The sequence below is a fragment of the Oryctolagus cuniculus genome, chromosome 5 (genome assembly GCF_051225735.1).
Source record: "Oryctolagus cuniculus isolate XC-2025 breed Fujian yellow rabbit chromosome 5, ASM5122573v1, whole genome shotgun sequence".
In the NCBI taxonomy this organism is placed as follows: Eukaryota; Metazoa; Chordata; class Mammalia; order Lagomorpha; family Leporidae; genus Oryctolagus; species Oryctolagus cuniculus.
In genome coordinates, this window is record NC_142871.1 from 79,274,134 (window position 1) to 79,418,312 (window position 144,179).

The window sequence follows — 144,179 nt, forward strand, 5'->3', positions numbered from 1 at the left end:
TTTTGATAGAAAATACCTCTACTTCCTTCCTTTAGTCATGGAAACGTTCTTTCCCTCTTGCCCATGGCTTTGGTTCTCACAGATTAGAGTCACTGTTTGAAGGTTGAGGTGAACTATTTTTCTGTTCTGTTCTGTTCTGTTATATTCTAATCTATTATCATTTACCATATAATACAATATGCTAATATTTTCTATATGATATAATCTATAATTTCTTGCATATACATATTTGATTTTATATTTTGTTACATTATTAATGCGTTAACTCTTTTTGAATTTACATATATAGAGAAAAAAGAGCAGTCATCTCCATGAGTTAACCTTTAAGTTTTCTTGGATGGTCAATGTAATCTTTTTCAGTCACTCATAATTCATTAAAAAGAAACATGACAAAACAAAACCACGTCCTTGGAACACCAGAGAAACATCACATATATTATATTATTTCCGGAAACATTTCAGTATAGCATTTTATTTCAGTCTTAGATGAGAGACCCAGAATGTGGGTTCACAGATTGTTAACGATTGCCAGATAGTGGTTTGGTTTCTGAGAAAGATAAGGTACTAGTAGCACGCAATCTCAGTACTTTTCAATGTATCAATGACTTGGGTGAAACACACAGGAACTACTTAGCTGACGAAAAATATTAGACAAGATATTTGACAAAATTCACTCTCCAAACTATCTTGGGAGTTATAAATTATGAGTAATCCAGATTGATAACATTACAAGTAAAAAATGTGTGATGATCAGTTTGTGATCACTATTATTCCAGACTGGGCTGCATCTACCTCTTCCATACTCCCAGTATCCTAGGCATGTGTCCATAGCAGTTGCTGCTGTTCCATTGAACCTTAAACTACTTGAAGAAGAAATTGTGATTTATTTATTTTCATAACAGCCACACTGTCTACTACATCTTAGTTTTACAAGCAATAATTATAATTAATGTGTGGAATTTAAGATATGTCTAATTAAAAGGTAAGTACATTATTAGGTCACTTTTACAGAATATTTACCCATGAGCAAAACATTTAAAATACAATTTAATAAATACACATTTGAGGTATAAAAATTAGGATAACAATGGGGATAAATTTTATAAGAAGGAATAAAGAAAAAATGCTGATGACAAGAAAAATGTTTTGAAAACTTTGAAGAATTCTCTTAAGAAGTAGACAGATTGATGCTATCTATTGAAGCCAGACTAGTGAGTGCAGGAGTGATCTATTATGGATTCATGTGGGAACTCCTCAGTGAATGCAATGATCTACAAATAAAATGTACTGCCTCAGAGGTAATGAATTCTTATTTATTATAAGTATTTAGGCAGATGGCTTCTATCAACCAGCAACTGAGTAAATATCTCAGTGGGTGCAGATTCCAAAGTCCTTTCCAGTTCAATACTACCTGTTCTTTTTTTTTTTTTTTTTTTTTTTTTTTTTTTTTTTGTAGTTCTGTATTTTCAAGATGTTGGTAAACTTCTGTTTGAACTAAAAGGGATGGCATACCTTTAGAAATGGCTTTTGATCAGTCAAAGGATTTCAAGCTCATTCTTAATATCGGATTGGATGGTTTTCTTTCTCTCCCTCGTTCTTCTATTACTCTGGCTTCCTGGTACCAGCTTCTCTCCTTCTGCTTCCCACTTTCCTCGCTGCTTTGCAGTGGCAGTAGTGGTGGTCATGCCATACCTCCACGCCCGTCCCAACCCCGCCTTTCTTTTTGTCCTACTCCTCTTCCTCCTATCCCGGCTTCCTTTTTTTCCTCTTCTTGTTAAATCAGTTGGGATGACAAATAATACCTAACGTTTTCTCTCAAATAGTTTTAAATATTAGCTCCATTAAATCATGTTTTATGTGAGTTTTTTAAAAAATTATTTATTTATTTGAAAGGCACAGCTACAGAGAGGCAGAGGAGAGAGAGAGAGAGAGAGAGAGAGAGAGAGGGAGTCTTCCATCCACTGGTCACTCCCCAGATGACTGCAATGGCTGGAGCTGGGTTGATCCGAAGCCAGGAGCCAGAGCTTCCTCCGGGTCTCACACATGGGTGCAGGGGCCCAAGACTTGGGCCATCTTCTACTGCTTTCCCGGGCCATAACAGAGAGCTGGATCTGAAGAGGAGCAGAATTGCTGTCCATTTGGATCTTGGCATTGCAGGCAGCAGTTTTAAGAACACTGTTTAAGAATTGCACACAAAATGTCTGCTTAACATTTAAAAATTTTAGTTATAAAAAATGATAATATTTGAGATGTTTTCAGTTAAAAAATTTACTATTAAAACTAATTTTACTTATTTCTAGGCCGGCGCCGTGGTTCAATAGGCTAATCCTCCGCCTTGCGGCGCCGGCACACCGGGTTCTAGTCCCGGTCGGGGCGCCGGATTCTGTCCTGGTTGCCCCTCTTCCAGGCCAGCTCTCTGCTGTGGCCCGGGAGTGCAGTGGAGGATGGCCCAAGTACTTGGGCCCTGCACCTGCAAGGGAGACCAGGAGAAACAACTGGCTCCAGGCTTAGGATCAGCGCGATGCGCCGGCCGCAGCGCGCCGGCCGCGGCGGCCATTGGAGGGTGAACCAATGGCAAAAGGAAGACCTTTCTCTCTGTCTCTCTCTCACTGTCCACTCCGCCTGTCAAAAAAAAAAAAACAAAAAAAACAACTAATTTTACTTATTTCTTTTCATTTTATTAATCATGACTACCAAAAAGTTTAAATTACATATAAGGATCTTCAAAAAGTTCATGTAAAATGGATTTCAAATACTATTTTGCACCAAAATAAATCCATGCTTTAATTCTGCTTTCCATGAACTATGTGAAATACTGTCATATTTGTGACACACATTTCTATTGGATAATTGTGGTCAACAATGAAGTGAACTGAAATTTTCGCAGAATTTTAGCTTTGGAACTGGATGGAAGCTTAACTTGATTATCCATGCCAAATGAAAACTCCTATGTGTAAGTAGGATGAGTCTATATCTGCCTGGGTAGGGCTATTTTCAGTTCATATTAACTGTGTGCCCACACTTTTTGAATGCGTACAGGCATGACCTCTGATATCTCATTATTTAAAAAGTACCTTGCTCAATTATGTCTAGGTACTTTTTCCACTTTTTGTTGCAATAATTTAAAATTGACTCTAGTGTAATTTGACAATGCACTAGTGAGTTCACCATATTCTTATTTCATGAGGATAACATAAATTATTCTTTCTTTTTCTTATACAGATTATTTCAATATCAGAACTTCCACAAGCAGCCACAGACTAAATATGATTCCACTCCAATTCAAGAAGCCTTGCTCTTCTTTTTTTATCAGTTATCTTTTCCTAAATTGTCTTCCAATAGAAAAAAAGCTACCAGAAATGCCTCCTGGCACCAAGAATCTTCCACTTAGCTATTAACAATCAGGTCGTGTGAAAAGATTATGACGTTAAACAGAAACTACCAAAATGAATATTTAGCTATGTAGATAACTTCTACCAACCAGAGCCTAAACTTTCCAGTATAATGGTTGCAATATTATGCTCTTTCTTTAGTCTTTATTTCTCCCTTCTAAAGTGTTCTTCCCTAGCTTGAGTACAATTTGTAAATATTTCATGATATTTTATTCCATCTGAAGTACTTGGGAACAAAACTTTGAATGAGATCCTGAGGGCTTAGATTTTTTTTTTCTTAAATGGCTACAGTAAAACAATAATAGAGCCATTCTGCCACCTTAGGAAACAGCCCAAAGGAAAAAGGACTAAGAAGATCATTTTACTGGTTATACACCAGGCCCAAAAGGAATGGTAACTCCATAAATTATTCTGTGGGTATTGCTGAAGTAATTTGTCAGAGTTAGACATTCTAGCGAGTTTATAGTTATGCAGACAAAGACAGTTGAGAGTTGGTATAAATACCTGAACAGTGTAGGCCTGATATAACCTTACAGTATTCAATAAAATAACATTTTTGTAATTTGAATAAATTTATGAAACTGTAAAGAAAATTTTCTGTTAAGGGAAACTTTTACATTTGCTGGATTTATATTGAAGGTTCCAGAAATTGTCTCTGGAATATTTCTTTAGCCAGAAAAGTAGTAAGTAGATACTGAATAGTACCCTAAATCCTCAAGGAACCTTGATTGACCAAATCATCTTATTATTTTCATTTTAGCTTTAAAAAGAAGGGGTAGCCAGTTCTTACTGCAATTTAACCTGCATCCATGTATGTGTATAATGACTTTTCAATTTTTTTAAAATATAAATAATACTACTTGACAAATTTAAAAATTCATTCAAATAGTTTTCACAAGGTTTTGCTCTATCCTCAGGTATTTGCCACATAATCTACAGGAAGACAAACTATTTCATATCTCATGCACTTTTCTTCTAAACTTATTGTGTAAATTTACAACAAAGATAAATGGTATCTCTTTAATAGATAAAATATTTAAACAGTATAGCCTATCCATTATTGAAACCTTACTACATTTGTAAGCTGTTCCGATCATGTTGGAGAATTTCTACTGTATTTTAACAACAGTTCACTTCTAAAGCCATAAAACGCACCATAAAATACACACAAAAATGAAAAATTGTTTATTTTAAGTGGCAGAAATTATGCTATGTGCCTACATAATTTCTCCTCTTGACAAAGATAGATTGCCTGACTCCCTTGAGGTTGGGTGAAATCATATGCCTGCATCCAAGCCACTGGAAAGTGCGTGGGGATGATATATGTTCCTGCTACACTTAGTCTCCTGAAATCTTAATACAATCCTAACTTGATGTCTTTTCCTCCATCTTCTAACTTAAAAATGTTAAAGGATATTAGGAGACTCTATAGAATATCAGAGCAACTGTCTGGCAGCAACATCTGTCCTTGATTTACCACATTGTCTGCTTGTTGCCAGGTACAAATGTAGACTGAGATATGAGTAAGAAATACACCTTTATTTTGTTCGGTGTTAAAATGCATGGCCTATCTTTACCAAAACATCTTGTACAATGGAAATATAATAATTATAGAGGACTGCTACCTGTAAACCATAGCTGTCAAGTGATGATGCTAAAATATCATTGAAAAAATCCAAAACTTTATGTCCAGCTTTCCAAAGTTAATTCCTTAAACAAAGAGCAAAATAAAAAAATAGGTCCCCTCTTGTTTGAATATATATAAATATGAACAAAAATATATAATATACGAATAGTTTGCTAAAACATATATTTTGAAAAGGTTCTCTATGGGTTATACTTATAATTCTTAGACCAATTAGCATGGTAGTCTAAATGACATTATGTAAAATAATAATTATTTTTTTTCTTTTTCCCTGAAACCTTTTATTTAATGAATACAACCTTCATGCTTTCCATAAATACAACTTTAGGAATATAATGAAACTTTCCACTGTATCTGCCCTCCCACCCAAGTGCCCACACCTCTTCCTCCTTCCTCTCTGATTCCCTTTCTTATTTTTTACATGATCTATTTTCAGTTAACTTTATACAAATATGATTAACTCAATACCAAGTAAAGAGTGCAAAAAATTGTATATAGAAAAAAAGCTGTCTCAACTGTTTAGATAAGGTCTGTTCAAAGTCATTGCATCTTGAAGTGTTAATTTCATTTCTACAGATTACATTTTTGATGTTCTATTAGTTATCACAGATCAGGAAAAACATATGGTATTTATCTTTTTGGGATTGGCTTATTTTACTAAGTGTGATGTTTTCCAGTTTCATTCATTTTTTTGGCAAAAGACAGTATTCCATTTTTCACTGTTGTGTAGTATTCCATGATATATATATCCAATAATTTCTCTGTCAAGTCTTCAGTTGATGGGCATTTGGGTTGATTGCATATGTTAGCTGTTGTGAATCAAGCTGCATTAAACATAGGAATACAGATAACTCTTTCATATGCTGATTTCTTTTGATTTGAGTAAATTTCCAGGAGTGGAATGACTAGGCTTTGTGGTAGGTCTATATCAGATTTCTGAGGTATCTCCATACTGTCATCCACAGTGTCTGTATCAGTTCACATTCCCACCAACAGTGGATAAGGGACCATTTCTCCACATCCTTGCCAGCATTTGTTGATTTCTATATGAAAGCCATTCTAAGGGGGGTGAGGTGAAACCTCATTGTGGTTTTGATATGCATTTCCTGACAACTAGTAATCCTGAGAAATTTTCATGAGTTTGTTGGCCATTTGGATTTCCTCTTTTGAAAAATTCCTGCTTAAGTCATTTGCCCATTTCTTAACTGGGTTATTTGTTTTGTTGTTGTTAACTTTCTTGGTTTCATTTTTTTTTTTCTGGTTATTAACCTTTTATCAGTTGCATAATTTGCAAATAATTTCTTCTATTCAGTCAGTTGGCTCTTCACTTTGCTTAGTGTTTCTTTTGCAGTGCAGAAGCTTCTCAACTTGGTGCAATACCACTTGTCAATTTTGACTTTGATTGTCTGTTTCCTCTGGGATATTTTCCAAGATTTCTTTGATTATGCCAGTGTCTTGTAGGGTTTCCTCATATGTTATCTAATAATTTGATGGTATAGGGTCATATATTTAGGTATTTGCTTCATTTTGAGTGGACTTTTGTGTAAGGTGTAAGGTATGGGTCTCTCTTCATGCTTCTGAATGTGGAGATCCAGTTTTCCCAGCACCATTTGTTAAAGAGACTGTTATTTCTCCAGAGATTGATTTTAGTTCCCTTGTCAAAAATAAGTGGGTTGATTTCTGGAGTTTCTATGCTGTCCTATTGATCTATCCATCTGTTTTTGTGCCAGAACCAGGCTGTTTCAATTATAAATGCCTTCTAGTATGTATAGTATATATGTATAGATTGTATAAGATTGCTTTAGCTATTCAAGGTCTCCTGTGTTTCCATGTGAATCTCAGCATTGTTTTTTCTATATTTGAGAAGAATTTCATTGGTATTTTGATTGGTATCACATTGAATCTGTCAATTGCTTTGGTAGTATGGGCATTTTTATGATACCGATTATTCCAATCCATGAAAATGGAAGAATTTTTTCTTTTTTTTGTATTTTCTTCTATTTCTTTCTTTAATGTTTTGTAACTCTCATCATAGAGATTTTTGATATACTTGGTTAAATTTATTCCAAGATATTTGATTTTTTTTGGTAGCAATTGTGAATTGGACTGATATTACAAGTTCTTTCTCAGTCATGGTGTTGTCTATGTATACAAAGGCTATTGATTTTTATGTGTTGATTTTATATCCTGCTACATTATCAAACTCTTCTATTAGTTCTGATAGTCTTTTAGTGGAGTTTTTTGGTTCCCCTATGTATAGAATCACGTCAGCTGCAAATAGGGATAGTCGGACTTCCTCTTTCCCAATCCGTATCCTTTCGATTAATTTTTCTTGCCTAATGGTTCTGGATAATACTTCCAGGACTATATTGAATGAAAATGGTGAGAGTAAGCGTCCTTGTCTGGTTCCAGAGTTTAGGTGGAATGCTTCCAATGAATGCTGGTTGTGGGTTTGTTATAAGTTGCCTTAATTGTGTTGAGGAACATTCCTTCTATATCCAATTTGCTTAAAATTTTCAACATGAAAATGTATTGTATTTCATCAAATGCTTTCTCTTCATCTATAGAGATAATCATACAGTTTTTCTTCTTCAAATGTTATGTATTACGTTGACTGATTTGGAAATGTTGAAACACCCCTGCATACCAGGGATAAATTCTATTTGGTCCTGGTGAATATTCTTTCTGATGTGTTGTTCGGTTTGGTTGGCTAGTACTTCGTTGTGGATGTTTGTGTCTATGTTCATCAGGGTAATTGGCTTATCGTTCTTTTTCTATGTTGTATCTTTTTCAGGGTCAGGAATTAAGGTGATGCTGGCTTCATAGAAGGAGTTTGGGAGGATTCCTTCCCTTTCAATTGTTTTGAATAACTTGAGAAGAATTGGCATTAGTTTTTCTTTAAATTTCTGGTAAAATTCAGGAGTGAATGTATATGGTCCTCAGTTTTTCTTTGTTGGGAAGGTCTTTATTAGTGATTCAATTCCCATCTTGGTTATTAGTCTGTTTAGGTTTTCTGTGTCTTCGTGGCTCAATTTTTTATGTTTTGTGTGTCCAGGAATCTATCCATTTCTTCTAGGTTTCCCAATTTTTTGGCATACAGCTCTTTTACTTTCTGATGATTCTTTTTATTTCTGTGGTATGTATAGTTACTTTTCCTATTTCATCTCTTGTTTTATTGATTTGGGTCTTCTCCCTCTTTTTTGATTATTTATTCCAATGCTGTATCAATTTTATTTATTTTTTCAAAAAACAGCTTTTCATTTCACTGATTTTTTTGTGTTGTTTCTTTGGTTTTAATTTTGTTTATTTCTTCTAGAATTTTCATTATTTCTTTCTCCTACTCATTTAGATTGCTTTTGTTTTTCTAGGTCCTTGAGATGCATTGGTAGGTCATTTATTTGGTGCCTTTCCAATTTCTTGATGTAGGCACCAATTTCTATAAACTTTCCTCTTAACACTACTTTTTCTGTATCCCATGTTTTGGATATATTGTTTTGTCATCTTCTTTCATTTCCTGAAATTTTTTGAATTCACTTTTGATTTCTTCAATGACCTATTGTTCATTGAGGAGCATGTTTTTCATTCTCCATGTGTTTACATATGTTTTAGAAATTATTCAATATTTAATTTCCAGCTTCAGTACTTTATAGTCAGAGAATATGTTTGGTATGATTTTGATTTTTTTCAATTTGCTGAGTCTTTCTTTATGGCCTAGCATTTTTGGTATGATTTTGATTTTTTTCAATTTGCTGAGTCTTTCATTATGGCCTAGCATTTGGTCTGTCCTAGAGAATGTTCCATGCACTAGTGAGAAGAATATGTATTCTTTATCTGTAGAATGAAAAGTTCTATAGATATCTGTTAGTCCATTTGGTCTATAGTGTTGATTACTATGTTGTTTCCTTGTTGATTTTCTGTCTGGTTGATGTGTCCATTACTGAAATTGGAGAATTGAACTGCCTCTTTACTCATGTGTTGGAGTTTATGTCTCCCATTAGATCCCTTAACATTTCTTTTAAATAGCCAGGTGCCTTTTAATTAGGTGCATATATATTCACAATAGTTAATTTTTCCTCTTGAATTGATCCTCTAATCATTACATAGTTCCCTTCTTTGCCTCATTTTTGTCTGATTTTAGAATGGCTATACCAGCTCTTTTTTAGCTTCTGTTAGCATGGATTATCTATTTCCATCCTTTCACTTTTAGTCTGTGTGTATCTTTGCTCCTGAGATGTGTTTCTTTTAGGCAGTACTGGATGGATTTTTTTTTTTTTTTGACAGGCACAGTGGACAGTGAGAGAGAGATAGAGAGAAAGGTCTTCCTTTTTCCATTGGTTCACCAGCAAATGGTCGCTGCAGCCAGCGCGCTGTGACCAGCGTACCATGCTGATCCAAAGCCAGGAGCCAGGTGCTTCTCCTGGTCTCCCATCAGGTGCAGGGCCCAAGGAATTGGGCCATCCGCCACTGCACTCCCAGGCCACTGCAGGGAGAGCTGGCCTGGAAGAGGAGCAACCGGGACAGAATCTGGCGCCCCGACCAGGGCTAGAACCTGGGGTGCAGGTGCCACAGGCAGAGGATTAGCCTATTGAGCCGTGGCACTGGCCTAGATTTTTTTTTAATCCATTCATGCAATTTGTATCTTTTTACTGGAGAGCTGGGCCATTTACATTCAAGGTGACTATTGATAAGTAATGACTTTGTCCTGACATTTTTCCAAAAATATTCCTATTGTTTACTTTGTATTTCTTTGTAGTTCTACTGGGAGATTTTCTGCCTTCTCATTCTTTGATAATGATGGCTAGCTTTCTGTGTTTCTGTGTGTAGCACATCCTTAATCATCTTTTGTAAGGCTGGATGAGTGGCAACAAATTCTTTTAATTTCTGTTTTTTTTTTTTTTTAAGATTTATTTATTTATTTGAAGTCAGAATTACACACAGAGAGAAAGAGAGGCAGATAGAGAAAGAGAGGTCTTCCATCTGCTGGTTCACTCCTCAATTGGCTGCAATATCTGGAGCTGCACTGCTCTGAAGCCAGGGGTCAGGAGATTCTTCTGGGTCTCTCATGTGGGTGAAGGGGCACAAGCACCTGGGCCATCTTCCACTACTTTCCCAGGCCATAGCAGAGAGCTGGATCAGAAGTGGAGCACCTGGGACTTGAATGGATGCCCTACATAAAATAATACATAATAAATGCATACTATCTTTCAGTCTTGCCTTAATTATGACTGCTCAAAAATACATAAAGCCGCACTATAGGTGGCGGCTTTACCTGCTACACCAGAGCACCGGCCCCTTAATTTCAGTTTTTTAATGGAAGATTTTTATTTCACCTTCATTCATAAATGAGTACTTTTTAATGTACAGTAATCTGAGTTGATAGTTTTTTTTTTTTTTTTCTCTTATGACTTGGGCTATATCTCACCATTCTCTCCTAGCCTGTATGGTTTCTGATGCGAAATCGGCTGTTAATCTAATTAAGGATCATCTGAAAGTAAGCTGACGTTTCTCTAGTGCACATTTTAGAATATTTTCTGTATGTTTTACTATGGAGAATTTAACTACAATGCTTTGGGGTTAAGATCTTTTCTTGCCAAGTATATTAAGAGTTTTATGTACTTTTTGGACTTGGATACATCCCTTTCTCCAAATTGGTCATGTTTTCTGTAATTATTTCATTTAAAAGTCCTTCTAATCCATTATCTCTTTCCATTCCTTCAGGAACTCTTAAGACCTGTATGCTGGGTTGTTTAATACATCCTGTCAATCTCTGACACTGTTTTTTAGTTATTTTATCTCTTCTTCTTCTTTTTTGTTTTGTCTGATTATAAAATTTCCAGAGATTTGTCTTGTAACTCAGATATTCAGTAAACTTGGATAATTGAGGTCAAAGAAACAGATAATATTCAACAATACAAATAAATGTTTACTTTATATATTCCAATAAATGAAAGCAGACTAACAATCAGGAAATAAATAATAAACATATATTGAATATAAAAATGAATTTAGAAATAATAGTGTAATCACTGAAATAAACTTCCAGTGGATGCAGAAAACACTACTATTGTTTCATAAGTAGTGGATAAATTGAGGGAGAGAGATAAGAAAATCTCCAAGCAATGTAGAGAGATATAGAACAGAAATTAAAAATGTAGAGAATGGACTGAGAAGCAAGTTTGTTTTTTAAAAAAGAAGAAATAAATTAGGGAGGTATAATGACAAAACGAATAAAGACTAAGATTGTCTCCAGAATATTAAATAAATTGGCTTAAATTAATGTGGTCCTCCTCTGTCCTAGGGGAGAGTAAGAATAGATTCAGGTATTGGCGAGAATAGATATAAAAATAACCATAAATAATAGAAAGAAAAATAAACTATTGAAGCAAATGGAAATCAGATTTATGAGTTTTGTCATCAATAAAAGGCTAGAGAGATCTGTTCAAAATATTCAGCTTCATAGAAGATAATCTGTAATTCTACATCTAAAGAGATTTTCTTCAGTCTGCATTTATAGAATTTTCCCATTAAAATAAAAAAAATGCTAGCACTATTATCATTCTAAATTTAATCTTTATACTCTAATCCATGAAGCTACAAACTTTTCCAATAAAAGGACAGCTAGTAAATATTTTCTGGGCCATCCAATCTCTGCTGCAACTACACAGTGTTTTTAATGTAGCACTAAAGCAGCCAAAGTTAGTAGGTAAATAAATGAAGCTGACTATGTTCCAATAAAGCTTTACTTATAAAAACAAGTGGGAAGCTGAATTTTTCCAGTTTGCTGATTTGATTTGTGTATGATTTATAAGTTCATACTGTAAAGGGTACATCCTCATTCATTTAGCAATAAAATATTTAAATATCCTTGACTAAACATGATATATCTAGACTCTATAAATAAAGCACAAACCAGCTAAAATTTGAGAAAAATTGGATTTATGCACAAATATAACATTTTTTGTGGAGAGAATCAGTATGAATATTGACTTTTTATCCTTCTATTCATTGATATGTATCTCTTGAAGGCTTACAAAGATTTATGCACTGTGCTACAAGTGTATATTGGGGATATGGCAAGAAATAGGCCTCTGTTCTCATGAATCCTATTGTATTGTATTCAAATACAATTTTATCCATTTAGTCACACCAAAATGTGAATAGCCTCATATACGAAAGTGCATAAAGTCGTTACATTATATCATGGTGGAAGTGTGTCTAGGAAGGAACCCTTCTTTGAGAAGTTATAACTGAGGCAAGACTGAAAGATAGTATGCATTTATTATGTGAAGAAATAAGTGAAGAGTTTGTTTGAGGAGAATATAGGAATATAGTCTGAAAATCTTGCAGAAAGGAAGAGTAATTGTAAGGACAAAGATTTGAGGGAAGCAAATATATGGCACAAGGGAAGGGGAAAGATTGAGATTTAATTGAGGGTAAGGCAGTTTGGGGAATCTGCGGAGTATGAAGAATCTGTATTAATTTTCCCTTATCCTGGAAACAGTCAGAAGTTTCAAATGTGTTCAATAGGGAGTGGACACATTTGGACCTGTATTCCAAAACTATCATTAAATCATTAGGGCTCCTAATTAAAAGACAAAATGGATGACAACCATAAATACAGAAAGCAGAAGAATTATGGAGAAATTATAGTTGTTAGTCGATTGGAGAAATGGAGAAAAGTGGTCAGATTTAATTGGATAGTAACTTGGTCTAGGGTTTTGTGTTAAATGATATTTTCTTAAGTTTTCTAATATATTTAATTATTGCTTTCTAATACTTATTTATCTTTGAATTTAACATTTACATTTTGTGATATTCCAAGTATTGCAATGCTTGAAATGTCAGTACTGTGCTTTGGTATGTACCAATGTGTTTGTGTGTGTGCATATGTGTATACAAAGTATTTGATAGATATTTTCAGTGTAGACACTTGTATGCCTTTGGGTTTTAGGAAATAATCTTTACCGATTAACTACATCACCATTAGCTATTTTTCAATGATTGTTAAAATCTATTTTCTTATATCATCTCTCTCTTCCTTTTTGGTATTTCTGCCTTTAAAATATTCTCTTTAAAGATTATTTATTTGAATGGCAGAGTTACACAGAGAGAGGAGAGACAGAAAGAAAGAGAGAGATCTTCCATTGGCTGGTTCACTCCCCAGTTGGCCACAACGGCCACAGCTGAGCCAATCCGAAGCCAGGAGCCAGGAGCTTCTTCCAGGTCTCCCACGCGGGTGTAAGGGCCGAAGGACTTGGGCCACCTTCTACTGCTTTCCCAGGCCACTGCAGAGAGCTGGATGGGAAGAGGAGCTGCTAGGACTAGAACCGGCACCCATATTGGATGACGGGGCTTCAGGCCAGGGCGTTAACCTGCTGTGCCACAGCGCCGGCCCCTAAAATATTTTTAATTGTCTTTTTAGTGAGGTCTGGGGAAGAACAGCGTTTGCAGCACGTGGACTATTCAACATGTTTAATGAGAAGTCTTATGATATTGATTTTGTTGCTGTTTGCTTCTTGCCAGCATTGCTTCCAGCAATCTCCAAGGGACATGCTTATTTTGGTTTTATAAGGCATTATTTCTTTACAGGCAAAAACATTTTGAAAACCATATGCAAAAACAGGTTGTAGTACTTTTAAGACAGAATAATGAGCTTACTTTATTTTGGAAAAAGCACAAGAAGGAGGCATGAGTTTGTAATTCATTCATTTATCAGATATATTGATTCCTTGTAGGAAATATGCCCCTCTCTCTGCAGCAACTGGCTTCCTTAACTTGGTAGAAAATATGACCTGTGAAAATGCCATAATTTTTTATATTAGGAACATCATCTGTAACGATGACCACACCTATTGTTCTTTTGGTACCCATGTTCAAGAATCCAAAAGAAGAATATTATTAACACATTAGATCAGACTAACTTTCTGAATGAATTGATTTTTTGTGGTTTGAATGATGCAAGAAAATTCTTAAGGTTGGTGAAGCAAGATAAAATGAGAATTGTAAAAAAGCCAGACAAATGCTAAGTAGATAAAACTAAAAAGAATATTTTTGGAACAACTGTCAGATTGTTGCAACCTAAATATTTATCTTTTGTTTGCTTATGCTATGTTAAAATTAAAGAAGATCAGCAGTGCCATGAATACTAAAGCATTGTTTTGATTTACCAAGGCAATAAAATATTATTCTAGCTTTTTTTTATTGAAAAGTAAAGTAACCATTTAAAAATTATCATTTAAAAATTGTTCTTTTAAGACATTAAAATTGTTCGTAGTGCCTTAAGACATGATAAACATTCATTATTTCACTTACTACTGAGGCATTTTGTGCATTCCTCAAAATGCAATGTATCATTCTCAGTATAAAAGTAAAGTATAATCCAAAATAACTCCAAAAACATAAAAAAGAAATAGCCAAATTAAATCTTAGCAATGTATTGAAAAAAATATGTCCCTTAGAAATAAGCAAACCTGAAGTGACCATAATGTTGCTTCTAAATATTCTAACCTATGATGGCTTCAGATGTGAGCAAGTAGATAGTGACCTGATTGTGTTATTTGAAAAGATTATGAGCCATGGCAAATAGATGGATTGTGAAGTGTGATGGTTTTTATTCATCATATTGTCAACTTTGGGAAAAAGTCTATTCATTTCATTCCAAGGTTGTTGTATAATACCAGGAGTATGGTTTGCATTGGCCCTCCTGTATGTGCTACATGAAAGTACAAAGGAGTTTAATTCCATTCCCCATTTTGTTGCAAAAGAGAATATTTCATTGTTTTTTACAACTGAGTAGTATTCCATAGTATAAATGTATATATACCATATTCTCCTTATCCAGTCATTGGTTGATGGACATCTGGGTAGATTCGACATCTTAGCTATTGTGAATTGAGCTGCAATACTCTTTGATATACTGATTTTATTTTGTTTAGGTAAATTCCCAGGAGTGAGATGGCTGGGTCATATGATAAATCTATTTTTAGATTTATGAGGAATCTCCATACTGTCTTCCACAATGGCTGTGCTAGTTTACATTCCCACCAATTCCCCACATTCGTGCCAACAATTTTTTGCCACTCTCTCGCTCTATATGTAACTCTGCCTTTAAAATAAATAAATAAATTTTTTTAAATAGAAATCATATTAGAAATGAAAAAAATCTTTGATTTGGGGACAGATGTTATAAAGTAAATGAAAAAATTGCCAGGAAATAGCCATTCTTGTGTCAGTGACTAACTTTGCTCTTTGCTTACTTCACCACCATCCTAGCAACATGAGAGTACTTCAAAGAAGTTTGTGGGGAAGTGGATTTAAGTTTCTTTCTTTTTTTTTTTTTTTTTTTTTCTTTTTTTTTTTTTTTTGACAGGCAGAGTGGACAGTGAGAGAGAGAGACAAAGAGGAGAAAGGTCTTCCTTTTGCCTTTGGTTCACTCTCCAATGGCCGCCACGGCCGGCGCGCTGTGGCTAGCGCACTGCGCCTATCCGAAGGCAGGAGCCAGGTGCTTCTCCTGGTCTCCCATGGGGTGCAGGGCCCAAGCACTTGGGCCATCCTCCACTGCACTCCTGGGCCACAGCAGAGAGCTGGCCTGGAAGAGGGGCAACCGGGACAGAATCTGGTGTCCTGACCGGGACTAGAACCTGGTGTGCCGGCCCCACAAGGCGGAGGATTAGCCTACTGAGCCGCGGTGCCAGCTGAAATTTCTAAGTTTCTTTGGTAAAGAAGCAATTTTGAAATCCATGCAAAGTTTTCTGATAGTGTACATTTTCCACATATTTTAAAAAATGGTTTGCATCAATGTACTTTATCTTTCTACAAACTTCTTGAAGTATCTATATTTTTGGCGCAGTGATAATGGAAGTTTGCAATAGGTTATGACATTGTCCTATTTTGGTTGAGAAGAAGAAACTTAATTTTTATGATAGTAGCCAAAAAGAGACTCAGTAATAGACAATTTAAAAGATGTTCCCTGAAAATAATCAGATTGCTTAATATACCTTTTTCCAGTTTATACATTTAAGCCATGTTAACTTTAAGGTTATGCTTTTTTATTTGTTTTGTCTTAAGCTTTACTTTATTTTTGTTGTTGTTGTTAAAGATGTATTTATTTATTTGAAAGTCAGAGTTACAGAGAGGCAGAGGCAGAGAGAGAGAGAGGTCTTTCATCTTCTGGTTCACTCTCCAAATAGCGACAATAGCTGGAGCTGAGCTGATCTGAAGCCTGGATCCAGGAACCTCTTCTGGGTCTCCCATCTGGGTGCAGGGCCCCAAGGACTTGGGCCATCTTCTGCTTCCCCAGGTCATAGCAGAGAACTGTATCGAAAGTGGAACAGCCAGGTCTTGAACTGGTTTGCATGTGGGATGCTGGCACTGCAGGCAGTGGCTTTACCTGCTAAGCCACAGCACCAGTCCCTTGTCTTAAATGTTTTTATAGCAGTTGTTTTGAAACAAAGTTGTACTGAAAGCCAAGTGAGAATATCATGGTTGATGTTTTAAATTTTCTGTAACATAATTTTAAGTGAAAATCCAAATTCAATGAATAATGAAAAAAAAAAAAACCTGACTCTCTAATAGTGTAACACAGAAATGAAAGGTCTTTCTCTTCTCAAATGAAGGTATACCATGTTGTCTACAGAGCCCATCTGAGAAGTTTTTGAAGGTTGATTAATCTTGTCCCATCCTAAGAGTTATGTTTGATTTGTTATATTTGTTAAATAATGTTCATGGTTGTTAATTAAAGTATGCATTAGTCATGCATGTGTTTACCACTGGAAAGAGTGATATTAAATCAGTGACCTTTCCCCTGCTCTGTTTTAGTTAGATGAACTACTGTAATTAGATTTAGATTTTGACTGAGCATATTCTGTGAAGCACTCTAATACTTGAGACCATGAGCTAAAAGTTAAATAATGACTTTTAAACATGATTAACTACTGACTGGCTAGTGAATTAAAAACCAGATGAAAAACTGAGGCACATTTTGTCATGCTAGTTTAAGATTCTGAACCAAGAAAAGATGTTTAATCATTTTGCTTTGATTTTAAGTTGGAGCCACACTCATTTAAAGATTCCCAGTTGGAAGCAGTTGCATTTAATGTTGAGTTCATGAAAATGTACGATTTCGGTCTAAATGAACTGTTTTGGTCTTATTTGTTTTGCAAGAATTGTGTCCGTTAAATAATGTTCTATACAGTTAATAAAATTTTTTTTCTTTTCAAATCAAGGAATGACTTGGGTAATCTGCTTAATTCTTCATATTATATTTTTATGCAAGATATTTATGCATGAAAAAGTGTGTACTTGTTATTGTTTACTTGTTAGGACATGATACTTGGTAGAAATCATGTTTAGAAAAAAGTGAATTACACAATTTAGTCAAGGAAAATAGATATTGTAAAGCTCTTCGAGCTATATATTATGTGTGTATTTGTGTATAAAATCATGTTATGATGCCAAAAGTAATGCATAGCTAGTAAATCTCTTTTACACACGATGTCTTACATTAAACTATTCCCAAATGAATAGGCATAGAAGTAATAGAGCTATAGTAGGAACGAGGGAAATCTTGATGATTCTTAGTTGTGATATTTCTTATCCAAATTTCCAGAAATAGCAGCTTTGAGATACTTTTGCATAACCGAAGAACATTATCCCTTTTCATTTCAAATATAAAGTTGTTTCTAGCAATATAAAGACTTTCATCTTTTGATCCAAATATCTTTCCTCCCCTGTGAAGTGTGTTTCATGCACTAAAGATATTGGTAAAGAAGAACCTCAGTCAGATTCTTTTGTCTATAAGATTCTTTTTAGGTTCTAGAGTACAAGATTTTAAAGCAATGTAGAAGCATTGAAACCTAGAAAAAATGTTGGAATAAATTTTATCATTAAAATGATGTTTCCCATGGTTGAGGGTTTAATAATACGGAAAATCACTTTTTTATTTTAATAACTGCTGTTTATATATTTTAGCAGATACACGTAATTCTAATAATTTCTGTCCAATAGGTACCATCTTGACACAAATGTATTTGTTATCATGATTATTAGCTAAACAGTATTTTGAAATCTTTTGTCCTTTATTACATTAAGACACATATATGAGTACATCAATGAATCACATTATATGAAAAGTATTAACTAGTTTGGAACTCAAGTCTTTTAACAAATATTCTTCTTATGACATAACCCAATGACAGGTAAAAATCTTGGTAGTTCCCAAGAGATGAGTAAATTTTCATATAAACTGATGCTAGATCCTCCCTGCTTCTGCCCTGGATTTCCTCAGGTATATTTTATAATAAAATACAAACTATATAATGATTATGCAGTGTTATTTTCACAGTCAGAAATTTTTTAAACCTTCATCAAATTCATTATTGAAAGGCTGAAAATACAGAGATAGAATTCATATATAATATATAAGGCAATAAGGAGAACTAGTTATATTCAAATGTATTCAAAATTTGACTTTCTTTACATGTCTAACCCATATTTTTACAAAACAACATTATTCTGAAATAGTAACATTCATAAGAAAGGGTTTTGATACATAATGAGAGTTCTGCTCTGTTAGTGTTTAGTTGTGCATCATTGACATAAGTCTCTAACTTCCCGGCACTGTAGTTTTCTCATCTGTAAAGCAAGAGAAATATATTCAAGAATTACTAAAATCTCTCACGATGAAATAATTATCTAATTGTAACCATTGTCTTCTAAGAATATACTGTTCAATTAGTCTAAGGACTAGAAGTTTTGTTTAATATATAATGATAGCATAGTTTCATATCAATATAAAATTTGACATCAAGAAACACCTAAATGACTCATGCCTCACTGGAATTTTGCATTCAGTTTAATGTGAAACGTGACAATGATCACAAAAAAATATACACATATGTTTGAAAATCATTGCTGCACCCAATATTTCAGTTAATTGAATTAGAAAGCCTCTGGTAGAAGTGTGCTGCTCCATGTACTAAAAAACAGCCTTGCAGACATTCTTTGGACCAGTATTATTTAATTTTTATTCATTATATCTGTGAACATCCAGGACATTTAATCAACTCTACAACTGACATGGCCATAGGAAGGTATTTGGATAGGTTTTGGATAAGAGAATCAATTTTCCAAAATCTCTCAGTCAGTTTGAACTACATCTAATAAGACCAAGTTAAATGAGCCAAATTGAAACTTTTATCTTTGGATTAAAAGGAAAAAGTAGATTAATGAGAAAAAAATTAGTAATACCTATAAAATATAAAGAGTTAACAATAGCACTGCCACATCAAATTAAAATGAAGTAAAAAGCATAATTCAAACATCAGCAATGTTAGTGTGAAAAAAAAAGAGAAGTGAATTGTAATGGATAATACAGTAAACAGATAATACAGTAATAATACAGATAATACAGATAATAATAATACAGATAATACAGATAATAAACAGATAATACAGTAAACAGAACCTGTCAATGGAAATGGAGTTTCTAAGTATAGGGGTAGTGTAAATCTACTCAGACTACATCTTCAGTATAGGATTTCTTTCTGTGAACAAGACTGCAAAAAAATACTAATATAAATTATACTCATTTAAATAGCCATGACTGGGTGGGTGATGAAATGATCAGCCTTGAATCCATAATAGGGATGAGGAATGTTAATTTATTCCAGGACATAGATTGTACATTTATTTAAACACATGTAGGGATGTCACAAACACAGAAATTAAAATTGTTCTGTGTAATCCATCAAAGAGTCGGACTCAATCAGACAGATTCAAATAAACGAAAAGGACAAAGAATTGGTTTTGATATAAAAAAGATATTTTTAATTCTCAGAATAAGGCAGACAGAGCAAGTTTTCAGACACAATCAATTTATTGTATCTTGGAAATTTAAAACCAGAGTTTTGGACACAAATTGGTGGTTAGGAATTTCCTGTACATGATATATAATGCACCATGTTATTTTTAAATTGGTGAGTCTAAAAAAATTTTGCTAGATTCCAACTTGCCAAGTTCTACCTACCTAACACCTGAAAGAATTTTTGAAATGGTTCCATTGTTTAGGAGTAAAACAATATCGAATCTTAACAACTCAATGGAATTATGTAGACTTTTTCAGTATGTATGCATTGACATTAAGAAACCTTTGAAAAATGAATGACTATATAGTAGACACTATAGATTGTTTTTTACTTATTTTTTATTTTTTGACAGGCAGAGTTAGTGAGAGAGAGAGAGAGAGACAGAGAGAAAGGTCTTCCTTCCATTGGTTCACCCCCATATGGTTACTACGGCCGGCGCGCTGCACCAATCCATAGCTAGGAGCCTGGTGCTTCCTCCTGGTCTCCCATGTGGGTGTAGGGCCCAAGGTCCTGGGCCATCCTCTACTGCCTTCCCTGGCCACAGAAGAGAGCTGGACTGGAAGAGGAGCAATAGAAACAGAACCCGTTGCCTCAACCGGTACTGAACCAGGGGATAGCCTATTGAGCTGCGGCGCCAGCTAGATTGCCTTTTGAAAACAGCAAACAGAAAAATCACTTACTACAAAAGTTTCAAATGTTACGTTGCTAAAATAAACCACAACTAATGAAGTTGAATCCAGAAGGGAGATTATCAAGTAGAAATGAGATCACTTGCTCTTTCTCCTAAGTGTAAGAAGTCCTTATCACCATTCTAAGTATGGTTTATAGGTTCATATCAACCATGAGCTAAGACAATAATAAATAGTTTCAATTAAATTTCAGAAATTTAGGATTCAGTGCTGAAGGAGAGATGACCAAGAGCATATATACAAGGTACAATTTTGTTTTAAAATTCCTACTTCACTCACTCAAAGATGTGTGTTTCTGTGTGAAAATCAAATTGCTTAGCTTTCGTAAGGCCATATGATGGATGTCATAGGTAGAAAAAAGGCATCTGAAAGATATCCATGTCCCAATATATGATATCTGTGAATAAATGTTTTACATGAAAAACAGGAATTAAGGTTGTCATACAGAAGATGTTAAAACACGTAGGCACACCTTGTGTGGATTGGCCAAGTAGAAGAGGGAGCCGGGAGAATCAGTATAATAGTGACGCAGTGTGACAAAGATTTGATTGTTCGTTGCTGTTTTTTAAAGATTTATTTATTTGAAAGTCAGTAACAAAGGGAGTAGAACACACACACACACATACACACAGAGGGAGAGGAAAAGGAAAAGGGAGGGGGAGGGAGGGAGAGAGAGAGAATCTTCCATATGGCTCACTCCAGAAGTGACTGCAAGAGCTGTATCTGGGCCAAATAGAATCCAAGATCCAGAAACTCCATCCTGATGTCCCACACGCATGGCAGGGGGGTCAAGTATTTGAGTCATCTTCTATTGCCTTCCTAGGCACATTAGCAGGAAGCTGGATCAGAAGAATAGCAGCTGGGACAAGAATGGACACTCCGTGTGGGATGCAGGTGTCACAAGCAATGGCTTAAACCACTGTACCATGCCACCAACCCCATAGCTTTGTTTAAAGATAGAGAAACAAAGTCACAAGCCTAAGGAGGAGGGAAGCCTGGAGAAGCTGGAGAAGACAAAGAAATGGTTTCTCCTCTGGAATTTACAGAAAGGAAGGCAGTCCTCCTGATACTGACTTTAGCCTCATGAGACCCGTGCTGGAATTCTGACTGGTAAACGCATTAGGAAAATAGATCCATGTAGTTTTAAACCAGTAATTCTGTGATAATTTGTTACAGCAGCCATAGGGAACTAATACGCAGGTAATAGGAATGCAGTGACTTGGGTTTTTTTCTTTTGCTTTATTTTAATTTTGATTTCTTTTAGGGGACTGTCTTAAGTATTTTTCAGTAGCCACTTTACCAGTGATTCACTTGGCAGCAAGAGAATGTTTTACAGCATGGATTGTCTACTAAACAACCTAATCAAAATATTATTAAACAATTACTCTGCAGTAGGCTGTTTAATGAAGTGTTTTCGGTGTAGTTTGAGCACTAATAGCAAGAGTGTTAAGCTGCTTTGTGCTCTGTGTATCAAAGAGCTTGTAGTAATGTGAGCCGACTAAGAGCCAAATGAATCCTGAAGTACCTTTGACAGACAATATACTTGTGCCAGTCTAAATCTTGTCAGGTATTATTATTGTGCATGAAAATGGGAAAAACACAAAACTATCAAAAGCTTCTATACACTGTTATCTCATATTTAAGTTCACAACTGAGTGCTTCCTAAGCTTCCTACCATCAGAGGTATGGCAGTCGATTTCATATAAATTTGAATGTTAATGTAAATTGAAAAGTACATAATCTAGAGTTGAACCAAGTACTCTTGAATTACTAACTACATCAGAAACAAAGGTAATCATTGTGGGCTTGACAAAAAATTTTTATAATTCAGGAAATAAATTATAAAAAATGATGAAAAGTAAATATAGTAAAGATTTCACTGGCTTTCAAGTAAAACTTTTCCATTAAGTCAATTAATTTTCTATCTTCTTCTTTTATAAGGAATTGACGCTAAGAAAGTCATATAATTGGGTGGCATTTGTGGCACAGCTACTTGGAATGCCCACATCCCCATGTCCCATTGTAGGTTTGAGTCCCTGCTCCACCACTTCTGATCTAGTTTCCTGCTAATGTGCCTGGAAAGGCATCAGACCATGGCCCAGGTTATTGGTTTCCTGCCAGACATATGGAAGATTCAGACTGAGTTCCAGGCTCATAACTTTGACCTCATCTTGAAGGCATTTGGGGAGTAAACTACCAGATGGAAAATCTCTCATTCTCTTTCTGTAACTTTGCCTTTCAAATGACATATAAATTCTTTAAAAATGAAAGCCTCACTATCTTGTTTTTTTTTCCCACAAAATATTAATTAAAGAATAAATATAACACTAAATATTATGGATAACCCATGAGAAATTATAAAAGGGGATGAACTAATAGTTAACACAAATAACTAAAATTATGAATACAAGTTCACTGAACTCCATTTCTACTTGTTTCCATGATAGTTGTCTTCATGGACAAGAAAATACGTTACAGTTGCTACCTTAGAAACAAAAACAAAAACAAAAATCCTTTCTGGATGAAGGATGCTTTTCTTTCTTTTGTAATTGTTTCTAAAGGCAGTGACTCTTAAGGGGATGACAGCTTAGCAGCACCGGTTGGCTGAGATAATTGGATAATATACTTTAGAGGGTTGAAATGCAATGCAGCCATGACTTGGCAAATCTCCTAGGAGTATTACAGGTTGGTGATGTCCAAGTCCCTTGTCAAACCTACTGACCTCTCTATGGCCCTCCTCAAGAGAGCTGTGGAAAGCTTTTACATTTACTGCATTCACTGGTTCTCCAACATAGCAGCTGCTTGCTACTCCCACTCATTGCAATTTATCTGCCATGCAAAAGGAACAGGAAATCACTGCCTAGAGGTCTGTCAGTTTTATTTGACCCTCTTGATTTTTCTTTTATGAGATATTAGAGCCTTCTTCATTGCTCTCAATCCATTCATCTCCACCTATCACCATCTTTGCTTCTACTTCCATCATTTGCCATCTTAATGCTTAGGTATTTTGACAAGTGGGATGAATCCTATTGTGATTGTCAGCAGTGGATAGGGAAGTTGAAGGTGGTGGTATCTACTAAAACACATATTTTAATATTTCTAGAAAAAATCAAATAAGACCAATTTATTTTATTAAATTTATATTTATATTATTAATTTACATTTTATATTTTTAAATCTTACTAAATACTGAGGCCTGAGATTTTAATTGATTAAAAATATTTGCTGTTGCTTTAAGAAATTCCATATTTAAAATTTCCTAACACATGTAATGTAAAATATAAAGAATTCCAAAATCTTAATGTTTATTTTATGTGTATGTTGACAAAACAAAATTAGATTTTGAGATAACCTACTGACACTTAACCTCTCCCGTTCCCATAATTTGGAACTCTATGAAATCCCAACCAACAGAAAAATTACTTGATTCCCAGCCAATTCTTATATTTAGTATTTTCCTTATACAAATGTAAGTTATTAGAGTTTATTTATAATTTCTTACTTGTTCCCATAAAGCTGTAGTGTTCTAAGCTTTAATTCCTCAACTATTTCATTTTTAATTTTATGAATGCCAATTCCATTTCATGTTAACAATATTGATGTTGTGGTTGTGGTGAAACTATAAGATAGTGTAAATTTCCTAATTGCCTTAATACGTTACGAGGCGAGTATCTAATAATTCAACCAAAATGAATGTTTCTACTTTCTTATAAATTAATTTGGCCTGAGGTCAATGGCACAAACTCTATTTTTATGTATCTTTTCATTCTCCAAACATATGTAGCAAGGTTCATTATTAAAAGCCTTTTGAACATCTGATATGTTCTAGAAAGCTATACTGTGTTGAAAGTGTGATTCTAAGCATTAGTTATTTAAAATTGCCAGCGGCAATGACTGCAAACTACAAAAGAAATAAAGCCAAAGTTCTTTTCAAGTTTTGAAATATGCATCTGTTATTGCATGTCGATAATTTTTTTTCCAGCAGAGTGTTACCAAATAGCACGATCCATAGATTAGAAGTCTGTAAGGACAAAAATTAATTGTAGTGGTTTACAAAGAATGAAAATGTATTTATTCCATATTTGATTTTTTTAAAAAATCTTTTATTTATTTATTTGACAGAATGATAGTAAGAAGAGAGAGAGAGAGAGAAAGGTCTTCCCTCCGTTGGTTCACACCTCAAATGGCCACTTTGGCCGGCGCTGTGCGGATCCGAAGCTAGGAGCCAGGCACCTCCTCCAGGTCTCCCATGGGATGCAGGGCCCAAGCACTTGGGCCATCATCCACTGCCCTCCCGGACCACAACAGAGAGCTGGACTGGAAGAGGAGCAACCAGGACTAGAACCCAGCACCCATATGAGATGCCAGCGCCACAGGCAGAGGATTAGCCAAGTGAGCCACAGTGTCGGGCCCCCATATTTGATTTTAACAAACTTTAATTTCTGTAAGAGAAATGAATATGATCAATTACTGTTATTCACACACAATTATTCTTAGGTGTTTAAATTTAACTGAAAAGTGATCCCTGTTAAATATAAGAATGGGAATAAGAGAGGGAGGAGATGTACAGTTTGGTAATGCTCAATCAGACTTGCCCCAAATGGTAGAAATGTGCAAGGGGATTCCAATTCAATCCCATCAAGGTGGCATGTACCAATGCCATCTCACTAGGCAAAATGATCAGTTTCAGTTCACAATTGATCATAATGATAGGATTAAAGGAGTCAAAGGGATCACATAAAGACTAATGTCTGCTAATACTAACTGATAGAATTAAAAGGGAGCGAACCATCCAACATGGGAAGTGGGAAACACAGCAGACCCATAGAATGGCAGATGTCCTAAACAGCACTCCGGCCTCAGAATCAGCCCTTAAGGCATTTGGATCAGACTAAAAAGCCCATGAGAGTATTTCAGGCATGGAAAGCCAAGACACTCTGGCAAAAACAAAAACAAAAACAAAAACAAAAACAACAACAACAACAACTAAATGAAAGATATCTCTGTGAGTGAGATCCCAGTAGGAAGAATGGGCCATCAAAGAAGGAGGTACCTTTCTCTGAAGGGAGGAGAGAACTTCCACTTTGACTATGGCCTTGTCTAAGTTAAGATCAGAGTTGGCGAACTCAAGAGGCTTCCATAGCCTTGGCAGCTCATGACAAGAGCCTCGGGTGATTACTGTCGTCATAAATAAGAGTGTCAGTTGTTAAATCAACAATGGGAGTCATTGTGCACTTATTCCCCATGTGGGATCTCTGTCCTTAATGTGTTATACTATGTGAATTAACGGTAAAACTATTACTCAAACAATATTCTATACTTTGTGTATATGTGTGGGTGCAAACTGTTGAAATCTTTACTTAGTATATACTAAATTGATCTTCTGCATATAAACATAATTGAAAATGAATCTTGATTTGAATGGGATGGGAAAGGGAGTGGGAGATGGTGTGGTTGCAGGTGGGAGGGAGGTTATGAGGGAAAAAGCCGCTATAATCCAAAATTTGTACTTTGGAAATTTATATTTATTAAATAAAAGTTAAAAAATAATAATAATAAATAATTTAGTAATTTTCTCCTTCCCCTGTTAACTTATATTTATAAGTATTGTGACTTATATTGCCAAATCCAAGATTCTTTAGGATATGTTCAGGTATTCTTTATAATGTGTCCAAATATTATGAATCTATGAGTCAAGTAGTGTTTTTATGCAAAGAAAATAAATGATAATTTGGTGTGATTTCTTAGAATCAGAATTAGAATCTAAAAGAGTCTCCCACATAAAGCTGAACGAAGTGATTTTTGTTTAATATGTAATCTTAATTTTTTTAAAAAATTAATGTAACTTGTATAACATTTTAAAAATGTTTCATTAAATTGTGATTCTAAAATAAACAGATAAATTTCTTTGCACTTTGCCATACTGATCTTGTATTTGGTAACAATATCTGTTCTTGTGCAATAGTCATTTACTTCAATGAAAATTGGAAACAAGAGCACAAAGAAGATATTTTTCTGAAAATTATATATAAAAATTCATGGCAGACAAAGAAAGTAAATTTGGTGCATATTATATTGGTGGTTGCTTCTTTCAGTTGCCATTATGGAGTTCAGTATGTGGTAAAGAAAACAGAATCCTTAGTAATGATAGTGAAACCCAGGTTCAGAAGAATGTGATATATTGGCTCTTAACATTATTTTGGAGTGTAGCTCTGTGTCCACAAGTCTTTTTATGAACTAGCTAAATTTTCTATGCCAAGTTACTAATATTTATTTTTATCTTTGTTTTTAGTATTTGGTATGAGAAGTTTTTTCAGAGTTATGCTTGCTGTCCTCTTTTACCATATTCAGACACTTACAGGCCTCTCTGAGTTGCCTGATTTCTCTTTCCAGAAATTTCTCAGAGAATCCTTCATGTCAGAGATCAGATCCATCCCTTCATTAGCAGAGGAAGCCGTCAAGTGCAGAGATGATCATTTGAAGGCCCATGATAATTAGATGGCTGATTAGTGACAGAGCTGGGTCAGAGCCAGGACCCAGACTCCAGACTCCTAACAAGGGTCTTTCCCACCACACTGTGTTTCCTCCTGGAGCCAAGTCCCTCATTAACAGAAATATGAGCCCTATGTCTTAAATTTTATGTCAGTGCTTCTTACTAATGTGTTGTGTTGTTTCTTTGCAGAGTTGTTGACCTTACACCCTTCTTTGGCACTCAAACTCCCGGAGAGCAGCAGCGTTTTCCTAGGACTAAGTATGATTCCCCTGGTGACTAAAGTCACATTTTTTAACTTGTCTGAGAACTGTGTATGGCAAATTAAACAAACTCATCAGCCAGTATTGGCTAGGAGGGAGTCAGCTTTAACAAATTGGCTTTATGTGTGTGTAAGTGTATGTAATGTGGGAACTTCCTTCTACTTTTTTCACTTCCCTTGGAGATTCTTTCCTAATCTGTTCTTGAACATGCATTTGGGATAGAATATAAATATGAGTAAACCCATTGATACTCTAGAACATGGGAATGAAAAAACTAAGTGACCTGTCCAAAAGCTATTTTCATTTTACAAGGGATATAGAATAACTAGGTTTATCTGAAATCTGGAGCATGAATTTAGAGAAAGAAAGCCTCAATGTACTACCACCTAAGCTACCACCTAAGTAAATAACTCCTTGAATACTGCTTCAGAGGTACAAATCCATGATGGCCTTTGTTGAACCCTCCCAGCTACTTCCCAATGAGATTTGGCCATCTATAACACTGAATAAGTTAAAATTAAAGCAAGTCTGAAATAATTTCTGAAAGGGAAAAATTTGTGTGTAGTTTTATTGATGTTACAATATTTCAAAAACCAATGCTTTCGGCTGGCACCGTGGCTCAATAGGCTAATCCTCCACCTGCGGTGCCGGCACACCAGGTTAAAGTCCCGGTTGGGGTGCAGGATTCTGTCCCGGTTGCACCTCTTCCTGTCCAGCTCTCTGCTATGGCCCGGGAGTGCAGTGGAGGATGGCTCAAGTGCTTGGGCCCTGCACCCTCGTGGGAGACCAGGAGAATACACCTGGCTCCTGGCTTCGGATTAGTGAGGTGCGCCAGCCATTGGAGGGTGAACCAATGGCAAAGGAAGACCTTTCTCTCTGTCTCTCTCTCTCACTGTCCACTCTGCCTGTCAAAAAACAAACAAACAAACAAAAAACAATGCTTTATGATAAGCTTCTTTGTAATATTTATATTAGCATCACTCAGTTGTTTTCTCAGAGGAAATTCCATTTTTTAAAAGATTTATTTATTTATTTGAAAGTCAGAGTTACAAAGACAGAGAAGCAGAGGCAGAGAGAAGTCTTCCATTGGCTGGTTCACTTCTCAATTGGCTGCAAAGGCCGGAGCTGCACTGATCTGAAACCAGGAGCCAGGAGCTTCTTCTGGGCCTCCCACATGGGTGCAGTGGCCCAAGGACTGGTACCATCTTCTACTGCTTTCCCAGGCCATAGCAGAGAGCTGGATTGGAAGAGGAACAGCCAGGACTTGAACTGGCACCTATTTGGGATGCCCGTACTGCAGGCGACGGCTTTTACCTGCTATGCCACAGTGCCAGCCCCAAGAAATTCCATTTTTTTAAAATTTATTTATTTCTAAGTCACAGTTAGGGAGAGAGAGGGAAAGACAGAAGTCTTTCTGCTGGTTCACTCCCCAAATGGACTTAACAGCCTGAGCAGGACAGGTCCAAAATCAGGGGCCAGGACCTCCTCCAGGTATCCTGCATGGGTACAGGGAACCAAGGACTTGGGCCATTCTCTACTGCTTTCCCAGGTGCATCACAAGGGAACTGGATAGAAAGTGGAGTAGCCAGGACTCGAATCAGCTTCCGCATGGGATGCTGGCACCACAGGCAGTGACTTTACCTGCTATGCCACAGCCCTGGCTACAGAGATTTCATGATAAGGAAAAGTAACCAGATTAACCACAGATTTCCTGAAGTATTTGATATGGACTTAATGTTGGACAATGAGTCTAGGGTTTATTTTAAAATTTCTATCTCATTCTTTATATTTTAATTGGAAGATTTACTTTAATTGAAAGGTGAGTTTAATTTTAATTAGGAAAAAAGGTTTAAGTATTTTTATCTTCTCTTTCATATACTATTTCTATATTAAAATAATGGAAAAGTGGTTAGGTAATGCAACCATTTCTGTATATATATGGAGTTTCTTGATGTAGGAAGAACCAATAACTTGATCAGCATTTGCTAAGGATAGTGGCAGACTATATTTTGAGGTTTTTAAAGCATTAAATGATGTGAAGAATATAACCTAAACAGTTTGAGATTATAAACTCAAGAGCATTACAACATTCAGGAGTTATATGAGTTCTATGAGAAGAAAGAGAAGGACATTAATAGAAGAATAAAATAAGAATAACAAAGTAGGAAAATAAATAAACAGAATAATGCATGTCTTAAGTGTTATTTAAAATATCTTTAAACACCTTGTCAGGAGAGGTATTTGGCCCAGAAATTAAGTTGCCACTTGGGACACCTACATCCCACATTGGAGTACCTGATTTTGAGATCAGCTCTACTCCCAGTTCCAGCTTCCTGTTAGTGCATGCACTGGGAAGAGGTGATAGCTCAAGTGGTTATGTACTTGCCAATCACTTGGGACATCTGGATTGAATCCTATCTCCTGGCTTTGGCCTGGCCCAGCCTTGGCACTTACAGTTGTTTGAGGAGTAAACCCAGTGGTTGGAATCTCTTGTCTGTCCCTGTCTGTAAGAGTCAAATAAGTAAATAAAGGAATTCAAATGGAGTGTCACATTCTATGATTTTATGTTTTAGTTTTGTCACATAAGAGAACATAGTGAATGAGAGTAATTCTGAAAAGAAATATAGAAATAGTGAGTATTTTTTCTATAAAAATAGCTCACAGAAAAATGTTTTTTTTTTTTTTCTCTCGATTGTGTTAGAAGACTTAGCAGTTATGAAGGTAACACAGTCTCCCTCATGTCAAGGACTACATGTCAAGCATATTTCCTCTGTGGAAATTAATTTCTGAATGGTTAATCTTCAACTCACTAACGTGGTTGAAGCAATCAATACAAGATACATACAGGTTTTTAAATGCCATATATTTAAAGCAATAAAAATAAAATAAAAATTTCTAGGAAAAGCAACAATAGGAACATAATTATTTAAGAAGGCAAAATAGCTGGGGAAATTCCCTCCCCACTTTTCTAATTATACATGGATATTTCAGAAAAGTCACTCTTTTTTGTACATTCCAGTATTACTTGTCTTATTTTCAAATGAGTCAACAAATATTTGGTATGTAATGAAAAGACACTTGTTATGCAGCTTTTTGCCAGGGGATATCAATGACAATAATGATGATGGCTACCAAGATAAGCAACCAGCACAATACAGTGATACACTCAGCACAGGGCGCAGTGCTTTGCTGAAGTGCTTTACTTAAAACAATCACCAGAATTAAGTAGTAGGATCATTGTTATTTGATGAATAATTAAGATATGGAGAAACAAAATACTTCACCCATTGTTGAATAGCTAATCAGCACATAGGCTAGATTTGAAGCAAAATGAATTTCTTTCTTATTTCATAAAAATGACAGTACTTCTAAAACTAAAGAAATTATCATATTGTAATGAAATTCTATGGATCTGTAATCTAATCCTGGCTCTGAACTAAAAATCCATGAGAATTTGAGTAGATTTACTTTATATATTTGAGCCTTAGTTTCTTTATCTATAATTATGGATTTAGAATTGCCCATTTTCTATGACACTACTAGTCACAATGTTCTAATACTTTTGCTAAAGGAAATTAGAGATATAGAGATGATATTTTAAAATGTATTAACATAGAAGAAGTGATAAGCCATTTCCTGATATACATAATTACTTTTATGGTAATTCTAGGTATATATGTACGTTAACTAGAGTACATTCCAAATGCATAAATCCATATTTTCTGAAAATTTTTGAATATTGAGTTGTATAATTTATTTTGAGTTCTTTGTAGTATAGTTTAATGAAATAATATAGCAGTGAATAATTACTACCAATACTGCAGAGTTAGTGGTAAATTTAACATTCTAAAAATGGCTTGGATTAACTTGGAGAATGAGGCCACTATGCAATTAAAATCTTGTTTGGGGCTTCATAAATCTTGTTATATCCCTAACTTACATAGTGAGAGTTTGCTTTAGTCTGTGAATGCTAGAACTAATTTTTTTTCAGTATGTTTTGCTGTAAAGTCAAAACATCTCAATTTTGTCTCTATGTATCTATTTCCTGTTAGTATACAACTTTAACAACACTTTTAATTTAAAGATCCCTTTGAGAAACTACAAGTTTTCTTAATGAATTTATAGATTTTTCTTTCTCAACAGTCTCTCTGGAATCACACAGCCCATTAATCTTAGGTGATTTTTTATCTATATTGGCAACATTGGAAATGGGTTTGTTGTACATATTATTTTCCTCTTTCTTTCCCTTGGATTCACTTGGTCCACCTCTCAGATGTCTCTGTCGTGAGGAAGGCACTACTTCCAACATTTAACACTAACTCCCTTTTGTAAGTAAAATAGTGTCTAATATTCTGCATGATGCCCTAGTTTTAGACATCTTTTCTATCTTCATAATTTCACACGTTTAATAAGTAGCACCAAATATTTGATATTAACTGATTTCAAAAAATCCATATGTCATAGTGACAATTAAGTCCAAAGTAATTGCTGATTTCCTGTGATGCTCATCATTGATTTGTTGATTATAATTCCCATTGTTTATTATAAAAGGGATACAGTATAATTTGTTGGGGAGAAAACATCTAGTTCTCCTTCATAACAGTGATACACATGTATATGATTATGTACTTTAAATTTATTTATACTTTTTCCAATTCTATTTGATGAGTGAAACTATTTTATTGATAAATGTATCACTATTACAAACCTGTCATTTCAGTTTTTGAATAGCATAACAGAGATGTACTGAATGTTTGTTTGTTTTGCCATTTCATTTATCACACAATTTGAGGAGAAATGCGAACATTTTATGCTAATTTTTGTTGTACTTATTTCTTCATAACAGTTCTCTTATTCCTATACTGTTTGTGTGTGTATGTTTTTTGACCTGTAATATGAGCTCAAAAGTTTAAAGAAATTTCAGTAAATTTTTTCAACTTCCCACAATAGAAAGTCCAAGTGGATAAAAACATAAAATATTGGGTAACTAATACTTATTTTCAGGAAAAAAAAGGTCCTGGTATTGATGTGAGTTAATCAATAGGGTGAAATTCAATTCTGTATTCAAAGTACACAGAGAACAATAAGTGCTAATCACTACTAAGTTAGTGATTTATCTCGATTTTAAATTGTCTTAATTAATAACACATAGGCATCACTTTACCTCTTCTTGTTTACTTCTCATATTTTCAGGACTTGTCCTAAGACACAGGTAACAAATAACAATCCTAAGTCACACTCTTTTATTGAAATCATCTAAATAGTGTAAGTGGAAAATTTATTGTGTTTAGATTCTAAGTTTGCTTTTTCTGCCAGTGGCTCTATTATGATAATGTTTGATTTTTATTTGATATGAAATATTAAATCATTTATTTGTATTTGAATAATGTGATAATATTTTCTATTTATGTGGAACCATTTCCCCATGGAGAGTGCAATACAATTTCTGATATTTTCTCATTTATGTTTATGGCATCTCATTGACTTTAAGGGCTAATTTTTATTAACTCTATTGATTGGGATGCATAGTACTTATTATTGCTATTATTACCTTGTAAATAAACACAATGACTATCTAACTTCATATAGGGAGGTCTCGAGGATTCAAAGTGAGGTGTTTCAATCAGCAGCATATGGGTGTGTATTTGTGTGTATATGTATGTGTGTTTGTGCATGAGTGCATGGAGAGAGAGAGAGAGAGAGAGAGAGAGAGTGTAAGGAATTGGCTTATATAATTATGAGAGCTCACAAGTCTAAAATCTGTATTGCAGGTTGGCAGAGTTCAAATTCAGGTAAAAGATGATGCTTCAGTCTTGAGTTTCAATTCCACAGGCAGTAGTTTGGGTACGGAGAGGAGTTTGCATGTTAAAGTCTTGAAGACAATTCTTTCTTTGAGAAATCTCAGTCTTTACTTGGAGGCTTCAACTCATTGAATGAGACTTAGTAATGTTCCTGATAATACTCTGCTTTACTCAGTCTATTGATTATATATATGAATCACATCCGAAAATATCTTCAGAGAAACATCTAGACAATTTTTTGGGAAAATGTTGTTAGGTGAAACAGGCAACATAGCCCAGTCAAGTTGACCCAGAAGTTAACCATCAGGGGTAGGCCTTGTGGTACAGTAGGCTAAGCCACTTGCATCCCACATCAGAGAGCCAATTAGAGCCCTTACTACAGTGCACTTCTCATCCAATTTCCAGCTAAAACACCTGGTAGCAGATATGGCCCAAGCACTTGGATTACTGCCAGTCACATGGGTGACCCAGGTGGACTTCGTGGCTAATGGCTTTGGCCTAATCCAGGTCTAAATGTTTTTGTCATTTGAGGAGTGTGAGTCAGTAGATGGAAGATCTCTCTCTCCTCTCTATCTGTCATTCTTTCAAATAAATAGATAAATTTTATACACACACATATGCTTGTTTGAATGTTATGAAAATTTCCATATTTGTATCTTTATAGTTATGCTAGATTACCATGGATTTATGGCTAAAATGCACATGTGTGTGTGCTCTGTGAATGTGTAAGATCTAATAAATCCAATCAGAACTAGTGAGTGCCAGCCATTTTCTCAGTCCCAGTCATTTAATGTGTAGTTTTTGAATATTAATTACTATGTTTGTTCTTAGAGAATTTGCAGTTAGCAGAGTGACTACCGTCCTGTTTGGTAACCTTGTTGCTTGAGCTGCGTTCAAATTTAGAGCTGTTATATAAAAACTCCTGTGACTCACTTTGAAAAACTTTAACGATGTCTAAATTGACGGATAACATATGGTTTTATCATATACAATCTGATGTTTTGAACTTTACGTATTTCATGGAATGGTTGAATATAGCTTAATTCAGAAATGAATTACCTCATCTAGAAACCTTATTGAAAGCTGTTCACATCCTAGATACAAAGATAATGAGTGTTTAGGTGCGACCAATGTTTAATATCAAATATGTTTTCAACATTGTGTTAAAAACAGCACTGGATTGGAACATATGTGTTTAGCAAATAATTAGAATTTGTATTTCATATTTGTATTCCTCTTGATCCGTCTGACTTTCCTTCAATTAACAATCCAGGTAATTACAAAATATCTTTCCTGATCTTTTTCGTTGTTTATGTTTTCTGATGGCTTAACGCTAAGTGATCTCTTTCTTGGACCACATGAATCTTTTTGGTTTACTGCTGATGTGCCTGAGCTCCTTCTCAGATCTTTCTGTCTGATTCCTACGCTGACCACAATAAAGTACCAGATTTGACTATTATTTTTATTTTTTTCTTTTCTAATCCTAGCTTCCCTGTGCCTCGAAATTTAGTGCCATGCTCACATTCCCTTGTGTCTTCTACTTACCTTCACCACACTGATTTTCACTTCTGAACATCCCCCACTAAACCTGGGTAAGATTTCAAGCATGTGGTCCACCAAGTCATCACGACTCACCGATCTTGGCGGCTGCATTTCCTTTCCTGAATATACTTCCTAACCTTATGCAATAGGTTCTTGCTTAGTGAATAAGAATAAAAAGTTTACATCTTTCTAGAATAATTGGCCTCTGCAGAGTATTGGTCTGTGGCACCCATGACCAGGCTAGTAGGCATCTCTGCACTGGCTTCTGTGTTTTAAGCCAAAGAGAGGGCTTTCTGGTAGAGAACATCAATAATAACAAGAGTGTTTCAAAACAAAAGCCTTTCAACACTTAACCAATCATGTTATTTAAAATCAAGAAATGAATATATCATGTAGAAATTGATACAACTATGGTTTTGGTTACATGAAATAATTACTAAAGGGTTGGATTCAGTTGATGTTGGAGCACAATAGAATTATCTGTATTTAAAAAGATTTTCAGTATCATTGGCCATTAATAAATCAGTTCTGCAAAGGCATACAAATTCCCTCCACTACCAAGGCAGGGCAACAAAGTAAAGGACAAAAATTGAAATCCAAATATATACAAATGGTGAAAGTGTAATATGGTACAGTTCCTTTGAGAAATAGTCCATCATTTCCAGAGAAGATTAAACAGTTTTCATGTGACCCACAAATTCTACCCATGTGTATGTACCCAATAAAAATATGGCCATACATCCAAACAAAAATATGCACAAATGTTCACAGCAGTATTATTCATAATAGCCACAATTAAAAACAATGCAAATATCTATCAACTGATGAATAAAATATTGTACACCAGTATGAGGCATAGTGTGTGGCATTTTTCATACAATGGAATTATATAACATATACCTACAATAAGGCAAAAAAAATCCCAATGTAGCACTAACACATACCATGGCATGGATTGTTCATGACAACATTACATGAAATGAGAGAAACCAGTCACAAAACACTACATTGTGTGATTCCATTTACATGAAACTTCCTAAAATGAAAATCCACAGAGGCACAAAATAAATTATTTGTTCAGGGAATTAGCAAGCTGATGTAAAATGAACAATAATGAGTATGGAATTTTCTTGTGCAATAATAGAAATAATGTAAAACTGATCATAGTCATGGTTACGCATCTCAATAAATATACCAAAAGCATGGAATTATACCCTTCAAATAATTGAATTACATTATATTAGAATTGTGTCTCAACAAAACTTTTCTAAAAATAAGATGATTTGGGGTGGGTGTTTAATAGGTGCTATATGTTGTGATAGGTGCTGGGGATACAAGGTTGAGGCTGCCTTTTCTCCAAGGAGGGTGTACCGGTGAGAAGTGAACACATCAGGTAACTAATAGAGCAGACATATGACATTGAAATAGAGTTGAATAAGATTTAGGAGAGCTGACTATTTCCTACTCTCAGTTTCTATGCCTGACAATGTAATGTTTGTGTAAATCATTCAAAGTCTATTGGCTTTTATTTTCAGAAGACTGGGGAAAGATACAAGGTCTTTTTTAACCTGAAATTATTTGTCTTTCTTTTTTTACCCCAAATAAACTGTTTATTTAATAAGTACAAATTTCATAAGTAAAACTTTAGGAATACAGTGATTCTTCCCATCATACCTGCCCTCTCAGCCTCACTCCCACCCTACTGTCTCCTCACTCTCCCATTCCCAGTCCCATTCTCCATTAAGAAAACACAAAGCAAAACAAAACAAACAGTTCCTCAAAAGTCAAGACAAGCGCTGTTCAAATCATTGCTTTTCAAATTTCACTTCTACAGATTTCATTTTAGGTCCTCTATTAGTTATCACAGATAAGGGAGAACATATGGTATTTGTCCCTTTGGGGCTGGCTTATTTCAATAAGTATAATGTTTTCCAGATTCATCAATTTTGTTGTAAATGACTGGATTTCACTTTTAACCACGGTGTAGTATTCCATAGAGTACATATTCCATAATTCCTTTATCCAGTCTTCAGTTGACAGGCATGTAGGTTGATTCCATGTCTTAGCTATTAAGAATTGAGCTGCAATAAACATGGGGGTGCAGATAACTTTTTATTTGCTGATTTCATTTTCCCTGGGTAAATTCCCAGATGTAGGATGGGTGGGTATAGGTAGGTCTGTATTCAGATTTCTGAGTTCTCCCCAAACTGATTTCCATAGTGGTTTTACCAGTTTACACTCTTTGTCTTTTTACTCCCAATAACTTCAATGGTACTTAGTTTTAGTTATAAGTATGACTGTATTTTTCTTTTTCATAATTGACTATTTGACATAAATAAATATTACAACATAAGAAGAACACTTTCTACATTCTGGGTTAGCAATGGATATTTATGTGAAAATGTTTGGGCTCTTTCATCAAACCATATCCCAAATCCATCAGTTGCTCTCCATTTTCACTGCCAGCACTGCAGTAATATTATTAGCTATTGCCTAGAAAGAATGGCATTGATCATGGAAATGTTTACAGTTGTTTTCCAATAAGCCACATGTGCTCATTAAAAATTTTAAATGTGGTTAGTGTAACTGAGATTCTGAATTCCATTGAATTTTACTATATTTAAATTGAAACTTAAATAGCCACATGCGCATTGAGCTGAGCAGGGGTAGATCCCACTGTTTATGCTCTCAAATCTCCACCAGTTTATTGTTTTCATCACAGCAGTAAAAAAAAAAAAATGATATAGATTGAATTATAGCACTCATATGTAAAATGATACCATGGCTCACATTCACCTTGATCTTATTGCTATTTTTTGTATTTAAACCCAACTTTTGTTACTGTACTGTTCTCCTTTTCCAGTCACTCTATCAATTTCACATCCACACCATGATGAAGTCCGTCTCAGAAAGTCTTCTCTTCTTGAGATATTCGCCTCATAATCATATGCCAATTTCCCTTTTCATTTAGTCCTAATCTCAAACATCTTTGTTTTGAAAAGACATTAAGTGGCCACTCTCAAAAGAACCTCCTCTGTAGTCGGTCTCACACTGTTCCCTTGTTTTCTTTTATCCATAGCATTCATCACAACTTAAGACTATTTGTTTATATGTCTAATGTCTGTCTCTCTCTGGAACATAAGCACCAGAGAACTGCCATATGTCTTTCCCATCTGCACACCTAATATCAAGACTGGTATCTGGGGTGTAGTAAGAGCTCAATAAATTTTTTGACAGTGTCTATGAAGAACTTAATAAACATATAAACATGTGAATCCACAGTTTGTTTCATTTTAAAATTTTTATTTACTTTTTTGTAGTTCACATTTATCATTTTATATTCATAAATAATACTGGAAAGAATTAACTGAAATTCCTAAGACTTGACAATTAAATCTGGAAGAAGTGGTACCATTTTAAGTTATGTAAACTATATCCAATTTTAGTCTCTGTTCTTTTTAAGGCAACTGCAAGCCAAACTGCAATAACTTTCTAATACATAAAGCAATAACGCAAAAATAGTTTCAAACTTTATATTATATCCAGAACAAATTTTGCATAGAGTGGTAAACATTTGAAAGTCACTTTTGACATTGATTTGACAGAATGACTTCTCTTTTTTTAAGATTCATTTTTATTTGAAAGAAAGGATGACACATAGAGAGGGAGAGATACAGAGTAATATCTTACATTCCTTGGTTTACTCACCAATGCTTGCAACAGCTAGAACTAGGCCAAGCTGAAGCCAGGAGCCAGGAACTCTCTTCGGATGTCCCACATGGGTGGCATGGACACAAAGACTTGAGCCATCATACATTACCTCTCAGGCGTATTTGCAGGAAGCTCGTTCTGATGTGTGAGTAGGTGATACTTAAACGTGGCACTGTGATCTGAGATGCAGGTGACTGAGTCGAGGCTTAACCCAATGAGCCATAATGCTTATCACAGGAGAATGACTTATTAAATTTATTAAATAATTGCACTGTGTGAATTGTCTTTTTATAATTAATTAATAATTACATTGATTTTGATAGTTAAAGTGATTCTCAGAGATTCTAAAAGGCAGCTGACAATTGTAGTCTTTAATTGTTAGCTGCATGGTTAAATCTGTCACAAATGTCCTTTCAGAGAGGATAGTGAAGAAAACAAGGACAAGTGGTTGAGAATTTCTGAGAAGGATCGACTCCTGCCAGTTCCTCTGATAATGCTCTGACATATCAGCCTATCTGGCCTTCTCATCACCATTTCTGCCACCACTAAACACTGAAGAAGTATGAATTGTGAGGAGGGCATTGCTGGAATGCTTCCCGATCTCCACATAAATTAAGTAGTCCAGGTTACCCAATATTAACCTGTAGATAATGATTGACTCAAGTGTCAATTAAACAGTTTATAGACCAGTCAAAATTCAACTCATATCAGTGTGTAATTTTCATCCACAATCTATTAAAATGTATCTCTACTTCCTATAAAATGGATGTGTTTTCATATACTCATATAATTAGCATATAATTATCTATGCAAGGAAAACACGTTCTTGCATTTTTAATTTTTACATTTTTCTAATGACAAGCAACTGAAATAAAGGCTTGTTCACAATTCAGAGATCTAACATTTCAAAGGAAAGCAGCAATGATTGTGACTCAGCTAAAACAAATAGTTTTTAAAATTTCAGGTAGTATTATGCATTGCAGTATACAAATTGGATTTTTAAGCAAAAATGTTCTTGTTCAAATCTTTATTAAGATTTTTTAAAGATTTACTTTTTCATTTTCAATTATCTTTATGTACAGAAGATCAATTTAGTATATATTAAGTAAAGATTTCAATAGTTTGCACCAACACAGAAACACAAAGTGTAAAATACTGTTAGAGTACTAGTTATAGCATTAATTCACATTGTACAACACATTAAGGACAGAGATCCTACATGGGGAGTAAGTGCACGGTGACTCCTGTTGTTGACTTAACAATTGACACTCTTGTTTATGGCATCAGTAATCACCCTAGGCTCTTGTCATGAGTTGCCAAGGCTATGGCAGCCTTTTGAGTTCGCCAACTCCAGATCTTATTTAGACAAGGTCATAGTCAAAGTGAAAGTTCTCCCTTCAGAGAAAGGTACCTCCTTCTTTGATGGCCCATTCTTCCTACTGGGATCTCACTCACAGAGATATCTTTCATTTAGTTTTTTTTTTTTTTTTTTTTTTTTTTTTTTTTTTTTTTTTTTTTTTTTTTTGCCAGAGTGTCTTGTCTTTCCATGCCTAAACTACTCTCATGGGCTCTTCAGCCAGATCCAAATACCTTAAGGGCTGTTTAGGACATCTGCCAATCTATGAGTCTGCTGTGTATCCCACTTCCCGTGTTGGATCATTCACTCCCTTTTAATTCTATTAGTTAGTATTAGCAGACACTAATCTTTGACTCCTTTAGTCCTATCATTATGATCAATTGTGAACAGAAATTGATCATTTGGACTAGTGCGATGGCCTTGGTACATGCCACCTTAATGGGATTATATTGGAATCCCCTGGCACATTTCTACTGTTTGGGGCAAGTCCGTTTGAGCATTTCCAAACTGTACATTTCCTCAATCTCTTATTCCCACTTTTATATTTAACAGGCATTACTTTTCAGCTAAATTTAAACAGCTAAGCATAATTGTGTGTTAATTAAAGAGTTCAACCAATATTATTAAGTAGAACAAAAAAAATACTAAAAGGGATAAAGTATTAAGTTGTTCATTGACAGGACTGATCTACTCCTGATCAAGTCCTGATCAAGGGCTGATCAAGTCACTGTTTCTCATAGTGTCCATTTCACTTCAACAGGTTTCCTTTTAAGTGTTCAGTTAGTTGTCACCCATCAGTGAGAGCATATGATATTTGTCCCTTTGGGACTGGCTTAGTTCACTCATCATGATGTTTTCCAGATTCCTCCATTTTGTTGCAAATAACCGGATTTCATTTTTTTTTACTGCTGTATAGTATTCTATAGAGTACATGTCCCATAATTTCTTTATCCAGTCCCCTGTTGATGGGCATTTGGGTTGATTCCAGGTCTTAGCTATTGTGAATTGAGCTGCAATAAACATTAAGGTGCAGACAACTTTTTATTTGCCAATTTAATTTCCTTTGGGTAAATTCCAAGGAGTGGTATAGCTGGGTTGTATGGTAGGGTTATGTTCAGGTTTCTGAGGAATCTCCAGACTGACTTCCATAGTGGCTTGACCAGTTTGCATTCCCACCAACAGTGGGTTAGTGTCCCTTTTTCCCCACATCCTCACCAGCATCTGTTGTTGGTAGATTTCTGCATGTGAGCCATTCTAACCGGGGTGAGGTGGAACCTCATTGTGGTTTTGATTTGCATTTCCCTGATTGCTAGTGATCCTGAACCTTTTTTCATGTGTCTGTTGGCCATTTGGATTTCCTCTTTTGAAAAATGTCTATTGAGGTCCTTGGCCCATCTCTTAAGTGGGTTGTTTGTTTTGTTTTTGTGGAGTTTCTTGATCTCTTTGTAGATTCTGGTTATTAATCCTTTATCTGTTGCATAGTTTGCAAATATATTTTTCCATTCTGTTGTTTGCCTCTTCACTTTCCTGACTGTTTCTTTTGTAGTACATAAACTTCTCAATTTGAAAGGTAGAGTTACAGAGTGGGGGTGGGGGGATCTTCTATCTGCTGGTTCAGTCCCCAAAGGGCTGCAACTACTGGACTTGAGCTGATCCAAAGCCAGGAATCAGGAGTTTCTTGTGGGCCTCCCATGTGAATGCAGTGGCCCAAGTACTTAGGCAATCCTTGTCTGCTTTATCAGGCACATAATCAGGTAGCTAAGTCAGAATTGGACCAGCTAGGGCTCAAACTGGTGCCCATATGGATGCTGATGCTGTGGGCAGTGGCTTTACCCAGTATGCCACAGTGCTGGCCCCCTTACTAAGTTTTCAGAACAAGTTATCTAACTTCTCTAAGGCACAGCTTTTGTTAACTTATTCAACAAATGTTAGTTAGCTATTAAATACCAAAGATATATGCTTGTATACATATCACACCATTCAGTAAAACCCAAGTACATTATACATGAATGTATGCAGGATTATATCCTTTCAATATAATAGCTAACTAACATTTGTTCAATGAATTAAATATTAAGCATGCAACCCTTGGCATATAACAACTATTCGTTTTTTAGAAATTAAAATATTTTCCAAGAAATCATATTTTCTATATTGTCAGACTGATATTAACTTTTGCCCTTCAGATTCTCAGTTATACATGATATACGGATTTTAGCAACATTCTGACTTTGATTTTCTCATTAGTACAGTCTGCGCTTTAAAGAGAAAAATGAAATTAAAATCTGTTTAAAAGCATAGTTGATGGCTCTGCATTAGTATTTTGAAGTAATTTTTTCAGTTTCCTCTAGTGGTACACCATAATACAATCATTTTTCCACAAAACTATTTAATGAAATTTGACTTTATTTTTAGCCTTGCATTTTCTTCCATTTTGTAGGATGAGTTGAAAATGTATGTTTTATTATTGATTCTCAGGATTTTATATAGAATTTATAGATCCTCCTCTAAGTGATTAAGAAATCTTTAGCTCCTTAAAATGTCACTGTTCTCACATACAGGACAAGAAGTTACTCCATGAGGCACATTTCTGTTTCCTGCAAATCTACAGAGAAACAGTCCAAAGTGTTACTAAATTGACTTCTACATGGCAAACTTTTATATACGCCAATAAAAAATATCTGTCTCAAGGGAAGCTTACCTGTTTCCCTTGTCAGACCAACTCAAAATATTCCCCCCCATGATCCCCATACCTTAGGTACCATAGAGTGATATGGATGGAATTATGGTCCTCTACTCCAAAATTCAAATACTGCAGCAGTAGTTCCAATGTGACTATATTTGGAGATTGGTTATTTACACATGTAATTAGAGTCAGGGGAGTTCATATTGATGAGACAATAATCCCATAGGTCTGGTATTTTTAGAAGAGATGCAGAGTCCTCTTTTCCTAAGAGCACACAGGGGAAAAGTCCACGTGAAGACACTGAGAAGACTACTATCTATTAGCGAAGAAGAGCTCCTATCTCCTGGAGCCCTATCAGCCAGCCCCTTCATGTGGGATTTCTAACTTTGAGAACTAAGAGAAAACAAGGTCTGCCATAAATCATTCAGTCCATGATTGTTTTATTATGGGAGGTTGAGCTAACTAATACAGATAGAGGGCATTAAAGGTCTCACTTCAAGTTCTTGGAATCATCATTTTCTCCCTAAATCTTTTCTGTAACATTTTATGTTTATTTCTTAAAAAAAATTCATTTTATGGGCAGGCAATGTGATACAGCAGGTATTTCTCCCATTGTGGAGTGCTGATTTGATTCCTGGGTACACTACTTCCAATCCAGCTTCCTGCTAATTTGCATGGAAAAGCAGCATATGATGGTCCAACTACATGGCTCCCTGCCACCTGTGTGGGGGACTCATATGGGAGTCCTGGGTTCCTGGCTTTGGCTTGGTCCATCACTGCTATTGAAACAACTTGGGAAGTCAACCAGTGAATGGAAAATTTTCTTTCTCTGTCTTTCCCTCTCTGTCACTGCCTTTCAAATGTATACATAAAAAACCTTTAAAAAACAACATAATTTCAGTGACTACGTATATAGTGACTATATACTATATCTACATGTATGTATGTATGTGTGTATATATATATGCATGTATACACACACGTATGTATATATGCAGCATAGACAACTTAGTAGGGATGGGCAGAAGACTCTATGTGTCCCTGACACAAAAGGCAACTTAATGGTTAAGATTATGGTCTTCAGAGCCAGAATGCCTATATTTGAAATTCATCTCTGATATTTACTAACTCTGTGACCTTGGACTGCTTCACTTCTTGGCATTAATTTTCAGTCTACAAAATAGAGATGATGATATTATACCCCTTCTTGGGAAGATTAAACAAATTAATGCATTTAATATACTTTGAGTAGTGCCTAACATATTAAAAGTATAATGAACATCGGTTACTATTTGAAGGTAGAAGTCCTAATGTCCTCTTATATACCTGGTGTGAGAAGGCATTCAGTTAATTTACTTCTGACTAAATCTCATTAAACTCAGTGAATAATGCACTAGTTTAAAAAGTGGCAGTTCCATTTTGCAGGAGTTATTGACTAGATGTATTTTATTTATGAATAGCAGAAGGAAAAGGAAGAATAACTTTATTCTAATGTATATCTGTGATGCTGCCAACTTATAATGCTTGCTAATGAATTATTCTAGAATAATGGAAAATACACAGCAAGAGCCCTGGTCTTTGCCAAACTCTCAGGGAAAGCAATTTGAGTTCTTTCTGTTCTGTGCAAGCATTCTGGTTAAGGGCATAGGGTATGCCTCTGCCCTGCCTAACCCCAATTGAAGCTCTGTTCAAGTGCATTTTCTATTTGTGATCTATGCTAGCTCTCCCTGATTATGTTAAGTGAATTCCAGTCATCCCTCCGGCCTTAATGTTACTTACTGAAAAGAGAGTGACCTAATGGTCATTGTGAATTGTGTTTAATTGCACTTATTACAGCCTGTTTGTAATTTGCAATTATTTAGGGGTTTTTATTGTTGTGATTGCTATTGTTGCTTAGGGCAATTTAAGAAAAAGGCTCTGAGATGTGAAGTGACATAAAGTTGTCCAGATGTTATTTTCTGTCTTGAGGTAAGGATGATGGGAAGTGGGAAAAGAAAGAGAGGGGGGAAGGTTCACTGAATAGTAAGAGGAAGCAAGATGGATTGGCAGAAAGCTTAGCTCTATTGAGGTTTTCTATAATAAAAAGAAGCTGGTTGAGAGCAATATTTATATGAAGATAAGGGAAAAAAGGAACAATAAGGTATTGATTGTCCAAGTATGTTGGGAAACATAATATAGTTGTTTAATACCTGCACAAGAAAGTGTGAGAAAACCAATCAGGTGTAATTATCTTTTAAAACATTTTTGGTTTTAAAATGTCTTAAATAATCTTAAAGGATTATTGTAAATACAGGGCCACCATTACCACCACAACTACTATTATCAGCACTAATGAATTTTTTTTTAGCATTAATGAATTTTTATCATAGGAAAAAATAAAACTGTGAAGTGTACTGGACAATAGGAAGAAAAATAAATATAATGCCAATGTTCTTATGAGAATAAAAAAAGATTTATTGAAAGAGACTGACAGCGGAAGACAGTCAAAGATAAAGAGAGAGCTCCTCTGGTCCACTCTCCAAATGACTGCAGTAACCAGTGCTGGACCAGGCTGAAATCAGAGACTAGGGTCTCCATCCTGGTAATTCATGTGGGTGGTAGGAATGAAAGTACCTGAGCCATCATCCACTGCCTTACCAGGCGCAGTAACAGACAGCTACATCAGAAGCAGAGAAGCCAGAACTAGAACTGGGATGCCATTGTTGCAAGTGGTGACTTACCCTGCTATACCACAGCACCACTCTTATGAAAACTTTTGCCACCAAAAATTAGTTTTTGTCAGGTGAAGTGGTCAGATATGCTTATAGTGTGACTGACAAAAAAAGGAAAGAAATAATTACTCACAAGTATCTGCATGCTTCTGAGTAATATTTTAACATTTTGAGTGGTAGTTTTGTTCCAATGGAAGAGATACTGAATTATTTTAAAATTTGTAAATTCCTCGAGGTCCATAATATCTAAGAGAACCTTTCCAGCTCATTTCCAAAAGTGCTGACAATATTATCTGCACTGACATTGTATTTGTCTTATTTGTGATTATTCTGTACATTTAACATTTCAGAGTTTTAAAAAGATAGTAAATAGGCCGGCACTGTGGCTCACCTGGCTAATCCTCCGCCTGCAGTGCCGGCACCCCAGTTTCTAGTCCCGGGGAAGAGTGCCGCGTACTAGTCCCTGTTGCTCCTCTTCCAGTCCAGCTCTCTGCTGTGGCCCAGCAGTGCAGTGGAGGGGGCCCAAGCGCTTGAGTCCCTGCACCCGCATGGAAGACCAGGAGGAAGCACCCGCTCCTGGCTTCGGATGGGCACAGTGCTGGCCAATGTAAGGAAGACCTTTCACTCTGTCTCTTTCTCACTGTCTAACTCTGCCTGTCAAAAAGAAAAAAAAAAAAGATAGTAAATTCACAATAGTTATAGTGGCTCAGTATATAGCATGTAGAGAATATGCACAGAAGTACATTTAGAATTAAATTCCTGGCCAAATATAGTAAATAAAGAACCACAGGTCTGGCTATAAAACAACTATATTGATGTAGACATTAATATACTGTTACGTGCATCTTCTATAATACTGTTATACTTGATCAAAATGAAATTCAGAACAACCAAAAGAAAACTGATTATTAAATTCATCATTAGAATGATTGACCAAGCACTTTTAATGGTTTTGTTACTGTATTCCAATTCGATTGGTAAAAATAATCATGTTAGTATATATGCAACTCCAAAATCAACTAAAGAATACAAAATTACTAATAATATCATCCTCTGGCAATGACCACTTAATATTTTTGGCAATGATCACATAATATTTTTGTGGTTTTACTCTAACATAGAAAATGTAATTTGACAAGTATTTAAAATATTGAGAACATTGGAACAATAATATACAGCCTGTACCGTGCTTTGATTTTTATTCAATAATGTACAATATATATTTCCTGATGTAGTTATTCCTATCAAATCTCATGTTATAGACTGCAATAAGTGATCTTGTTATGTTATTGTTTTATTCAACGTATACTGTGAATATTTAATTTATAAATGATTAATTGATATTATGAATAATGTTTTGATGAATATTTTTGCTTGGAGTTCATGATTATTTCCTTATGGTAGATTTTTATGAATGAATATAGTTATTTTGAAATGAGTCCATTTTAAAGACTTTGAGATACACCTGAGTACTCCAGTGTAGCTCAGGGGATGTTTTTCTGTGTCTATCTGAATAAAAACTATATGGGCCTTAAAGCATGGACATGAAATCATGCAGACCCTACATTGTTCTCCTTCAGTAGCAAATGATCTCCAATTTTCTGTGCTTGAGACTATAGTCTCCTAAATTTCACTGACGTTATTGGTGGTCAGTCCTCCCAAGCTGTCTTTCTAACTTGATGCCCTTCAAAATGTCAAAAAATTCCCACTAACACTAATTGCTTACTAATTTGAATCTCCTGATTCTTCCTCTATTTTCTGGAAGATGTCAGAGACACTTTTTAGCTAGACTAATTTAACACCAAGATCTGTAGATTTATACACATTCTTTCTTTGTACTACATATTTTTATATTTTTATCAACCAATAGGAAAGAGAAGGAAGTAACTATCAGAATGAAAATGCCCTTATAAAGTAAATATCACAAATTTCAAATTACATGCATTTCAGGATAGATTAGTGAAGAAAACTGTGGACAATAATGTTTGTAATATTCTAATACTCATCATATAAAGTCTGCTACCTGTTAATGCATATCTTGGGAAACAATGATTATGACTCAAGCAATCAGATTCCTATTTTTTTTTTAATTATTATTTCTAAGGGAGAGTGGCAGAAAGAGAAGGGACACACACACACACACAGAGTGGGGAGGGAGAGAGATAGATATTTTTATTCATTGGTTTATTTCCCATAGGCTGTGACAGCCAAACCTGTGCCAGGCCCAATTGGCATCTTGAGACTTAATTATTTTCCTTGTGTTCAAGGTACAAAAATCTGGCTTTCCCCTCCACCAACTTCAATACTCAATGAGATATTCTTTACATTTGAAAGCCAGTCAGATATTAATTTTATGTACAAAGTATTGTTCTTTCTATTTCCTTTCTTTTTAAAAGCAACTCTCAAAGATAATCAAGAAATCATATATTGATTCATATGAGAAGGATGAGGTATTTCACTGCCAACACTCATGAGCTTTCGAATATAAAAAGATAGTTTCTCTAAGTAATTGAAATAGAAACACGTGTCCAAAGTTTTTTTTTCTTTTTTTATTATTTAGGAAATATAAATTTCCAAAGTACAGTTTATGGATTACAATGGCTCCCCCCCCCCCATAATTTCCCTCCCACTCGCACCCCTCCTATCTCCCGCTCCCTCTCCTATTCCATTCACATCAAGATTCATTTTCAATTATCTTTATATACAGAAGATTGATTTAGTATATATTAAGTAAAGATGTCATCAGTTTGCACCCACACAGAAACACAAAGTGTAAAATACTGTCTCAGTACTAGTTATAGCATTACTTCACATTGGACAACACACTAAGGACAGATCCCACATGAGAAGTAAATACATAACATGCTTGAACTCAGTTAGGTCAGACTCCTTTGTATTTGTAACAAATTTCATTTTTAAAAATCCTAACACTTCACCATGGCTGTCATTTGTGTATTTCTCAACTGGATTGAATACTCTTTTCTTTAATGCCATAGAGTCTTTGGTTTTTAAATTTAGGTGTAGATTCTGGGCAATAGAATTTAGGTTAAAAACTCTAGTGAAGCTACCTGTATCTAGACTCTCCTTTTGGAAAACTTATTTAAATAAGTGAATCAGAAACATTTAGAAATATAAAGATATTCAGAATGACATCTGTAATTACAAGTAGAAATTTGTTTTATTATATTTCTGAGGTAAGATCTTCTTAATTCTGGGAATTCTTTGCTAAATGAATTAAATAAATATCTATCCATTTCTCTGTTTCCTATTTGGCATTTTACTCTTCAGTCATTAATAGCATTTTAAATTTATTTCATGACTTAAAAACAGTAATGGCTTTAAAACTTACATAATCCTTAAAATTTTGAAATTTTATGGGTTGATGTAATGGCATAACAGGTTAAACCGCTGCCTGCAATACCAGCATTACATAGGGGTGCCTTGTGAGACCTGGCTTCTCCACTTCCGATCCCACTCTCTGTTAATGCGCCTAGAAAAGCAGTGGAGAATGGCCCAAGTGCTTGGGCCTCTGCACCCACATGAGAGTCACAGAAAGTTCTGGTCTCGATCTTCTACCTGGCCCAGCCCTGGCTGTTTCGGCCATCTGGGGAATGAACTAGTGGATGAAAGATTCTCTCTCTCTCTCTCTCTCTCTCTCTCTCTCTCTCTCCCTTTCTCTTTCTGCCTTTCAAATAAGTAAAAATAAATCCTTTAAAAATTTTGATGTTATAAAACATGTCATCTTCATCTTCACTGTTTTATACCACACACACACACACACACACACACACACACGATGCTAAGTCCTCAGATCTTTAGAAAAGAAACAAGGGGAACGTTCAACATGACCAGAGAAGTTCATTTGCTTCCTCCTCCATGAAAAAGACCCAACACAGCTATGCTTTGGAATAAGTTCCCAAGGAAGAGCCCCTGATGAGCACACTGAGGAACCAGTGGGAAGACAGGATGTGGGGACTAGGCAAGGCAGCATAGACAGAGGAACAAAGCCAGCTGGCAACTGCATCCCAGGCCAACAGTGAGGGGATTCCCTATTGCTGGGGAAGGATGAGTAGGAGAGCATCAGTGGAAGCCATCTGCAAGACTACATTACACCAGCAATCCTTGCAAAGGAGGAATCCAGCCACCAAAGTCCAGAAGCTCAGTAGGAGAGCTCTCTGGAAAACTCACAGCCACTTTGCTTCAGAGAATAAACTCACAACACCCCTCTATGTGTTATGCTCCGAGCACAGGCTGAGTGGCAGTGTGGCATCATCTTCAGAAAGGAGGCTGTTGAAATCCATATTGCTCCAGAAGTCAGAAGCCCTTTCATATCTACTTTAGAGAGATACCACAGACATTATTGTACTGTAACAAGGAAGCCTGAGACTGACAAATCCAACTGGACCTAACAGAGCAAGGGTGACCTCAGCAATCCAGTGCACACAGAACTCTGGACCTCAGGGAACAGCAGGAACAGAGTAGCTGTGATATCTATCCTCTAGGACCTTAAACGTAGAAGTACCTACCTCTCAGCCTTGGGGATTACTCTCCTATCCACACACTCTCCTCCCCCAACTGCTGTAAACATTACTGATTGCTGCAAGGCCTGTGCACACCACCAGGACTCAAGAATCAGAGATGCCTCACACTAGGGATTGCACTTTAGTGAGGTCCTGGCACATAATAGGGGATGTGCCCATCCCCTGGACAGCGTGCATGTTTATGCTCACTCTGGACACTACACCCAGCCCACTCTCCAAACCAGCACAGTGAAAGGCCTGCAGACTACCCTGTGCACCATACTGGCTTCCTGCCACACCTACTGACTAATTGGGATTTTAGTGCCTTGCCCATCCCGGGCATCAACCAGGGCTCTTGTCCTTCCCACAGATAACTGCCTGGACTCTACACTCTCTGCTCAGATCAGCACTCCGTTTGCTTGCTAGGGTCTTTGGCCTCTAGTTTCTGGTTCTTGCCCAGGTTCAGCATGGGCTCAAGGTTCCAGCCTGAACCCCAGCCCCCACCCTCACAAAGAAGCTGCTAGGTATCTTTACCCCTGTAAGGCTAGTGCATTGCTGCTCACTTGTGGCTCTGACCTGGGGGGGTTAGCTTAGCTCAGCAGAGAGTAGTCTAGGAATACTTCCTCTGCTGCCACAGAGTCAGGCCCACTGTTGTGGATCTAGCAACTCTCTTAGCATCTGAGCAACCTATCTTCACCCCTCAAACCCCAGCATTAGTGCTTTTCTTAAGACTCTAGAGTGGAAGGTGGTCAATGAGTTCACATTTTTCCCAGAGATAGTTTAGCTCACAACTCGAGCTCTTGGCTTGGGAAGTGACTGAGAGTCTGTGCCAGCCCTCTCTCAGCATCAGCAGTGAGTGCCTCTAATACCTGAGGGAGCTCCTACTCTAGTCCTCTGTCCAGAGATGGCAGAGATGTGCATGACAGAGGTCCCAGCAGCCACACTGGGAATGAAGAGTGCTCCGATTCCTACCACTATTACCATTAATATATAAAATAAAATGAAAGTATAGGGGATGTAATATAAAAGCATAGGGAGACTTTACTACAGAGTCCAATAAGGGCTAGAGCTAAAGTAGTCTACCAAACTGATATTAAATGTATGTCTTCAGTAAAAAAACTTTCAATCCACAAAAACTGTCTTCTAAAAATATTAGAGAAAAACAAATTCCCAGATTTACAAAAATCAAGTTAGGAACACAAGAAATACGAAGAAGCAAGGCAATATGACTCCCCCAAAAGAACTCAATAACATGTTATTATCAGACAAAGAAAGGGAGATTGATGAAATGCCTGATAAAGAATTCGAAGAATGATTGTAGGTTACTTGAAGAGATATGAGAATACAGGTAAATAGCTGGATGAAGTTAGGAAGTACATACATGAGATGAAAGAGAAAATGGAAGTCCCCGCACTATTGTTGAATTGGAGCTTATGTCTCTCCTTAGATCTACTGCCATTTGCCATATAAAACTGGGTGCCCTGACATTAGGTGCACACTTCACTTTTTTCAATGGATAGATCAACCAGACCAAAAAAAAAAATCAACAAAGAAACCACAGAGTACATCTGCACTATTGAGCTTGTGGAGCTATTAGACATTTTCAGAACAATCATGCTAGAGCTGCAGAGTACACATTCTTTTCATCAGCACGTGGAGCGTTTTTTAGGATAGATCACGCCCTGGACCACAAAAGAATCCTCAACAAATTAAAAAAACAAATGAAATCATATCGAGTATCCTTTCTGACCACAATGGCATAAAGCTAGAATTAAACTACAAAAGAAACTTGAGAAATTATACAAATAATGAAGACAGAACAACATGATATTGATTAAACAATGGATTACTGAAGAACTCAAAAGGGACTTTTAAAAAGTCTTAGAAATAATGAAAATGGGTGCACAGCATATGAAAACTGAAAGAATTCAGCAAAATAGTACCAAGAAGAAAGTATATAGCAATCACTGCCTATATCAAGAATGTAGAAAAATAACAGATAAGTAATCTAACAATGCATCTCAAGGACTTAGAGAAACAAGAATGAACCAGTTCCAAATCAGTAGAATGAAGGAAATACTAGATTGGAGAAGAAATGTACAAAAAGAGAAATTTTTAAAAATACAAACACTTTGACCTCTGACAAGATAAACAAAACTGATAAACCTAGTCAGAGTAATCAAGAAAAAAAAATGACTCAAATCAATAAAATTAGAGATAGAAAAGGAAATATTACAGAAATACAAAGAATCATTAGGAACTGTTATGAACAACTATATACTAAGAAACTGAAAAACCTAGAGGAAATGGATACATTTCTGAGAACATCTAGTTTACCAAAATTGAATCATAAACACATAGAGAACTTAGCAGAACATTAGCCAAAGATGAAAATGAATCACTAATAATCTCCCAAAAAGAGAAGTCCAGGACTAGATGACTTCTCTGCTGAATTCTACCGAACATTTTTTTTTTTTAGATTTTATTTACTTATTTGAAAGATAAGTTTACAGAGAGAATGAAAGGGGGAGAGATATCTTCCATCTGCTAGTTCACGCCCCAAATGGTTGCAAAGGCTGGTGGTGGGCCAAGCCAAAGGTAGGAGCCAGGAGCTTCATCCTGGTCTCCCATGTGGATTCATGGACCCAAGTGGTTGGGCAATCTTCTGCTGCTTTCCCAGGTGCATTAGCAGGGATCTGGATTGCAAGTGGAACAGCTGGGACTCAAACCAGTGTTCATGTAGAATATTAGTGTTGCAGGCAGTGGCTTAACCCTGCTGTGTCAGGACTTGAACCAGCGACCGTGTAGAATGTGGGTATTACAATTGGTGACTTAACCTACTATGCCACAGTGTCAGCCTCTACTAACCCTCTAAGAAAGAACTAACAGCAAATTTTCAACTGTTCAAACAAGTTTTGCTAGAACATCTTATCAACTCTGGGAAAGACTTTCAAAGCTTTCAGGTTTATATGATGATGTTTGACACATTGCTCCAACTTTGCTGGATGAATGTCCTCATTTTAAGTCCCAACATGACATTTAAACCAAAGCCTCAATGCTATTCAGAAAGACATACTTCCTGGAACTTCTGCAGCCCTCAGTGATTACATTCTGTTTTGGGGTTTCCTGTACTTTGGATCCCTTGATATATATATATATTTTTTTACAAATCAACTAATTTAATAAAATCACTATTGTGAGGACTTTTCATGTAACACACTATGGAAAAAAATCCACTGATAATGACTTCACATTCCATACCACATAACCTTTAGAAAGTACCGTTGGTTGAGTTTTTGGTATAAAATCAAACAAGAACATCAACAATTATCTGAGAAGGCTATTACTACGTCTTTGCCTTTCTCACGCATTAACTATGTGAGGCTTGATTTTCTCAGCCATTGTAATCCATAAGCTGTACTTTGGAAATTTATATTCATTAAATAAAAGTTTGAAAGAAGGAAAAAAAAGAAAAAAAAAAGAAACAGCTGTATTGTCATATTGGCTTCTGCATCAAGTCTGTTGCAGTCAGTTCTCGAGGTTGAAGTATGTACAAGCATCTGGAGAAGATCCCTTGATATTTTTATTCATGAAAGCTTACCTATGCAATTTAAAGATGTTTGTTTTGTTCTACTCAGGATTTCTAGTTTTTTATTTTTATTTTCTTTCTGCACCAGAATGATTTACAGGTTATCTTTTTGCTATATTGCCAGAAATGGAGTATTTTGGTTTTTAGCTCTCACTTCTTAAGCCCATCAGCCTGAATGTGAGGAGTAGTGGTTTAATGACATCATTTCTGTAAGAACCTAACCTCTAATTTGTTTGTCTTTAAAGTATATGGATCTGCCTTAGAGCATCAGCACAGAATGCCTGAAATCCTGTTTCCTGCTAGAGAATATGGCCTTGAATTACTTTTGCCTGCTCAGGAAAAACAACATTCAAGGATGAATGCATGAAAAGCAATCTCATTTTCTAAAACTCCAAAACTTCAACCACAGAAACTTAGACAATCAGAGAGTACACATTTGAAATCTATTGCTTAGATCTTTACTTGCTTATCCTACATTTGATTTTGATGTTATACTCTTGCATTGCACTGATGGGTACTATATAAACTGCATGCAAACATTTTTTCTTTGTTCTATTAGAAAAGTGTTGAGGTTATTTTCCACAAGATCATTCCATATGACTTTTATGAAATTTCAAGAGAATTGCACATCAAGATGTTGTGCCAGGAAAATTTTCACTTTTTTCTGAGCAATTGGTTGGTTCTATTTTTTCTCGTGGATAATTTGAATCTTTAAATGATCATCTTTCTTTATCACCACCTCTACTATAAGGAAGTCCAACATAGTTTCAGACATTATAAAATGCATTGTTATGCAACAGAAATATCTCTGGCATATCATGAATTCATCTATTTCCTACTAATATTTGAACATGTTTACATTTGTAAATAACCACAACTACTGGAAAAATAGAGCATTTATAAAGAAATCAAGTGGTGGCACTAGATAGTAATACAAATTTTTTTGCAAGAAATTACAGTTAAAAACAAAGTCCCATAACTGACAAATTCTCTCAGTAAAGGTAGTAGAGAGAAAAAGACATCTTTATTATTGAATAAGAATTAAACCAAAATGTATCACAGGCAATCTGCTAAAAGGCTGCAAAGACATAAAAAATCTCAGCCTCTTATATAGCCAAGCAGACATAATCCATTACACACGTGTTTCAGGATAAGCAATAACTAGTCCTCAAGTAAGAGGACTTGACAGCACCATTTGTCATACATAATTCATTCTAACTTTACCTGGTAATTTGTGTGACCATCTGTTTTAGCTAATTGGTTTTATTCAAAGGAAAAACAAACTTCTCATATGTTCGTGACAGGCGGTAGTTTTGGAGTTTGGAGCCCAGAGCCCACAGCAGTTGGGCTCTTACCCTACCCAATAAATTGGGAGATAGGAGTGCTATCTGCATTAATGCTAGAGGTCTTAAAGAAATGTCTTCCAGATTTTTGAGGAAGACATTTTTAGGCCATAAAGCTGGAAAAAAAAAAAAGCCGATTCAGTCTTCAAAAATACACAGATACATTTCAAAGAGAGAAGAATGTATTCAAAGGTTTTCTGAATTAAATGGAAAGGAGAGGAGAGGGAAATTGCTTATTATTGTCAGCAGAGAATTGAATCCTTTTTTTGTGAAAACTATTTAATTATTTGAGAGAATCAGAAAGAGAAACAGAGAGAGAGAGTTTGAGATCCCATCTTTTGGATTACTCCCCAAGTGCTCACAATAGCCAAGCCTGGGCCAAGCAGAGCTTAGAGTTAGGAACTCGCCGGCACCACTGCTCAATAGGCTAATCCTCCGCCTGTGGCGCCCGCACATTGGGTTCTAGTCCCGGTTGGGGCACCGAGTTCTATCCCGGTTGCCCCTTTTCCAGGCCAGCTCTCTGCTGTGGCTCGGGAGTGCAGTGGAGAATGGCCCAAAATCCTTGGGCCCTGGGGAGACCAGGAGAAGCAGCTGGCTCCTGTCTTCGGATCAGAGTGGTGCGCCGGCCGCAGCTGCCATTGGGGGACAAACCAACGGCAAAGGAAGACCTTTCTCTCTGTCTCTCTCTCTCACTGTCCACTCTGCCTATCCAACAACAACAACAAAAAAGTTAGGAACTCAATCTGGGTTTTGCACGTGGATGGAAGAGGTTCATCATTTGCTGTCACTCAGTGTGTACATTAGCAGGAAGCTAGAAAGAAGAACAGAATCAAGACTCAAACCAAGGTACTTTCATATATGGGATACAGATGTCACAACACATCCTAACCACCATACAAAATGCTTACCCCATGTGTCTGATTTGTAATTTGTGTTTTGTCTTTCAAATTCTTAGTACATTAAAAATAATAAATAAAAATTTAAAAAACATTTCATTTAAAATACTAAAATATAAGATTACAGAAAATTTTACTATATTATTCATAAAAACTTAAGCAACAACAATCCAGTCCTTAGATTATCTGAATCACTGGGCACACTTTTCACTTGCAAGTCATTTTAATCTGTTGGTCATACCTCAGGAGAACACAAAGATGATCTAATCTCTAGTTTGAATGAACTATATTAATAAGCTGAGATTCTGATTTTGATTCTTAATAATAGAGACAAATGCTTGTGTCCTGGTGGCAAAGAAAGAAATCGCTTCCCCTTTTCCTAGGACTGAATTTTATAGCATATAAAATAGAAGCCAATGGTTTGCAGATATTTCTTTTTCTGTTTCTCTCTCATGTATTTGCCTCTTTTCAGCGCTCTGTATCATATTAGTGCCATTGCTCCTATTTTGTGAAACTCTATTTGTGCCTTCATAGTTTTCTTTAATTCAGTGTATATGATATCTAAATCTATTTGCTATACTTCTCTGTGTTAAATCTCTCCATTTTTCTATGAATCTATCTCAGCTAAATTTGAGAAAACTTTGGCGAAAAAGCTTAATAGGAGAAAACTTAGAAAGGAAACTTAAATACATATGCAAAATACTGGGGAAAAAAGACATTACAGCCCTCCTATACTTTTATTTTCAACAGATTTTTCACACTATCTGAATCCTTGAGCTTTAAAAAATTTAGCAGTATATGAGAGCATGCAAGTAATTCAAGCTAAGTAACCGAAGATATTTGGATGCAGTGATGTTACTATGAAGTCATACTAGCTCGTTTTGATGACTTGTCTGTGGTTGGGAAAGTCCTTCTTGATTTTCATGGCTCAGACGCATAGACTTCTTCATCTCTCACATCCAGAAAAAGGCACATTTTTGCAAGGTGTTTGCAATGGGAGGGCTTGCAAACTTCTGGAGCAGACAGCAGATGTGCTTATCTATAGATGTCTTCTGAATAAACGACTAAGTAAATGACTTATCAATACACATACCTGCAAAATGAGTTTTTCTAACCAAACATGAAGAAATACTGTGATTTTTATCCAGAAAAATTAAATATAGTTTGTGTTCCGTCAAAATTAATTTAATTGAAGAAAACATTACCCTCAATTCCACTTTACAGCACAAAAAATGGTAACTGCTTTCTTTTGTAATTGTCTTTATCACTCATGTTGCAATTAGTTGAGCCTAATCTACCTCTCCCTTATTATGAGTGGATATATTGCGAACTAGAGAGAGAAGACCATTCATGTGTTGAAAAAAATTATTATGTATGAAATTAACTGCCTAAATCCAAATTCTCTTTAGTTTTAATGAAAAAGTTTATGTTGTCCCTACTCCCAAGAAAAAGGAGAGATGCTTCTGGGTATGTGTGTATCTGTCTGTTTGTAGGAACATAGAAGATAAGAATTCACTTTTTTACAGATAAGACTGTTGTAGTGGATGAAGAACAACACTAATAATGCTGTTCTACTGAAAAGAGAAATAAGTACAGGTTCATAACAAATAATGTACTCACCTTGGTCATCCTCCAACACTTTTTTTTTCTTTTTCCTGGTACATATAAGATCCTGTGTAATAAAAATTGAAGTATAGTATACTCTATTTCAACAGTTAAATTATAATTTTGTTATTAATAAGATTAACTGAATTGTACACGCTGAAGCTCTTTCATGAACATAAGAAATTGTTCATTTTAGTGTAAAAATCTTCCACCTTCTACATTTCTGCTTATGTACATATTAGGAGGAGCAGTGATGGCTCAATTACTCCTGTCCCTGCCACTCACATAAGAAACCTAGATTAATGTGTTAGCAACTGCCTTTGGCATGGCCCAGCCCTAGCTGTTGTGGACGATTGGAGAGCCCAGCCAATGGTAGTTCGCTGTGTTTATCTCCGCCTTTCAAATAAATTCAATCAATCAATCAATCATAGCTGTAACAAGGATATACTTGAGCATAAATATGGCAAGAAAGAAATTTTTTATATGAGTGTGTACATACTCAGTTTGTTTATAAGTTGTATTTTGTGTGAAATTAGGTATTTCATTTTAGAATGTTCATCGATTTTTTCAGTTAAATTTCAACACTTAAGAATAACTGTGTATTAATTACAGAATTAAACCAGTCATATTAAGTAGAACAGACAAAAAGAAATACTAAGAGGGATAATGTATTAAGTTGTTCATTAATAGTCAGGGCTATGCTGATCAAGTCACCGTTTCTCATAGTGTCGATTCCACTTAAACAGGTTTCCTTTTTGGTGTTCAGTCAGTTGTCACCGATCAGGGCGAACATATGATATTTGTCCCTTTGGGACTGGCTTATTTCACTCAGCATGATGTGTTCCAGATTCCTCCATTTTATTGCAAATGACTGGATTTCATTGTTTCTTACTGCTGTATTCTAAAGAGTACATATCCCATAATTTCTTTATCCAGTCTACCGTTGATGGGCATTTAGGTTGGTTCCAGGTCTTGGCTATTGTGAATTGTGCTGCAATAAACATTAGGGTGCAGACCGCTTTTTTGTTCCCAATTTAAATTCCTTTGGGTAAATTCCAAGGAGTGGGATGGCTGGGTCGAATGGTAGGGTTATATTCAGGTTTCTGAGGAATCTCCAGACTGACTTCCATAGTGGCTTGACCAGTTTGCATTCCCACCAACAGTGGGTTAGTGTCCCTTTTTCCCCACATCCTCGCCAGCATCTGTTGTTGGTAGATTTCTGTATGTGACCCATTCTAACCGGGGTGAGGTGAAACCTCATTGTGGTTTTGATTTGCATTTCCCTGATTGCTAGTGACCTTGAACATTTTTTCATGTGCCTGTTGGCCATTTGGATTTCCTCTTTTGAAAAATGTCTATTGAGGTCCTTTGCCCATCTCTTAAGTGGGTTGTTTGTTTTGATGTTGTGGAGTTTCTTGATCTCTTTGTAGATTCTGGTTATTAACCCTTTATCTTTTTATTCATTTGAAAGACAGTTATGGAGAGAGGAGGAGAGACAGAGAAAAGAGACATCTTCCGTCTGCTGGTTTACTCTCCAAATAGCTGTAATGGCTGTAATGGCTGCAGGTGCATTAGCAGGGAGCTGGGTTGAAAGTGGAGCAGCTGAATCTTGAACTGGCATCCATATGCAATACTGGTGTTGCAGGTGACCTGTTATGCCACAGTGATAGCACTCATTCATTTTTTTTAACATTTGAATACAGTTTATATAACTCAATGAAAATGGTTCTATGTCTTCCTTCTTCTTCTGAAATGTCTTTTATGTTCATTAATTATAATACAATAATCATAGAAACTTCATTATGATCCTCTGAAGGGTCAGGCACTGTGGCATAGTTGGTAAAGCTGCAGCCTGCAGTGGTAGTATCCCATATGAGTGCCGATTTGAGTCCCGGATGCTCCACTTCTGATCCAGCTCTCTGCTCTGGCCTGGGAAAGCAGTAGAAGATGGTCCAAGCCCTTGGGCCCCTGCACCATCATGGGAGACCCAGAGGAAACTCTTAGCTCCTGGCTTCAGATCAGCCCAGCTCTGGCCTTTGTAGCCAATTAGGGAGTGGACCAGCAGATGGAAGACCTCTCTCTCTTTCTCTGCCTCACCTTTTCTCCCTGGGTAACTCTGCTTTTCAAATAAATAAATAAATCTTTTTTTAAAAAAGATCCTCTGATGTGTCAATAAAAGAGATTTTTCTTTTTTTTTAAAAGATTTATTTATTTTATTTGAAAGGCGGGGTTGCAGAGAAGGAGATGAAGAGACAAAGATAAAGAGGGAGAGAGAGCAGAGGGAGAGAGAGAGATATCCATCTGCTGGGTCACCCCCAAATGGCTGCAATGGTCAGGGCTAGGCCAGGAGTTTCTTCCTGACTTCTCATGTGGGTATAGGGGCCCAAGAACTTGGGGCATTTTCTGCTGGTTTCCCAGGCCATCAGTAGGGAACTAGATTGCAAGTGGAGCAGCTCAGACTCAAACAAGTGCCCATATATGATGCCAGCACTGCAGATGGCAGCTTTATCTGCTATGCCACAGTGCTGGCCCTAGTTAGAGATTTTTCTACACATTCTCAAAGGCAGTACTTTTGGGTGACTATCAGGTCTCTTTAGAGACAAGAAAACTAACTTGGGGAGATTTGATCATTGACGCAAGGTGATACACCCAAATAGAGACAAAGCTTGCACTGGAAAACCTGACATCTAACTTCAGTGCCATTACCTTGAACTGCTTCCTAGACACTGGAGCACCCAATATGCATCTGGGATGTTTTTCTTTCAGAGAAAAATATTATTGAAGAGGCTGAACTAGGAAGAACACAGGAAACAGTGGATTAGGAGTCACACCAGACAGTACTGTTTGAGTTGTGTAAACAATACTTTCAGGAAGTTATAGAAAATATTGACTTTATTCTCTAGCTTAAATAAAGGATGACACATTTTAATAGGTAAACATTCATTTATCCATCTCCCATGCATTCAGATGAAGATGCCAACTGTTCAAGGAACTGCAGCCCAGGGTCTGCATGACATGAATGGGCAGACCCAGGCCCTGTTTCAAGGCAATTTAAAAGCATGTGTCCCACCTTTATCGTACCTCTGAATTTCAGGAAAACATCAAAGATACAGGGATAAGATTTATATACCAGGTTGTGTTCTTGTGAAATTTTTCATAAGAAATATGGACATAAACTAAGAACCCAATGAAAGAATGGAATTAAATAAATTATAGTCATTTGTAGGATGAAAATTACATAGGCATTACAATCATATTTCTAGAAAATTCTCTAGGTAAAGTGTTAGTGTAAAAAGAACACAAACTGGGGCCAGTGATTTGGCATTGTGGGTAAAGCCACTGCCAGCAGTGCTGGCATCCTTTACGGGTGCCAGTTCAAGTCTGGATGCTCCACTTCCAATACATCTCCTTGCTGTGGCCTGGGAAAGCAATGGAAGATGGCCCAAGGCCTTAGGCCCCTGAACCTGCATGGGAGACCTGGAGGAAGCTCCTTGCTCCTTGCTTTGGATTGGCTCAGCTCCAGCCACTGTGGCCATTTGGGGAGTGAACAAATGGATGGAAGACCTCCCTATTTCTCTCTGCCACTGCCTCTCTGTAATTCTGCCTTTCAAATAAATAACTAAATATTTTTAAAAATCCCACAAACTGTGTGCCTTGTACATTGCAAAATCTGTCAAACCTATTACTTATCCATATATACATAAATTATACATATTTGCATTTATTTTTATTTATTTATATGAATTAAACCAGAAGAAAGAACAGAAAAATATAAAACAATTTTATCATACTATAAATTCTTTTAAATAATTTCTCTATCATCTATTTTTCGAAAAATAGGCAAGGTTCACTTATCAGGAATAAAATTAAATGCAACTTAAAAATAAAAAAGATAGCATTACTTGGGTTCTTTTAAACATTTTTTGTGAAAAATACAGTTTAAATTTATGAGTAGCAGTTTGAACCAAATTATTTTAATATTTTTCACTGAACAGTTAAATGTTTCTATTACCTGTAATATGCACATTGCTGTGTTATCATTGTGATACAGGGTGAGATCAAGAAAGTTGCTATACTTGCACAGTGCTCATAGCCTGCAGATTAAAAGGTAGATGGAGAGAGGGCAGCTGAAGGAAAGACAGGAAGTGCAGAGAGAGGCAGGGAGGGAGAGAAACTCTATAATGAATTTTAGTATATAAACCGAAATATGTAAGTAAAAGGCAATAGGCACTAAATTAAACTTTAAACAGAAATGTAAATATTGATTAAAATTTAGTGAATAGGTGATTTTATGGACTGCCTTTTGATTAATGTATTTGATTTTAGCAGGAACAGAGAGGTGTGTGGAATGTTGCAGGCAAGCACACGGGAGAGCACAGCATAATTTGAAAAACTGCTTAGTTTGAGATATCTGTGTATATTTTGACTTCTAAACTTGCTCATTTCTTCTCACATTAGACATAATAATTTTAAGCATAAATGGACTTTGTCTTTCCTTCACTATAGTACTTCAATGGCCTGCCATTGTACTTGTAGTAAAATACCAACTTCTCTCTCTAATCATTTGTTTATTGATTAATTAACTAATTGAAAGATTCATAAGTTGTTTGTCTTTCTGCCCAAAGGGGCAGCAACATTTAGCTTAATACCACTATAAAGAAAGGGTTTGAAGGCTATTTGAATTTATATTGAATACTAAATGGAAATTATTTAGGGTAGAAAAGGGTTTAAATATCAGCCCAATGAACAATTGAACCCCTTGTGTGAAAAGGACATTGCAAATTGAAATGAGGGAGATTTTAGAAAATCGACCAATATAATATGCAGTAGATTCACCAATCATTGCCTTAAAAATCTACAACAGGCATCACACTCTAATCTACAGACACATGAAAAGGCCAGTGGCTTTGACTCTTACAAGGAAAGCAATCCAAAGAAGATAAACATATTTCTTTTTTGTTTCAAGGTCTTCCGTCTGTTGGTTCACTCCCCAATGACTGCAACGGTCAGAGCTGCGCCAATCCAAAGCCAGGAGCCAGGTGCTTCTTCCCAGTCTCCCACGTGGGTGCAGGGGCCCAAGGACTTGGGCCATCTTCTACTGCTTTCCCAAGCCATAGCAGAGAGCTGGACTGGAAGAGGAGCAGTCGGGACTAGAACTGGTGTCCATATAGGATACCGACGCCACAGTCGGAGGATTAACCAAGTGAGCCACGGCGCCGGCCCTGAACGTATTTCACTTATGAAGATGATAACTATTTTTGCTTTTTATTTCAGAACCATGATTCTGAATTTTCTCTTGTTTATTTGAAAGGAATAAGACAGAGGGACAGAGACATGCAGAAAGAGAGATTTTCCACCCTCTAGTTTACTTTCTCAGATGCCTGCAACAGCTAGGACTGGATCAAGTTAAAGCCAGGAATCCAGAACCCAATCAAGGACTTCCACATGGGTAGCAGTGACCCTAATACTTGAGCCACCACCTGAAACTTCACAGGATATATAGTGGTAGGAAGCTGGCATTGCAAAGAGAGTTGGAACTAGAACCCAGGCACCCTGAAATGAGATGCAGGCATCCCAAGTGATGTATTAACTGCCGTGTCAAATATTGTGGCAGAAAAGCTGGTAGAGATATCCACTGGTGTGTGAAATTAGGAAGTAGCTGATCAAAAGGCAGTTATATAAGAAGACAACTTGGTATTGAGTGTCAAGCAAGTGAAATATCCCTGAAAGCAATTACTGTATTTTATCATCAGTTTTTAAGAGTCAAGAAACACGACCCATAAGGTTGTATGTATCTACAGACATAGTATTTTTGATCCTGTCAACTAAGACTCTATAAATTATATGTGCTAATGTATATACATTTAAAAACATCACATTTTTGAAATTTTTTTAGCCTTTTCCTCTGGCAGACGATTTGGGAAACTGAAATGTTTATGTTAACTATTCCTAAGAATTTGTGCTTCAGCTAGGGAATTTAGTTTAATGCCACACATATCATCTTCACATATCATCTTTCATAGTCCCCTTTGCCAATATAGAGATAAATGCGTTACTGTTCAAAACTGTTTTAAAACTGAAAATATAACTTGCCAAAGTTTGAAGGAAGGCACATACAATAATAAATTTAGTATAATGTGGGTTCTGTGAGTGTATAATTGAGGTTAACATACTTCAGCCCATGTGGAGAAGCTGAGAGGCTGTCTGTGATTACTGGTCCAGAAAGAAAATTCTAAATGACTTGAAAATTCAAAAACCTGAATATGTAGTGCAGTTCTGTATGTAATTGAAAAAGATTTTTTAGATAGATGGTCTCAGAAAGAGCAGTTTAAGGGACTAATTATGTCAGGAAGTGGAATAATGAGGGAATGAGTATTTGTGGAAGAGTATCTAGTTCATGGATAATCTGTTTGTACCAGTTTTGTAAAAAATAGATACACCATATGTATTTTATATATATGGATTCCAAGTGCTGCTTGTGTGGTTTTCCTAACACAAAACTAATTTTTGAAGAGCCAGGTGTTGTAGGGCACCTGCTCACATGTATTAATAGCATATAATTCATTTAGATTTTGGGAAAATAACATGTTTCTCTCCTTCCTTTTTAGACTTATGAATTTGGATACAGAAGAATGGTCTTGTGTATAGTCTGTTCTTGGTGATTTGCATGAACAGACCCTGTGCTGTATTTATCCTCTACTTGACATTTTTTTATAACCAAAACTCAGTTAAGTAAATGTGCTTTATTTGACCTTTTTATTACTGTGAATCCCTTTCTGCCTCGAATCGGTTACTTCTTTTTTCTTGGTAAGTCTTCTCTAGTATAACTTGTATGTTCTCTCCTGTACCTGAATGCCTTTTTCCCCCTTTGAACTCACAGCTCAAGGGTTGAAACCCAAATGAACTGCAGTAAAGGTCATGTTTCCTTTGCCCTTTCCATGTGTTATATTTGACAGTAATAATGTGAAGTAATCCGAATGCTTCTTTTAAACAATTTTAGCTCAACCCTACAATAATTTATTGTTGTAATTTTCCTTTTACTTTATTATTTTTCACTTCTTTTTCTTCTATTCTATTTATTTCATTCTCTCATTTTTTCCTGGGAGATTAAACCTACTTTATTTTCTTGTTTTTCTGGGTTATTAAAATTTTTGGAACTCTACATTCTTAAAATTACCACTCTTCTAAATTTATCAAGCATTCAAATCAAGGTAAATTTCATACTAGCCAAGCAATCACATAATAAAACAGAAAATATTCTTGAGTTTGACAAATGGTTTATATTTATAAATATGTGGATAAATAAGACTTCTTTTGGAAAATTTATTCTGATTCAGTTAACAGTTTTCTGTGCATGCTTAACTGACAATCAGTTCTATACCTTGGTGAACAGATTCTAAGTAATCTTTGTGACATGCACTTCTTGTAAATTAGATACTTTCCATATGATTGGGTTTTAAACCTTCTCCTGAGACTGTCTCAATATGTTTCATATTGTTGCTATATCATAACAAACGCTATGTTATCTTCATCATTTTTCAATTCCACTTCTTTCCACAACTGTTCTGCTTTCTCACCGCTTTACTGTCACATTATTTTTCCACAGTTAACTTCCTGTACAAATAAAGGCAGTGGATTTATGCAATTGTGCTTTGAAGCAAGACTGTCCATTTTGGCTATGACTACACTTGCTTGTCAACCTGTGAGAAATGGTGTATTCTTTGGCATGGCTTTCTGAGGCTGTTGTGATTCATCCAGCTGACTCAGTATGGTCTCCATCACCCTGATGGTTGTCTGATGATACAGAATGTTGAAAAGAAAAGGAAATAGACAACTAGAAAAAAGTGACAAATCACAGAGCCCTGTACAAAATCCTCATGATAGTGACAGTTTTGTATTTGTTAACACTCAATTAAGTATATTTTAGTAACAAAATATTTTTGGAATCGGTTCTTAGCTGGAAATGACTTCAACAGTTTCAGAAATCCCCAGAATTATCATTACTTAAAGAAAAACTAGGCAAGTCATGAATTTAGGAGATAGAGTATATACCATTTACATGGTCTAAAGACAAAACATCTGCAACATCATTTTTTACCTTTCTTAAATGTCATTGCTTTAAGCCCTTCCAAGATTTGATGTAAGTTTCCTTTATTATAGAGGGACCTTAGCCTCTCAGAAAGAAAGTGAGCCACATCACCGTAAAAATATTTTTAAAAATGTTTTCCTATTCAAATCCATTACCCATTATCATGGATTTGCTTTGATTTTTATCTGGTAGAGAAAGGGCCATCTATTGGAGAACTAGACATCTTTCAAACATCACAAAGTAGTTCTTCATCCGTAATGCAGACCAGGGAACACATGTGTCACTGGAGCCGTGATGGCGACAGTTTGCACTGCAGGAAAAGATTAATGACAGTAGAACCCGCCAGTGTGGTGCTTACCATGCATTTTCTGTATTACCGTAAAAATTGTTTGTTTTCCCTTTTGCATTACTCTCTGCTTCTTGATGTAGTTGGCAGCATAGTGGAAACAAGGTTTAAATGATTGATCTGACTACTATTCTTCTGTCATGACTGATGTCCACTAAAATGCTGTATTTTCTCTTGAAAGGAGTAAGATAATTTCTATTCTCTAGGAGTATTAAGAACATATCTTTATATCTTCCCTTGTAAACCGGAACTTGATCATTTCTAAAGTAGTCTTTGAGGTCAGAGGGAAAGGTGAGACTAGCCCTACACTAAATTGCTAGATCCATTCTAACCTTTGCTAAATGGAACCCAATGTGTTTGTATCCCTAAGAGAGTTCCTCTGAGTACTGTTTCAGTGCTGCACTCAAAATAATTAAGTTATAAAGACTTTAATAAGATCAGATGATCATTGGAAAGAAATGTGGAATCTTACGATGTGTTCAATAAAGTTATAGGAGATGCTCTTTAAAACTTTCTGGCTACTGGCTGCACTCATGTCTGAAACAACAAGAAAAACGTGCTAGTCCATTTAGTCACATATTTGCACTTGTAATAGATTTGGTGAGCAAAGCAGCATTCCATCTGTATAAACTGAATAGCTTGACAAAACACTGCACACTTGTCACTAACAACCCTTCAGAATTGTAATCAGGAGGGAAGGTTGTAAAACCGACATGACTTTAGATGTCTTAACAGCCAGAGGATGACTGTGACATACTTTATAATAAAGTGTCATCTTCCAAGACACATAAAAATCAGTTGTATTTACAGAGCACCAGATCTTTTTTTAGAGCCAACTAAATGACAGTGTCATGCCTGTACTGCTGCATGCATAATTCAAATCATTTTTCACAAGGTAATGCTCTAGTCAGCCCGAGGTGGGTGGTCCCTTAGGGAGCACTGCTCTTTCTTTGACCTTGGTCATGAATTCCCTATCAAAGATAAGACTTCAGATTATGCAAGATTTTCCACAAATAAGATCTGGAGAAATCGAAACCATACTATGCATTTCTAAAACTTTCTGTAAATTGAATTTGGAATTACTCAAAAGAATCATCACAGCTCCTAGAGATAAACAAGGGAATGCTACACTCTGGAGAATTTGAACACGCATATGAATCATAACAAATATCAGTGGCCTATACGTTGTGGAAAAGAAAATTGGAATGGAGCTTACCTAAAAATTATTCTGCTCACTTTCTTGCCATTATAATCAATCACACAGGGTGGTATAAAATGAAAGTAAGCAATGTTAAATGAGCAACCTGATACAATAATATGCTCCTGATATACATGTGTACTGCATAAATACTTTCATTGGTGTTCTTTATGGCATATTATTTTTTGAAATAATTGCATTTTTAATAATTAATTTTTGAATTTTTTTCTTTAAAGATTTATTTATTTGAAACACTACAGAGAGGCAGAGGCATATATATATATATATTTAGAGAGAGAGAGAGAGAGAGAGAGAGAGACCTTCCATCCTCTGGTTAACTCCCCAGATGGCCACAACAGCTGGAGCTGGGTCAATCCAAAGTCAGAAGCCAGGAGATTCCTCTGGTCTCCCACATGGGTACAGGGACCCAAGTTCTTGGACCATCTTCCACTGCTTTCCCAGGCCATAGAAGAGAGCTGGATTGGAAGTGGAACAGCTGGGACTTGAACCGGCACCCATATGGGATGACGGCACTGCAGGCTGTGGCTTTACACGCTACACCACAGTGCCAGCCTTTGAATTTTTTAAATAAAACAAATCCAGTTGTTACTGAATGTTAGCAGAATGATTAATAAACACTTGAAATCAGGATTCCTATAAATAAGTCCTAAGAAGGGCCTCCTGACAGGTGTCTGTTGACTATGTACCACTAGCTTAGGCTGTATATCCTAAAATGTAAGAGTATCAGTTTGAATCATCATTTTAAATAAAAAACAAAGGGGCTGATTCTGTGGCCCCATGTATAAAACAAGTGGACAGCAGCATCCCACATGAATGCAAGTTCATATCCCAGCTGCTCCACTTCCAATTGAACTCCCTCTAATGGCCTGGGAAAAGCAGTGTGAGATGTTCCAAGTGCTGGGCCCCTGCCACCCACATGGGAGACCCAGAAGAAGCTGCTGGCTCCTGGCTTCAGCCTGGCCCAGCCCTGGACATTGTAGTCATCTGGGAAGTGAACCAGTAGATGGAAGACCTCTCTCTCCCTCAGTGTCTATTCCTTTCTCTCTGTAGCTCTGACTTTCAAATAAATAAATAAAAGCCAAAATTTTAATATTTTTCTTGAAAATGATTTATAGTGGGGGCCAACACTGTGGCATGGCGGGTAAAGCCCTGCCTGCAGTGCCGGCATCCCATATGGGTGCTGGTTCGAGTCCCGGCTGCTCCACTTCCAATCCAGCTCTCTGCTATGGTCTGGGAAAGCAGTAGAAGATGGTCCAAGTCCTTGGGCCCCTGCACCCATGTGTTAGACCCAGAGGAAGCTCCTGGATCTTGGCTTCTGATTGGCACAGCTCTGGCCGTTGCGGCCACTTGGGGAGTAAACCATTGGATGGAAGTCCTCTCTCTGCCTCTCCTTCTCTCTCTGTGTAACTCTGACTTTCAAATAAAACAAATAAACCTTTAAAAATGTTATAATGGCATTTAAGAATTTTCAACAAATATAATTTAAAAGTAATTCCCCAATATTTTAAGTGCTATGATGAAATTATTTAAATAAGACAAGAAGTCATTGCATATATACATACCTACCTGATAACCTACATATATTTACCTGATAAGTGCTAATGTCCATGTTAATACTAATTGTGTTGTTCATTTATTATTTTCACTGGGAGTATCCATATATACAAGATACACACTTGTGTGCAAATTAGATTTTAATGAAGTGGTTGATATTTATGCAAAAAGAGACAGCATTGGGGCTGGTGCTGTGGCATAGTAGGTTAAGCCTCTGCCTCCTGCACCAGCATACCAAAGGGGCACCAGGTAGAGTCCTGGCTGTTGTACTTCTGATCCAGCTCTCTGCTAATGGCCCGTGAAAGAAGTAGAGTTGGCCCAAGTGCTCGGACCCCTGTACCCATGTCGGAGACCAGAAAGAAGCTCCTGGCTCCTGGCTTTCGATCAATCCAGCTCTGGCAGTTGCAGTCATTTGGGGAATGAACAAGCAAATGGAAGATCTCTCTCTCTCTCTCTCTCTATTCTCCCTCTCTCTGTAACTCTACCTCTCAAATAAATAAATAAATCGAGAGAGAGAGAGAGACATGTAAAAACTTGCTCTGTCTCACAGGTTATTGGTTAACAAAGAAACTAAAACCATAGTTTCACTTTTATGTCTTATAAAATATAAAAATAAGCAATGTGTGATAAATATGATTATTCAAGAAGATAGAATTTTTTACAGTACTGGTGGAAAAGCAAATTGAAAGAGTAACATCAGAGAGTATTTTGTAAATCTCATGCAGTTAAATCTGAATTCACTACTACAAATAACAATGCCACTTAAAGGTAAGTGGCCTTGAGAAATGCTCACATACTTGTACAGTGTAATGTGTAGGTTCAGTGGGGAATATTAGTAATACCAAATTGGTGAAAAAGCCTAAACCACTATCAATACTATAAATAGAATACAGTCTGAACCAGGTGTTACCCACTTAGGCCCTATCTGAATAGCAGAGGAACTACCTCTTTTACCTCTTCTACAACCATGGAAAGATAGCAAGGAAATCACAGGACTATTTCAAGAACTCACCATGAAGTTGATAAAATCTAGAATTAATCAGTTTCTAACAACCCCTGTCTTCAGGCCCAAGACTGGAGATAGAGTCTCTGACCTGCTTCAGAGCCCACTGGAGTTTCATGGTCCAGTTTGAACAGTCTTATACCTCATCCAGCAGCAACAGTGGTTGATAGTACAACATTGGGCAATGAAGCAACCTCAGTAACAGAAAGGCCATGGCCCATCTCAGCAAAACTATAGACAGCTTACAATTTAGAGGACAGCCCAAAGCAAAGCCAGACTATAAAAACAATTTTTCTTTCCAAGTGTATAAAATATCATACTCCAACAAGAATCAGGATTATCCAGGTAACCATGACCTCACCTAAAGATGACAGAAACCAACCATCTACAAATTTAAATTTTTAAATGCTTGGATGAAGAATTCAAGATAGCAGTTTTAAGGAAACTCAATGAGATTTGAGAGAACATAAATCATTCAAAATTTTATCAAGGAGGTTTGATACAAAGATGGAAGGAATTTAAAAATCAAGAAGAAATGTTTCAACTGAAAATATGCTGTGAAATTAAAAACATAATAGAAAGCTTCAATAGCAGAACAGGTGAGCTCAAAAGCAGGTTATTTGAAAATACTTAGCTGGAAGAGCAAAAAAGAATCAAGAGTAATGAAAAACATCTATGGGAAATAAGATGAACATAAAAAGAGGGACTTGGGAATGTCAAAGTGTAGAAAGCATATTCAAAGAGATATTGACAACAAACTTCCCAAATCTAAAGAAGGATACAACTATACACATACAGGAAGGTCAAAAGTCACTTTTGTATTCAACCCAGCCTAATCTATCTCAAGTCATATTATAATCAATTCTCCAATATTTTTTCAGTTCTCCAATGCTAAAGAGAAAATTCTTAAACCATAAGAAAAAAAGAAGCAAACAACACACAAAATGGGTCCCACTTCCATTGACCGCATACTTCTCAATAGAAAGCCTTACAGTCAAGAAGAGAGTAGCAAGAGATTTTAAAGTAATGAATTAAAAAAAAAAAAAACTATCAATCAAGAAACCGTATCTGGCAAAGCTATCCGTGCCAACAAGAAGAATGTATCAGAAGGTAGAACACTCACTGATAAAAGTAACTATACCAAAAATATTACTAGAAAAATGTGTAAAGCATATATATATATATATATAGTTACTGTAGAGATTGAAAAAATATAATTACTACACTGAAATTCTAAGAAAGAGGTCAAATACAATTCAACAATTTAAAATGTGGGAAGCAATGGGGACAAATATGTAGATTGTTTTCTTTGAATTTCTTAATGCTTTATTTTTGTCTCTTACCATTTTTGTGATCAATTTTAAGTTATAATTTCAAGATAACTTTTATAGTCTAAAGAAGTTTTTGTAAGGCTCAAAAGTAATAATAAACCAAATCCTATACATGGATTTACCAAAAATAATAGGTAACTAAGGAACCACAATAAAATACAAAACAAATATCAAAATGGCAGTCATAAGAACTTACCTGTCAATAATCATCTTAAATGTCAATGAGCTAATTAATTGATATAGAGTGGATGGATTGAAAACAGGACTGATGTATGTGTTGCTTATAAGAAGCCAACTTCACCTCCAAGGACACATGTAGTCTGAACATGAAAAGGTGAAACAAGATGGTCTATGAGAAAAAAAAAAAAAAAAGTGATAGTCCTAATTCCATCATTAAAACATATTTTAGGTTCAATCCAGCACGAAGAAATAACACTTATAAATAATATTCACACAATGTCAGATAATGAAAATACATAAAATGAATATTAATGAAGCAAAGGAGAGAGACAAACTCCAATACAATTGTTGTATGGGACCTTAACACTCAACTTTCAGAAATACAGAAAATTAACAAAGAAACTCTAGTGTTTAGTTGTACTCCAGATGACTTGGACCTAACAGACATCTACAGAAATTTTCATAATAGAAATCATTTCAAGTATCTTTTCTGATTACAATGCAATAAAAACTAGAAATCAACATAAAAATTTATGATCTACATAAATACATGAAAATTAAATAACTTATTCCTGAACAACAATAGATTAAGGAGGAAATTAATGAGGCAATTAAAATAATTCTGGAGACAAAATTAAAATATAAAGACAACATACTTAAACCTACAGGAAACAGCAAAGCAGCAGTAAAAAGTTTTTTAGTAATAAATATCTGTATTGAAAAAAATTAAAAAGATTTCAAATAAACTACTTATCCCTACACCTCAAGGAACCTGAAAAATAAGAACAAGTAAAATCTTAAATTCATAAAAAGATAGAAATAATAAAACAGCACAAATAAATGACAAAGAAACTTTTAGAAAGGTAAAAATCAATGCAATTAGGAGCTAGTTTCTGAAAAGACAAAACTGATAACCCATTAGCTTGACTAACCAAGAAAAAGAGAAGTCTCAAAAATATAGAATCAAAAATTAAAATGGAGCTATTACAAATGACACCTGAGAATACAAAGTATTTTTAGAGATTACTAAGCGGCCAGTGCTGCGGCTCAATAGGTTAATCCTCTGCCTGTGGCACCGGCACACCATGGGGTCCTAGTCCCCATAGGGGTGCGGGATTCTGTCCGGTTGCTCCTCTTCCTGTCCAGCTCTCTGCTGTGGCCCGGGAATGCAGTGGAGGATGGCCCAGGTCCTTGGGCCCTGCACCCACATGGGAGACCAGGAGAAGCACCTGGCTCCTGGCTTCACATAAACGCGGTACCCTGGCCACAGTGGCCATTGTTGGGTGAACCAACGTAAAAAAAGGAGGACCTTTCTCTCTGTCTCTCTCTCTCTCACTGTCCACTCTGCCTGTCAAAAAAAAGAAAGAAAGAAAGAAAGAAAGAAATTACTAAGCACAATCACATGACAACAAATTTGATAACACAGAAGAGATGGACGAATTTTTGGATACATACACTTTACCCAGACTGAATGAGGAAACAGAGCACATTTACAGACCAATGCAATTAGTAACAACAAAAATTTATCACTTATGAAAAGCCCAAGATCAAATGACTTCACTGCTGAATGTTACAAAACTTTAAGAGTTAACACCAATCTTTCCTAAATTATTTTTTTAAATAGAAAAGGGAGTAACTGCTTTAGAATTCATTCTATGAGGTCAGTCATTCCTTTATACAAAAAGCAAAAAAAAAAAAAAAAGACAGCAATAACAAAACAGAAAGTTATTAATAAATATTCTTAATGAACATAGATACAAAAATCTTCAACTAAATTCTAGCAACAGCATATTACAGAGTTCATTCACTGTGATCAAGTATCTTTCATCCAAGGGATGCAACTACAGTTCAACAAACACAAGTTAATATATGTGATACACCACATCAACAAAATGAAGGACAAATTATATGATCATCTCAATAGATGCATAAGTCATTTGATAAAATTCAACATCCATTCATGATAAATATTCTGAACAAATTAAGTATAAAAGGACATACTTCAACCTAATAAAACCACAAAGAAGAAATCAATGACTAACATCATATTGATGTAGAAAAGCTGAAGGCATTCTCTCTAAGATCTGGAATAAGACAAGAATGTGCATCATCTCCACTTTTAGTTAACATAGGACTAGAAATTCTATCTACAGCAGTTAGGTAAGATAGGGAAATAAAGCATATCTGAATTGGAAAAGAGGAAGTCAATTGCTATTGTTTGTAAAAGGCGAAAGATTTATAAGACTGAAGAGAAACCAGAGTATTATTGTTTGTATATGTCATGATATTCCATACTAAAAATATACACAGACTGAACCAAAAAGCTTTTATGAATACTAAACAAATTCAGCAAATTTGCGTAATATTAAGTCAGTGTACAAACACCAGTAGCACTGTTAAGCACAAATAGTGAATCTTCTGAAAAAGAAAATCAAGAAAGCAGTCTTTTTCCCAATAGCTACCATTAAAAAACAGAAATAAATTTAGCCAATGAGGTAAAAGATCTCTAAAATGAAAAGTATAAATTATTGATGAAATAAATTGATGATGACACAAACAAATGGGAAAACATCCCATGTTAAGAATGGAAGAATCAAATATACACACAGTATCAAAAGTGATTTACAGAGTCAATATAATCCCTATTGAAATCCTAATTTTGTTTTCATAGTTCTAGAAAAAAATACTGCTAAAATTTGTATGGAACCACAAAATACCCTGATAGCTAATGTGCTCTTGAGCAAAAAGAACAAAGCAGGAATCGTTATACTACCTGACTTCAATTATATTATGAAGCTACAGTATTTAAAACACCATGATATTGACATAAAAAATCCATGGAACACAATAAAAACCCTAAAAGCAAACCCACACATGTAGAGACAAATGAACTTTGATGAAGATGGTAAGAACATGCACTGGAATAAAATAGTCTTTTTAATAAATTGTGCTGGGAAAGTTAGATATACATATGCAGAAGATTGAAATTAGACATCTATATTTCATCATTTAAAAAATTAGCTCAAAATGGATTAAACACTTAAATGTGAGACCTCAAGTTTTTAAACTATTAGAATAAAAATTAGGAAAAAAAATAAAATTATTAGAATGAGTAAGGATTTTCTAGTTCAGACCCCAAAAGTACAGGAAACAAAAAGCAAAAAAAAAAATGTAGACAAAAGTGATTTTATCAAATGAACAAATGTCTGCACAACAAAGAAAGCAATAAACAGAATTAGGAGTCAACCTAGAATGTGGGAGAAACTGCAAACTATTACGCTGACAACTGGTTGCTATCCAGAATACACAAGGAACTCAAGCAACTCAATAGTGATAAAAACAAGCTATCCAACTGAAAAATGGACAATAGAGCTATACAGGCATCTCAAAGAAGAAGGCTAACAGGTTCACAAGAGTGCTCAGCATCAGTAATCATCAGGGAAACACAAATCAAAACCACAATGAGATTTCACATCAATACATAGATTGACTATTATCAATAACATAAGAGATAATAATGCTGATGATAGGGAGAAAAAGCAAATCTTAAACACCGTTAGTGGAACTGTAAATTAATATTGCCTTTGTGGAAAAACAGTGTGCAGGTTCATTAAAAAACCAAAAACATAACTACCTTACAATCCTTACTGAGGACATATTCAAGGGATATGATATCTGTAAGGGATATATTTTCACCTCAATATTTATCAGAGCACTATTAACAATAACTGAAAAATGGAAACAACCTAAGTTTCCATTAACTAATGGACAAAGGAAATATGCTACATATACATGATAGAATATTATTCAGTCATAAAAAGGATGAAATCTAGTTGTTTGTGATGACATGGGTGGAACCAGAAGTCATTAGGGTAAGTGATGAAACCCAAGAACAGAAAGACGAAAATCACATGATCTCACATATATTTGGAGTATGAAACAACAGAAAATCTGAATGAAGTTACAAATATGACTGCATTCACTAGAGGCTTGGGAGGGATATAGGTAAGGAGGGATTGGTGTATATTAAAGCTGGATGGGAGTAAGAAGTTCTGGGAATCTATTGCACAGTAGGCTGAGGATAGATAATGCTAATTTACTGTGTATTTATTGAAAAAGCCAGACAATAGGAGTTTTAGATGTTTTTACTTTAAAGAAATGTTAGACTCTTGAAAGGACAAATATATTTCTCCCAATTGGACATCATATGATATATACACATAATAAAGCACCACATAGTATTCTATTAATTTGTATAAGTTTTGTATGCTTGTTAAAATTTGTTTACAAAAAAGAGTCAAGGAATAAAAAGTAAAATCTGCTCCACTCCATGGGGAGGTGAGTAACAATAGTAATCAGGTAATTGTCTTTCATGCCTTTTTTTAATGCTCTTACTGATGTGTGTGGATAATGTATTTGCATGCAGTGCTGTTTGCTTTTTAATTAACAAATAGTAACATACCTTAGATATATATTCAAGTAAATAGAAAATGTCTAGTGCTTTCTCTTACTGTTACATAATATTCCATGACATAATATTGATATTTAGTTTGTGATTACCTAGTACTGTACATTACTGACAATTACTTAAGACTGCATAAAAGTCATTTACGTGTGCCTTCTTTGCAGGAAACTGCAAAGAAAATCTAATTACTGAATCAAAGGATATACATATTTAAAATGTAAATTTCTTTTAAAGTAAGTTTTCCCATTCATCATTATATTCTCTTTCATTATTTTATTACATCTCTCTTAACAGTGTAAAGATTTCTACAGCTTTATGGTGCTATTTATAACCCCTTGGTGTTATTAACATATTTCTCTGTTATCTATATTTTTTGTAAAATGGTAGTTGTTACACAAATATATTTATATATTAAGCTATACAATATTTTGCACTTAACTATGCTGATTTCTTCAATTCAGTGTAATTATTTTGAGATTCATACATATTATAATGTGTTTCAATTCATTCTTTCATTTATGAGATGCCTTTCATTGCATGGATGTAAGATTCCTTTTTAGCTCATCCAGCTATTGCTGAGCAATTGGATCTCTTTCAGTTTTAGGCAGTTACAAATAAAACTACTATCCATTTTTATAAATGAGTCTTTGTATGGAGATATACCATCATTTCTCATCAATAAATATCTGGGAGTATAATGGCTAGATCAGATTGTACACAAATGCATAAATTTTAAAGGAACCACCAAACTCGTTGAAAGTGTTTTCACCATTTTATCAGCAGTGTATGAGACCTTTATATTTTCTTCAAATTTTCTCCAACCATCAATCTTTATTTGTAATCATTCTGAAAGATGTACTACATAATTTGCATTTTTTATTGTTGAGAAAATATTTAATTTATTTTCCATTAATAAGTCTCCTTTGACAAGTATATTTTCAAATTTTTACCCACATTATTTATTTTTTATATGTATTCTTATTGTAGCATTTTAAATTCCTTTACATAAAATATGTTTCCAGAAATATAATTGACGTTTTTCCTCTGGTTAATGGCTTATCATTTAATTCTCTTTGTTGTGCATTTAGAGAGCAGATATTTTCATGAATTAAATTTTATCATTTTTGCTGATTATATTTTAATAGAATATCTGAGAAATATTTGACCAATCATCAGGGATGTTTTTCCTACATTTTACATTAGTAATTCTATAGATATAGGTGGTACACTTAAGTAGCTAACACATTTTGGGTTAATTTATGAATACGTGTAGAGTAGATTGCAATTAACTTGGTTTTAATTGGAGGCTGAATTGTTTTCATATAATTTCATGAATAGATTATTTATTCTGCTGAATTTATGAAAATGTAATCCGTAAATTGAAGCTTTCTTTTGGCCTTTTTTTCCTTCTGTTCCATTGACCTATTTTTCCAGCTTATCTCCTATACCACACATTCTTCATTCTGCAACTTTTTAATCTTGAGACCTAGTAGTGTTAATCCATCAGCTTTGTTATTTTTCAGAGTTGCCAGACAATCTAGGTACCCTGCATTGCCAAATGAATTTTAGCATAAGCTTGCCAATGCCTATAAAAAAGCCTGTGTGGATTTTTCAGTGGGGATTGTGTTGAATGTATAAATCAAGTTGTTATTAATTGACACTTCAACAATATTGAGTTATTTTACTCAAGGTCATGGTGTTACACTTCACTTATGTAGGTCCTCAGCAATTTTTCTTAGAAACATTTTGCAAGTTTCAGTGAATAAACTTGGTGTGACTGATGCCAAAATTATCTGTAAGAATTTAATATTTTTGGATGCTATTGTAAATGAAAGTTTATAAACAAATATACATTTGTCAGTGCTAATAAATAGAAGCATATTTAGTTTATTGTATATCCTGAGATGCTAAGCATCACTTAACATCTAGTATTTTTGTAGATTTTTATCAAAAGGTATGTTCTGAAGTTCATTGAAGTTCTTGAATCTGTGGAATTATTGTTTTTTATATCATTTGAATGTTCTGTAATTCTTCCAATTTTTTCCATCTCCACTCTTTTTCTTCAGGAAATCTAATCATGCATGTCTCAACACATCATACTGTATGATTATTTCTAGGTCTGTATTTGTCATATAGAGTCACAGGAAGCTTCCGAGATAATATTGAGATTCTGTATACATTTAAACTAGTTCAAAATAGTTTTAATTTTCTTTTTTTAACTTTTATTTAATGAATATAAATTTCCAAAGTACAGCTTATGGATTACAATGGCTTCCCCCCCATAACGTCCCTCCCACCCGCAACCCTCCCCTTTCCCACTCCCTCTCCCCTTCCATTCACATCAAGATTCATTTTCGATTCTCTTTATATACAGAAGATCAGTTTAGCATACATTAAGTAAAGATTTCAATAGTTTGCTCCCACACAGAAACATAAAGTGAAAAATACTGTTTAAGTACTAGTTATAGCATTAAATCTCAATGTACAGCACACTAAGGCCAGAGATCCTACATGAGGAGTAAGTGCACAGTGACTCCTGTTGTTGACTTAACAAATTGACACTCTTGTTTATGGCATCAGTAATCACCCTAGGCTCTTGTCATGAGCTGCCAAGGCTATGGAAGCCCCCTGAGTTCACCGACTCTGATCATATTTAGACAAGGCCATGCATATATATATATATATATATATATAGCCATTTCAAGATTGGGAATGAATAGTATCAAGCCTGTGATCTAATATTACTTTATCCTATGTGTAGACTTGTTTAACCACCACAATAATTAATACACAGATGATCCAGCCTCAGAAATATCTTCTTGTTCTAACTCATTTTTCTTACTCATCTCACCTCTTAACCACATTTGCTATCAAATAACAAGCCCTAGTCTATTTTCAATTTCTGTAACTTTGTCCTTACAAGAATGCTTTATAAGTTTTACATGTCTGGCCTTTTGAGATTGGCTTTTTTCCTTCAGCTCATAATAATTGAAATCCATCTAATTTGCCTATTTCAACAGTTTGTTTTTATTTACAGCATAGTAGTATTCTATGGTATGTTCCAAGTTTTTTGTTTGTTTTTTGCCATCCACTTGTTGAGAGTCATTTTAAATTTTTCCAGTTTTTGGCTCTCACATATAATGCTTCTATGAATAATCCTTTATAGGTTCTATTGGACATCAGTTCCTATTTTGGTGGCATGGGTGATGACCTTGAAAAAAAAATTGCAGTCAGCCTCGCGGCTCACTTGGCTAATCCTCCACCTGCAGCGCCGGCACTCTAGGTTCTAGTCCCGGTTGCTCCTCTTCCATTCCAGCTCTCTTCTGCGGCCCAGGAAGGCAGTGGAGGATGACCCAAGTGCATGGGCCTGAACCCACATGGGAGACCAGGAGGAAGCACCTGGCTCCTGGCTTTGGATTGGTGCAGTGCCAACCGTAGTGGCCATTTGGGGGGTGAACCAAAGGAAGGAAGACCTTTCTCTCTCTCTCTCTCTCTCTCTCTCTCTCTCTCTCCTCTCTCCCTCACTGTCTAACTCTGCCTGTCAAAATACAAATTGCTGCATCCTCTGGGTAAATGTATGTTTTGCTTTTCTATGAAATTACTAAATTATCTTCCAAAGTCAATGTATCATTTTACATTTATATCAACAATGTGATCAGTTTTTCCACATTCTTACTAGCATTTTGTATTATCTGTCTATCTATCTATCTATCTATCTATCTATCTATTTATCTCTCTATCTATTTGTTTTGCTTCCTCTGGTTTCAGTATCAGTGTAACACAGACATCATAAAAGATTTTGGAAATATTACCTCCATTTATTTTTCTTGGAAGAGAGTGTACAAAGCTGGTGTTAATTCTTTAAATATTCTGTAGAATTTTCCTGTGAAATATAGCCTGAAGAAATGGAATTCATTATTTAAAAATTTCCAAAAATTATTCTTCCAGCCAAATAGTTATTCATATTACCTATACACTGTTGAGTTTCTTTTTCTAGATTTATTTAATTACTGGAAAGGCAGAGTTACAGAGAGTAAAGGAGAGATCAGAGAGAGAAAGATAGAGCGGGAGAGACACAGAGAGAGAGAGAGAATCAGTCTTCAACCCTTTGGTTCAATCCACAAATGGCCACAATGGCCAGGGCTAGCCAAACCAAAAATAGCCTGGAACTTCATTTGGGTCTCTCACATGGGTGGCAGGGGCCCAAAGTCTGGGACATCTCCTGTTGCTCTTCCAGACACATTAGCAGGGAGCTGATCAAAAGTGGAACAGCTGGGACTCAAAGAGTGTTCATATAGGATGCTGGTGCTGGTCAGTGGTTTAACCTGCTGTGTCACAATGGGGTCCTCAGTCAGGTAGATTTAGTCTTGAAGATTTGGTTTATTTTTGCTTGTAACATTATTCATGCTATTCTTCATTATCCTTTTGGTACATGCCGGGTTTATTAAGTATGTGCTATTTCATTGTTGATTGCTTTCTAGTCTTTTTCATTGTGGCTGGCAAGGTTGAGATTTCTATTCTGTACTAGGACTCTGTGAATAATATACTGTTTGGTAGGGATAAGGGTAGTGATTTTTTTTTTCTCTTCTCATAACACACCCCCTGAGAACGTGGAGGTGGCTTTGTCATTTTTGGCAGTGGTGTGAGTCACAAAATTTCATTGATCTTCTTCTGACCCTCCCCAGTAGGTAGAGGAAGGATGCCATCTTATCATCAGGTTGGTGTGGAAATCCTGGATCCCTACCTGAGCTCTCTCTCCAATTACACCACACAGTAGTGGGTATGTAACCTATTACAATCGAGTGGTGATAAAGTACTCGTCTTCTATTCAGACTTCTTTGGCTTTATGTAGGAGAAAGGATTTTTTTTTTTAACTTTTATTTAATGAATATAAATTTCCAAAGTACAGCTTACGGATTACAATGGCTCCCCCCCACCCCATAACTTCCCTCCCACCCACAACCCTCCCCTTTCCCTCTCCCTCCCCCCTTCTATTCGCATCAAGATTCATGGGTAGATGCCATCCTTTCCTCTTGGATTGGAGAAAAGGATTCTGTGATAGTCGGCTGAGGTAGAGCGGTTATTATTTAAAGCTCTTGTTATTTTTCTTCTAGGGCTTATATATGGTTCGAGTGTTTACCCCAGAAATTAAGATATTGTGGTTTTATCCCTATTGTAAGGTAGTAAATTGGTGGAAGCTTAATCTAACTCTAGTGCTTAGAGGTGGACCCTTGGAAAATGATTAGCATTAGATAAGGTCATCAAGATAAAGTTCCTAAAATTGAATACTGGTGATTTAAAAGGAGGAAGGGAAGGAAGGAGAGATGGATTAGAACAGATTCATGTGTGTGCTCCCTGTGTACTTTGCCAGTAGGAAGTCATCACTAGATACCAAATATGAGACCTCTACCTTGAACCAGAATAGGGAGCCAAAATTAACCTCTTTTCTTTAGAACTTGCCTAGACTGAGACATCTTGTTACAATGATGGAAAGCAGACCTTTCCTGGTACTTTAGCTAGAGCAAGAATTTTCTTGGGGAGAATTCACTAACTAGAGCTTTCCTCTGATTCTGAGGTTCATCGCCAGGCTGCCTTCTTCTCTCCCTCTTTCAAAATCTTTTTAAATTTGTTTTATAGATAATAACTAGAATTTTCAGCTTAATTCAGAATTGAAAATAGGCAAATTTGTGTCTATTCTTTCATTACAATGGGAGAATTTCTATTTGTTTGTTTTGTTCTGCTTCCCCCTGTGTTTTATTTTGGTAATTTCCAGATGTATATATTCAAGTTCCTTAATATTTTCTTCTGCAGTGTCAAATTTGCTGTCATTTCCATTCAATGTATTTTTCAATGCACATATTACAGTTTTCATCTTTGGAATCTTGATTTGGATCTTTGTAAACATCTTTCATTGCTCTATTCACTTTTGGACCATGACATACACTCATAGAACAGTTATTATAATTGTTTTATTCTGTTTATCTGATTTGTTTTAGATGTTTGGTTCTTTTCTGCATCAATCAATTTTATTTATGTCTTCATGAGTTACATATTCTCTCTCTTTGAATGCCTGAATTTTGATTAGATGAGAGACATCATGGATTTTACATTGTTGGTTGCTGAATATTTTTGTCTTCCCATAAATATCCTTGAACTTTCTATGGGATTCATTTAAGTTAGTAGGAAACACCAATCATTTGATTCTTGTTTCAGTTTTCAATAGTCAGGAACAGACATGTCTTATCTCCAGCTAATTGTTGCACAATCCCAAGGAAAGAACTTTCAAAATACTCTACCCTGTGGTGACAGCTGGGAACAGGCACTATATTCTTCCCTTGATGATCTTTATAAATTTGAGAGCCTGTGCGGAGATATTTGGACTTAGCTGGTGTTAGGAATAAAGACACTTGGTACATTTAAGTAGCTAGCATAACAACTAGGTTATAAATTGCAAAGTACATACACCTGGAAATTCCTAAAGCAATCATGGTGTTGAGCAAATAGAACATTAGGGATAGTTAACTTAGCAAAACTAAACCATCTGGAGATAATAAAACTTAGATGGTATCTGGGAAGATTTTAACCCTGTAGAACTCAGCCAGTGAGAAACTGGGGGAGAGAACTACATGCTAAGGAATAACTGGTGTAACAACACCAGGCATGCTTGCTACCAGACACCTGATCTTGCAAGACCATCAGTACAGTCTCACTTTCATAGTACTTCTCGAATCTGACTTTAAACTTTGAGTGGACAGATGAGGATACTTCCTAGAGCTGCATTCATTTTACTTAGAAATACAGTTGTTACTGTAGGTAGACTACATTAATTTGCAAAATCAATATAAATGTATATTGTCTTTCTTTGTAATTGACTTTATACAAGTAGGACAGAGTAATTTTACAGAGGAATGAGTACAATGAGAGTTCACAATTTGTGGTTTCTAGAACTTGCAGTTATGGTGGCTTAAAGATTTAAACAACAACAACAAAAAACTACTAAGGGGGCTGGCGCCGTGGCACACTAGGTTAATCCTCCGCCTGAGGCACCAGCATCCCATATGGGTGCCGGGTTCTAGTCCTGGTTGCTCCTCTTCCAGTCCAGCTCTCTGCTGTGGCCCTCAAAAACAGTGGAGGATGGCCCAAGTGCTTGGGGCCCTGCACCTGTGTGGGAGACCAGGAGGAAGCACCTGGCTCCTGGCTTCGGATTGGCGCAGCTCCTGCAGTTGTGGCCATCTGGGGAGTGAACCATCGGAAGGAAGACCTTTCTCTCTCTCTCTCTCTCTCTCTCTCACTGTCTGTAACTTTACATGTCAAATAAAAAAATAAAATATCTTTAAAAACTACTAAAATGTGTGTTTTTATATAAAATACATGCATCTCTCCATATGTGTATATAGAGATTTAAAGAATTTTGTGTTCTGCCATGAACATTAAGAGACATATCCATGCTGAAAATAGGAAAAAATCTGTATATGATCTCATGAGTCCAAGTCATATTTTTTCAAGTTTTCGACAATATTTCAGTTTTTCATTTGCAAAGTCATTGCTTCATAAAGCTCTCTGGTGATAAAGATCCTGCTAATTTATTAAGAAAATTACTTGTTTTGTGGAGGCAATTTTTGATATTCACCCTAATTTTATTTTATTTTCTAGAATATTATGTTTCCTTTGCAATCATAAATCATTCTACTGTGCACTTATATCCTTCCAATATAGGTAGAAAATTATATCTCTTAGTTTTAGGAAAATTATTATGCAGTTCTTAAATTATATGGCAAACCCAATGCCTTAATCTGTATCATCTGTTAATCTAGGCTATGATTTATATGCCATCTGGTTCTTGTTTTTAAGTTTATATTTTTGAAGAAAGTAAGTATTAAATTAGTAATAGTTATATAATCATTTATAAATTCTAAATTTTATTTTCATGAAATAACCCACATATATCAAGATTTGATTTTTTTCTGTGCAAAATTGAATTTGCTGATTAGATTACAAACTGGCACAGACATATTAATCTCTCATTGTGCCTAGTTTCTCTAAATTGTTTCCCAGAATTATTCTACACTATGATAATAATCTCAGCATGAACATTATACAGGTCTATGATAAAACAGTTTGTTTTTTTTTAATGTTGCTGTAGTAAATTATTACAACTTTATTAGTTTAAAAGAGCATTTCACTTGTTATTTTACAGTTCTCTGTGTTATAAATTCAACAAAGATCCTACTGGGCTAAAATCAAAGTATCATCAGGGATGTGTTCCATTCTGTAAATTCTGCACATAAACCTCTTCCTTTGTTTTTAGAAGCCATTCATGATTTGTTGGCTCAGAGCCTCCTTTCTCCATTTTCATAGCTATTGACTTTGACTCAGATGCTGTTTCTATTACAAAATCTCTTTCTTTGACCCTGTTTTGCCTCAGCCTTCTTCTTCTAGGACTCAGGCCAACCTTGAGATTTCCTGGATAATTTGAAGGATTTTAAGGACAATTCATTAGCAATGTATGTCTATCTGTAACCTTATTCCTTTGCTATGTAAAGTAACATATTCACAGCGTTGTCCACTATAAAAGTCACATAAAAATCATCATTTGAAGTGGGCATTTTGCCTAATGATTAACATGCTTCTTGGGGCATCCACAACTCATATCAGAGTTTTTGAGTTTAGGTCCAGGTTCTGCTCCTGATTGCAGTTTCCTGCTGATACGAACCCTGGGAGGAAGCCACTGACAAACCAAGTAGCTGGGTCTCTTCCACCCAAGTGAGAGACCCAGATTGAGTTCCCAGCTCCTAGATTTTACCTGGCCCACCTCCAGCTGTTGCAGGAATTTGGGAAGTGTATCAGCAGATGGAAAATCTCTGTTATTCTGTCAAATAACTCCCCAACTGTATGGAATACAGTTGAATTTTTGCTGAGGCTGCTGTGTTTGCCCTTATGCATGGTTTGTGAAACTGGAAAATATTCTTATGGATTTCATAAAATATCAAAAGAGGTTTTGATATATTTGGAAGATTAGATCAAGACTATTACAGTTTAATCATAAAGATATGCAATGAATGGAGCCATCTTTTACTTGCTTCATGTCAATGGTGATGTCAGCTTTGTTCATCTCTTTTCCTTACTTAAGAGTCTTTGCTTCTTCCTTTTGAACATTTTTTATCAAACAGTATATCTCTTTCCTTCCTTGTTTGACTAGCGATAAGGAATTATTCATGCAATTGTGAGTTTATTGCAAATGGAGATCTCTGGAAATTTTCAGCAATCGAGTGTGCAGGTTTGGGTATATATGTTCAAGACAATGACAAGCAGCTTACAGATCTACAGCCAAGACAGCTAGGAGTCCAAATGCTCGACTGAACAGAGCACAGTGAGAGGCAAGCTTGCCTGTGGTAGATGACTGAATTGTTGGCATGTAGAGCCAGAACAGCACAATGTGACATGATGGGTAAAGTATGCTGGCCATGAGGACAGAGATCCTTTCTTTCATTCCATTTAAAAATTTCTAACATCATTCAAGACTGTTATCCTTTAGACACTGAGGACACTACAAATAGAAATTTGTTTCTAAATATACACATTTTAACCACCTTCAAAATCTGAATATTTGTACAGATCTCGCAATTTTTGTTTGGTTTTTAGAGTTGCTATATAGAACAAGGCATATTTTAAATCATTTCTGAAATTTAATTTTTCTGTTTAAATTTTTATGTATTTCTGTGAAGACTTGTATGAAAACACTTCAAAAAGTTCAGGTAAAATAGAATTAAAGAACAAATTCATTTTGTTGCAGCAAAATTTGAAATCCATGCAGCAATGGAGTTTTCAAAAACTCCATGTATGTGTATATATACATACTATGGGAAAAACTACGTATGAATTTCAAAACATTTTGCACCAAAATAAATTTCTCTTTTCTCAAACTCTAAATTTTAAGTTTGTTTAAGAAGCAGTGGATGGGGCCAGCGCTGTGGCGCAGTGGATTAACGCCCTGGCCTGAAGTGCCAGCATCCCATATGGGTGTCAGTTCGACCTGGCTGCTCCACTTCCAATCCAGCTCTCTGCTATGGCCTGGGAAAGCAGTAGAAGATGGCCCAAGTCCTTGGGCACCTGCACCCACATGGGAGACATGGAAGAAGTTCCTGGCTCCTGGCTTCGGGTCGGCACAGCTCCGGCCGTTGCGGCCATCTGGGGGTGAACCAGGGGATAGAAGACTTCTCTGCCTCTCCTTCTCTCTCTGTGTAACTCTGACTTTCAAATAAATAAATAAAATCTTTTTTAAAAAGAAAAAAAGAAGCAGTGGAAAGAGAGAGAGAGGGAGAGAGAGAAAAGAGAGATGGAGAAGAGAGTGACAGACACAGAGATAGGCATACAGACAGACTTTCTATCTACTTGTTCACTCCCCAGATGCCCACTATGGCCAGGTCTGGGTAGGGGCCATCCCCGGGAGCTGCTAATGCATTGCAGGTCTCCCACTCCAGTGGCAGGAATTCAATTACTTGATTCATCACTCTGCCTGGAAGAATCTGCACTGCTGGGAAACGACAATCAGAAGCAGAAGCTAGGGCAGGCACTCTATCGTGGAATGCAGGCATCTTAACTGCTAGGCTAAACACAAATTCTAAATTTATCTTTTAATTCCATTTTCCACAAACTTTTTGAAGTGCTCTCATAGTTTTCCTGTGACTTCCTTGGTTTCAAAATTGTTATCGTGTCTCTTGGGAATTGGATGTTAATGTGTTTACTTTTTGCACAACCTACTTATGTTTAGCAGAATTCGTTTTCGTAGTTTAAGGGAGGCTTTCCTCCACAAGGGTTATGAAAGTTGTGCTAACGAGCAAAAAGGTAGTTCTTCAGATTTTCCACAGAAGAAATGGTTGTTTTTGCATGTATCTTTTCTTGGCATTGAAAACCCTGGAGGAACAGGGAAAAAGAGAGAGCAAATGCAGTGGACCCAGAGATATAAGCACAGTAAGTTAAAAACCAACCAAACCAGTTACAATATGTGCATAATTTCTTTCTCTAGAATTACACAGGTAGATAAATTGATGAGAGGTAAAGATACATAAAGTAATTATTTCATAGCTAGATGTTTTTTGTTCTTTGTGAGTAACATTTCACATTTTCAATGGGTAAAATAAAATAAAAATTAATGGGCAGCACTTACTATATTTACCCCCTTCTTAACTTTAAAACTTATCTCATGGTGTCTTTGTTTACCTGCTATGAACTACCTTAGTTCCTTTCCTTTCATTTATAACCATATTTTCCAAAGTTAACTCCTAGGACTTGAGATTATTGCATTCTCCTGACCCCTATTGAAGCTTCAGTGAGAAGAGCTGAGAGTGGAGTGAGTTATGGGAGATCTCCATTTCATTGCAACTGATGCTAATTTCACGTGCCTCACATGGTGGTCTTGTGCATAGAAGTTGTAGATTCAGTTAGGATGTGTACAGACTAGGTAGAGTTGTTATATTAATAATATAACAGGTAGGGTTATATTAATCAGGTAGGGTTGTTATCTTAATAATAACAGTGATAGAGATACACATAGAAAGCTTTTAGCATTGTCAAAGCAAATGTATTGAAACAATTCTAACCATGTGTTACCCATTGCAATGGAAATGTGGTTTCTTTAGTACTGTAGGCTTAGTCAGTAATGGAGCTCTGAAAGTATATGATCTATAATGTGAGCCTTATGTAATCTTTTTAACGGATAAATGTGTATAGTCAGATAGATAGTTATATTTATTACTTGCTAAACTGAAAACAAGGCATTTGCAAAACTATATTTATAAAAGATTTTTAGCTCTTGAAAATTTGTTGCAAAGTTTTCGGAATATTGATCCAACACAATGATTGATTCATGTGGTCAATTATCAAAACAAAATTTCAATGTTCTCAATCAAATAGTATGAAACTTTGAAGAAATTCAGATTTGTGAGTCAATTTGTGAATATTTAGATAGCACATTCAGAGAATTGATTGAAATTCATATATGATGAGTGCATAATCGTAGACTGTTAGAGATGAATATACAGGGTATGCCACTTTTCTCTGTGTGAGGATAGAGCATTTCTGGCCTCTTTTATCTAGACCAGTACTGTTTTGGAATGATATAGGTAGAGACTGAGAGAGAGAAAAGGAGAGAAAATGTCTGCTTTTTTAGATATTCTTATAACAGCCTATGTGCTCATCCCTCAAAAACATTGATCCACTTCTTTATGAAACACAAATTATTATTTTAGTTATTATGAGTCTCTTCACTATGGAAAGGGGGAAACACCTGTAAAATCTCAGGAACTAAATAATTACAGTTTTCTGGAAAAATGATTCAAATGAAGCTCTTGTATTTTCTTGAGCTTCCGTAGATTATTCTGATCTACAGACGCTAACCATGTCTAAAAATTATGCAATTCTAACCCGTGGGTTCAGGCAAAAATAAATTCTGAATAAAATAAACATGGACAAGAAAACAAGAAATATTCTCCTGAGTAACCATGACATACACATGCTATATATATTTGATGCAGTTTTCTGAAGGCTTTTGTTTCGAGTCTAAAGCTGTATACAGCCTGTGTGCGAAAAACTAAGTTTGATGTGAAAGTGGGTTAGAACTATACTCTGATCTGAATTTTCAAGCCATGTTTTCAATATGTCTTCAGTTTACTAGAGCTTGAGATGCTTCGCTTTTCCAGTTATTTATGTACAATCAGTGTATACGTGGCATGGGAGACATAAAAATAAAGTCAGCTTGATTGAGAAGAACAATCACATTTCTATTTTCATTAAACTTGTTTGTCAAGAAAATGCTCATTGTTTGTGGCCCTGAATGCCAGTAACATTACAGCAACGTCTAAGAATTCAAGAATATTATACTTAAAATTTAATTAGGAGCTGATGCCATTTCCTTTGCATACTACTTAGATGAAGTATTCTTAATTTTCAGTGATTTACGGTGTACTTTTCACACATATAATCTTCCAATGTATCTTACACTGTTCTAAACTACTTCTAACCTTAATATTTTTTATCTCATAAAAATTACTTCACAATAATTCTTTTAAATATTTCTGCGGTCCTCATTCTTTAGGGAACCAGTTTCATTAGTAAGGAATAAATATGCTGTAATGGCTTGGGAATTCTATGTCATCAGAATATATCAAACAAAAATTGACTTGAACGCTTGGGAGGAATTGTGAATGAGCAAAGACAGCACCATAAAAAGAACAGCAATAATCAACTTTAATGTGAGTCTTTTAAGAAATAATCACAATTAAATATTTTTGATATATTCCATCCCCAGTGAAGAAAAAATTGCATTTAATTGCTGACAAGTGCATCTTAATGCCCACATGTCCTCTTACCAGTTACATTTGTCTGTCACCTAAATCTAAATTATTTCATTCACAGATATCATTACACACAATCAGGGTGTATACACAACAGGAAGCATATATTTTAATGATAGCAAATGAATAACTTTACTTATGAAGGCTATCATACTTATTAGTAATTTTATGGGCTACAGCAGCATTCTGTGTAGTGTTAGAGTTCCAAAGAAAGACTTATAACAATAAAATCATACCACACGATTTGCTATATAATGATTTAGAATTTTTTTGTCTGATCAAATGCTTAAAGGAATTCACTTGTGCTACTCGGTGCTATTTAAGCTTGCAGACTAATTCAATGCTTATGTAATTATTTAATTGCAAGGCATTTTCAAAAGATTTCTCATCAGAAATAGTTAAGTGACACCTCTTGAGTTTTTCCTTCCCCAAGAATGTATCTTTCTTTGGCAATATTATCATTCCACCATGGATACTGATAGAAATTTATAAATGTGAATGCATCTCGACATTATTTCTGTTTTTTAATAATATATATCTTAATGCAATGACCTTATCATATATTTTTGATACCATTTAAAGTGAAAGAAAGGAAGTCCCATTTGATTTGTCCAAGAAAAAGAGCAATAATTCATTTCATATTTATTTATAGGACTTTTAGAATTCCGGGTGTCATGCCAGGTGCTACAGTAATGATTTATTTCTCTCAAAGACTTGAAATCAAATGGGAGTCTTATGGCATATACAGAAATAATTATAAAGCAGAGTAATATGTTATAAAAATGATATATTAGTTGTACTGAAATAAGTCAAAGTAGCTCAATGAAAAGAAAGCTTTTCAGATGCAGGAGGCAACACTTTGGATTTTAAAAGATGTTTGGAATTTATATACAGAGTATTGTGTAAGAAGTGCAAGTATGACTTTTTAAAGGAAAGTTTGAGGAAAATCATGGTGGTGATAAGCTACAAGCTTTGTTTGCAGTTAGCAAATTGCTTCTTAGCATGGGGAATTATCATGAAAAAAAGACTAAAAAAATAGTTCTGCCATTTTTGTCTTTGAATGTCAAATACAAGTGTTCTACTCTTCCTGAAAACCACAGTGAGCCACAATAGTTTGTGAGGCAGGGAACAAAATAATCAGGGAAATTTTGGGACAACTGGTCAGGTAGCATTGTGTTGTATTGATTTGGTGGCCACTATTGTCAGAGTCCAGCCAGGGTAACTTTGTAATAGTCCAAGCATTAAGTAGTAACAGACAATGCTAAGAAAATAGTAGGGAAGAACAGAAGGAAATTAGTAAGAAAATGATCATGAGAGTAGAAAGTTCAATGTGCATGATCTTTTTCCTTTCCTTTTCCTTTGTATTATCTGGGAAAGAAGGGAAATGACTGGGAAGTGGCATATACACCATTCATAAATCTGCAATCTAGCAGAGGAATTAGATTATAAAAACTTTATACTTGATTGAGTATACTTATAATTTTTCATTCAGGTAACTAAAAAGGAAGAAATCAAATAGCATGGCAGCATTTCATAACAGATGCTAAAGGTAGATTTGAACACAATTTTATTGATTCATCTAAGGTTTATTTTATTACAATCCAAAATTTCCTAAAGATGACAGTAGATGAAAAGTGAAAAATTTGAGTGGTACTAGAAAGGAGACAGATGGAGATATAGAACCGGAGCCCAGAAATCAGGGATGAAAATGAAGATTTAGTGATGACTCAGAGAAAATGAAATTTGACAACAGGAAAATTCACGATGGCTCTAGAAAGAGTGAACATAACAATAATAACTACCGATTATAAGACAAGTATTTTTCATAAGTCTGTGCGATCAGCCTGCCCATTTTAAGGATAGATAAACAATGCAGACTTTTTGTCTTTTTATCCTTCTATTCAGCAATTATTTTAAACTTGAGTACTTTCTTTTTTTCCCCTGAAAATCCCATTTTTGGTAACTTTTGTTCTCTAAATTGTTGTTTTACTTCTGGAATATTGTTTCTACTTAAATCATCTTTCTTTTTTATGTTTACCCTGATTACACTACTTAAATTATACATGCACATACACACATCAGCTTAACCTGCTGAGTTGTTTTTTTTTTTTTTTTGTTTTTTTTTTTTTTTGCAGAGTGGACAGTGAGAGAGAGAGACAGAGAGAAAGGTCTTCCTTTGCCGTTGGTTCACCCTCCAATGGCCGCCGCGGCCAGCGCACTGCGGCCGGCGCACCACGCTGATCCGATGGCAGGAGCCAGGAGCCAGGTGCTTTTCCTGGTCTCCCATGGGGTGCAGGGCCCAAGCACCTGGGCCATCCTCCACTGCACTCCCTGGCCACAGCAGAGGGCTGGCCTGGAAGAGGGGCAACCGGGACAGAATCCGGTGCCCCGACCGGGACTAGAACCCGGTGTGCCGGCGCTGCTAGGCGGAGGATTAGCCTAGTGAGCCGCGGCGCTGCCTGCTGAGTTTTTCTAAAGATTTCACTATTAATTCAAGCTTTGGTGTGTGTGTGTGTGTGTGTGTGTATGTGTATAAAAGTGATTTTATTTTATTTAGAATTTTATCTTATGGCTGTCATTCTGACAGCATGTGAGTTTCACAAGGAAAGGAATTTTGTGTTCAGATTCTGTTTCTGGCAACCAGGTCAATGAATGGCAGAAAGTAAGTTATAAAAATTTGTTGAAGTATTGTAAATCTACTGAAAAATCTATTTCTCTCTGGTCAATGTAATCAATAATTTAAAAGGGATTCCTTAGGATTTTTTCCCTAGGAGAGATGCTTGGGGCTTTGCACCCCTGAACATCTGAGAAAGAGAAGAGAAAGGGGCCTGGGTGCATAGTAGTACCCCTTTCCTCTGCAGATTGTTTTTACTGTCTACTTTTGTTTTGCTTTGTTTTGTTTTAGATCTTTATTTACGTATTTTGAAAGTCAGAGTTTCAAAGAGAGAGGAAGGGGGGAGAGAGAGAAAGAGAGAGAGAGAGAATCACCCATCGCTAGTTCACTCTTCCCATGGTGACAATGATGAAGGTAGGGCCATGTCAAAGCCAGGAGCCAGTGGCTTCATTCCAATGTCTCACATGGGCAGGGGCCGAAACACTTGGGTTATCTCCTGCTGCTTTTCCCAGGCAATTAACAGGGAGCTGGTTCTGATATGAAGAAGTCAGAACACAAAATAGTACCTATATGGGTTGCTGGGATTGTAGGTGACAGCTTAACTCATGCCACAATGCCAGCTCCTTCCATCATTCTTATTGCAACTAGACCTTAGCCTTTCCAAGATTCTTTCAAGAAAAATGCTCTTCTATTTCAAGAGCTAGATCCCATATTCTCAATTTTTGCTTCCTCCATTCTTTACATATGCTATCATAGTTATACTTCATCTTCAAAATATCAGTTCACATCATCCATTCCCGAGTATGATAGCTTTAGTGCTAGATTCTTCCCTAGATGATGTCTTGTGGGGAGATGGCACAGGTACACATGCTCAATCTGACATCTTGCCTTGATCTTTTCTCAAGCACTTTAAGATATATACAATATGCTTTACACTTTCATGTATAGAAAGGCTAATACAAAAATCCAGAAAAAAAGCTTTAGAAAATAACATACATAATATAGAAGAATTGGCCTGGTAAATAGAGAACTATCAGAAGGGGATGAGGGTGGCAAAAGCACAGAATCAATAATAAGGGAGCTTTTGCAAGGCAATGATTATGAGATCAAAACTCTACCAAGATCTAAGAGATTAGTGAACTAATAAAATAGCCTGTAGCTCAATGATCAAGATGCCAGTTTCACAGTTTAAGCCAGAAGTAAAAGTGGACATTGAAGCTACATCTATTAGGTATAAATCATGGATATCTTTTGTGATGAAAGTAAACAAAATGTGCCAAAATGGTAAGAAAGAAAAAGATAAATCCTGACATTCAGTCTTTTAAAACTTCAAGAAAATAGAAGTTACAGAATATACAACTAACAGACTTTTTAAAAACTATTTTATTTGAAAGACTGAGTTACAGAGAGAGAGAGAGGGAGAGACAATGAGAAAGGGAGATCTTCTAAATGCTCGTTCACTCCCTAAATGACTGCAACGGCCTGGGCTAGGTCACATTGAATCCAGGAGCCAGGAGCTTCTTCCAGTTCTCTAACGTGGGTGCCTGGGCGCAAGCACTTGATCCATCTTCTAGTGCTTTCCCAGGTGCATTAGCAGGACCTAGATTGGTAGTGAAGCAGGCTGGACTAGACCCACCATCCATATCGATGCCAGTGTCGTAGGTTGCAGTTTACCTGTGACACCACAAGGCAGGCCTCAACAGAATTTTAAATCTGAAATTAAGCACATCACATAAGTTAAAAATCTTTTTCTTAACAATTATCTTACAGAATAAGTATACCCCAAGGTTTTGTTGACACCAAAGCTGTTTTAGATAGCTGTTTTAAATATATTCTGAGATGGAAAACAGTTGAGAATATTATTTGGTTTAGTGCTTGCTTTAGCAGTCAATACTTGATTTTCCTTTTAGGTTACTTAGTGTATTGCTAGGAAATAGTCAATTTGCCTATAAATATGCAAACAAGTCTTTTATTGTAAACCTTCCACAGAGCAGAAAATTAACAGACATGATTGATAATAAACACAGCAGAACAGTATAAAACTTCCAAGAAAAAAATAAATATTTTGGTATTTGTCATTCATCTATTATCTCCTTTATACATGTGCTAACAGATGAAATTTTTTGTTATTCAAAAATCAAGATCAAAGCTTGATCTAATGATTTTGCAAGTAATGGGTTCTCACTGAGTTTAATAGCTAATACCCAATTTTGTTTTCCAGAACAGTATTATCTACTGGTTACATCTTTCAATAATTACTCATAATGTGATGGGTAATCCCTTACAAGAGTATTATAAGTTCATTTTAAAACATTGAATGTAGACATATTTTTATGACAGCTGAATAGTGAATTATTTCATTTTAATTAAAATGGGTAATTCAGTGTCCCAAGTGGTTAATTTAACTTATTTATATTTTAAAATATAGTAAAACTAATAATTCCTAAAATTTAAAGAAATGTATGCTACAAAGCTTCATCTATAATCTGAAAAATTTATTATGCTTATTAAAATAAGTCAGACTCAGAAAGGCAAATACCATGTTTTCTCTGATTTATGGTAGCTAACAAACAGAGTACAAAAAAAAAAAAAAAACCTTAATGTATATGAGTGAAATTGACATCTTGGGATTTGATTATTGTTTATAACCCTTTTCTGTATTCCTGCAGAAAAGTCGTCTTTCCAGTTTTTACCTGTTGTACACATTATTTATTGGAGTATTAACACTGTGATTGTAAAATAAATTAAAAACGTGTTGCCACAGAAAATAAAAAAAAATGCAAGAAAGGAAGGAAAAGCAGTAGAAGATGCAGCAAGTCCTTGGGCCCCTGTGCCTGTGTGGGAGTCCCAGAAGATGCTCCTGGCTCCTGGCTTCGGATCGGCACAGCTCCGTCCATTGCGGCCAACTGGGGAGTGAACCAGCAGATGGAAGATCTCTTTTTTGCCTTCTCTCTCTCTCTGCCTCTCCTTCTCTCTCTGTGTAACTCTGATTTTCAAATCAACAATTAAATCTTTAAAAAAAAAAGATTTGTATTTATGAGATACATGAAATCTCTTCTCTTTATATTAATAAAAAATAGAAGAGGTAAATTATGCTCAAGTTTTGGTCAATTTTGTTAAAATTTATAATAAATTGAAAACCACAAAGTAGAATTAATACAGTGTTCAAAATGTCATTTAGCTTTATCATAGATTTATAAAGAGCCACACAGCTTAACCACATAAAATAATTCTATAATATTATACTAAGGTCAAGGCTAAAACAAAAGTATTGTGTTTTGTTTTGGTGAAAAGAAATGGTTGTTTAAAAAATATAGATGATAATTTCATGGTGGGTATAGAAATCAGATTCTCAGGTTTAAAATTTTATTGTGAAGTAACTTCTCAATCCATTTTTATTTATAAATTTCAATTACTTAACAGATATATTGGTAAAAATAAGAAAACCAAATGTCTAATTTCATACCTTTCTCTTACATGTCCAAGATACACAGAAATTCACATGTACACATTATACCCTACCACTCTTTTCCCTCCAATACATATATCTAAAACAAAATACTTTTTCTTAGGTGGTATACATTTTTACGAATTTTGCATCTACTTAGATGGTGAAAAAAATGAATTACAGATTACTACTATATTATTTTGACAAGAAAAGGATGGGAGTATTGTATGGTATCAATAGTTCAACTTTAATTATGTTTGAAATTTCTTTTAAAAATCCATGTTGAAATTTTAAGAATATCATTGGTCACATACTTCTAGCTCTAAGTGTAAATGTGAGGGTTAGTAATGTACATGTTCATGCCAATATCAACTGGGTGATATGGAAATCTATGACCTGAAATGGGGTTACTAGAAAGGAATATAGACAGAGAACAGAATAGGGTACATGATGAGGTTTCAGTAAGTTCCAATATTAGCAGACTAAGCAACGAGATAGAATCCACCAAAGGAGATGGAGAGTGACTGACCACTCGGAAAATAGGAAAATCAGAAAATGGTGGGATAACAGAAACTAGAGACAAAATTGTTTTGAAAGGAGGAAGCAGTCAACTGTTTTTGAAAGCTTTCTAGTTGTGTATAATGGAGATCAAAGAGTTGAGATTTGATTTGTCTAAGGTGATGATCTTATCTTGGACAACTTATTTGGTCTTCTTGTGCTTTCATGTACTATGGAGGTAACAAAGTTCTATGTTTATTACACTATATGTTGCCATACCCCATGTATTGTTTATGGATTAATCTACATGAAGCCCTTTGAACAGTCATTGACAACTAGCACTTGGTAAAATAAGTGAAAGTGACATGACTGTGACAATAGATAACTCTATCCATGAAGGAGTCATTAAAACAAAGGAATACATATTTGGGAATATTACTGATTTTCTATTTTGTTATAAGTTTGTACTTCAAAATTAAGTCAAGAAAAATGACAGGTGTGTTTTCTTCCTCTGTAAAGAATAAAAAAAAATGAGATCACTCCTATTTTCATAAGAGCCACAAGTCCTTTTTGCTTAATAATACTGAGGCAACATCAATTTTATCCCTATAAGACTCTTAGATGAATTAAACTATTGTTTTAACAAAATTACTGAAGACTGAAAATAATTCCCTGTTATGTTCTATCATAAACTGTATGTAGCTGTGCTATTCTATTACAGTCTTTTCAGAGATAAAATGAAATTAAATGACAGCATTAAGATACTCCAAACATGCAAAGACTTTCAATAATAAAATTCCAACCTCGTAAGTGCTCTAAATTCAAATAAATCTCCTCACATTTATTCCAGGAATCAAATCAAGCTCAACAATTAAATTCTATTTTAGGTTCAAATCAAAACAATTCATGTCTGAAATTATATATTTTTGTCCTGAGTTAAAGTTCAAAGAATTTGAAATCTAAAATAATTTATTTTAATTTCTTAACATCTTTATTTTAGTCAAAGTGATTTGGAATACCTAGACAAATTTACTCTTGAAAGTAATGTACATTGTTCCTTCAAGAATCTTCAAAATTGTGTTCATCTAACACCAAATCATTAGTGGATGAAATATATCCAAGGCCACAATAAGAAAGAGAAGTAAGAAATAATTATAAGATCAGTCTCATTCACCAAAGTTGCTAAAAATTTAAATACCTATGGATAAACTTAACCATGTATGTGAAAGGTCTCTAGAATGAAAATTGCAAAACAGTAATGAAAGAAACAGAAAACACAAAATAGTGGGGAAAAAGCCCCCATGTTTATGTATTGAAAGAACTATTATCAAAATATCCCAACAATTTAAAGTAATTATAGATTTAATGTAATCCATATCAAAATTTCAAGTATATTCTTCACATAACTAGAGAATCAATTCTAAAATTCATGTGGAAACACGAAGACACTCAGTAGGCAACATGATCTTAAACAGTAAAAAGCAAGAGGCATCACAATATTAAGTTGTTAGGAATATGACAGGGAAAATATATATTCAAAATAGCCTGGTACTGACATAAGAATAGAGGAGTAAACCAAAGGATGGGAATAGAAACCCCAGATATTAGCCCACTCATCTACAACCAACTAATCCTTTATAAGCAAGCTAATATAACACCCTGGAGAAAGGATAGCTTCTTTAGCAAATGGTGTTTGGGAAATAATATTTTTACATGCAGAAAAACAAGACCCTTACCTTATATATTTAAAAAAATCAACTCAAAATGGATTAAAGACCTGAATTTAAGACCTGAAACTGTCAAACTACTAAGTAAAAAATCCAGAATGTATAAGGAGCTCAAGAAACTCAGCAAAAACAAAACAAGCAATCCAGTTCAGAAATGGGCAAAAAATATGAACAGGCATTTTTCAAAGTATGAAATACAAATGGCCAGCTGACACATGAAAGGATGCTCAGGATTACTAGCCATCAGGGAAACACAAATAAAAACAGCAAGGAGGGATCACTAAATTGCAATGTGAATGGCTATTATCCAAAAAATTTAAAAAAGGGTTCAATTCCTAATGAAGTGGTGGGCAAAATGTCCACGTTTCCTGTTATTTGCAGAAGCTAATATATATATGGCAAGTACAAAAATTGTGTGGATTTGGAATAATTTGATGTATAGCTATAAATACTGCTTCATTGAATCATACCACAAACATGAAATTATACTGTTCTTTTACCACATTATCACCAGTCATAAATCCCCAATTAGTGATATTAATATCTCTGTTTTTAAGTAAAATAATATATATGTATTTGCATAAAATGGCATGTAATGTCTATGTATGAAATAAATAAGAAAAAATGATAAAACCTGCTAAATTTTAAAACAAAAAAACACATTAAAATAAACACCAAGTTCAACCACAGTTGTAGATGCTAAATTTTCCACAATTAAATTTTTGCTTATAAAAAAAAGGAAGGTATGTGATATAGTATGGTACTGTCAATTTTGAAAATTTGTAATTTTGAGAGAAGTTCTTATAAAAGTTATTTCTAAGAAGCAAAAGAAGCTTACCCCAAATACTGGTCATGAGTTCTCTACATGATAGGTAAGGGATAAATATGTCAGTATTATAAGGGGGTTTCTTTAGAAATATTCATGCTAGAAGACATCCACATTTATAACATGACAAAAGTGTGAAATAAACAAAGGATTCTTTCAGGGATGATTTTTTTGTTTCAAAGAGCACAGGGTGATAGTCTGGGAGCGTGATGAAGTTTGAAATAGTAAATCACTTTCAAAGAATTATGTGTAGATAAAATATAACAAAGAGGGTTCTGGAAGCACATATAATGTGTAAATAGAAAAGGAAGGAGTCAGGATGGGATTAGATGTAAGATGTCTTAGAGAAAGTTTAGCAGTTACTAAGCTGGAAGGCTTATGGTGATTGGACAAAGTGAAAATATGCCTAATTTCCCCAGGATAATTCTATTATTCACATCCTTTTAAGTATTTATTTTATTTGTTTTTTTCTTTCTTTAAAATATATTAATAGTTTTGGAGAAATATGTCAAAATTGGTGTGGTGTTTTTCTTTCCAGTTTCGTCATGCTCTGGCCCCATTGTGCAATGGTTAGCACTCTGGACTCTGAATCCAGTTTTGTCATGCTCTTCTGTTAGTGTGTGCAACACCTGCACTGAGAACAGAATGCTTACTTTAACAAATAATTAAATGTGAATGACAATCAGTATTAACCTGTCTCTCTTTCTCCAGTACTTTCCTGATGCAATTTATTTAACTTGCCCCTTCAAGGACAACATTGTAAGGTGTTTACTGATAAAGCAAATTTCCCTTGAAAACATGTGGCTAAAGGGAGTCAACTCTGATCTCTGGTGATAGCAAGAGAAGTATTAGTAACTGCTGTGCCTGTGAGCCACTTTGTGTACCAACCAGTAGTGCTGTGACCATGACATACTGGAAAGACGCTGTAAGCCAGCAAGTAAGATCAGTGGGAAATCACGAGCTAGAAAGATATGTGAAGTAGATTCTGGGAAGGCTTCCAATAGGAACACAATATTACTGAGCACATAATACTCAGAAAACAAAACTGTAGTAAAATATTATAATAAATGCCAAATATTATATAAATACCAAGATTATTTTAAAGGTTAGTAGTTATTTTAAGGCTGTGCCCCCCAATGGAATATATGCAACTGTAGGAAGTGTTTTATATTTCGTTCTGTGAAGCATGACTTTTAATTTAGATAAAATATCATTCTAAATTAATTTTACTCATTTTCAATTCCAAATATTAGGTTTGAATGAAAAGCAAGGCAATAATTGTGAATGCACTGCTTTCCTCTCAGAAAAACAATCCACAAATGATGCCTTCTATTTATTGTAGCATCAGATACTTGAAATATATACACAAGTTTCATTGTTTCTAAAAGTGATTTGATTTTTAAAAATTTATTTACTTTTACTTGAAAGTCAGTTACACAGAGGGAGAGAGGGAGACAGAGGGGGAGAGAGAGGGGGAGAGAGGGAGAGAGAGCTCTTCTATCAACTGGTTTATTCACCAGATGGCAACAGTGGCCAGGGCTGGACCAGGCAGATGCCAGGAGCCAGAAGCTTCTTCAGGGTCTCCCACATGGGTTCAGGGACCCAAGCCATTCTCTGCTGCTTTTCCCAGGTTATTAGCAGGGAACGAGATTGGAAGTGTAGCAGCTGGGAATTAAACCAGTGCCCATCTGGGGTTCTGGCATTACAGGCAGTGGCTTAACTTGCTAAACCCCATGCCCATCCCTAATGATTTGATTTTAGCTCAAGTTATAGAAATATAGCAAAAACATTTCAGTTAATTCTGTTAAGAGTTAATGTAGAAATATTTTTCCTAATATCCATTATTACTGTATTTTTCCCATTTAAGTAAGTAAACCAATCTTATATAGAACATACCTATATTGTAACAAAATGCATCATGTTATAAAAATAAAACCCCTTAACACATTTTAATTTAAATATTTTTTAAACTTCCGACCTGTATTTTAGAACACATTACAAAGCAAATGGGAATTTCTGCATCCATATCAGTTTTGTAACCTTTGAATTTTGACAGTTACAAATTATATTTTATATACTTCTCATAGAGATAAGCTAATAGCTTGAGCAGTGTGTCAGGGTCTCTACAAGAAATATTTTTGAGTTCTAGAACATATTTTCCTAAGAAAATTGTTGCCTTTTCCTTTTCTCTTTTCAGAGGTATTTTTCTTTCTTTTTTCTTTTTTAAAGATTTATTTATTTATTTATTCATTTGAGAGGTGGGAGGTGGGGGGAGAGAAACAAGAGGAAGAGTTTCTACCCACTGATTCACTCCCCAGGTGACTGCAGTGACCAATGCTGAGCTAGGCCAAAGCTGGGAGGTTCGTCTGGGTCTGCTATGGCATAACAGTGGCCCAAGCACTGGAACCATTTTCTATTATTTTTTCACAGGGAGTTGATTTGGAAGTGGAGCAGCCAGGGCACGCTGGTGTTGGGATGCCAGTGTTGCAGGCTGTGCTTTACCTACTACACCATAATATTGGTTCTGCAGAGCTATCTTTCCTTGGATAGGGAAATGTGAGAAACCATCAACTGTGTATGTACCGTACATTAGGGTAAGAGCATTTCTGGAAAGGGAGAGATGAATGGGATTCTTAATTGTGTTCGCTGCAGTAAAATATATTCTTGGACTCTAGCCAATAATATATCTCTAAAAAATATATTATTAAACATAGTATAATTTTATAATATAGGAAATATACTATTTTTACTTATCATATGTTGATTGAGAATGCCATGTTATTGCTTTAGAATTTAATGACATAAGTTATCAGCCTCCTCAATGTCAAAAATTAACTGACACACCCCTGTACGACATAAATAAATTGGTTCAAGATCTTAAGTCCATCAATTTGGTTGAGTTGCAATTGTCTCCTTGTCAGAACTAGACAAGATTCTGAAAACACTGAATTCTACAGTGATATAAACAGGTTAAATACCACTGTGCTTCTTCCAATTCCTTATAATTTTGTTCAACAAAACTCAGTCTAGAAGACTATTCCAAGTAGTTTCTAACTTAGAAGTGTTCTGGATAACATGAGTATAATAAATTTGTGCTGCTACCAATTAAATAAATGTGTAAGCAGTAGGATTTACAGAATGTGCATAAGCAACAAAATGGGGTTTAATATCATCCAGAGGATGCCTTTTTTAATGCAATAAATCTAAAGAGCATATTGAATATTTTGTACTAGAAAATCAATGTATTCAATGCATCACCTTAATTATTTCCATGTTTAGATATTTAGAGCTCAGGGAACTATTCCAAAACAAAGTATAGCAGTAGATTTCAAACAACTATGTTACATTTATTGAACTATCCGCTAGCATGAGTTATAAAAGGACATAACCAAATTACACCCAGCCTGGAAACATAAGGTAATATACCTGGGAGAAGTTAATCTAAAGGAAAGAGCTCAACTGGGGGGTTGAAACTGGGAGATGCGTTATGATGTAGGTGAGGCTGGAAAAATAGTAGACAGCAAACGTGATACAAATGATGCATGATGACAATAAAGGCAGTGCAATTCGCAACTTAAAGCAGGTACAATCCTATCAAGATGTAAAGAAAATGGCTTTCTTTATACATACCAACTTGAGCATTAGACTGAGTTAGGTCTCAATCAACGTTAGGAAACAAATATTTAATAAGTGTGTGGAATCCACAGGGTACAGCAACAAGTCATCTAGGACCTGGTCTAGCCAAGAGCATATTGGCTTTGCTGATGAGCTTTATGCAGACAACATGCCCTAAATGCTGGCTTTCTCCACCCTTTTAAACACCATGGGAGTGCCCCCCATTAACCATATTTGACCTATGTATATTTAGGTTTGATCACAGCCCTCACTATTTTTCTCTAAACTATTACAATACCCAGATTTCCAAATCCCCTGAACACCTCAGAGATACCTGACCACTTCCAAAGTATTAAGTGAGATACATTTAATCCATTACGTTTTGCTAGAAATTTCATTTAAACTTTTTGACTTAGGTTTCTGTATATATATAGTAAGTAACAAACTTTATTGTACTAAGATTATGCAGGAAATGTGTTCATTGCAATATTATGTAACACTTCAAAGTTGTAAAAAATTTGAATAACAAACAATATTTAAACAGCTTACTAAATGCTAGTACAGCAGTATGGAAGTGAATCGAAAGTCTGATGGATTAAAAAAAACAGGTAATACTAAATTGGAGGTTATGCTATATAATATAAATAATAACAGGTAATACTAAAAGTCATGTTCTTTATGTTTAAGGGGCATGCTTATGAATGCTTTTTTCAATTTTAATTAACTAGCTAACCAATTAATATCAACTTAATAAATTAACTAATTAATTAATATCAGAGTCAGAGAAGAGGGAAGGGAAAAGCTCCCATCAGTTGGTGGCCAGCACTAGGCGGGGACTATGCTAGGATCTAGGAATACAGTTCAGGTTTCTCGTGTGGGTGGCAGAGATCCAGTTACTTAAGACATTACTGCTGCACCCCAGCTTTTGCAGTAGCAGGAATGAACCCAGATACTCTGATGTAGAATAAACCCATCTTAACTACTGGGCAAAATGCCTGCTCTGAATGCCTGATTTAAAAAATTGATATTGCTTGATTATTTATTTTGAAATATGACTGCCATATTCTATTTTAAGTTAATATATGTTTTTTAGATCTAGAAAATATAATAGGAAAGATAATACAAAAATTACCAATAAATCCCTCACTCAATGAAAACAGTGCTTACAAGAGATTCGTTTTTACACAAATATAATTCAAATCACTTTATATAGTGCTTAAAAATCAATTTATTATTTTGTATTTTAATTTTGGGTTTTTAGTTTAGAAAATGCTGTCTGAATTCCTAAATTTAAGTGGCTTCCAATCACTCCATCGAAAACTATTCCATAATGTATTTATTTAATACCAAAATAATTGAATTATTTCAATATCTAGATATCAAAATTATACAGTAGAAATTATTCTTTAACCCAGAGCTATGTTCTTTTCTCTTACTATTTCTGCCAGAAAAAGTCCTGGGAATTGAATTATTTGATAAAAATGTATCTACTTTGTAAACTTTTTCTGGAGATCATCTAATTATTTCCAGAAAATCTACATTATTTTCCATTTCATTGATTTATAAAATGTTTCCTGCTTCATTGCTAACTAGAGATATTGTCATGAAAATACAAATCATGTTGATAGGTGGAAAATTGTATCCTATTGAATGCCTTTTCTTTTTCTTCAAAAAATAGAAGTATGCCAAATCATATGATTATAGGTTCATGAGTTTTCAAAAGTGAATATATTTGTGTAACAACTATGAAGATAAATTAATATAACCCTGCTGACCTCCAAGATTTGTTTCCTTGTGCCACATTTGCAGACACTTTTCCCCAAATTATGGACTATTCCATCTCTTAACTGTCAGTTTCAATTTTTGTTGAATCTGAATTCCTATGAAATTGAATAAAACAGTATGTTCTCTTCTGTTTCTGGCTGCTTTCACTCAACATTATGTTTATGAGTTTCATCCATGTGTCTATATGTAATACTAGTGTTTTCATTCATGGTAATCTAGAAAATTGCATTGCATGAAAATATGATAATTATTTTTCCACCGTTCTGTTAATGAATGTTTCTGTTGTTTCTAGGTTTTATCTATGAGGAATAATGATGCTAATGGTATTCTCATATGTGCCATTTGGTAAGTTATGTATATTTTGTGTTAGCATAAATCTTAGAATAGAATAGCTGGGTGATAGGGTTCATGCTTGTTCACATTAAGTAGGTAATGCCTAAAAGACTCTCAAAGTCCTTTAAGCAGTGTTATGAGACTTCTACTTGATCCACTTTCTTGTCAACACCATGCTTTCATTATAAATATTCTATTGGGTATTTTAGAAGACAAATTTTTCTTTTTCTTACCAATATTAAGGTTTATGACTGAGGCATCTATAACAACATAAAAAATCTACAAAACAAAGCATGCACATTTTTAATATAAATTTGTATAACAGAGAAGCCTGCAGAAACAAATAGCCCACTAATGTATTTTTGTGCTAAGTTTGATGAAGAAATAGTTAGTTGTGGGTAATTTCATCTGATAATATATAATGATAATAAACTGGGGGAATTTAACAAAATCTATCTGTTTAGGTTTATCTAGACATTCCAATGCCTTCAGGGATAAAGATGTTCTTTCCTCTAGGTAGAGGGAATGTACCTCTGGATTGAAGATTTATGACCTGCTTCACAGGAGAGGGCAATGGAAGGTAAGAATTACCTTTCTGTTCTTACTGGTTTGTCAAATACCAATGTGCTATATTTGGGGTAGCATGCTCTAAATGCCATGTAAACATATGTAGAGATGGCCCAATGTGATTTTTAATGTGGATGCCATTGTAACTAATGAAGTCAAGCATGTTTTTAATTCATATGTTGGCTGTGTGGACTTTCTTTGGTGTGAAGCATCTATTCAAATATTTTGCCTTCTTCTCTGTTGGATCTTTTGCCTTTTAAAGCTGATTGGTATTGTTTCTCGGCCTTTTGGCTAAGATCAAGTGTAAAACTGATTGGTAGTAATTCTTTGTATACCCTGTTTACAAGTCTGTATGGATATTGTACACACTCTGTCCCACCTTATTGCTTGCTTTTCCCCTCTTTTATTGTTCTCATTTAATGAATAGAAAGAAGTCCTTAAATTTAGAGAAGTTTGATATATCAATCTAATTTTTTCCTTAGTTTTCAGCATTATTGTGTACCTCTAAGAAATCTGTATTTACTAAGATATAGGAAGTTTTTATGTATGTTTTTCTTTATTGTAATTTTACTCACATTAAATTCAATCCATATGGAATGTATGTTGTGTATTAGTGGGATAGGTCAATTTGTTGCATATAGAGTATTGTTAAAGCAAAAGAATTCTTTGTAGCATTTTTTATGGTGGTAAAGAAGACTCTATGCAAGAGATGGCCATGTAAATAGGGACCTAGGGTTTACTGCAGTGTGGTCTTGCAGCAGGGAAAACAAAATGGACTTAAGTCAAACTGCAAAATGTCTGTTTGGAGGATTTAAGCCAGGGAGTCAGAGTCAAGGAATGGAAGTTTTACTAGGATTAAAGAGGATTCTTTATCATCATTACTATTAAGATTATACAACATCTTATTATTTTCAAAACATTTTAAAGAATACATTTTCTCAACAAAGATTGATTCTGTGGGAATATAACGATTACTTACACTTTTATATTTACGGAAATATTATTTTAGAACAAATCAAGTATATTTAGTATATAGTCTCAGTTTTCAGTTTGTAATATTTTAATACATCTACAAGGCGGTCTCTTTCCTAATGGAAAGTCTCTATATGAAGCTCTCCAAGCTTTTCTGCCTAGGACTTATACATCTGTAGTTTGTGGTATCAGTCCTTCCTAAGTTTAATCTTTTTCTAGGACATGTAACAGTCTGTAGATGATGTCAATTGAACAGAGAGAAGTTTTCAAATATTAAACACTGAATAATTTTCATTAAGGTCTTTATTCATGAATTAACAGTCTTTCTCTTTGTGCATTATTTCTAACACAAATATAGAAGAGTTTGATCCAGTATGGATAGTAATGAAACTCAATTCTCTTTAAGAGATTGATAAAATAAAAGGCAAAAGCTCATATACATGTTGTTTTACTGTGAGTCGCATGAAGAGCTTGGCAACAACGCTGTTAACTCATTACAATATAGAATTCAATCTCATCTGTCAAAGTTTTTCCTCTGTAATAACATCCTGAAAACAACCATGTGACTGGGAAAAATCATTTGTCTTCCATCTAACTCAGCAGAATTCTTGCTAAAGATAGGGCATGGAGATAAGGTACAAGGAGTGGTCAGATACTTCTAGAAAAGGATTTTCACAAAAGTGACTTAGCAGGATTCGTGCTCCAACTGGATTTGGGACGGAGGGAGAAGGAAGCCTAAGGTAAAAACTAGTGAAGCAGAAAACTCAGAGAAGGCGGAATCTTGCTGTAAGTCAGAGAATTTTTATCAGTTTATTATGATGATCAAAATTAACTCAGAACCATTTATAGGATTATAAAATGTTCCGTCCTTTTCTCACTATACAAAACCTCCAAATCATTCTCTTTTTTTAGTAATGCGATTGTATATGTTGATTTATGCCTGTGTTATCTTTTCCATTAATCTTGTTAAGAAACAAAATTTCAACACCTGGATTTAAAAGTCTCATTGGCTTTTATTGTGATTCATGGATCAGCAGCTTCCAATTTAAAGTCTTAGGTATCCCATCAAAGAGGCAAAAAGACAGTGTTCTGAAAGTAGCTTGAATAGAAACTAGGAAACAGTATAGTACAAAGAAGGAAAACATTTTTTAAAAAGCGTCCTCTTTTCCCTTTTCCCATTGAAATTGCTCCTATTCCCAGAGTCACTCCTGGTGCCACCCCTTCATGAAGTTCCTCATGTTGTCCTAGCAGGATGAGGACTTTGCCTGCAAACCCTTTCTGCTCCCTATGGCAATTACAGAACAATTCAAGCTGCTAAAACAGAACTACATCCAACACCAAGTTCAATCTTACGTTGTTTCAGGTCAATTTCCTTTTAAGAGGCAAAGTACAGGGGGCTTCCTTGTTATGCAGGCTACTACTGACCAGGTCCGGAATTTGGCTATCATCTGTCTTAATTTCTCAAAAGATAATATAAACAACTTGCTTTCAGTGGATGAAAACTTAATATAAGTGACTCCATTTTGTTTGGTCTGCTTCTATTGGGGAATCATGCAGGATCTCAAAGAAATCATCTTCCAAAATTTCATTTAACAGCCTCTTTTTCTCTCTTCACGTTAGTACCACACTGTGTTAACTTCTGCATCTTGAAAACCAGTTTTAGACCTGGGAGCACACAACTTCTTAGTTTGTCTTTTTTCTTCAACATTGCTTTGGTAATTGCTTTTTTGTATTTCCATTTGAATTTAAGAATCAGCTTGTGAATTTACAACTTTCATTGTTTGTCTTGAGAACTCTGCTGTCACTTCAACCATTGTGAAAAATGTACAGTTAATGAGCAACCTCCTCCCCAAACTCCTTATTTAGACTTTTGTTTTCAACCATTTTTTATTTTTTATTTTTTGGACAGGCAAGTTAGATAGTGAGAGAGAGACAGAGACAAAGGTCTTCCTTTTTCCGTTGGTTCACCCCCCAAATGGCCGCTATGGCTTCGCACTGCATGAATCCGAAGCCAGGAGTCAGGTGCTTCTCCTGGTCTCCAAGCGGGTGCAGGGCCCAAGCATTCGGGCCATCCTCCACTGCCTTCCCAGGCCACAGCAGAGAGCTAGCCTGGAAGAGGAGCAACTGGGACAGAATCCGGCGCCCCAACCGTGACTAGAACCCGGGGTGCTGGCTGGCGCTGCAGGCGGAGGATTAGCCAAGTGAGCCATGGTGCCAGCCTTCAACAGTTTTAAGATGATAAATATAATTTTTTAGATTTGCATTTACTTGATTCCTAGAAAAAGCAACAGTTTATAATTTTATGATCATTTGTATATTCTCTATGTAAATTTAAATTTTGACATGTAAAATTATTTAATTTTATGATTAAAATTTGTTGAAGGTATTGTAATATATTAACAATTTTGTTTATATTTTAATGATACTCAAGCTTTGTCTAAGCAAAACTGTTTATTTGAAAAAAATAATTTATGTTTCATAGAAAACTATTCAACTATATAAGAATATAAGAGAAAGAATTTAAAAATCCACAATACCTACTATCCAAAAATAATTATTATTAACATTAAGTGAACACTATTCCAAGCATCTTTTTGTATATGAAATGCAATATAACTAGATATACTCTGGGACTGGATTATACTGCATTAGCTTATACTGCCAAATGAAACCAAGAATTCCTCAGACATGACTTTGTGCCTGTATGGTGCTTCACAGTTTTAAATTGTTTCCAGAATTGCATTCTGCTTGAATTTTACCGTGCCATCTAGAAATATGCAGAGTAGTTATATTGACAAAAACAGAGATGATGAAATCGGAACACGGAGGGTTGGTGGTTGGCCTATGGTTATGTGACATGGTAGGGGCTGGTTTGATATAAAAATCAATTGCTTGTTTTCATAAATTGTGCTTCCATATGCAATACCCTGTTAGAATGGATTTGCCTGTACTGCCTTGGATCATAAATTTAGTTATCAGTATTCAATTGCCTAGCAATAGCTTTTCAAAGTTAAAATTTAGATGTGTGTTTTCATATAACTGGATTTATTTTGTATATATTTTAATTATTAGGTTTGGCAGAGATGACAGCAGAGTGAAAGACACAATGATATGTAATGTTCTTTGGTTATACAGTTTACTGCTCCTGGAAAATCAACACTGCCTATGAAATGTAAGATACATACTTCAAGTACTAGGCATTGTCATTAATGAAGCTGAAATAACCTGATTTTTAAATCACTGGTAAAATTTCCCAAGATATTCATGTTAGTTATAAAATGAATACTCTTTTACAAATAATAACTACAATTTTAGGGAAAATTATAGTAAAGGAATATTTTATATATTGAATTTGGACTATAATGCTACCTTTCAAAAACCCTAAAGTAATCGTTACCCTAAAATAACCCTAGATGAATATTTAACCATTTCTATATCTTGTTATTTATTTGTTATCTATGTACATGTGTACATAGATACCTTTGTACTTTCCCACATAATGTATGTTTTCATTAATTTATTTTTCTAATTCCAAAGTAATGAGACATGCTGATGTCTATCACATGGTCATAGAAAATTGTTTTCACCCTACCTCATGCTTTAAAACAAAAGGAAAACACATCCCCCCACATATTTGTCATATTCATATTGATTGAGAATGAAGCATGTATTAAGGCATGCTCTAGCTGCCTAAACTCACAAAAATGACTTCCTTTTTTCAAACAAAATCCCAAAGTATTTCATCAAATGTCACTGATTGGTAAATATTTTTATTGTTTACTTTTAAATGTGGAGAATTTCTAATAAAAACAAAAATTTTAAATACTCAAAATACTCAAAAGAAATAATGAGTGTCAGTTAAAAGCAAAATCTTGAAAATGTCAGCAACTGAACTCATTTTGATTCATGTCTATATTAAGAAGCATTAAGGATTTTTGTTGCTGTGCTGAGTTTTGGCTTTTCCATTTTCACACTTATTTAAGAAACACTTGGGGGTAAAGCATCTGTAAATATAAACTGGGTATTACAGCGTTGTCTTTGTGACACACATTTTAAATCAGTGTACTCTGCAGTTAAACACAAAGAAAATGTGGACTGTTCCTCCCTGAGGTAAACAGATGGTGCTGGAAACACTAAGAGTACTTTGGAAATGAATTGTTGTTGAAAGTGTCAAGTTTTATATTGTACAATAACTGTACTTACATAATTTTGAATTCAAATGATTGCTGTTTGAGGGTTTTCCATTTTCTCCTTGCTTTAATTAAAATCTAAGATTCTTTATGATAAAAGGAACTTGTAGCATACTAAATTTGGGAGTATCATAGGTGAGAGCAGGCTAAATTTTGGAGAATAAAAGGATGGTCTTTAAAACACAATTGCATCCTAGAGTCTGCTTGGAGGAGAGGGTCCTGCAGAAAAATGTGATGGTAGACAAGAAGTGGCATTAATTTGGAATTATCCTTAAAGAAAACACTTGATTCTGAGTAGAAACCTCCAGGAACAGATTTGTGACCTGGTGAGACAAATATGTGGACCTTGGGAAGCAGGAAGGAAGGAAGGGAGGGAGGAGGGGAGAAAAGGAAAGAAGGAGGGAGGGAGAGAGAAGGGGAAAGGGAGGGAGGGAGGAGCGAAGAGGGAGGGAAGGAGGGAGGAGGGGAGGGAGGGAGGAAAGGAGGGAGAACGAAAGAAAGAGAAAGAAAGAAAAGAAATTGTAGAACAATTTCCTAAGATGGGAAATGTCTCCAGTAGTAGGATAGGAAGCAATACTCATATATATTATTTTAGTAGCTCATGAAATATTTGTGAAAATTAATTATCTTATGTGCCTATCACAGCATGAAAATAACTTCAATAATATATTTTTTATTTGACAGATAGAGTTAGACAGTGAGAGAGAGACAGAAAAGTCAATAATATCTTTAATATAAAAATTATACAAACAATATTCTGATGGTAATGTTTTAAAAAAGGAAATCAGTAACAAAATAAAATTAAAAAGGCACTTTTCTCCAGCAATTAAAAAAGGAAACTCTATTAAACATTTCTTGGGCTAAAGATGAGACACAAAACTTAAAAAATTTTCTAAAAAGAAACTACCATGCACTCTTTATTAAAATATCAAAAACAATAGAACACAATGGTCATAGGAAGATGTTGGGGAACTACATCAATGAAGATGAAACACAGAATAAACAGATTGAATCTCCAATTCAAAAGAGAACAAAGTCAGCAAAGTGAAAGTCAGGATTAAAACTTTAAGTAAAGGGGCTGGCATTGTGATGTAGTGTGTAAAGCAGCCACCTATGTGACAGGCATCCTATACAGGTGCTGATTCATTCCTTGCTGCTCCACTTCCCCATTAGCAGTTCCCTGCTAATGGCCTGGGTCAAGCAGCAGAAGATGACCCAAGTGGTTGGGTCCCTAGCACCCAAGTAGGGAAACCTGGATGAAGCTGCTGACTCCTGGTTTGGGCATGGCCTAGCCATGGTAGTTGCAACCATCTGGGGAGTAAACCAGTATACAGAGGATATTTTCTCTTCCCCCCACCCCAAGCTCTCTAACTCTTTCTAAATAAATAAATAAATTTTAAGAGAAAAAATTCAATCAAGGATTTGAAGACAGTAACTACAAAATTAATACCTAATTACAAAAGCTAGATCTTTGGGAAAAAAAAAGACAGTAAAGAAATCATATTATTTATAATTACCCAGAAAAAACAGAATAAGATAGAATAAATACAAGCCATGAAAAATAAGAGAAGATAATAGAGTAACTAAAAGTCACAAAAGTCAACTTTATATAATTTTATGGAAATGTATAATACTATTTAAGATATTGATAAAAGATTGTAAGTTGGTGTAAAATACTTTGGTGCAAGTAGACATATTGTGAATGATTATATATGTATATATATATATTTCTATTTAGAATTATAGGAATATTTCACATGAGAAATCATGAAAAATCTTAAGTATCTGTAATAATTAATAGTTACAATTCACTATAAAACATAAACAAATAAACTTCTGTGAACCCTAGGAGAAATTTTAAAAGGATGGAAAGTGAGAGAAAGAGAGAGAGAGACACAAAGGGAGAGACAGAGACCCTTCAAGAGGACCTTCAATCAACTGATTGTGAAGTCAGGTATATAGCCTGGGACTTTTTAAAATGTGAGGTGTTATTTTCCATTTTTCTTTCATGAAAGGTTGAAATTTCCTTCTTTAAGTGCAACTTTAGATTGACATGGTTTTTTAATTTAATTTTATTTATTTTAAAGACAGAGTTACAGAGAGAGGTAGAGACAGAGAGAGTGGTCTTCCATCCGCTGGTTCAGTCTCCAGATGGCCGCAAAGGCCGGAGCTGCGCCGATCCAAAGCCAGGAGCCAGGAGCTTCTTCCATGTCTCCCACATGGGTGCAAGGGTCCAAGGACTTGGGCTATCTTCTACTGCTTTCCCAGGCCATAGCAGAGAGCTGGATCGTCAGAGGAGCTGCCTGGACTAGACCGGCGCACATATGGGATGCTGGCGCTTCACAACACAGCACCAGCCCCAAGATTGACATGATTTATTTTGCTTTGTGCACACCTGTATCTGCCCTGTCATCTTTGTATATCATATTTACATATAGCAAAACTGGGGTCAGAAATCTGGTGCAGCATTCAGTCTTCTTGGGGAGTCCACATCCAGTAACAGAGCACATATTTCAAATCGCTGCTCCCCTTTTGAGTCTAGTTTCCTGCCAATGCCACAGTAGGGGCAGCAGGTGATAGATAGTAGTTGGGTTCCTGTCACCCAAGTGGAAAACCTGGTTTGAGTCCTCTATTCTTGGCTTATGTCCTAGTTGTTCTGGGCATTTGGAAGAGTGAACCAGCACACACAAGAATCATCTCTGTCTCTCACCCTTTCAATGCATATATTTTCATGTGGAAAAATTATTATCCTGATCATTTATTTTCATAGTGAAATAATGGTTGGAATGAAGAATATAAAAGTATTATTTGTACATGTGTGTAGACTTAGTCCAAATTCTTCTAGCACATTACATTCTTGTGCTCTGCTTTTCACACTGGAGAGATTTTCACAGGTATCAAGCAAGGCCCTCTAATTTCAACCTAGTATATACCTACTCTAAAGAGCTCTTCAATTGTTTGAAGGTATTTCATAGATGACAGCTGATAGTGTAAGAGACATCTGCAGCTATGTGGTCAATATCAGTTGATTTTTATAAGATAGATGCCCCGAGGTGTACCTTGTGATTTTCATGTCATATCAAAAGCTAACTCTAGATCCAAATTATAGAGGTGCCCCCATAGGTATCTCAAAGATGTTAATCCAAGGACACTGCTAAGGAAACAGTTTGAAGTTTCAGCAATAAATGTAAAAATATGTGGTTGCGTGAGGATGGGAGAAGCAGCTGTACTGTTCAGCACAGTTAATATTAGTTACTCTGGGTAGAGATGAAAACAAGAATACAGTAATGATGAAAACTCCCAAACTCTTGCTATTTCAAAACTGCTATTTGGATAGAGTTAAATAATGGATGAGCATTTCTCTTTTATTTTCCATTCCTATGTCTTAAATCAATTAATTTATTTAGTAGGCAATGGAGCCATTTTTGCTCCATTTCCCAGCTTTGCCTGAAATACTCCAGGCAATTCCAGCTCTGAATTCTTCCTGAGGATATTGTTCATGCTGAGAAATGCTGCATTGTTGGAATGCTCAGTAATGTAGAATATAGGTACAGGAGTTATATAGAATCAATGGATTGATACAAGATAAAAGTTGCAGAGTATCCCAAACTTTAAGTTCCAATATGAAGCTATCTTTCATAAATTCAGTACAGAAAACACATGTGAAGTTAACAATATTTTTCATGATGAGGAAAGAAAGGGGGTGAAGGAAGAGTTAGGAAAGGAAGAGAAGAAAAAATAATTTGAAAATTCTGATTGCCTTTTATTCTTTTCATTAGTTTAATTTTTATTTATTTATTTATTTATTTGACAGGCAGAGTGGACAGTGAGAGACAGACAGAGAGAAAGGTCTTCCTTTTGCCGTTGGTTTGTCCCCCAATGGCCGCCGCGGCCGGCACACTGCGCTGATCCGAAGCCAGGAGCCAGGTACTTCTCCTGGTCTCCTATGGGGTGCAGGGCCCAAGGACTTGGACCATCCTCCACTGCACTCCCTGGCCACAGCAGAGAGCTGGCCTGGAAGAGGCAACCGGGACAGAATCCGGTGCCCCTACTGGGACTAGAACCCAGTGTGCCGGCACCGCTAGGCGGAGGATTAGCCTAGTGAGCCACAGCGCCGGCCCTCATTAGTTTAATATTGAGTGAAGTGACTAAGCAGTCTCACTTTAGGGAAATGTCCAAAATGATAATATCTGAACATTAAAGTTTAATAAAGAATTTGATTTAGAAAATAAAAATTTAAAATTAGGAAAGGTTATTTTGGGAAATAAAATTTCAATAAATTATTTAGTTTCTATAGTAAATGTTAATTACAGAATATCTTCTGAAAGTTTAGTGAAAGTTTATTTTACTTTTAAAATTCCCTGTCATATGATATTTGTCATTCAGGTATGATTTAAATGTCTTTATGGTTCCTGGAACTTATAATTCCAAGAAATTTTGAATATTTGAGTAACAGGTATTATGTGATCATAAACCTCTATTTCTTGGAATTTATTTTTTTTGACAGGCAGAGTTAGATAGTGAGAGAGAGAGACTGAGAGACAGAGATTAAGGTCTTCCTTCCGTTGGTTCACTCCCCTAATGGGCGCTGCAGCCGGCGCTGTGTGCCGATCTGAAGCCAGGAGCCAGGTGCTTCCTCCTTGTCTCCCATGTGGGTGCAGAGACCCAAGCGCTTGGGCCATCCTCCACTGCCCTCCCGGGCCACAGCAGAGAGCTGGACTGGAAGAGGAGCAACCGGGACAGAATCCGGCGCCCCAACCAGGACTAAAGCCCGGGGTGTCGGCGCCACAGGGGGAGGATTAGCCAAGTGAGCCATGGCGCCGGCCTGGAGTTGTTTTTTTTTGTTTGTTTGTTTGTTTGTTTTTAAGATTTATTTATTTACTTATTTGAAAGGCCGAGTTACAGAGAGGCAGAGGCAGAGAGTGGAGAGAGAGAAAGGTCTTCCACCCACTGGTTTACTCCCCAAATGGCTGCAACAGCCAAAACTGGGCTGATCTGAAGGAAGGAGCCAGGAGCTTCTTCGAGTCTCCCACGTGGGTGCAGGGGCCCAAGGACTTGTGTCATCTTCTACTGCTTTCCCAGGACATAGCAGAGAGCTGGATCATAAGTGGAGCAGCTGGGACTTGAACCAGCACCCATATGGGATGTTGGCACTGCAGGCACCGGCTTTACTTGCTATACCACAGACCCAACCCCTGGCAATCATTTTTTTAAAATATATTTATGTGTAAGTTGGATTTTTTTTTTTTTTTTTCAGAGTTTTTATCTATCTGAAAGATAGAATGATGGGGTGGGGAGTAGAGGGGGAGAGAGAGAGTGAGATCTTACATCTACTGGTTCTCTTCCCCTTTGCCTACAACAGCCACAACCAGGACTTGGGTGCGCTGAAGTCTGGAACCTGGAATTCTATCTGGGTCTTCCCAATGGGTGGCAGAGCCCCAAGTGCTTCGGCCATCATTCGCTTCCTTCCTAGGCACATTAGAATGAAGCTGGATAAGAAGTTGAGCAGCCAGAACTCAAACCAGCACTCTGATATGGAATGCTGGCATCACAAGTGATGACTTAACTAGCTGTGCCATGCAAGCCCTCATCTGGCATGTGTTTTGATATAGCAAGACTCCTTCCTTTCCTTCCTTCCTTCCTTCCTTCCTTCCTTCCTTCCTTCCTTCCTTCCTTCCTTCCTTCCTCCTTCCTCCTTCCTCCTTCCTCCTTCCTCCTTCCTCCTTCCTGCCTTCCTTCCTCCTTCCCTCCCTCCGTCCCTTCATCCCTTCCTTCCTCTCTCTCTTTCTTCCTTTCCTCTCTCTCTCTCTTTCTTCTCTTTTTTTTTTTCTTTCAAAGAACAATGTTTCCTGGTTTATTCTTGAAGCGTAAATGTTATAAATTTGGACATGTTACTGCTAAAATCATACTGTGTTTTTCTCCATATTACTATAAGCAATTTTATTGAGGATAAGATACAAATTAACAACACACAGTTCCTTCTCAATTGACTGGTTGAAAGTGGTAGTTACATTTGTGATTTAATCTCTATAATATTGTAGACTGCATTTTTGCAAAGACCTAAAGGAGTATTTCCTGTTCAGATAACACCCTCAGCAATTCATTTTTACAAAGTTTCTTTCAAATTCATATTTGTTTCAGATTTGAAAATCTGTTAACGTTAAATACTGGGGTAAATGATGTTGTAGAATTTTCCACTATCTTTCACCGTCTAAGGGAATTCTATTGTGTACTATGCACTCCAAAGAAATGATCTCTGGCATGGTAAAGAGTAACAGAATATTAACCAGATTAAACATTTATAACTCCATGACGGTTGTCTTACTCTATAGAGTTATCTTTCCTGAGCAAGCAAGCTGTAACGACTACTTTGTGAAGAAAAATTCTGTGATGCTCCTAATAGAGTATGTTCCTACACTTGAAACTATCATTATTACCCATCCATCAACCTTAGTAAAGTTATGAAACTTCATTTCACTAGAGGCCTTGACATTACATTGCTCACTGCTTGTTCTGCTTGTCAGCATTTTATGTCACTAATGGACAGGCAGTCAAATCCAAAATCCTCAATTTTTTCTTAATGTAGATTTTTTTCCCTATTCAATCTTCTGCTCATGTGGTTCATAATATGCCTGAGGATACAGGGCCAAATCTGGGTAACAAGGTCTGTTGAGTTTGACTTAAAAAATTGTGCTAGCTCTTGAGGTTAATTTCTGTGCCTCTGAAAATGCATTATTCTGTTTATGCTGTGCAGTTAATAAAAAGAAAGAATCAGAAAACATGCTAATATTGATGAATTTCTGTTAATTCACACTAAGCAATTGTAAAAGCAAAATATATTGATTTATTTATTCTATAAAAATTTGTATAAAATGGAGTGTCATTTTATCACTGTAAGTTAACAGATATTTAGAAAGAAGAGGAATATTTCCAAAACTTCTGCAAGAAACAAGCCACACAGAATAAGATTTTCCTAATTTTTTTTTTTAACTTTTATTTAATGAATATACGTTTCCAAAGTACGAATAATGGATTACTATGGCTTCCCCCCCATACCGTCCCACCCACATCCCTCCCCTTTCCCACTCCCTCTCCCCTTCCATTCACATCAAGATTCATTTTTGATTATCTTAATATACAGAAGATCAGCGTAGTATACATTAAGTAAGGATTTCAACAGTTTGCTCCCACACAGAAACATAAAGTGAAAAATAATAGATGATTTTTTTTAATGATGATGAAATCAGATCAGACCTATTGTCATGTTTAATCCCAGTGAGAGTCAAGTTGGGAGTTGATAGTTTCTTTTCTTTTCTTTTCTTTTCTTTTCTTTTCTTTTCTTTTCTTTTCTTTTTTTTTTTTTTTTTTTTTTTTTACAGAGGATCAGTTTAGTATGCATTAAGTAAAGATTTCAACAGTTTGCACCCCCATAGAAACACAAAGTGAAATATATTATTTGAGTACTCATTATAGCATTAAATCTCAATGCACAGCACATTAAGGACAGAGATCCTATATGAGGAGTAAGTGCACAGTGACTCCTGTTGTTGACTTTACCAATTGACACTCCTGTCTATGGCATCAGTAATCTCCCTATGCTCCAGTCATGAGTTTCCAAGGCTATGGAAGCCCCTTGAGTTCTCCGACTCTTATCTTGTTTAGACAAGGTCATAGTCAAAGTGGAGGTTCTCTCCTCCCTTCAGAGAAAGGTACCTCCTTCTTTGAAGACCTGTTCTTTCCACTGAGATCTCACTCACAGAGATCTTTTGCCAGAGTGTCTTGGCTTTCCATGCCTGAAATACTCTCATGGGCTTTTCAGCCAGATCTGAATGCCTTTAGGGCTGATTCTGAGGCCAGAGTGCTATTTAGGGCATCTGCCATTCTATGAGTCTGCTGAGTATCTCACTTCCCATGTTGGATCACTCTCCCCTTTATTTATTCAACGGTAGACTGGATAAAGAAATTATGGGATATGTACTCTTTAGAATACTATACTGCAGTAAGAAACAACGAAATCCAGTCATTTGCAACAAAATGGAGGAATCTGGAACACATCATGCTGAGTGAAATAAGCCAGTCCCAAAGGGACAAATACCATATGTTCTCCCTGATCGGTGACAACTGACTGAACACCAAAATGGAAACTTGTTGAAGTGAAAGGGACACTATGGGAAACGGTGACTTGATCAGCATAGCCCTGACTGTTAATGAACAACTTAATACATTATCCCTCTTAGTAGTTTTTTTGTCTGTTCTACTTAATATGACTGATTCAATTCTGTAATTAATACACAGTTATTCTTAAGTGTTGAAATTTAACTGAAATGTGATCCCTGTTAAACATAAGAGTAGGAATAAGAGAGGGAAGAGATATATAATTTGGGACATGCTCAAGCTGACTTGCCCCAAATGGTAGAGTTAGAAACATACCAGGGGACTCCAATTTAATCCCATCAAGGGGGCATGTACCAATGCCATCTCACTAGTCCAAGTGATCAATTTCAGTTCGCAATTGATCATAATGAAAGGACTAAGAGTCAAAGGGAGCACATAAGCAAGTCTAGTACCTGCTAACACTAACCGATAGAATAAATAAAGATTTTCCTAATTTTTTTAATTTGAACTACATTGTGCAAAAATAACATTTATTTTATAATTAATAAAACAATTGTATGGTACACACATGAGCTCAGGTGATTTATATTTGAGCATATAAAAGTTGTTTTTTTTAATGTGACACAACTGAAATTGCATGTCAATTCATTTTTTTTTTAAAGATTGATTCTCAAGTGATTTCTTTTGCATTCACAGTTAAGGGATAAAGTACGTGATTTTTAATGTAAAACTTATAGGGACAAGGACCAAAATGATGTATTAATAATCATTTTGTGTTTTAAGAAGCTCTATATTTTATTTTTTTCTTTTCAAATAAATATAAATTTCCAAAGTACAACTTTTCCCCCCATAACCTCCCTCCCACCCACAACCATCCCATCTCCCACTCCCTCTCCCATCCCATTCTTCACCATGATTCATTTTCAATTATTTTAATATACAGTAGATCAACTTAGTATATACTAAGTAAAGCTTTCAACAGACTACACCCACAAAAGACACACAAAGTATAGAGTACTGTTTGAGTAGTAGTTTTACCATTAATTCTCATAGTACAACACATTAAGGGCAGAGGTTGAACATGGGGAACAGGTGCACAGTGACTCCCGTTGTTGATTTAACAATTGACACTCTTATTTATGAAGTTAGTAATCACCTGAGGCTCTTGTCATGAGCTGCCAAGACAATGGAAGCCTCTCCAATCTTATTTAGATAAGATCATAGTCCAAGTGAAGTTCACTCCTCCCTTCAGAGAAAGGTACCTCCTTCTTTGATGGCCCATTCTTTCTGCTGGGATCTCACTCACAGAGATCTTTCATTTGGGTCATTTTTATTTTTATTTTTATTTTTTTTGCCACTATGTTTTGGCTTTCCATGCCTGGGAAACTTTCATGGGCTTTTTAGCCAGATCTGAATGCCTTAAGGACTGATTCTGAGGCCAGAGTGCTGTTTAGGGCTTTTGCCATTCTATGAGTGTGCTGTGTAACCTGCTTCCCATGCGGGATCATTCTCTACTTTTAAATTCAATCAATTATTTGCAGACACTGGTCTTATTTTATGTAATCCCTTTGTCAATCCTATCTTTTTGATCAATTATGATCTTAAACTGATCACTTTGACTACTGAGATGGCATTGGTACATGCCACCTTGATGGGATTGATTGGAATCCCCTGGTACGTTTCTAGCTCTACCATTAGGGGTAAGTCCGAGTGAGCATGTGCTAAACTGTACATCTCCTCCCTCTCTTATTTCCACTCTTATATTTAACAAGGATCACATTTCAGTTAAATTTAAACACCCAAGAATAATTGTGTGTGAATTAAAGAGTTCAACCAATGGTCTTAAGTAGAACAACAACAACAACAAAAAACACTAAAAGGAATAAAATAGTAAGTTGTTCCTCAGCAGTCAGGACAAAGGCTGATCAAGTCACTGTTTCTCATAGTGTCCACTTCACTTCAACAGGTTTCCTTTTAAGTGTTCAGTTAGTTGTCACCGATCAGGGAGAACATATGATATTTGTCCCTTTGGGACTGGCTTAGTTCACTCAGCATGATGTTTTCCAGATTCCTCCATCTTGTTGCAAATGACCAGATTTCATTTTTTTACTGCTGTATAGTATTCTATAGAGTACATGTCCCATAATTTCTTTATCCAGTCTTCTGTTGATGGGCATTTAGGTTGATTCCAGGTCTTAGCTATTGTGAATTGAGCTGCAATAAACATTAAGGTGCAGACAGCTTGCTTGTTTGCCAATTTAATTTCATTTGGGTAAATTCCAAGGAGTGGGATGGCTGGGTTGTATGGTAGGGTTATATTCAGGTTTCTGAGGAATTTCCAGACTGACTTCCATAGTGGCTTAACCAGTTTGCATTCCCACCAACAGTGGATTAGTGTCCCTTTTTCCCCACACCCTCTCCAGCATCTGTTGTAAGTAGATTTCTGTATGTGAGCCATTCTAACCGGGGTGAGGTGAAACCTCATTGTGGTTTTGATTTGCATTTCCCTGATTGCTAATGACCTTGAACATTTTTTCATGTGCCTGTTGGCCATTTGGATTTCCTCTTTTGAAAAATGTCTATTTATGTCCTCTATATTTTAAAGGAAACCTTAAGGTGTCTAGGACATTGTGAGGAAAGAGATGTGGATAACAAGCTTTATGATAAATCATAAAAGCAACTTTATTTCAGTAATAAAGTTTAAAATGGGTCCATGTCGATGTTCATCTGTTTCAAAGTACAACTCATATCACACTATTGTACTGTCTACACCATTGCTCCTGCCTTACAGGAATTAACTGCATCACCAGTGAAACATTTTAGGAAGCATACATCTGGATTATATTCTTTTCAAAGATTCATTTATTTATTTGAAAGTGAGAGTTACAGAGGGAGAGAGAAGTAGAGGCAAAGAGAGAGAGAGAGAGAGAGAGATCTTCCATCTGCTGGTTCACTCACCAATTGACTGTAATGGGCAGAGCTGCACCAATCCAAAGCCAGGAGGCAGGAGTTTTTTCCCGGTCTCTGATGTGGGTACAGGGGCCCAAGGACTTAGGCTATCTTCTACTGCATTCCAAGGCCACAGCAGAGAGCTGGATGAGAAGTAGAGCAGCCAGGACTCCAATCAGTGCCCGAAAGGGATACCAGCTCTGCAAGCGCTGGCTTCACCCGCTACGCCACAGAGCCAGCCCCTGGATTACGTTTATTAAAGGTATCTTTTATTTTGGAAGGCAATGTTGTGGAAATAGAAGAAAATGATGATGATGATGACAAGTATCATTTAGACATATGTGTGGTGGATGATAACATTATTGAAGACTATATTCCACGCTTTTAAATATATTAATTAAATCAATCACCAAAACCTTGTAAATAATATTAATACTCCTCATATTTTACAGATAATACCCTTAAGATCATAATATGTAAGTAATATCCTCACCTTCAGAATAAATGTAATATTATCACAAACTAATCTTCCCTAACCATCCCTTAATGGTATCTTATACTCTTTGACAATTTTTGCACCATTCTGTTGTCTGTTTCATTGATCTAAAAACTTCTCCTTTCAACATCTTCTGTCCTTTGGCTTCACTTTAGGTATTCGAATTTTTTGTATAACTTTCCAGCATGTTCCCTTTGCAAACAAGTTTCTTCTCCTTTTGCTTATTCACTGATTATCATACAGACCTGTGGATTGTACACTTCTTTGCTTCATTGCACATACACAGATACACAAACATGTACACAAAATGAGATAAAACAGCAGTATTAGATGAAAGTTTGCCTGGAAAAATGGTGTGAGGCTGGTTTCTCTGGGTTTATTCTAATGTGAAATAGTTATGTCATACAAGGTAGACTTGGGCTCCCCTGCCATATATAACACTCATGCAGTCATTTATATTACAGCTTATGCAGGATCACTAGATTGAAAGAAGTTCCAAAGTGATCCAGAGTCTTTGTAAAAATAGCCCTTATTTATAAAAACTCAACCCTAGAATTGCCTCTACAGCATCAACACAGACTTCCTTCTCTTTTGTGGTAAGTTTCCTTGGGAAAGTGGGGAGACCTCTGCTTACTATTTTGCCATCTTCCCTCAGAAAGTTTCTAAAGCACTTCATTCATATCAAAGGGAGCAGATCTTAATAAAATTCCTAGAAACTCATGAAAAAATGAAGATTAAAATATACAGCTAGTTGAATAAGGGATCTATCTTATTTTGGTTACTACCACAGATAATCAAGACAAGCAGAATTTTGATATACATTCTCCAGAAAAATTTCTGTGAAGTTGTTTATATACATAACAATAAGGGCACAATAAAAGTATTGTCACAATAAATATGTTCTTTTTTGATGTAATTTCAAATGTGATATTTCTACTGCTGCAAAGAGTAAAAGTACAAACTTTAATTTTTAAACATATTTATTGGAGAGGGAGAGAGAGAAAGTTCCCACCAAGTTGTTCATTCCTCAAATAGACACAGTAGCAGGGCGGGGGAGGGGGATGGAAGGCTAAGCTGGGAGCTGAGAACTCAGTCTGGTTCTCTCAGGTATCTTATTTCAGTAGCAGGAACCCAGGTACTTGAGTCATCACTGCTACCTCCTAGAGTCCACATTAGCAGGAAACTGAATTCAGGAGCCAGAACTGACTCTCAAACCCAGGCATCTGATGTTGGATGTGGATATCCTAACCAGTGTATTCACCAAGGTAAAATGCCTTCCCAGGAAGCCCAAAGAAAGAGAAATGGTAAATAACTGAGAGAGATTGAACATTATTGAATCATTGTACTGGGACATGTGCTATTTTATCTTGAAAGTGAATTTCTAGTTACTTGTGTGAAGATGCACACTTTACAGCAACTACTATGCAAGGATAGCTAGGAGAGACAATGTTGTTTGTAAACATAACATTGTTTATCACCTTCAAAGTGGAGATTTTACATATTTTAATGTTAAAATAAAACATTTAATGTCTGAAATAAACAGGAAGAGAAATGAAAAATGGACTTACATAATCTAGGGAAGGTGTGAACACAAAAAGAAATAGAGATTAAATTCGCAGAGTTTCTTTTTTATAAAATATTTATTGATTGATTTAGTGATTTGAAAGAGAGACACACAGACAAAGACAGAGAGAGAGAATAGGGATAAATCTTCCATTTTCTGGTACATTCCCCAAATGAATGCAATATCCCAGGATTGGTCAGGCTGAAACCAGGATCCAGGAGCTACATCCAGATCTCCCAAGTGGGTTGTAGGAACTCAATAACTTGACCCATCATCAGCTGCTTCCCAGGTACTTTAGCAAGAAACTGGACTGGCAGCAGAGTAGCCAAGTCTCAAACTGGCACTCCAATATGCTACATGGCATCCCAAGCGGTGGCTTATCCAGCAGAACCACATGCCTGCATGCAAGATTTCTCAAGAGTGAGAAACGGAGGATGAGTTTCATGTTACAACTGTCAAGCTTCCCCATTTCTCAGCTTAGTTCTTTTGTGTTTTAAAATCTTGTGTACCAGAGCCTGAGTTGAATTTTTAAGGCCTGACTGAAGGGGATGTTTCAGCACATGACACTATTTGTATACTTTTAAATCTTACAGTAACCTGGTGTACAGTCAGCAAAGGGTCACTGTGGCCACACTGAAGGTTTTTAATGTTCCGTGTCTCCAAGACTCACACAACGGAACCTCATCATAGGAGAGAATGGTTTAAGCTGACAATAGGTGAAGAAAGACACAAGCAATTGGCAAAAGGAAAGAAACAGGGAAGTCCATTGCTACCTTCTCAAGGGCAACTTGGTTAAAGAGGATAGTATTCTCAGATAATCTGTCTTGATTTTTGCATGAATGATGGGGAATGGTGAGAAATATGAACTGGAAACAGTTTTCTTCTGATAATTAGAGTTGTACTGTAGCTGCAATACGTTCCTGCACACTGTTTCTGGGTAATCTGTGGAAAAGACACGAGGCAGTATCTTTCAATGACTAGAGTACATGACAACTTACCTTTAGTTCTTAGTGTGAGTGCATGGGCTAAACTTATTACTTTGGTTCTTTTGTAGGAAATTAGAGGGAGACAGTATTTCCAATCTACCTGAGCTAAAGGTTGTACAGTAATTGAGAAAGTGTGCACTGCATGACTGTGAAGCAGATTGATGACATTAGATCTGTTGTCTATATATGAGCAGTACCATAGTTTTGAAGTTTACTTTATACTGAAGTTTATTCTTCTTTTTAAATTCTCCAAATAATATGGAACAGGTCTTTGGCACAGTGGTTAAGTCATTGCTGGGGACACTTGCATAGTGGAGTGTCTGGTTAGTCTTGGCTTCTCAGTTCTCATCCAGCTTCCTGTTAATGCATGTCCTAGGAGGCAGCAGGTGATGTTTTAAGTACTTGGTTCTTTGCCATCTATGTGGGAGACCTGGATGGTGTTTCAGACCCCTGGCTTCTGTCAGACCAAGTCTTGGATGTAAAAGGACTTTTGCAAAGTGAGCCACAAGGTAGAAGACATCTCTATGTCTCTCTGCTTTTCGAATAAAATTTAATTTTATATTAAAAATTAAATAGTAATGTGGATGAAGGTAAGAAGAGAAATAAAAGATGGGTGCAGATAATGAGAGTGATGTAAAATCTCACGGTCTATTGAATGGTGCCCTCCACAAAGATATGGCAATCTCCTAAACCCTGGAATCTATGAATGTGACATTACTTGATAGAAATAGTCTTTGCAGATGTCATTAATTTAAGAATCTTAATATGAAGGCATTGTGAATTATCTAGATGGGTCCTAAATTCAATAATAGGTACTCCCAAAAGTTACATAGAGGAAAGACAAAAGAAATTGGGGGTGGTTAGGTAGGAACAGAGGTAGAGATTAGAATTATGGAGCAACAAAATGTGGATTGTCTAGAGATTCCAGAAACAGAAAGGACAAATATCCTCCCCTAATCATCAGAAAAGCACACCCTTTAGGAAGCTGAATTTTGAGTTACTATGACCCAAAAAGTAAGAAAATAAATTTCTGCTACTGTAAGCTACCTGTTTTGGTAACTTGTTAAAGAAGGCTTAATAAAATAATATAGAAAAGTATGATTTTTATCGTGTTTTAGCTCAATTTATTTTGTACATTTCCAGTGTCTTGCATATAGTAAGTGAAAATAAAATGCATTCTTCCTGTGTTGGATGCAGAACTTTCATATCTGTTCAATTTTTCTATATCTTTATTGATATATGATAACAATTAATTTATATTAATATTTTGAATTACTTCGATAAATATGTGATATCCCTTTTATTGACTTTAATGATTTTTCACTTCCCACTTTTCCTAATATTAATATTATCACATAAATTATTATTTAGTTAAAACTTGAATAGTGTTTTTATCTTTTTATTTTTAAATGGGCCCCTTGTTATAATTCTTCACCATGACTTTTACATCTTTAATTTTATTATTTATTTATATTCTTTATTTGAATGACACAGAATGACACAGACCAACACAGATAGATCTCCTTTCCTCTGGTTCACTTTGCAAATGCTGGGCCATTTGGCCTGGTCTGGGAGTTACTAACTCATTCTGTCATCCTTGTGGGTGGTAGGGAAATAAGTACTTGAGCTATCACTACTTCATTCCAGTGCATGCATTAATAGGAAGTTGAAATCTAAAGCAAAAGCAGGACTTGAACCCAGCCACTCTGAGTTGGGAGGCAGGCTTCCCAAATGCCATCATAAGCACTGTGCAAATGCCTGTCTCATATACATTCATTTTTAAAAATTATTTTTCTAAAAGGAAAGTTCTAGAAGATTCTCGTCAATTAGCCCTTAAGATATTTTGTATTCTTTCCTATATTATCACCTTCTATTTAAAATCATTTATCTGAAAGGCAGAACAACACAGAGAGAGGGGAATTTAAGAGAGCAAGAGAGAGATACCTTCCATCCTCTGATTCACTTCCCAAATGTCATGAAAGTCAGGGAGGACAAGGTAAAAGCCAGGAGCAGGGAGCACAATCAGGGTCTTCCAAATTGGTGGCAGGGGACGAGCAACTTGGGCCACTTCTGATGCTTTCTCAGGTCCATTTGCCAAACGTTGGATAAGAAGAACAGTGGCTGGGACTCAAACTAGTGCTCTGATATGGGATGCCAGCATTAAGCAGAGCCTTAGCCTGCTGAACCACAGTGCCAGTCCACATATGACTATCTGTGTTACCCCCTCATAGATGGATGCTGAAAGCTTCTTCTTTTCTTTTGTTTGAGTATCCTTCTGATAAAAATCCCTGCGTTCATATGTAAGGAGCTTGGAATTCACTACTCCATTCTAACAAGTGAAAAGCTGAACAAACTAAAAAATCAATACTTTTTCTCAGATCACAAGAGAAGTGGGGTCACAGGGTAAACCACTACCTCCAAATTGGAGAGACAGACAGGAATATACAGAGAATTATAAGTTACTGGAGCAGAAACTCATAACAAGAAATCTCCATAGAACAGTAAAATCAATACTCAGAGAGAAATCTGAAATCAAATGCATATATTAAAAAGAAGATAAATCTAAAATCAAGAATCTAAGCTACCAATTTGGAAAACTAGAGAACAAAGGGCAAATTTTATTCAAAGTAGGCAGAGGAAAAGGGATAATGAAAATGAATAGACATCAATGAAATTTTAAAAAGAAAACCAATGGAGAGAATCAGTGAAAACAAAAGCTTATTCTTTGATATGATTAATAAAAGAAGTCAGCCTCCAGCCAGGCTAATTAAGAAAAAAGGGAAGAGGGTGGACATTATTAACATCAGAAATTTTTTTTTAAAAAAGGAGAATATTATTAAGGACTTACAAACAGTGAAGGATGATAAAGCAAGGTAATGAACAATACTAGATCCACAAATTTAAAATCTAGGTGAAACAGATCATTGCTTGAGAGATACAATCTGCTAAAAATTTTCATCAGGAGCAACAATTCACATAGGCCTATAATAAGGAAATTGTGGGAGAACAAGAAGAACAGGCAGAAAACAGGATTTTTATGGCTGTGAATCTACAGTTTGACCCTTAAGTGGTGGATACACATCACTGTTAGTTTTTCCAACTCATATTTTGGTGATAATGATATAGCAATGCAAGTTCATCCATAACAATGTGTGTATCACTTGAGAGGAGTATGCTGGAGATGCTGTTTTAGAAAAAAATACCAGCAACAACAACTACAAGAAAACACTGTTTATGAAAACCAGCTGCTAAATGTAGAAAGTGATAAGAAATGAAAAGAAGAAGAGCAGACAAATGCAGGATCGCACAGGCTTGTCTCAGGCAGCCATGAGACATGTAACTCTGTACTGTCAAGTAGGAGGAAAGGGGTTTTTTAAACAAAGATGTTTCAAGCATAATTGGAATGCACTTGGATTTTTTTTTTAAGAATGTTAAAATTCATGAGAGATATTCCAAATGTCAGATAAGAGCAATGCTTCATCTTAATGACGTGGCTTACCCCATTTGTCTTTGGATGTCAAAGATATCTATATGGCAAGGTTGAAATTATGGGTGCCAGCACTATGGCACAGCGGGTTAAACCACAGCCTAGTGCCAGCATCCAATTTGAGTGTTAGTTTGAGTCCTAGTTGCTCCACTTCTGATCCAGCTCCCTGCTAATATACCTGGGAAAACAGCAGAGGATGGCCTAAGTGTATGGGCCCCTGCATCCTCATGGAAGACACAGATGAAGCTCCTGATTCCTGGCTTTGACCTGGCTCAGGCTGGAGATTGTAGCCATCTCTGGAATTCACCAGCAAATGAAAGCTTTCTGTCTCTTTCATTGTCTCTCTAACTCTGCCTTTCTTTAAAAGATTGCAGTTATGGCCACAATGCAGCAGTGTATAGCTACTGCAGAGGCTGTGCTTATATAGAATGAGCACTGGAACATGAAATTTCTGTATGTTTCTCCTAATTTTGCTGTAAAACAAAAATTAATCTAAAAAATAAAGACGAAAATTTGGGCCTGGCGCTGTGGTGGCATCCTGTATGAGCTCTGGTTATAGTCCCGGCTACTCTACTTCCAATCCAGCTCTCTGCTGTGGCCTGGAAAAATAATGGAATATAGCCCAAGTCCTTGGAGTCCTGCACCTACATGGGAGACCTGGAGGAAGCTCCTGGCTCCTGGGTTCAGATCAGCACAGCTCCAGCCATTAGAGCCAACTGGGGAGTGAACCAGTGGATGGAAGACACCTCTATCTCTCTCTTTTTCTCTCTCTATCTTCCCTTCTCTCTGTGTGTAACTCTTTCAATTAAATAAATAAATCTTTAAAAAAAAAAGATAAAATTCTCACTTCAGTGTCCAGTTCAGAAGTAGTTTTTTTTTTTTAATTAATTTAGTTATTTGAAAGGCAGAGTTACAGAGAGGGAGGGAGAGACAAAAGAAAGATCTTCCATCTTCTGGTTCACTCCTCAAATGTCCACAAGAGCTAGGGCTGGGCTGGACCAAAGTCAGGAGCCAGGAGCTTCTTCCAAATCTCCCACGTGTATTGCAGGGGCCCAAGCACTTCTTCACCTTCTGCTGCTTTCCCAGAAGCATTACTAGACAGCTGGATCAGAAGTGCAGCAGACATAGGGCCGGAGCCTTGGCGTAGGGGGTAAAGCTTCTACCTGCAGTGCCAGCATTCCATATGGGCAGCAGTTCAAGTCCCAGCTGCTCCATTTCTGATTCAGTTCTCTGTTATGGCCTGGAAAGCAGTGGAAGATGGCTCAAGTCCTTGGGCCCTTGCACCGATGTGGGAGACCTGGAAGAAGCTCCTGGCTCCTAGCTTAGGATCATCATAGTTCCGGCCATTGTAGCCATCTGAGGAGTGAACCATTGGATGGAAGACCTCTCTCTCTGTGTCTTTCTCTCTGTCTCTCTCTCTGTCTCTCTCTGCCTCTGTCTATCTGTAACTCTGACTTTCAAATAAACAAAATAAATCTTTAAAAAGAAAAAAAAAAAAAGAAGTGGAATTGCCAGGACTCAAACCAGTGCCCACATGTGATGCCAGCACCACAGGCAGAGGCTTTAACTACTATGCTACAATGCTGATCCTGCAAGTAGTTCTCTGAGTGCCTATTATTTTTTCATTTCATTTACTTGAGTTTTTATTCAATAGAACTTTAATATCTAATAGGTTTATTTTAATAACTAATTTTGTAACATGAGGGGTTTCTTTTAAATACATTTAATTATTTATTTGGAAGGCAGGAGGATGGAGAAAGGTAGAGGCAGAGAAAGAGATCTTCCATCTACTGGTTCACTTTCCAAATGGATAAAATAGCCATTTGGGCCGGATTGAAGCCAGGATTCTGGAATTCCATCCAGGTCTTCTACATGGGTGGCCAGGACTCAACTACTTTGGCCATCATCTGCTGCCTCCTAGATGCATTACTTGGAAGCAGGGCCAGAAGCAGAGCATCCAGGACTCGAACCAGCACTCTAGGGATGCTGCTGTTACAATTAGCTGCTCTATGTGCTGTGCCACTTTCTCACCCCATGAGTGTCTTTTTCTCTAGTGATATTTATAATGACAGTTTTAAAGTCTTCTCTGTGATATTCTTGTAAACTTTTTAATACCATGTCAATTTTTTCCGTTGATTTGAAAATATCTTTTCTGTATAATTTTGCTTCTTTATTTTATTTTATATTTTGAAGTAAGCATTCTGGCAAAGTCAAGTGAACAAAGTACACCTAACAGATCAAGTGGGCATCCCTGTAAAGAACTGAGAGCCCAGTCTGAATTCATATAGTAGTTTTTACAAAAACGGGTGTGGGGGCCTCTGTCTCTCCTCCCCTTCCCTCTTCCTGTAATATGGCTTGCCTGGAGGGCTTCCTGGGTGTGGAATTTTGAAATTTTTCAGGAACATCAACAGTATAGTGTTATTGGACCAAATAGCTCCCTCAGCACAGACATAGAAGATTTTTCTGGAACTCCTATTTAGGCCAACTCTCCTCCTGAGTCTAGCCAGGTGATGGGAGTCAACAGGGTGCCTTCTCTAAGGAGATTCACACTTCCCTTGTAATGTCTCTTCCAATAGCCTATGTGATCGGATAGATCTACAGGTTAACCCAAAGGTTCTGGTAATGCATTCCTTGGCCAGGCCTATGATTATCTGAATATTATTCAGCCTAAAATTTATCCTTTAATCCTCTTTTACTTTTTTTTTGACAGGCAGAGTGGACAGTGAGAGAGACAGAGAGAAAGATCTTCCTTTTTCCGTTGATTCACCCCTCAATGGTTGTTGCAGCCAGCATGCTGCAGCTGGCGAACTGCACTGATCCAAAGCCAGGAGCCAAGTGCTTCTCCTGGTCTCCCATGTGGGTGCAGGGGCCAAGCACTTGGGCCATCCTCCACTGCTCTCCCGGGCCACAGCAGAGAGCTGGCCTGGAAGAGGGGCAACCAAAACAGAATCCAGCACCCCAACCAGGACTAGAACCCAGAGTGCCAGCGCTGCAGGTGGAAGATTAGCCTATTAGCATATATTGTACAAAGTAACAGCTAATATGGACAATGCTGCCACAGAATTTATAGGCAGTCCTCACTTGTTTGAGCTAGCCCCTGTAGTGGACCTAAAGGACCAATCTCTTTAGGAGGGCAGACACATAATCTAGAATGTAGAAGATCGCTTCTTGGCCTTGTGGTTGAGATCAAGTGTAAAATGTGAATGTGTACTGTTCTGCTCCATTCGCTGAAGCTCCAGTTTTGTGCTTTCCACTAGCATCCTTACATTTTTTATGATGTGTTTATCTTCTATGAAATGTTGCCCAGGAGCTTTTCTCAGGCAATTTTTGTTGAGGAATCTATAACTTTAATCTGGGTTACAATAATGGCTTTCCTTCTACTTTACTTTTAAGCATATCTTTTAATTTTTCACAGTGTTTTCACTTTTGCATATATGTGTGACAATTTTAACGTATTAATAATGTATTTTAATGTTTCTATGACATCTATGAAAATGAAGTCCACCATCTTGAAATGTAAATGACGGGCTGTGACTCAGAGGACCTACTGGGAGACCATTGTCTCCCACTGCACGGAAGCCAAGACGCGGGAGCTGCAGGGTCTGCATGCCAGTACGGGAAGGGAAGTGGATGTCACACAGACACCAGCAGGGAGAGCAGGGATGCCCAGGGCTCCAAGTCCACACATCGGCGCTGGAAGGGGAGGTGAGCTCAGTAACCGCAGACATTGGGGGGAGAAACAGCAGTCATAATCTAGAGGGAAGAGGGCTTTGAGGTGGGAAAGTTCACCAGACTGACTACAAGAGAGAAGGAAAAAAAAAAAAGGGTTGGGGGGGTACTGGTACAAACAAGTTTCTGTCTCTCCACCAACCTTGCAAAGGCGAGCAAGAGACAAAGAGCAGGCCCCACTCGGGATATACATAATAAAAGGGGAGAGCTAAGGCTACAATTCAGTAGCCTAGGCAACCCAGTGGGAGTCCGGAGCAGAAACTGAACCTGTACAGACTCTTTGGGTAGAAGCCAGAGATCGGAAGCTAAATACCATCAATTCTGCTCAGCTGTATGGTGTTACTTACCTCCTGAATACAAAATAAAATAAAATAAATAAATAAATAAATGGAGAGAGAGAGAGAGAGATTTACCACCCATAACCTGAGGGTGTCACTTTTGCACACCCGTAACCCGGAAGAACCAAGCAGAGCTCTCAGGCCACACCCATCTCAAGCCTCCAAGGCTCCTCCAACAGCAGGCAATCCACTTAACACAGACACAGTATATAAAAAAAAAAAAAACTCACAGTGAGGGAAGAAGAATTATCAATGCCAACCAACACACACAAAACTCGAGGGAACAAGATCAACGATGACACTATGATGCCTCCAAATAAACAAAATACCCCAAGCCAAGATTATGAAGATGATGAGATAGAAGAAATGCAAGATATGGATTTCAAAAAACTTATGATAAGAACATTTAGAAGTTTTCAAAAGCAAATCCTTGAACTACAGAAATCCTTATTGGACAGGATTGAAAATCTCTCTCATGAAAATGAAATTTTAAGGAAGAATCAAAATGAAATGCAGAAACTAGTAGAACAGGAAAGTGTGATAGTGAAGAGAAATCACAATGAAATGAAGAGCTCAATAGATCAAATGACAAACACATTAGAGAGCCTTAAAAACAGAATGGGTGAAGCAGAAGAGAGAATATCGGACTTAGAAGACAGAGAACAGGAAAGGATACAGTCAGACCAAAGAAAAGAAGAGGAAATTACATGGGAGTGGGAATGGGAGAGGGAAGAGATGTATAATTTGGGACAAGCTCAGGCTGACTTGCCCCAAGTGGTGGAGTTGGAAGCATACCAGGGGATTCCAATTCAATCCCATCAAGGTGGCATGTACCAATGCCATCTCACTGTTCCAGGTGATCAATTTCAGTTCACAGTTGGTCATGGTGGAGGGACTGGGAGTCAAAGGGAGCACATAGACAAGTCTAGTACCTGCTAACGCTAACCGATGGAGTAAATAAAGGGGAAAGTGATCCAACATGGGAAGTGAGATACTCAGCAGACTCATAGAATGGCAGATGTCCTAAATAGCACTCTGGCCTCAGAATCAGCCCTAAAGGCATTCGGATCTGGCTGAAAAGCTCATGAGAGTATTTCAGGCATGGAAAGCCAAGACACTCTGGCAAAAGATCTCTGCGAGTGAGATCCCAGTGGAAAGAACAGGTCATCAAAGAAGGAGGTACCTTTCTCTGAAGGGAGGAGAGAACCTCCACTTTGACTATGAGCTTGTCTAAACAAGATAAGAGTCGGAGAACTCAGAGGGCTTCCATAGCCTTGGAAACTCATGACTGGAGCATAGGGAGATTACTGATGCCATAGACAGGAGTGTCAATTGGTAAAGTCAACAACAGGAGTCACTGTGCACTTACTCCTCATGTAGGATCTCTGTCCTTAATGTGCTGTACATTGAGATTTAATGCTATAACGAGTACTCAAACAATATATTTCACTTTGTGTTTCTATGGGGGTGCAAACTGTTGAAATCCTTACTTAATGCATACTAAACTGATCTTCTGTAAAAAAATAAAAAAAAAAGAAATTATCAATTTCCAACTTGACTCTCACTGGGATTAAACATGACAATAGGTCTGATCTGATTTCATCATCATTTAAAAAAAATCATCTATTATTTTTCACTTTATGTTTCTGTGTGGGAGCAAACTGTTGAAATCCATACTTAATGTATACTAAGCTGATCTTCTGTATATTAAGATAATCAAAAATGAATCTTGATGTGAATGGAAGGGGAGAGGGAGTGGGAAAGGGGAGGGTTGTGGGTGGGAAGGACGGTACGGGGGGGAAGCCATTGTAATCCGTAAGTCGTACTTTGGAAATTTATATTCATTAAATAAAAGTTAAAAAAAAAAAGAAAAGACGAGGAAATTAGAAATCTAAAAAATATTGTTGGGAATCTACAGGATACTATTAAAAAAACCAACATTCGAGTTCTAGGAGTTCCTGAAGGCATGGAGAGAGAGAAAGGATTAGAAGTCCTTTTTAGTGAGATACTAGCAGAGAATTTTCCGGGTTTGGAGAAGGACAGAGACATCCTAGTACAGGAAGCTCATAGAACCCCCAATAAACATGACCAAAAGAGATCCTCACCATGACACATGGTAATTAAACTCACCACAGTGAAACATAAATAAAAGATCCTAAAATGTGCAAGAGAGAAACGTCAGATTACTCTCAGAGGATCTCCAATTAGACTCACAGCAGACTTCTCATCAGAAACACTACAGGCTAGGAGGGAATGGCGAGACATAGCACAGGTGCTAAGAGAGAAAAATTGCCAGCCCAGAATATTATATCCTGCCAAGCTCTCATTTGTGAATGAAGGTGAAATAAAGACCTTTCATAGCAAACAGATATTGAAAGACTTTGCTGCCACTCATCTGGCCCTGCAAAAGATACTTAAAGATGTGCTACACTCAGAAACACAGAAACATGGCCATCAATATGAAAGAAGGTAAAGGAAGAAAACCTACCAGTAAAAGAGCATGGGAAGCTCAAAGCATATACTAGAAAATATCTCTGGGAAAATGGCAGGGCAAAGTCACTATGTATCAATAGTCACATTAAATGTTAATGGACTTTACTCTTCAGTTAAAAGACACTGATTGGCTGATTGGCTTAAGGAACAAAACCCAACTATTTGTTGCCTACAAGAAACACATCTTTCTAACAAAGATGCATGCAGACTGAAAGTGAAAGGTTGGAAAAAGATATTCCATGCCAACAGAAAGAAAAAAAAGCAGATGTAGCCATATTAATATCAGACAAAATAAAATTTAATACAAAAACTGTTAAGAGAGACAAAGAGGGGCACTATATAATGATCAAGGGTTCAATTCAACAGGAAGATGCAACTATTATAAATGTATATGCACCTAATTACAGGGCACCGGTCTATTTAGAAGATATGTTAAGGGACTTAAAGGGAGACTTAGATTCCAATACAATAGTACTGGGGGACTTCAATACTCCACTCTCAGAAATAGACAGATCATCCGGACAGAAGATCAACAAGGAAACAGCAGATTTAATCGACACTATTGCCCAAATGAATCTAAGAGATATCTACAGAACTTTCAATCCTACATCTGAAGACTTTACATTCTTCTCAGCAATACATGGAACCTTCTCTAGGATTGATCACATACTAGGCCATAAAGCAAGTCTCAGCAAATTTAAAAGAATTAGAATCATACCATGCAGCTTCTCAGACCACAGTGGAATGAAGCTGGAAATTAGCAACTCAGGAAACTCTAGAAAGTATGCAAACACATGGAGACTGAACAACATGCTCCTGAATGAACATCAAAAGAGAAATGAAATCAAAAGAGAAATCAAAAACTTTCTGGAAGTAAATGAGGATAACAACACAACATATCAAAACTTATGGGATACAGCAAAAGCAGTATTGAGAGGCAAGTTTATAGCAATAGGTGCCTATATCAAGATATTGGAAAGGTACCAAATAAATGAGCTTTCAGCGCATCTCAAGGACCTAGAAAAACTGCAGTAAACCAGACCCAAATCTAATAGGAGAAGAGAAATAATTAAAATCAGGGAAGAAATTAACAGGATTGAATTAAAAAAAATTACAAAAAATCAGCCAAGCGAGAAGCTGGTTTTTTGAAAAAATAAACAAAATTGACACCTCATTGGCCCAACTAACTAAAAAAAAGAAGAGAAAAGGCCCAAATCAATAAAATCAGAGATGAAAAAGGAAACGTAACAACAGACACCACAGAAATAAAAAGAATCATCAGAAATTACACAAGGACTTGTATGCCAGCAAACAGGGAAATCTATCAGAAATGGATAGATTCCTGGACACATGCAATCCACCTAAATTGTACCAGGAAGACATCGAAAACCTAAATAGACCCATAACTGAAACAGAAATTGAAACAGTAATAAAGGCCCTCCCAACAAAGAAAAGCCCAGGACCAGATGGATTCACTGCTGAATTCTACCAGACATTTAAAGAAGAACTAATTCCATTTCTTCTCAAACTATTCAGAACAATCAAAAAAGATGGAATCCTCCCAAATTCTTTCTATGAAGCCAGCATCACCTTAATCCCTAAGTCAGAGAAAGATGCAGCACTGAAAGAAAATTATAGACCAATACCCCGATGAACATAGATGCAAAAATCCTCAATAAAATTCTCGCCAATAGAATACAACAACACATCAGAAAAATCATCCACCCAGACCAAGTGGGATTTATCCCTGGTATGCAGGGATGGTTCAACATTCGCAAATCAATCAATGTGATTCACCACATTAACAGACTGCAGATAAAAAACCATAGGATTATCTCAATTGATGCAGAGAAAGCATTCGATAAAATTTAACACCCTTTCATGATGAAAACTCTACACAAATTGGGTATAGAAGGAACATTCCTCAATATAATCAAAGCAATTTATGAAAATCCCATGGCCAGCATCCTATTGAATGGGGAAAAGTTGGAAGCATTTCCACTGAGATCTGGCACCAGACAGGGATGCCCACTCTCACCACTGCTATTTAACATAGTTCTGGAAGTTTTAGCCAGAGCCATCAGACAAGAAAAAGAAATTAAAGGAATACAAATTGAGAAGGAAGAAGTCAAACTATCCCTCTCTGCAGACGACATGATTCTTTACTTAGAGGATCCAAAGAACTCTACTATGAGACTATTGGAACTCATAGAGGAGTTTGGCAAAGTGGCAGGATATAAAATCAATGCACAAAAATCAACAGCCTTTGTATACACAAGCAATGCCACGGCTGAGAAAGAACTGCTAAGATCAATTCCATTCACAATAGCTAGAAAAACAATCAAATACCTTGGAATAAACTTAACCAAGGACGTTAAAGATCTCTAGGATGAGAATTACAAAATCTTAAAGAAAGAAACAGAAGAGGATACCAAGAAATGGAAAAATCTTCCATGCTCATGGATTGGAAGAATCAACATCATCAAAATGTCCATTCTCCCAAAAAAATTTATAGATTCAATGCAATCCCAATCAAGATACCAAAGACATTCTTCTCAGATCTAGAAAAAATGATGCTGAAATTCATATGGAGGCACAAGAGACCTCGAATAGCTAAAGCAAACTTGTACAACAAAAACAAAGCCGGAGGCATCACAATACCAGATTTCAGGACATACTACAGGGCAGTTGTAATCAAAACAGCATGGTACTGGTACAGAAACAGATGGATAGACCAATGGAACAGAATTGAAACACCAGAAATCAATTCAAACATCTACAGCCAACTTATATTTGATCAAGGATCTAAAACCAATTCCTGGAGCAAGGACAGTCTATTCAATAAATGGTGCTGGGAAAACTGGATTTCCACATGCAGAAGCATGAAGCAAGACCCCTACCTTACACCTTACACAAAAATCCACTCAACATGGATTAAAGACCTAATTCTACGACCTGACACCATCAAGTTATTAGAGAACATTGGAGAAACCCTTCAAGATATTGGCACAGGCAAAGAGTTTCTGGAAAAAACCCGGGAGGCATAGGCAGTCAAAGCCAAAATCAACTATTGGGATTGCATCAAACTGAGAAGTTTCTGTACTGCGAAAGAAACAGTCAGGAGAGTGAAGAGACAATCGACAGAATGTGAAAAAATAGTTGCAAACTATGCAAAAGATAAAGGGTTGATAACCAGAATCTACAAAGAGATCAAGAAACTCCACAAAAACAAAACAAACAACCCACTGAAGAGATGGGCCAAGGACCTCAATAGACATTTTTCAAAAGAGGAAATCCAAATGGCCAACAGGCACATGAAAAAATGTTCAAGGTCACTAGCAATCAGGGAAATGCAAATCAAAACCACAATGAGGTTCCACCTCACCCCGGTTAGAATGGCTCACATACAGAAATCTACCAACAACAGATGCTGGCGAAGATGTGGGGAAAAAGGGACACTAACCCACTGTTGCTTGGAATACAAACTGTTCAAGCCACTATGGAAATCAGTCTGGAGATTCCTCAGAAACCTGAAGATAACCCTACCATTCAACCCAGCCATCCCACTCCTTGGAATTTACCCAAAGGAATTTAAATTGGCAAACAAAAAAGTGGTCTGCACTCTAATGTTTATTGCAGCTCAATTCACAATAGCTAAGACCTGGAACCAACCTAAATGCCCATCAACGGCAGACTGGATAAAGAAATTATGGGATATGTACTCTTTAGAATACTATACCACAGTAAAAAACAATGAAATCCAGTCATTTGCAACAAAATGGAGGAATCTGGAACACATCATGCTGAGTGAAATAAGCCAGTCCCAAAGGGACAAATTTCCTATGTTCTCCCTGATTGGTGACAACTGACTGATCACCAATAAGGAAACCTGTTGAAGTGAAATGGACACTATGAGAAACGGTGACTTGATCAGCATAGCCCTGACTGTTAATGAACAACTTAATACATTATCCATCTTAGTATTTTTTTTGTCTATTGTACTTATTACTACTGGTTTAATTCTGTAATTAATACACAGTTATTCCCAAGTGTTAAAATTTAACTGAAATGTGATCCCTGTTAAATATAAGAGTGGGAATAAGAGAGGGAAGAGATGTACAATTTGGGACATGCTCAAGCTGACTTGCCCCAAATGGTAGAGTTAGAAACATACCAGGGGATTCCAATTCAATCCCATCAAGGTGGCATGTACCAATGCCATCTCACTAGTCCAAGTGATCAATTTCTGTTCACAGTTGATCATTATGAAAGGACTAAGAGTCAAAGGGATCACACAAACAAGTCTAGTGCCTGCTAATACTAACCGATAGAATAAATAAAGGGGAGAGCAATCCAACATGGGAAGTGAGATACACAGCAGACCCATAGAATGGCAGATGTCCTAAACAGCACTCTGGCCTCAGAATCAGCCCTAAAGGCATTCCAATCTGGCTGAAAAGCCCATGAGAGTATTTCAGGCATGGAAAGCCAAGACACTCTGGCAAAAAAAAAAAAAAAAACCTAAATGAAAGATCTCTGTGAGTGAGTTCCCAGTGGAAAGAACAGGTCATCAAAGAAGGAGGTACCTTTCCCTGAAGGGAGGAGAGAACTTCCACTTTGACTATGACCTCGTCTAAATAAGATACGAGTCGGAGAACTCAAAAGGCTTCCACAGCCTTGGAAACTCATGACTGCAGCATAGGGAGATTACTGATGTCATAAACAGGAGTGTCAATTTATAAAGTCAACAACAGGAGTCACCATGCACTTACTCCTCTTGTAGGATCTCTGTCCTTAAGGTGCTGTACATTGAGATTTAATGCTATAACGAGTACTCAAACAGTATTTTTCACTTTGTGTTTCTATGTGGGTGCAAACTGTTGAAATCTTTACTTAATGTATACTAAACTGATCTTCTGTATATATAGAAAATTGAAAATGAATCTTGATATGAATGGAAGGGGAGAGAGAGCGGGAAAGGGGAGAGTTGCGGGTGGGAGGGAAGTCATGGTGGGGGGAAGCCAATGTAGTCCATAAGCTGTACTTTGGAAATCTATATTCATTAACTAAAAGTTAAGAAAAAAAGAAATGTAAATGACAATATCATTTCACTCAGGCTCATTTTTAATAAGTAAAAATACATATTTTAAAGTGTTTTTACTTTATTATTATTTTCATTTTCAAAATCCTTGCATTTTACTTAATTATGAATATATGACAATCATATCACAAGTTGATTAATCAACATGTTTTATCATAACTAGCTAAAAATTTCATGGCAACTTTGCTGGTATATTTTATTAAATCTGCTATGTTTTATTAAACTTTTGGCTATGGCACCTCAACATATTTTCACTGGAATCTGGGTGAGAGCTTTAAGGATTTGGCCATTCCCATTCTATCATCTGCTGCATTGCCAATGTGAATAGATACAAATTGGAATGGTTTTAGTATCAGAAAATGTTAAATAAACAAGTAAATTATATTATACATACTGAAAAAGCCTTTCCATGTGTGATTCAATTGTGAACCACAGTCATATTTCTATTTGTGCTATTAGCAATCTGATTTCCTTGATCTTGTATTGAAGAATACCAAATATGACCATTGTAAATGCCACAGAATTTCATGAAAGGATATTTATGCAGAATTATATTCTCTCCTCGAATTGCCATGCTTTCCTCAAAGCATTTATTACCCTGAAAAGACATTAGAACTCGAATAGTCTTTTAAATTACACTAGCAAAAGAGGAACTTGGGCTCTGAGAAATAGTGTATTTCTGCTACAAGAAATCCTAGCCTAAAGATTTATCAGAAAACCTCTAGCGGTTAGCAGCACAACAAAAGAGAAAATGAATAGTTTTCATCCTAGTACTAATTCTTCCTAATGAAGAAAAGATTTTCACCTGGTAAAATGGAACATTATCCTGTGGAAATCAAAATAAGTACATCAAAATGTTTGTAAATAGAAAAAAAATAATGGTTCCGCCAAGTTGATAGTGAGGAAAAAAGGCATGCAATTCATTAAGGAAGGCACAGTTGTCTGACTTTTATTTTCCCTCCATTGTTACCTGAGTAGCCTCTGATGGATACCTGAGGAGAGTAGCCAACAGGAACTACTTGCTCAGGGAACAAACAAGGAAACAAGACAATTAGTGTTGAAAAATAAAGGATAAATGCTTTATTCACAAGCACGAAGCATTGGTGGATCCAGGAATTTAAGTGATATTTTTAGTGTTGCAGGTAACTATTTTATTTTCTTCTCATTCCATAATACAGGGCTTAGAATTTTGCCTTTTGATTATTTGTAAGCTATGGTTTCAGAGTATAATGAACACAGAAGCCTTTGGGTTGGATCCCAGTTGTATTCTCATTTCAGGGAAATTGAAGCAAAAACAGAATTTCTCTAAGATTTAATTTTCCCATCTAGAAAATGGGGTAGTAGAAAAACCTAATGCATGACCTTGTTATGAAGATTATAACATGGGTTTAGTGCCATTCCAGGAATGTGTCTCAAATCCCTCCCCATAGTTTATCTTAAATAAACATTGTACACCCAGATTTTCTAAATAATAAGTGGACATATTCACAATGTAGGACCAAATCTGTGTAGACTTGTAGCTTGTTAATATTCACTTGGTGTTCTTTGTTTAGTTGAAGGTGCTTATTTCTCTATCCCAACCAAACGGGACATTTTATTCGAATTCTTTTAAATGGACTTTTTCTTGCTTGATAAAAAATTGTCTACTGTGTTCAGATTTGAAAGATTGTATGATCCTTGATATTGGAGAAAATTGGTTTTAAGAACTGCTTCTGAAAGCATATGGAGTTGCTTAGAGTTAAAATTCCAAGTTATGATTCTTATTTTTTAACTCCAAAATTAAGATCTTTTTTAACATTGCCCTCAAGTAAGAACAATTATTTCTGCATAATGTGTTTTGGGCAACTTCTAAAAATAGTGACTGGAAAACTTCATAGTTAATATAGTAAGTTGTGAATTGTTAATGAGTCTGCTTCATGGAAATCAGTCTTAGAATTAATTCTACTTTTTCAAAATTATGTAGTTTCTTCTTAATAACTTGTGTATTTCTTAGTTGTTACAACTGATTTTGTGGTGGCTTCATATTGCTACTAAGTATTTGGGTTAAATAAACTCCTTTTTAAGCAATATGTTCATTACCTTCTCCAATCCTAATGAACATCATTCATTTTTCATCTCCCTTCTGTTATTCAGGGAGAACTGCAGTTCACACAAAAAAGGTACCTATAGCAATTAAAACATTAGCGTTCACTTTTATTCACAGAGGGGTATAAACCAAAAAGCCCACAAATCAAAAAAATTGTTGGTGCATTTGACATTTTCATGTTTATATATATATATATACACACATGTACATTTAAAAGTATGTGATATTAACATATATATAATTTAATAAACACTTCATGTACAATTAAAAGTCTTTACAGCTATTAGGGTTAACACTTTGCATTAAAAGAAAAGTAGTTTATTGAATTATTTGAAAAAATTTACATCGATTAAAATTTTGCTTTAAATTTTTCGTAAAGTTTTATGTTCTCTTATGAGAAAAAAGAATCAACAATTAAATCATGAAGTATTTTCATTGTTCATCTATTTAAGTAGAAAGATATAAAGTATGAATAATTATTTTGTTTTTCTACTTTATCAGCTGTTGTGTTATTATTTTTATTATTCTTTTAATTGCTACACTGGGGATTATAATATGCATCCTTGACTTTTTACAGTTTACCTTAAATTGATTTTTTTGTTTCTTCCTCAAAATGTAAGTAAGCATTTTATAATAATTTAAGTACTTTTTGCACTTTCCCACTTTTTTGATATTGTCATGTTTTTTACCTTGTCTATATTATAAATAATGAAATATACATTTCTTTTATCTGCATTTTAGCCTTATTAAGTGCTCTTAATTCTTTCCAATGACTCTTAGCTTGTATATAGGATGATTTTCCTTCAACTTGAACTTGTTTTGATTGTTGTATAGCCAGATTTCTGGCAATAAATTATTGCAGAATATGCATATGAAAAAGTCTCTATATTTCGTTCATTTTTGAAGGATATTTACTACAAAGAGAATTCTAGAGGAGGAGAAGTTTTCTTTGAATGTAATTTTTTAGGTAACAGTTTGTTGTCTTTTTCGCTCAGAATTTATTCTAATGTGCTACAGTATATTTACTTTTGTGTTTTTCCTGCTGAGAGTTTCCAAAATTCTTGAAATCATGAATCGATAATGAAGAGAAATTCTCAGCTATTATGTTTTCTTTCTTTCTATTTATTTGAAAAGCAGAGTTACAGAGAGAGACATGGAGATGAAGAAGGAGAAGAAGGAGGGAGGAAAGACAGGGAAGAGAAGAGACAGGAGAGATAGAGAGGAGAGCGAGAGCAGAGAGAGAGAGAGAGAAAGAGAAAGAGAGAGAGATCTGCTGGTTTACTCCCTAAATGGCAACAATGGCTGGGGCTGGGCCATGCTGAAGCCAGCAATCTCCTACCTGGGTGCAGTGACCCAAAAACTTGGGCCATCTTACACTACTTTCTCAGGTGCATAAGCAGGGAGCTGCCAGGTCTTGAACAGGCACCCATATGGGATGCTGCACTTGCAGGCAGCATCTTAACCCACTGTGACACAACAATGGCCCCAGCTATTATGTTTTCAAATATCACTTCCTCAATTCCTTTCCTTCTTTATCTCTAGCCATGAATTTCACTATTTATGAATTTTAATCACTGTTTTCCATATATTGTTTTAACTACTTACGTTTACTTTTTTCTGTGTACTTCTAAGTTTAGATTTTTTTTAAAATTTTCTATTCAGTAGCACTTTAATTTACTGTGCTCAGTTTATTTTTAATTCAATAGATTCATTTACATATCACTTTTTATTGAAGAATATTGAAGAATATTGATTTAATTATTTTTGTGGAGTAGGATTCAATATTGATAGTCTGTTTTTTCATTTGCTTGATTCATCTATTTCTATATATTGAAACATGAGAGTCAAGTTAACATTTTTATCTTAAAACTCCACTATCTGTGTCTGATATCTGTTTATTTTGGATTTGTGAGATAAGTGTTTCTGATGCATTACTTATCTCTTACACTTCTTCTGGATGTTGCTCGTTTTGGAAGTAAACTTTAAGATGTGCTGATGACATGGTGCTCCTCCAAGCTGGACTACTTTTCCTTTTAGCAAATAGATAGAATAATGGATCAGCTTGATTCTATTAGGAGCTTGGTTAGGCTCTGCCAGGGCTGGCCTATGTCAGTATTGTTCTACCTTCTAGGACTTGCACCTGTGCTAGATTCTGGTCCTTTATGTGCTCAACATGCTCAAATGCTGAGATCACTTCTGAGCTCAATAGCATTACTGATGTTTTCAACTGAGTCCTGGGAGTCTTACCCCACATGTACAAGTTAGCATTTCACTGATGATTTTGATAACATTACACACAGATTTTGTGAACTTCTCTCTAGAATTATTGCCCTTCAAATATCAGCCAGCCCTGAATACACTGTCTTCTCTCTAGTTAGTCTGCTGCTTTTCTTTGGCTTTATTTTCTGGATCTGTGATCTGGAAAAATCTCTCAGATAAAAGAACTTTGGTGAATGTGGACCTTAAAATATGCATTACTGTTCTCTGTAAAAGCAAACTTTTCTAGTCATTCCTGTATAGCCATAAACACACATACATCCCCAAACTGCACTTCAAAAGTTTCATCAAAAAATTAAAATCAAGTCTATTTGGTACAAAAAAAAATTTGAAATCTGTACATATTAGGAGCCTTTAAGGAGATCATGCAAAATGAGTATTAAGGGAAAAAAAAAACTATTACTGGATTTCAATTTTTGAACCAAAATAAACTTATTTTTAATCTAGTTTTCGATTAAACATTTCAATCTCTGCTGATTTGTTTCTGATCCAGCTTCCTGCTAATGTTCCTGGTAAGGCAGCAGATGATGGTCCATGTGCTTGAGACTCTGCTACCTACATAGGAAATATGGATGAAGTTCCTGACTCCTGGTTTCAGCCTGCTCCACCACTGGCTGTTGCAATAATTTGGGAAGTGAAATAGCAGACGGAAGGCCTCTCTCTCACTCACTCTCTGTCTCTCTCGAAGTAAATAAATCTTTAAAAACATAAAATTAAGTGGAAGTTGCTATAATTATTAGAATTTTTAACACAATGGTAAAAATAGAATTATTCAAACCAGCTGCACAGGACCATGATATTTTTGAACACAATATCAGAGTAAATGTAGTAGAAAAGTATAAAGTGTATTAACATGGCCGGCGCCGTGGCTCAATAGGCTAATCCTCCACCTTGCGGCGCCGGCACACCGGGTTCTAGTCCCGGTTGGGGCGCCGGATTCTGTCCCGGTTGCCCCTCTTCCAGGCCAGCTCTCTGCTATGGCCAGGGAGTGCAGTGGAGGATGGCCCAGGTGCTTGGGCCCTGCACCCCATGGGAGACCAGGAAAAGCACCTGGCTCCTGGCTCCTGCCAGGATCAGCGCGGTGCGCCGGCTGCAGCGGCGGCCATTGGAGGGTGAACCAGCGGCAAAAGGAAGACCTTTCTCTCTCTGTCTCTCTCTCTCACTGTCCACTCTGCCTGTCAAAAATTAAAAAAAAAAAAAAAAAAAAAAAAAAAAAGTGTATTAACAGTAATGGTTTATTTTTCTGCCAATTGTTTATGTGAATTATTTTTGTCCTTTCTATTAAAAGTGCAGCTTGTATGAGAGTAACCTTTTATCTTCAGTAAGATAAGATGTCTAAA